Here is a 144179-nt window from a genome sequence, read left to right as displayed (position 1 = left end):
TAAAAATATACCTTGGTATGGGTTTTTGGCTTGTAGTGGGCAGCTCTGCAGCCTTAAGTTTCCCAATTATTTGGATATTGCTTTAAAAAAAAGGTGATACTACTTCAAATCCGATGTAACATTATATTTATGTGTATGTGTGTGTGTGTGCGCGCGCGCGCGTGTGTATGTGTGTGCTTATGTGTTTGTGATATTTCTATACACTAATTAAAAAAAAATATTCGGTGATCAATCACTTTTTCCTACGCAAACACACATTTCAGATATCAATAAACTAATTCTCAAGTGTCTGATTTGCCTGTTTGTGCGTTTCACTCTCTCCATGTGGTTTATGGCAGTCTGTGATGCTTCACCTTCTACTCACGATTTCCCCCGTTACTCTTGAGTCCATAATCATCAAATCTAATCAAAATATAATTTCCAGGAGACGTGTATGATGCATCCCAATGTGTTTAGGACTCCATACATTCTTTTCTTCATCGATTGTCATTTCATGTTTTCACTTAACTTCTACAGACATTTTTTAAGGTCACGGAGCTGTCTACTGTGATTCAGTGTTTTGTTTTGTTTTGTTTTTGTACTATATGGTCACCAGTCTTTTTTACCTTTAATAGAGGTATGGTGCCATGAAATTTGAAATTTGAAAGCTTTGACAATTATTGACTGAGCTTTTGCAGATTTTTTTTTTCTTGAGAATATATTGCCTTGCCGTTTCCGATCTATTGTATTCCAATGGATTACACCCTTCTCATTACGTCTTGTGATGGGGAGACTTGGTTATATGGTTCTCACACACAATGGGCCCTCCACAAAATATCCTGTACGGATAGAATGACAGCTCTTTACAATAGAACAGGAAATGGGTAAACTGTACAACTATATATGCTGCTACTTCGGACCTCAATACTGTCAAGTGTCACACCCTACTCATTTTAACGCGTTTTGGCGTTACAAACCAGCTTTCCTGTTTTAAACATGTGCCTCCTTTAATTCACTGAATGCAACACTGAAGAACTTACCGATTGGGGAGACCGTAATTCGCTCCATACGTCAAGTTCACGGGACACGTCAACGTCGCAGATTCTGATCACGACTTCGCCGATCGCATCGTGGCGCGAAAACTTGTCGAAATCGAAAACGGAAAAGCGGACGATCTTTTCTTGCAGCTCCTCGTAGGTGGTGGGAAATTTGAAAATTTCATTGAACACAGGATTCAGTGTTCTTCTCTGTGAAGAATGAAAAGAAGTGCACGCAGAGATTAAGTCAGGACTGAGGTACACTGTATATGCATCGATAAACATTATCGCCATCTCATTCTTTCAATACGCAGACTGCTATTCATAAAGAAATCCAAAAGAAGCACTTTTTCCCCAACGGCTAAAAACTATAACTTCGCAAACCTGTAAAGATTTTCCAAAGCAACTTCAGGAAAGAGTGATATGAAAGAAACATGCAAAATTGCTCCAAGTACAATCAAGAAGTCGGTAACTTTCACGAGACTCCATGCCTGGATGTTGAAATATTTCAATCAGACAAGACTATGACGATGATACAAAATAGACCGACCAAGATTTTTCATCTACGGAGATGAGATGAAATGAAAATGAAGAACAGGAGACATTTCATAAAGGTAGCTTAAGTTGCCTATTCGTCACTAGGAATAACTAAAAGTTAATACGCGAAACTTCCTATCATGCACATAAAAGACTGCATTGTAACATCGACATTGGGCATTTCACGAACAAGAAAAGGAAATAATTCACAACACTATGATCGAGAGAGCGCTTTCTCATCTTCTGTCTAACTATTAGTTGCTTGTCACAAAGCTTTAGAACCATTCAACCACTATCAACAGAAAGCAATTACTGCAATGACAGATATTTGTTGAAGGAAGATTAGTCTACTCTCGAGGCAAAATATTGTTTGATGCGTTTCAATGTGTTACGTCACCTGAACAGTCGACTGTTTAATCTTCCGGTCCTCGTCTGGTTCCAGTGATATCTTGACGTAGGGGTCGCTTGATCCGCCAATATCCATGGCGGGCAAATGTTGTGCTAAAAAGGAGAAGTATATGAAAACTAGTAAATCACTCAGTGGTTGACATAGGGAGAAATTGATATCGCTAACTGGTAGGTAAAACTCTGGTACATAAAGAAGCTTAGTGCAGAACAGTATTTCGCGAAATATCATTGCGTATTCAGAAATCATATTTAGCGTATTCACTTACGGAATATTGCATGGTTTTCACTGATAGTTGAACTTATGCATCTATTTCTTTGGATTGACCATTATTATACTTATCACTCCATATCTCTTTAATCGGCCATAATTGTAACCTCAACTTAATCATGCTACTTATCTAGTCGATGGACGACATAAAAGACACCAACAGTAATATATCAAATCACTTCTTAAATTTGTTTTTAAAGAGGAAATTATGATTTGTTTCCACATTTACATTTGTAATATTTGTAGGCTAGAGGAGGTTACATATACAGGACGGCAGAAGGATGCTAAGTATTAAAGGGCATATATTCATGCATTTTGTTTCTTCTTGAGGTTGGCAAACAAACTCGAGCAACATTTCATATAGCAGGAATAAACTTATATGGGTATTATGTAGTTTTCGTCAGAAACAGAGGTATAGGTCTGCAAAATGGGCCTAATTATCGAATCACACAAACTTTTCCAAACATAACAGACGCTACGGTACACCTTTGTTCGATTTTCTCACTGCGGGTACGTTTCCCTATATTCACGCGTTCATTATGTTTTCAACATGCACAGCGAATTGCAAAGGTAGGTATCCTGCGAGATTTGCGTGAAATAAAACAAATTAGTTAAACTGGAACCTCTTTTAACTGCAACTGAGAAAAAGAGAAGTTTAAATACTTTTGTGCTTTTGTGATGGTCCGATAATGATGATGGAAATGTTCAGGGTGCATAAACTTGGCGTTTATGACGCGGTGAAGTGTTTGTGTCTGTAGATAATATGTGGGGGCATAGTATTGTTGTAGCAGTATAAATTGAGAGATTATACGGATATTGCCGATTTTTCTTTTCCCGAGGGAAATGAAATGCCTTTCGAAATGTTTTCCCACCGGAGACATTGTCTGAATGCCATGGGTAGCGAATCGGATAATCCTATAAAATAATGCACTTTGACGAAATGGAATTCAAATTTCGCCAGCGTAAAAAGGAATCTCATTATTTTTTTTTCTTCCGCTGGGACTCGTAAGGAGGAAGTTGAATAGAACCGCCTATTCCTGATAAAGACCGTTTTCCATTAATGCAAGTCCGTTCACATGGTATACCTGGTAATGAAGCAGGTTTATTTCAGGTCAGCTAACAATAGTTGAATTAAGTTATTTTTTCGATGCTTGTGTTTTTTGCTAGTTGTTTATAATTTTGCTAGCATATTAGAAGTCATAATTCAAATTGAAGGATTATTACTACTTTTACACGTAACGTTGTATCACATATGACACTTACAATTGATAAAAATACCTTATTCACGAAGTATCGTATTTTCAGACGATGGCAGCCTTTCTTACAAACTTATGCTACATACTGCCACATGATTATATGTACATCTAAAATTCTTTCCCTGATCAATAGTCCTTTATTACTCAGCAGGTGTGCACGGTACACGGTGTGTTTTATTGCTTCTTCTACAGACCATCTAAATTTAGCTCTAGACGTCTATTGCTTTCTACTGATTCTTTGTCTTCGTAGAAAAAGAACCTCTGGCAATTCCTGTAAGAATAATCCATGTTCTGTGGATATCCTATTTTATAGCAGACGATGTAAGAACACAAAGGTGGACTTTAAATAGAAGAGTGCAAAGATATTGTAAATTCCCTAGTATGGAATGCGATTGTTAGCAGCCGTTCGGGAGTTGTTTTACCTAAACGGTCTCGTAATTTAAATCAACGTGTATAGTTGTATGCATGAAGTCGATAACTCATGTTGCACCAATTTTCTTCGTCAGATCTTTCGTTAGATCTGATGTTAAACAGCCTTACACAAATAGATCTCTTATCTTTCAAAAAAAAGTCCATAACTCCGCGTTTAGTTATAGACTTCAATGACCTCCTCGCGGTGTTTTATATGAATGAAAGCGTTCGACGAAATATAAAACTAAAATGATTGTATATATATTTGTCATTTGATTAGTATTTTGTACAGGCTCCATTGCGCAATCGCTATGCTCCTGCTACACCGTCTTTAAAGACCTGGGCCGGTATTCCATAAACTAATAAGCATGCTTAAGTCAAAAAATTTAGGTCATTTTGCAAATTGTCTTAGAAATTCATTAGACACCGGCTCAGGCTCATATATCATGCATGAGGAATACAGAATGTATAGTCTCTTTTTCCAATCATCCGACTCATCTCAAATTTACTTTACATTATGTCTCATAAATCTTTTGGTGTTTTTTGCTTACAACTGTCAGCGATCATCCACTGCTGCAATTGTGTGATATCGTCTTTTTATTTTCATTTCCATTTCATATTGATTTTTCACTTTTGTTTCTGCTTGTCCTTCGTTTTATTGTTTAATGTGCACCATTGCTCTCGAGTCCATGACTTCTTATTAAGAATAAACCTGTTCTTTTTATTAAAGAATGTATGCTAATTACAAGCAATTTTTACATGTAAGATTGTATTTCTTACTTTCCAATGTCTTCTCTTCAATGGTTTCTGATACCATATATACTCCGCTGAAAATTAAAGCATGTATAATCCCTTTTCTTAACCGTTGTAGTTTGCTCGCGTGCATGTCTGGGATAAAACCTGGTTGGTACATCTTCGTGCATTCTTGTGCTTTATAAAATTATGTCGTTTGCATATGGTTTACCGAAGGAGGAAAAAGTAAAAACAAACATGAATAATTATGCTCTCTGCTGCATGTGAATTATGAGTCTCATGGCGACATTAACGTTGTGCAACACTTGACTGGTAGCTTTGAATCACCGTATGTGATGCACTGGGAATCTACAGACACAAATTCGAATCATTGTGGTATCACGTGCTACCTAACAAATTGCTGCACCTATTGAAAATGAATATAATGTGAAGTATGGTATGACTGATTAATAAGCCAATATAATTGATGAGAATTACTATTTCATATAGGCGCTTAGGGGGGAGAGAGAGAGAGAGAGAGAGAGACGTATAGGTCATAACAAGTCTATATTATAGATGGTGCGATTTGCGCCATTACACACGTCATACCGCATAAACAAATCCAAAAGTTATCAATACGAGTATATTTAATACGACAAAGGAAGAGCTAGCGGACGTTGCATTAGTTCACTTATTGCCTTTAAAGGGGAAATCCAGTCCAAATATAAGTTAGCCTGATAAAAAAGAGTAAAATCTTACGAGTTCAACGGTACAAATTTGACTGAAATCGGATGGAAAATACGAAAGTTAGGACATTTTGAAGTTTTGCTAGTTTCTGCAAAACAGTTCTTGTACAGTTTATATGAATATGCAAATGAGTGAGCTAACCATGTCATACCCTCACAATTTTCCATTGATCGTGTACAAAAACGAAGTCTGAAACATGATGTTATTCCTGGTTGAATAACATCAGAAAAGTTATCAATTAGATATAGGATTTGATCCTAAGACGTAATTGCGTTTGAATGAAAAACTGGAAATTTTAAGATTTTATGTGCAAACTATATAATGGCAAGTTGTGAGGGGATGACATGCTCACTTTTCCATTTGCATATTCATATTGACCGTTCAAGAACTGTTTCCTGAAAAATTAGCGAAACTTTGTATTGTCATAACATCCTTATTTTTCATCCGATTTTGATCAAAATTTACCGCTGAACTCCAACATTTTACTTTTTCCTGTCAGACTAACTTATATTTGGACTGGATTTTCCCCTTTAATAATGCCAAGCTTTCGACTTTTTCACGGATCTTCGTCAGGGCTTGGGATGTGAACATAAGAACGTCGCGACTACTTGTATACAATGGAGCACCCATCACTTTGCCCATAACGTACGTGGCCAAGCCAGCTTCACGTAAAAAAAAAACAACATATATATACATATATATATATATATATATATATATATATATACATACATAATTATATAAATACATATGTGTATGTGCGTGCGTGTGTGTGCACAGAGGGTGGGGGATAGAAATAGGATACAGGTTCGTAAGAGAGGGGAGAGAAGATGTAGAAGGCAAGGGGGAGGTCTTCGTGTTCGTAGTGTTGTTGTTTTGTTATAATATAATTATTTCGTCCAATATTTCGCCTTGATGTATTGCATATTCATTTCCTTGAATCACTCAGTGGATTTCTATAAAACGATGGACAGGAAATGTCGGATTTCTCTTCTGTTGTGCACATTCAAATTAAAAAAGAAAAGAATACTTTCGTATAATTGCATTATGTAAATGGATTAGTAAAACAACAAAAAAATATACTGGAAAACAAATTATTGTATGAGTGTTTTCTCATGTATTTCACAGCCTGAATTTGAAAATACTGACTATGCTTTCTTTCAAACCAGACGCTTTGTTTTTATTTTCGTGGCTTGTCTCTCTTTTAACGAAAATATTGTGGCGAAATTTAATGCCTAATTTAATCATATGGTCGACTCAAATTGAATTACGACAATCAGACAATTTTGCTCACAATACACTTTGTAACCATGATATTGCTATCGGATGTATACTCTGCTATTTAATCGAGGGGAAATGAATCCATGCATTCATTGCAGGGATTTGGTATGGGGAAATTGTTTCAAAATATGCACGAGCATGTTTATAGTGGAAGATGCATGGGCGCCTGATCTGTCTCAAATGTTCAAATCCGGCCGAATCCGTCATAGCAAGTTGCATTATATGACTGCCATGCCAACTGGTCTGCATTCTTCTCCCGCTCTTCCTCTAGGTTTTCTCTTCTCTCTCCTCTACTTCGCTGAATCTCTCAGCTTTCACTTCCACTTTAATCTCTTTAAGTGAGTGTGTTCTTGGTGTAACACAAAGCCAACCCTACAGCAAATATAATATTCAATTTAGGGCGAAGAGTGACCGATTCAAATCCACTGAAGAGATACGGTGACTACATTTCTTATGAAGGAGATGATGAAGACATATCCGATCCTCACCATCCTTAATGATTTCTGTAATACAGCCGACCAAATCTGTCGCCATTCAAATATGTTGGGCTATATCAGATAACATGTTTCCCATGATGACAAAGGCATAATGTCGTACGTGTGAGTGTTAATAGGTTAAATATTTCTGCAAACCATGGTTAAGATCTAAAGATATAGCACATTGTGAATAATGATAAAAGAGGACATGACATTTACATCCTTTACACTCTAAGAATGAAATGGGAAACCAATATTCAAAATGCTGTAACTCATCCAACCTTTCATTGAATGTTAAACTTTTAACAGTCAAAATGTTGAATAAAAAGGAATGGTAGATTCAACATTTTGAGTGTTAAATATAACATTTATTTTTACAAACAGGTTACAGGAGTGACAACATTTACAATGTTGATTTATCATATCATTTTGAGAGTATACAATAGAAATATGTCATGTGGATAGCTGTAATCGTCATTCTGGTCAACTTGATTCATTGCGACAAAGAGAGACAGAGAGAGATGGGGGCAAGATAGAGAAAGAAACTCACCTTCAATCAATTTCACGACAAAGTCAGACTTGTTGAAATCGTATTTCAGTTTGACGTGCAATCGCCCAATCCTCTTTCCCTGTTTTGTATGAGAATGACCGTTTGCTCCACTGCCGTACTGCTCAGATGACTTGATGACAAGACAATCGTCTTTCCTCGGATACAGTTCCGGTTTCACTGTTCCAATCTCGGATTCGAACGAGCCGCAGAATGATCCATTGTGGCTCGAGTCGCTGGTGCTCAAACTGTTGAGATCTGGGTCGGATCGGATAGGGGATTCAATTCTCTGCGGTGGAGACTGGATTCGGTTTGCAATTGGCTGCACTGCGATCCGCTCCTTAGGGATGAAGAAATTCTGGATAGATGCATACAGGACGAAACACAAAGAGCCCTCATTGTATAAGTTTTCTTTTCGTAGAATGCTGGTTTGTGACAGCATAAGAATGGCATGACACAAATCGCTTGTGTTATCATTTTCAGACCAGACCAGGGCCCTCTGTACATTATACATTCTAGTATCACGTTGCTTTGAAACGGAATGAATTGCGTTTTCGAACATTAAAAAAAAAAAAGCACATGATCCCGGGATTTCTTTCCCGCTTCTCGCGTTTAGCACCTGAATGGAAACAAATAAGACCAATGAACAGATGTTTCATAGTTATGAATGTCATGTCAGAATAAGTACAACATTTTCGGGAAAGGTTCCCGTATATAAGCCTACCATAGTAACATGTCCCTTTCAATGCCAGACTTTTTATTGCCAAAGTGATGTAACTGTCATGGCTATTGATTACTGATTCATTGAAATTTGCGTGAACAGCCATGACCCGGGAAGTATTAAAAAGTTGCTTCTACTGGCGATCTCTTCTCACGTGTAGGCAATTAAGAAGAACACAAATATTGGATGTCAAGTCCAGTGATTTAGCGAATGTGCAGAATATTACTTTATGCATGTGTATGTATGTATATGTGTGTGTGTGTGTGTGTGCGTGTGTGTGTGCATGTTTATGTAATATATATGTCTCTTTTCCTTTTTTACACATAAAAATCGTTCTTTTTCATTCGTAATACTGACAATGTGAAATCTATGTTGTTATAATGAAATTTGTGTTATTTTGTCATGAACTAATTTGCATATTGTTTATGATATATAATTATATGTATATGTAGGCCATATATATATATATATATATATATATATATATATAAACGTAATAAGAAAATTGGTCTGCTCGGCATCTTGATGATAATAAGTAAACGAATCAGTAGAAGAAGAACGCCGTAAAAAATTCGTTTACTTATATATATATATATATATATATATATATGCATAATAAAATACATATGCTTAATATACGTACATACATATCACATAGTTCTTATGATCACGCACAGAATTGAACTATCGATGAAAAACACACATTGAACAATCTCTCGTAAACTGATATATGCACCAAGTGGTTCATCCACCGTAACATTATATAACCGATATTTCACGTGTGTTTCTTCTGTTTGCGGGGGGTGGGGGGTGGATGCAGGTGACGTGTAAGATGGGGGAAAGGGGAAAGTGCGTCAGAACAGTTTGACCCAAAGCAAATGACATGATTGCTGGGTCTTCTTCCTCAATACATTGTATAGTTAAATTCTGATTGTGTGTGTTCTATTTTCCCCCTGGATTTGCATTAGCTTACCTTTGGTGGTTCTGCGATATTTATGGTGCCCACAGCTTCTGGCTGATCTCGTAACTTCTTTTCCCTGCATCGGGCACACGCCCGCGAGTACGCGTACACGGCGTAGAGAGTGGCGAGAAATACAGCGGCTCCGACGCCGCAAGCCACGCCGAGTATGATGGTGGTCGACATCTTGACAAACTGCAAGAACGCAAACCAGAGAGGATGACGTAGAACTTTTCGAGGATTAAATGGAAGAGTGCTTAAAGATGATCAATATATATCAAAGAAGGCACGACGGGAGTGTGGATAGGTCGTAATTGTTTGATAACAGGGCAGGAAACAGCAGCTACAGTAAGCCTTACAACTTGATAACTGAAGAATAAATAATGGTATACTAGGAAGGACTATAACCTCCCTGGTTATACAGTATACTGTAGTCCACTACTGTAGTAGGACCCCTAATATAACACCAAAATTAATGTGGACATACTATAGGCTTAATGTATCAAATCAATTCGTTGGAGGTGTTAGTAGCAGTATAGAGGTAGAGCGGTTTGCATGATTTTTCTTGTTGTAGAAGTTGGTTTTGCTTAGGTCATTGAATATGCAGAGCCATGAGGTATCAGCAAAGTCAGGCTGGTATAGACGAAGTGGTGGTAGTGGTAGAAGTGTCGTAAAGTAGTGGTGGGCTTTGATAACGCATTGTGGCTCAGGTTTATAATTCCACGCACCGCTTCATATTGGAGACTACGGAGAGGTAAGGGGTTGCCGCCAGCCTAAGCCAAACCTAAGCTACGATGCATTTATAACCAAAGGCTAGAGACGCGGCTGCCATGACAAGACAAGTAGGTAGACAGTGGGTGATTTTATGTTCGGGGCTAGTGCTGGTGTTAAATGCTATCCTTACACAAGCACCGATGGTAATCCCGATCTGGAAATGAGTCGAAGTTACAGCAGCTCAATAAGTTCTCTGTAAGTAGTTCCATACCGGAGCTGGTGTTGGGGCCCGGTGCTTTTAATAATGTCTTACTTAGAACCGAGCTCCGTAATTCTTTTTGGTGATTTTTTTTTTTTGTTGTGTGTGTGTATCTTTTTATTTCAGAAGACTTCTATTATGAATTCTCAAATTTGATGCACGTCGTCCCCTATCATATCAAGTACGTGCATAGCCTATCGTATGCTAATGCAATCCTCACCCTTGGAGAGTACACGCGCACTCTGGACATGGCCGTATAAATCTGCAATGATCGGGACCGCTTGCGTCGGTGTTTGAGCTCGATCAGTTATTTGGGGATAACACCAGCGCCAGCACTGTAGCACCGAACTAGAAATCACCTATATAATGCATATTGTAGAGGTAGAAACATATACTTGAACCTCCGGACAGATGGTCTTATGTGTTGTTAAGATGTTGCAGACATAGTTACTCGTAGCTCAGCGTAGATTTTATGTTGTTGTGATAGGCATATCATGCATAAGTATGCTCACATTTTTTATTTAATGATAATAACAATATTAATGATGATAATAATGATAAGGTCTTCTTTATCCAGGGTAGCCTCTTCAGTGTTGCCACTGCCAGAGGGCACTATCATTATTATTACCCTAACGTTGCCAGGTACCCATTTGTACACCTGGGTCGAGAGGGACATGGTGGGTAAAAACATTCTGTCAGGGACGTAAGATTTAACTGGGCGGGAATCGAACTCGGGTCCTCTGAATGGGAGTCAGTTTCATAAACTGTGCTCGACGGACGGCTTATAATATGTGACAATCGTATACCCACCCACATACGTTCAGATGACGTTCATGATTATATTGATATAAATATCACTTTAAAAGGGAAATTCCCACCTAATGCAACATGTTTCATGTTGCTTTGAATACATCAGAAATATCAGAGAAGTTGATCAGTGAAAATATGGTGGGAATCCACGCACACACACACACACACACACACACACACACACATACAAAGTTATGAACTTTAAAAGTTAGATAGTATGACAAATTGGCAACTGTAAGTGACGTGGGAGTTGAACAGCCGTCTATTTGATTCACACGCACACACACACACACATATATAGATAGCCAATTTTTGTCTTTTGTTTTTCTCAAGAAAAAAAAAATCTTCAGTTAAAACCTATCCTTAGTACTTGATAAGAGTAATATATTTTACATGTCTCCTCAGCGGATAAGCTCCGTCTTTGTATGCACTATTTGAGAAATAATGAGGAGTGAAAATGCTTTAACGAGGAAATCTGTGCTTTGCCTGTTTATCCATGCAGCTATAACACATGGGGCTACTGTGTTTCAGCTCTATGGTTTATCCATGCGCTCCCGCCATTTGTGGTTTGATTATCAAACAATGAAGACTCAACTTCTGCATAGTCTACGGAATGACAGTAGATTTCAATACATGGTGCACTTTTCCAATCATTCTGAATAATTGAATGCCAGCAAATGATTTTTGGTGTTTGCAAACAAGAAGAACGAAAAAACATGTGAACAATGATTACCTACAAAGAACATATATAAGAGACGAGGAATTGTACAGTATGCAAGTTATGACGGCGTACAGGAATGAAAATTCATTTTGAAAGTATCGTAGCCATTGGTTGTGTGTCATAATTTCATTAATTTTGGGGGTTTATCGTAGATATGAGATTTGGGCTTCAGAATCAATTAGAAATGCACCATGCTGAAAATCTTCCTTGATGTAATTTAGTTGAGATTGAACATCCAAACCTAATATTCAACATCACTCCTGCACATTGTGCTCTATGTAATCACAAAATTTACACCATCCTCTCGATAGTTTTCCTTTCGATGTCTTACTCAATTTCTTTTCAAACAGATACATGCATATTTATAGCACAGAAAAAATACCGGTTCGTACAGTAAGAGCATTTCACTCTAAATTTTGTGGAATGAAAATGACATATACACCGGTAATTAAATACGTATGACAGACACAATGTTTCTATACGTTATGTTGTACGGTCTCGAAATTAGTTGCAGCACTGACGTTTTGCTTATTAAATTTATCTATTTACTCATTCATTCATTTTTAATCTTTTGTCACGCTAGCTTATTCACAAATAAGTAGTAGTCTTCCATGGGGCCATGAACCATATCGATGAGCATGATCATGTAAGACCTACATTAAACAGCAAAAGGTATATACAAAAGAAAACCTAGATATACACTGTAATTGCAAAGTAACATAAAGAATATTTTGTATATTGATATGCCACAACATGAGTTCATCAGAATGCCGAAATATCAATTAAATCGTTTGTGACTGTAATTTTGGTTTTGCATTGTCCTAATGTTGATGTGTTTTCTAGTCTTTTTGTATGAATAGCACCAGTGCGCTTAGAAACACCAGTATAAAGCGCCATATAAATGCAATTATTTTTATTATTATCATTATTATTATTTTTATTATTAATATTGCTATTATCATTATCATTTTCAGTATTATCATTAATAATAATGATAACAATATTGTTATTATTATCATTATCATTATTATTATTATTATTATTAAATCGCTATTGTGCATGAATGATCAAATATCACAGCATAAATATGGTGGTGTTACTTACAAATAACAGCTTTATTTAAACAAAACAAATGTCTAACATGAATATGTGGAAGAAGCTGATCTGATTGAATAACCTATATCTTGTTCCATTCAAGTGAAGAAGATATGATTAGGCTTCACTTATGACAATAAGAGCGAAATCTTGGCACACGTGTAGACTTTTGGCGACATGACGACTGAAAACTATACATAACAGATTGCTTGTCTGCACGGATTGCATAAATACCTTATCGCTTACATTAAAATCTAGTGTTTTTGCCCCTACTCCTGCCGATTTGAACCAAAGAAGATGTTAGCTGTTTACTACTTCAGAGCTTCGCAGTTCTGATGCCCCTGTTCCTGTGTATCTCATAACATAATTTTTCAAATTTGGACTCCAATGACCCCCCCCCCCCTCAAAAAAAAAAAAAAAATAGAAGAAAGGCCCATACGGTAATTGTATAGATGATTATACTTCCTTCGAACTTTTCGTTCGTTAAAATTCTCAAAAGCTATTACGCTGTTGTTTCAGATGTATCAGATGTCGTCAGTTACTGCCGTTGTTAATAATTAATGCATGTGATTAGACCTTCAAGGTCTAATCACTGATTACACTGACGAGAGATTCTGTGTTTCCAAGAAAACTTCCTATTTCCTGTAAGCTCTTATCAACCGACACATTTACTCAAATAACACAAAAGGAAATCAAAAATTCGAAGGAAATTCAACGCTGCAGCACTCATTTGTGCAAAGCGCCTGGAGAGTTCTAAAAAAAAAAAAAGATAAGATATTGTTCGCGGCAGACAAAATCTGCACACCGCCACTAGTGGACCCTTGCCTTCGGTTCATGACCGTAATGTACACTTACCGTAAGTGCTACCGTAAACAAAACATGTTGTCTCTATTACGGTGGCTGACAGACTTTCTGAGAAGACAAAGGAATAAAAGGAAATGCGAGGTATACATTTACCTGTGTTATATCACTAGGATTCCTCATGTTCGTAGGGATTTTGGACAATATTTTTTAGTGTACCTCTGAAATCATATTAACAGTGCCCTGAAATACCATCGTACAAAATAGTCCCTATACACCCTTCCCTCTGCAAAGAGAGAGGATTTTTGACATTCTCTATCCTACCCCTCCCTCTCTCTCTTGAAACAAGACAAGTTTTCTGTTGTATAAGCTGTGCATATGTTATATATACATATGATATATATATATATATATATATATATATATATATATATATATACGTCGAGATATTTTGTACTTTCCATTTTAATCATCGCATTTTCGAGTGACCCTTCTTTCTTTGCCTCTCTCCTCCCCTTCCCCCCCCCCCCCTCCTGAAATTTCGTTCGACTGTCGTTGTCTGCCACTAATATATTTATGGGGCTCTCTCCGTCAATAAAAAATCGAGGCACCCTACAAGAAAGGATCCATCGATTGGAACTGCACGCTGATTATATGATGGTATCTACCCTTAAGCCCGTCTATTGAGTTCCACTATGAAGAATTTTTCCACCTGTCTCGAATTACCCAAATCTAATCAAGATATATAGGAAAAATGACTATTCTTTGACTATGTCATTTTGCTTTAGTCATCAGTTGTTCGCGTAATCTCAACTGACAAGGGAAGACATTGCGACGTTAACGTGAAACACCAAGTTAGCACATGGTTGTATATAAAACGGTATATTTTGTGAATTCCTACTCTTCTATACTATGCTTTGTTAGAGCACGGATGAAGAACTGCGTATCGTGTGCCGAAAACAACATTCGAAACTTATTCATAATGACTTGATGTGTGATTGTATGTTATCAGAGTGGAGTGAATCAATATCAAACAGTCTAATACATTTTTTTCTTAATTTTTCATCCACGTTTACAACAAAAATCATCGGACTTAATGTGAAGAACTTGATTAAAAACACAGATCCTTTACCAGCTTTGATGTCTTTATTTGTGATAGAGAGGAAACAACAGAATAAATTGTAGCCAAAAGACAAACTCACAACTGAGTGCCGTTGTCGAGTCTGTCGAGTAAAATGGTGGCGCCCTTGTGTAAAACAATTTCAGAAGCTGCAACATCAGCTTCATACAAAGTACAACAACCGTTTTACAGTGCATTATACAATTCAGCCACATCATCTAGAAAGTAAGGCTCTTTGTAGGGCATTCCAGTTGTCTAATAAAACCAGTATATTTCAGTCGTTGTCGGTGGAATGGAAAGAGACCGACAAATACTCAGTTTTTCAACACAAACTTGATGTCGGCAAGCACGAGGGTGTCTGTGCCTATTCTGGTAACTCATAATTATTTTTAAAAGAGAGGGAAGACAAAATTAAGCATAAATCCAACCATTTCTAACCTTCCATTGGCCCTCCATATACAAGAAATCATTTATCATTCTGTGAAGTGGCTCTTGAAGTTCTGTGCTGTCAATCCTCATACAGAATCACCATGCGAAGTGGAGGGTGCTGGTTTTTTTTTTTTTTTTTCGTTATAACCCAACTCGAGGGAAAGTTGAACTCAAGAGGCGAAACCATCAACAACGTGAAATTTCCATGACTGTCCCTAATGCTATTTACAATGTGACTTCAGTCACAGAGATTAAAGCTCCAACAGAAGTTTAGATCTTGAATTTTCTCTTGCAAACGCAAGCATTATCAAATGCATTTGTGGGTCAAGAAACGAAAAACTCCACCCCAGAAAGGATTCGCTGAAATCGTATCAACAAGATCTTGACTCTATGGACGGACGGCTACGGGGAGGGTTACAATATGGTCGCTGAAAAAGTATTCCCCAAACAGGTAATGTTCATATACATTTTTCATTCCATTTACTTCTTAGAGTGTAGTCTTTTTTATTCATTCATTCAAAGAGAATGACGGAGTCGGAAAGAAGAATATGAGATACTAATATGTATACATGTTATACATGTTATTGTTGTATTATCTACTGGAATAAACGGCAGAATAAAATCAGAATCATTTCATAGACAATACTCACGAATAGAATACTGCTCAAAGCACATTTCTTTTTCTTTCTACTCTCAAGAAAGATGACTGCGACTGGTGGATGACTGTCGCTCTGACAAATCTTTCAGAGATTCTCCTCCTTTTCACTTTCGCGTCTTCCGCTTTCTTTCTTCCTTATTTCACAATCAGCTCTGTTCAGCCTCTTTCAAGAATTATTAACCAGGAAGACAAATTATACGCAATATCAGATGCGACACTGAACTCCCAAAGAAGAAGAATGACGCGTTGCTGATGAATACGAGTAACGTTCCGAGGCAAACTCTTTAAATATAGATGATAAGCCAATCCAATCAAAGACGTGACGATGTCATCCCTTCCAACTTCCCCATCGGTTGGTATGACATCATAAAAAAGACAGGATCTTGGTCTACAACTAAGCTACACATCATCCTCTTCCCTATATAAAGGTAATCGTCACTTGGTTATAATAAGACGGCAGTACATCTATTCAATAGGTACAATCTATTTCCACTGATTTTGTCAAAAAGAGATCAAAAAAATATCTACACTCAGGTGAAAGGAGACGGGTGAGATGATTATATAATATAGGTCTCCTATCATTACCTCCTCCAGTAAGCACATGTGATTGATACAAATATCTCTGTTTCGTTAAAACATGTAAATGTCTTAAGTTTCATAACTTTCTTGTCTATAGGGTCTGATTTTTGGTAATTTGACTCCGTATCTTTGCAATAGAACGTACAGGTGACGATGAAATAGAAGTTAAAAACTACCCGTGTGCGTAGGGGAACACAGCTGGCTCCATGCAGGATGAAAAGCAGCACTCCAGATTGTTTTTTACGTTCCTTAAAAGTGGGTCATGGTCAGTGAACATCTCGAGGGAAGGCTACCAACATTCAATACTTCGAACAAAGTATCAAATTATAGGATACTGTGTCTGTAGATAGTGCCGTTGTCTAAAAAACATCCCTCCTTCATTTCACGTATGTGCGTAGCCTATATATCAACGTAAATAAGGCCAAGCCATATGAGAAACTAATTTCTGCTGAGACCTCTAGAGATCTGCGCTAATTTTCTCTACCTCATCAACATCTTGATTTCATCTCCAGAACCATGAAGTTTTTCATATAACTATGGAAGGTTATCTACATATCATTTTTTTTTTTTATTCCGTCATAAAAAGCGTGATAAGGAAGTTCTTGAGACAACCCTGAAGAGTGTTCATGTTTCATGTAGATGTATAATTTTAGGATTGGACATTTGCATTCACAAATCGCTGTGTGAAGTCAGGGATACAATATAATGAGTACGCGACAAACCATATCTATCGTTAAAGTGAAAACTAAGTTTCGGTAAGTGCTTGAGAACCCGTCTAGCACCATTTCATTTTTTCTTGCAATATATCGAAAGAGTCCACTAAGAAACTTACCTGGCTGACGCGGTTTGCCGGAATGATGAGTCGGTTTGGAGTATTTTGAGAAAAATAATAATAGTAGGAAAACCGACTTTTATTCCAGAAGGCTCCAGACTAACTCGGTCTCGGGAAAAATTCGACCCTACTTCAGACAATTCACACGCAGTTCGTGATCGCCACATTCTAGTGGCCACTGCATAATACCAAATGAGGCCTATGAAACTGAATGGACAGGAAAGTGCGTGCTAACGTAATCCTGTACAAACAAAACAAAAATGACAGCGCGCGGTCCTCAGTTGCTGAGACGCGCGGTCTTTGGAGTTTTTGTTGTTGTTTATCAAGCGCCTTTGATTGTTTTAGAGGTGCTTGATCGGCGCACACTAATTTTGCATGCGCGCAAAGAGGTTTTTGATGCGCGCGTTGTAACAACTCGGACCATGATACTGCGAGTAGCCAGAACACGAAGCGCTAGTTTATACAGGCCGCTCCCATAGGACAACACTGTACAATCAGAGGGACAACCATTACAGCTCATCCCGCCGTCAAAGCGAAGCCGAGTTATCCCCGAGTCCGAGTTTACCCTGAACCCGTTCGGGTAAGTTCTGAGACTGAACCTTTTTGGTTAATATTTCGAATTTTCGTCGTTACCCATCGAATATCTTGTCATAACATCGTTATCCTGCACATTTCCTAAGCATACGTTCACATTTGGGAGCGAAATTTGACAACTTTTGCAGGCTTACCAGAACTTTGTTTGGGCTTTAACCGTGACATCCAAAATCAGATAGGGTCTAGTTTCCCTGTACGAACATTTTCGCTGCCGTTTCAGCCGTTGCAAAGCTTTAAAGCATGCGAGAGATTTCGGCGCACGACAGCGCTAGTCCGGTCAATTAGTGTGCAGGGATTTTGAGACCCTACGGTCATAATGGCTTCTCAGTTACTTCTTCTAAGCATCGACGAGTTCGAAAACATACTTTCAAATAGTTGAAAGTTGCAGCATATGTTACACATTTCAGATGTTAACCATCGTTGAGGTGAGTTTCTGTATTTCCATTGAAACCGAAAGTAAGTATATAATGTGTATCGATTCTAATACAAGGATAATTTCTGTCTCTAATACAGCGAAACTCTACGGAACAATGTTATTACTTTATATAAACCAGCTATTATCTTATTCCGCGTATATCATCAATACTTTTTGGTTATATCAATGTTAAAAGACAAAATCTGAAATGATTTTGTAGAACTTGTAATATCATTTTTCTCATTATGGGACGTCATGCAAACAATAAGACCGGCACTCTTTGGTGACTGCTTGTACAGTTTTAATGCATTTCTTCGGGACAGAAAAACGAACCAAACCGAAGAGAAGAGGGACGTTTTACCATATCATTGTCTAGTTATTTCGCAAAACCAATTTTTTCTCTTAAATGAAACTAGCAGACTTAAAATCAGATTGAAATCACTTTTTATGCCATCACATTGCTGTTGGATGTGTTGGGCCAAGTGATTCCATTACTTTCCTGACAAAAGAAAAAGTGCGAGATATAGTTATAGTAACTGTCAGTAAAACCGTGCCTTCTTTGCCATATCTCTTAAGAATTTGTATGCTCGTTGCATAAACTCTTCCGCTACTTTTTTAAAGTTTCTTGCCATACCATTGTTTTTCTTGTTCGTAAACTCGTTTGGTTTATACATGAAAGGGACGTAAACAAGACATCAATTAATGAAGAAAGCTACCGACTGTCATTAGCTAATGATGTTAAATATATCAAGCGTATTTGTACAATAACCTAGTCAACATGTTAGGCGATCAGCACCTCATTCCGTCATGCACCGGCCGTACAGGTATAATCAATATTCGAATATTAGAGAGTTAAAGAAAGTTAGGACTTCACAATCAGTTTGCAAAGGGAAAATACAACGTTACCATGCAATAAGGATACAAAATAAAAGTTATCGACAGCTTCACTTTATTTTTCAAAATCTTTTGAAAGATATCGCTGTGAATTTAAAGTCTTTCACATCTAAAACATTTCAGTGCTATATTTCTTCTTAGCTCCTGTCTTTCTTTACTTTTCCTTTTTTTTTGTAAGATATCCTCATCTTCCTCCAGTTCATCACCCTGACTTGCCACCTTCTTCAATATCCTTCAGCTCGCCGCTGCCTTCATTTCCCTTTCTTCCGTTGTGATCGGAGAGAACCACATTATCCCATCACCACTGCCGAGGGCAAAACCTTTCAAAATGGTGACGCGATCAAGGTAACGAGTATCCAGCGTTGATGGTTTGCAATGGATAGTGTCAGCTCCAGGAGTTCAGCAGATGGTAATCGTGGACCGTTGAGGGCAGATTCTATTGTGCACTACTGTATACTGCTGTACTTTTTGTAAATACTCCCCCCCCCCCCTTCTCTCTGAGACGAACGCATGCACACACACACACACACACACACACACACACACACACAAACAAACACAGTACAAAAATATCGAAGATGATAATTGATGACGTCAGGCCCATATAACTTACCTACATACACCGTTCTGAACATAATCATAATAACGACAATGAAATTCTCTAAAACAAATTTCATTTCTCAAATCTATTACCAGTTTAAATTTACTAATTCATTGTTTATTCATTACGTGTGACAACATTTAGAATTAAGGCAGAGGTGTCTTCCGTTGATGGCTATACTCACCCATTTCACATCTAACTAAGATCGAACATTATCCACCGGTAATAATGATTTCAAACGTTTCACAGAGAACAAATGCATGCATATAAGCAGGAGGTGTTATAAAAGTAGTGGAATTTATCTCTTCGTAATTGCGTGCAAATCTATGCGGAGGTGTTCTAGTATTTATCGTATATGAAAGTTTCATGCTCTAAGCCACTCTTCCAGAGTTTGGATATTACGGCGACCAAAGAAGTGGTTCTTAATACGTACAATTTTTAGCCGTATATCACAGGAAATGTTAAAATCCGGTATGGATCTTGGTGGGTATATTGTACGAAACAAAATAATTCTTCAAGTTTTTCTCCAAGTCTCCTTGTAACAGTGCCCCAAGACTGAAAGCAGGAGTGCTACTGAGGCATTAATGTTTTACCATCTTGCGCACACTCGTGCATGATATTGTAGTGAGGTTTAGCACTTGAATGTTTAATATTTCTGACTATACTTCTCCGCGGCACGGAGCATGGGTACAAACGAGAGATTCTGGTTTCTTCTCTTACTACTCCTACCTAACAAGCCATCATGCTTGCAAAATAGTCAACATAAATGGAAATATAGACAAGAAAACGATACACGAAAGTATCAACTCACACACATTTACAAGAGGTAAAGAAAACGAGAAAATGAATCATGCGCCACTCATCAATCGTGAATAGAGAATACGGCCTTGTCTGAATACCTGTAAACATAATAACGAGAAGTCGACGAAAAAAAATGAATGCCACTCATAGGCCTATATAAATCAATATAAAGACAGAGTGATATCAAATGATGGGACGTCAGAAGGTTCATTGATATCGGTCAATACGAAATAAGACAGCAAAATGGAATTCTACAATTTCATTTGTTTTTAATATACAGTGGGATTTTTCTCCTTACCAGATTACATATGGATTTGACGAGATAACAATGTACATCATCTCAATTCTATTTTTAATCATATTGAAAAAAAATCATCCTATTCATACCATGTACATAATTGTAATATATCTGTTATATTTATCAAAGGAGGAGGTTAGTTGCCAAACCATTGACCGAAAGCATGAGCTTCATTACTGTTTGCTTACAAACATCCTTGGAGAGTTGACTCGAATAGTGTCACCCTTAATACGGCTACCTGTACCATCCTATGTATGAACATGGTACAGCTGTACTCTCTGGGCAATGCACTGATCTATTGTGTACACTGCTAGTTTGGAAATTTTGATTGAGCGAGTTGGCTGGAAAAAAAGTTGTCGCTGGTGGTGAAGCTCAATAGGAAAACTTGTTGCATAGGCATCGATGAACATCGATTTGATTCTTGTGGTAGCTAGCTTCCAGACTTAGAAGAATTAAATTTCCTCTTTGCTATAAGCACTGTCATCTGAAACTACACGTGTCGCATTCTGAAAGGTTGACACCATCGTACTTGAAGTATTATCTTATTTGATCGAACAACAAACAAACAAATTTGTATTCTTTGATTTACATGTTTAACACACCGCATATGGCATGTATGATCGGTAAGGCAACTACATAATTCTGTTCAATGGAACTGCATGGCACTGACAAGAGAAAATATCTTGTGGTAAATAAATTATGAATATATATTATGTCAGTATGTATGGATAAAGTCTGATCTTGTCTGGTCTAAATATCTGTGTTTCAAAATTCACTGCCTGATACAGTAATATCTTTTGTCTTGATCTCCAGAACACTTGAAAGAAAGTTGAAAGAAACGCGTGTAGGTCTACATGATTTATTTTATTATTTACATATTATTATTATAGATATGCAGCGTTCGAAGAAATGATAACAATGATTGCATGATATCAGAGTTAGGTAAATGTGAATAAAAAGGATCATTAAATGGGAACGATTTTTAAGTTTTAGTGCCGCCATCACTGGATGAGAAGACTAACACCTCGTGCCGTTACAAGACAGCGAAATAAAGAAAATATAAAGAAATTCCACAAAATTTCACTTTCTTCTGATATGTACACAAGATTCCATCGATTTGTTGCTGACATATACGTTAAGGATTATATCATTTTCCCTGCTGCTTTTCTGAAAAGGGTAAATCAAGTGATCTTTCGTTATGCTAGAAAAATTAAAAAATATGTTGAATTTTCTATATATTTTCTTTCTGTCCCAGGGCATCTGTTGCACTTACAAACGTCAATATAACTACATTACATTAGCCATATCAGGACGTGTGTGCGTGCGTGTGTGTGTGTGTGTGCGTGTGGGCGGGATGGGGGGGGGGGGGGGGTGTCATTCAAGCAACCCTCCAAGATGGTGGTGAGGATACGACTTCCCTCCTCAAGCAATCATTTTGATCGTTACCAGCCCTTGAGAGTGAAAATAACACATAACAAAAACAAAAACACTTTACCCAAACATCGGACACACTCTATATCGATCCGCTGTGTTTTCCATGGTGCGTGCTTCCACCGCTGCTGCAAGTGTGAATGGACTAGTTAAGTGCAATCACGTAAGTAAATAAGATGAGTGTTAGTAGAAATAATAATCACTATTAGTGCAGAGGCGTGACGTTTGCTAGTAACACGAGCAGTTCAGCGAAGAAATGTGAAAACAGACAGTGCACTCAGACAAGTAGGTCTGACTTTGTCTTTGAATGCATTGAGCAACTTTGATGACAAGCATTTAAAACGCCGTATGAGTGTACACCTCCAAAGTATAGCCGAAATATTAGTTATCATGTGTGAGCTTTTTGTTGTAAAAAAAAAGAGAGAAGAAAGTAATAACTCCAGAAATTGTTGCCGAGGATATATGGTGAACCTTCCCAGAAGTTTCCTGAGAATTTGTCTAGACAGTATGTTGATATATGCACGGATACGTCTATTCAAATTCATGAAATTCTTGCGTAAGTTGTTTTTACTGAAACTGACTGACAAATTGCCCTTATACATCGACGTATCGACGCAAGAATTTCCTAAACTTAAATAATTACGCAGTACCCGCTGCATGCTATAAGGAATAGAACCAGCAATGGCTGTCGGGCGGAAGCTTGGTGGTCTAGTGGATAAGACAGACGCCTGTCAGGTCGTTGGTTCGTATCCATCAGCCCGATTTGCCCATTATTTTTTTTTATAGTGACTACTACGAGAACACTGATTAATTCGGTGTTTACTTATGTCGATGTACGGCAACTAGTCAGTCAGTTGCAATGGATACAACTGTTAAGTTTTACCTTCGTTATGAAGTTCTGAAAATATTTCAAATAATTACAATTTCCATGACGATGAATTGTTAACATTACCCGAATATCTGTTCCTTGATTTGAGATGTGTGACTAAAATCCAAAGGTCGGTACTTAAAACATTTCACACCGACTGTGACCATCAATAGACATGTACTCTCGAATTATATATATATACATATATATATATATATATTCGCAATTTAGAGTGGCAATCAGATAAAAATTTCTTTACACAGGCTTTACATGGCGCCATCAATTGTATACACGTCAATATGCTACAAAAATTTACATGAAGTGAATCAAGTGGACCCGTATGGATCGCCCTGCGTCACGTTTACTCAAGTGTGCACGTTTTTCTCTTCAAGAATCTGTAATTAATTCTGATACTCGTCCTATAGAATTTCTCACTAGCACGCGCTAATTCATTGAACACATAACCGCAAAGAATTCTATGGCAACAGGAAAAATATTGATATCAATTTACATTTGTACAGTGCAATCATTTGCAAGTAGGTGCGAGTTCGCGACAGTCAAGTTTCTGAAGTGAAACGGCATATGATACATTGTATTTTTTCTCCATGCTTTGGCAAGTTGATTAGGTAAAAGAAGAGGAACATTGACACACCAACCTAGTCTGTGCCATCGTCACAGCAAGTCGTGCACTATAAGGTAGCAATGCTTTCCTGCCCCCATCGCATCTAATTGGGAAAATTAATACTCGTTTTGACGAGCGTGACGTATTGAGGATGGTAATTGCCAGGTGGATGAACTATATACCCGTCTCTGGGGCAAATATGGGCGGTCGTCTCTTGAGACCACTTGAGCCTGAATCTGAAAGGAAGCTGAACTCAAAGGGTACGGTTTATCCACCACGAATGGATACGCGGAACCCACTGTAGTTAGCCCGACACAAACTGACTTTTGATTTAAACAATATCCTAACAAGTCCTAATAATACGTGTAAGCTGCTTCTTCGTGCAGTTATATCCGTTCAATTTCATAGGCTCAAATTATCAATCCATGGTCAGAATTTAGTCCCTGGAAAAAAAAAAGAAAGCAAAAAAAAAAAGAAGAAGAAGAAGAAGAAAGTGCGAATTGCATAGTAATAGGCGTATATTGTACACACAATGTACGTGTCGTCGCGTGTACGTTGGATGTCCGTTGCCACGCGCAATATGCATTCGGAAATGCCTATTTTTTGCGATTTCCGGCCACAAAGTTCCATTTGAAAAGGCTATATACAAACGAAGAGCCACAGAATCGCAAACCACTTTAATGCTCATTAGTAACACAGGTGTTTTTGAGCATGTCAGATAACCCCTATCAGCTCTTTACGATTTGGTTTGATTGATAGCTCTGTTTTACTTTACAAAATATTGCTATTATATCATAATTATACAAAATGAGATAAAGGGTCTACCGTAATTTCTGCAACAGTCATTATCAAATTCGTGCCACACCAACTCCATGGCCTATTTCTTTTTTATCGCACTTATTCGATTATTTTCGTGTTGCCCCCCCCCCCCCCCGAACGGCGTCGTTGGTAATCATAAATAATCATAAATTCGATAAGATGAGTTGAAGAATGCTTTCTGATGTTTTAGATACAGGTATGACGGTTCTTTCCGCGTTTGATATTTCCTTTGATTTCTATGCGTTTGATCAGGTTTGCCGTCACGTCACGACTTACTCCCTGGAACTCAGATTCGGGTGTGATTGCTCTGTCGTGAAATAAAAATGTCATTCTTATCCCTGTTGAAAGAACTTGCGAATAACAAAGGGCGAAAAGTTTTTCAGACTCTTCCACTTTTCTTTTTATGTTTTATCACACTTTGTTTGCTTTATCTCATGTTGTGTTGTATCCTGGTGGCGCTATTTCCATGTATTTTCTTTTTAAGCCTATAATGTTCGATTCAACCATCCAACGAATATGATCAAGACCAAAGAAAAAGTGTCATTACACGCTATTAATCATTTATTCATTAATATAAACTGAATCACTCACATGATACGTAACATCATTGCAAGAAATCCAGAAAAATCGGGTTTTATTGTTGTTGTTGTTGGGGGTGTTTTTTTAGCGAGTAATCTTGGTACCCCGTGCTAACGTGGCATACGCAAACCAAAACAGGATCACTTACAAAACAGATGGATAGTCAATACACGTGTCCTATGATTAATTGTCATTATGAGATTCCAGCCACATGACGCTGTTTAAGAGATACAAAGAAAGCCGCGCCCGCCCGTGCATGATCACAAACATAGCGATTATGTTGCAAATAGGGCTTTAAAGTTCGTCAACATGTCATTCGATAGGGAGTGGCAACAGGCCGCAAGCAACATACGGCCTAGATTTTGATCAATGTTGTTTACTTTGCCTTTATTGAAAACGCCGCTATCAACGTGGAACATAATTATTATCTTGGGGATGCTATTTTTTACATACAGGTGAAATGGTGAGGAAAGCACAACGCAAAGTGCCTTATACTCAGCTTCTGTTAAGCTCTTTAATGATCTTCCTATAAGTTTAAGGGCAACAAATGATATCAAATTATTTATAACAGAAATAAAGAAAAAGCTGCATGATTCCAACAATTTATATTCAATTTATGTTTAAGTGCTAAGTTTTGTATATTCAAAACTTTACTCACAGACAAATCAGTCATTTCATTTGACCACCCCCGTGTGTCGTTAAACGCTCGTCCATCATTTTGAACCCTCTTAATCTATTTGCATTGAGACATAATGATTGCCCATTTTTCAAACCTTTGTATATTTCTGTATGTTATTCTTTTCTTCAGTTCTGAGTTTGATTTCTTTTGTTCATCATATATACTTTTCATGATCCACGTTTCTGACTTTTTTTAATTCATTGCTAATCTGTTTGTAAACACACGCTTTGTATAACGTTCGCGGCCTTGCTGAAAAACAAGCTAACAGCTGAAAGCAGACTTTTATCCGTGATGAAATAAAGTCAATCACTCAATCAACATTCTCTATCATGAATTATCACATTTCACTAAAAAGCTAAATTTCAGAACTTCACACATCAGCTAGGCACATCTTTTCAGTTTTTGTTTTTGTTTTTGTGTGTATGTGTGAATCATATACGACTGCGATAACCTAGCTTTTATATTTTGTTCGTTTATGATATAGACCAGACGTTGATAGGACCCGTCTAACAGCCAAGTTAAAGGCACGAAACGAGTCATCTTCTTGTACGTTCCAAAAATTCCCCTGGATAACTCGGAACGAGGGGTAAGCCGCACTGTGGCCGAGTCTCCGTTGGGGCTCAGACAACTCGAGTAACCACTATAATGGATGCCGAGCCATTCTCCACAAATTCAATTTTTCTCCACACGAGAGGAGACCATCCATCACTGCGCTCTCTCCCGCTGAAACATGAGAAGCATTCGTCATGATGATAATTGCTCAAATTTGCCATGTTGAATAATTTAGGTCGCCCTTCCTCCTCGACAGGAAATCAATGCTAGATGCAAAAGCACTCCCACCCCCCCCCCCCCAAAAAAAAAGAAAACAGCAAAATCCTTCCTATATAAACATAAAAGTTTTCACTGGTTTCTCAAATACATTCAAGGAATGAGCATTCTTGATAGTCTGGAAAATTGTTATAGCAAATTATTCCATAATACTGTTGAGGAGGTATAGCTTGAAATGAACGTGATCCAGCCTTAAAATTTTGTATATAGGCCTATAACAGGTGTGAGTTTCTTCAATTTGTCTCCCTCTATACAAATTAAATTTGTTAAGATCGCAACTGCTGATCTGTAAACTAACAAACATGTCGGAAACAAAGGAACCAGTGCGACTCGAACCTGTCATCTACTGCTTTCCGAGCAGCAACACTACCACCAGGCTCTCCCTGGTTGCCGGCAGTGACACGATGAACATGGAACAAATACCCAAGCTCCGAAATTCCGACATTGTTATGTGAAGTAGTCCAAGACGGACAAGGCATATTAACTGGGCATATCAAAGGGAGACAAATTGAAGAAACTCACACCTGAACCTTCACCCCTCTGAATAATGTCTTTCTTTTCATTTAATAGGCCGATAACACTTTGGGGAAAAAACCCCAAAGTGATCTGGATGAAGATCTTAAACATACGAATGTATTCAAGAATTAATTAACCTAAAACTGTCTTAAAATTTGAACGTAAGGTCTAGGATGTTGTACTGAGTACAATATATCACGGGCAAACAATATATCACGGGCAAACAATATATCACGGGCAAACTGTTGAGTTGTTGTAATAATGAAAGCATTGGTGTACGTGAACGAGAAGATTGATAAACGAGATAATCGAAAAAAAAATCTTTGAATGCGATTAAGTTGGTTACATGACAAATTATTCAAGAGACTGTTTCCACTATCAACATGGCAGATATCAAAACTATGATCAATCATTCGGTCAATCTGTGGTCCAACGTTTGCCCTTGTTAGATGACCTAACACAGAGCGAGTGAAGCATTGCGACGAATCTTGTTAATCTGACAGAATGACTTGCTTCATTTTGTTCATTTATAATCAAAAATTTACGAGATGACCACATTCCTATCAATGAGACATTTTTGTACAGCAGACATTGCACAATATCATTGACATCATCTTGCTCAAACGTACAATATTTTTAAGTGTAAGACTATAGCTATAATATATTCAAGTGTAAGACTGAATCCATAAAAGAGCAATCTCATCAACGTTGAAACTATTTTTCAAACGCTAAAACAAAATTTGATGATTCATTGTTTCAAATGCAGATTAAAAATCCAACATTATGAGCACAGCTTCTTCACCTCTATCAAGTGATGAACAAGGCATTCATAAGTATACACTGCTCTTCCTCACACGATAACACACATTATCACCAGTCTATTCTACTTTAGTCTATAGGCCTACTCAAGCGTGGCTTTCCTTTGCACGAACTCTTCAAGAACGAAAAGATACTCAATCGCCCAATAAAATATCCGTTAGATCTCCTTTATTTCTAAAGTTATTGACTTTCCTAACTCTTACCGTGGCAAATTATTCACTCGTAACAGTCTAACTAGCATTATTATTTGCCTGATATAAACAAAAATTATTGTGCCTGTAGTCACGTACAAAAAGAAATGAAGATTTAATTGGAAAGAATTCATGCCATCCTTTGCGACAAGTCAAGCAGCATAATGCAAGCTATGTGAACCTACAATTTCTTTAAGTAGTTTCTTCAGTTTTAGTTTCTTTTCTTTTCTTTTCTTTTTTTGGTCTAGGCTATCTTTCCCCCCTTTTGATACGTTACAGTTGTATTGTAAAGTATGTAGACGTAAATCAACACGTGGGAAATAAAACGTTGATTTGCTAACCTGCAAAGACTATAAATATTATTGTTTTAAGAACAAATGTACTGGTCCGTTACATTCGCCGTCCATGGGATAGACTTGCAGTGTTTGACTCAATATAATATAGCATAAAGTACATCTGAGTTGTTCAGTTTATCTAAGTATAGCTTTGAATAGCATTTATTTGAAAATTTATTATAGAAATGATGATAATTGTATTATGAATGAATATGATAATTATTAAATATATGTGTCTAATTGTATGTATACTGTGTGTAAGTTTGTATGGTCGTTATTTTGAGTGATATATTTTTGTTGTTTATATGTCACCAGTGAAAATCAAATTACTGTCTCAATGAATGAGCAGACCAGACATACTTACATCATATCATATCATATCATATCATATCATATTTAGTTAGTATTAACAGCATTAGTACTCTGGCGTATCATAATTCAAATCATGAATTGGTATACAGCGTCTGTGTTTGAATTTTCGTGGCACTGCATGAACGACTCCCACATCTCCCCTGTGGACACCCTATTATAACATCACAAGCTGAAATTATGAGCCTTCTGAGAATTTCAAAATGCAATGGATTACAGCAATGGCAAAACATTGCTTCATCATTTACAATGTACTAGCACAGAGATTGAAAAATCTCAAACGAGTCGTAATTGATACGACTTTAGTAAAAGGAAAAAAAGCTGAGACGTGATACAATACCGGAGTCAATAATGACAATCCAAGTTCCCAGATCTCATGTATCTGGCTTCTGAATTAATGTCTTTAATTAAGATTGGCCTACAAGATAAGGATTGTGCATACTCATCAAAACACGCAACGCTTTAGAAAAACATCATGAATAAGACTAAATTGTGCACAGCATGATATAGTTCGCGCATACGTCAACAGTATGATCGCACATACAAGCAAAGATGTTAATGGATTTTCCTTTCAATAATTCAGGTTGGGTTACCCCCAATTTAAATAATCTAATGCGATTTACAGAAGATAAAATCGTTGTAAAGACGTTTGCAGACGATGCACGATGCGCGCCGCACTAAGAACTAATCATGACGAACATTGGAACGAAGCGATCGTAATAACTCACTTACGTGTGTGCCTTCTCAACCGAGCTAAAAGCGAACAAAAGCAAAAAACGGTACAATATAATGCATGAGCAAAGGAAAACTAAATTTGAGTTTCTCACAGCAAATCATCACAACCATGGCCTAGCGTATCCATCACAAATCTGTTCCAGCAGCAGAATGTTTCATGTTTCCCTAATATTAGTAAGGAGAAATGATTATGAGAGAAAAAAATCAAATCCATATTTTTGCCAATATTGTAGTCCGAACTTGTTCCTGAAAGTACTGTATAACTGTACACTAAAACAGGAACGTAGCGGTTAACGGACGAGAGAGAGAGAGAGAGAGAGAGAGAGAGACAGGGAGAGAGGGAGAGCGATACTGATTGAAGTGTCGATGAAGATTTACAATAATAAAGCAGACTATATTACCATACCGTTCTTCTAATGAAACTTTCAATATTTTTGTTAGTTTTACTTTTTCCGCATATTAGATGCGTTAACATGCCAGCATTGATAGAATTGACTGTAAAGCCATGGCTGAGTTTAAATGGAAAGATTTTAGTAAAAACAAGAGCTATAAAGAGCGTTGACGCCACTCTGAGCTTCAAGATAAATTCAACCCTGTGACTCTGTTAAGCCCTTCGATGATGTTTCAAAGGCCAGGATACACTTTTTATCAATGTTTTTCCTAGCAGGGGTATGGTGAACAATTTACAATTCTTTTATTCTATTGTAATTTTCTTTACACACATTGTAAACATACATGTATTATATCATGACAGGCACATGGTAAGTAGCCTTTGCCTTCGAAAGCGCTGCATTAGGATACCATACTAGGTTGTATGTACTTGTAAAAAGATACCTCTGCATTTCCTGTACCCCTGAGGATGATTTCCGCCAAATCTGATAAGGAATTTGAATGAAGATAATGAGAGGCTTAGGTGTACCACAGGGGAGCAATTGTTGCACTTGAAACTGCCACAAACAAGTTTCGTATTTCCGTTTTACTGCGTATACGATTTATACTTAATAGTATACAATACACATATATATTGCTGAAGCTGGAGAAGATGTGTCGTTGTCACTGGTTTAGATCATCGGGGTCCTGCTTACGGCCCCTAGTGAACACGAAAATTATGCAATTCTAACTGTTTAAATCCACCCGAAAGTATATGGAGGCCTCGGAACATTTTTATACTATGGGGGCGCAAAATGGGTGTCACGGGTTGTTCTCGTCGATGGGACAAAGGGCAATGCTCAAAACAAATGGGTTCCGGTTACACTTCGTTATTCTGAAGATTCATAATGCCGAAGATTCCTTAATCCAAACCCAAAATAAGGTTCGTTATTTCGAAGGTACATTATTCCAAAAACAAAATTAGTTTCGTTTATAGTAAGCACCTTCTTTTCATTTGCGGATTAACGAACTCTAAAAAACGAACCATATTACATTTTCGGATTCATGAACCCTTGGAGTAACTAACTGTATTTCATTTTCGAATTAACGAACCTCAGGAGTGACGAACCTTTGGAATAAGGCAACATGCTCGGATTAACGAATATCTCGGTATAAGAAACCTGTGTGTTTCGGGGGAAACAAACCTTCGGAAGAACGAACCTCATTTCACTTTTCGTACATCACCCGGGTTTTCTTGCATATTACGATTTATTTTTGCTTTCAAACATGCATGCATTGTTGTGGTTTCTGATGAAAAAGCAAAAAGTGAAAAGGGTTATCACTATAGCTGTAGCACCACTGCCCCGGCTCCCGCAGCAACTGTTAGGGATGATACCATCCAGGCAATAATGTCTCATCATGCAGTTGATTTTAAAGTGGGACTGCTTTTATGATTCAGTTCATGGGACATTTTTAAACTATAGTCTAAGGGGCGATGCAAGAAACTATAATCAATTGCAAATCCCAAAATTAATCGCAAGTTACGATCGATTCTCTCGCAAAAGTTGCAATTGATTGCAAACTTGCTTCTTGCAACGGAAAGCTGATTGCAAGTTGCGTTTGATCTGTCAATCAATTGCAAAATTTGTAATAGATATTTGCAATCGATTGCAACTCGGCTTTCTTGCATGTCCCCTAAGTACACTAACATAGTATAACTTTGCCATACTAATTCGGAAAGGATTTTTTTTTGGGGGGGGGCATTGGGGCCGTATGGCAACTATATAGCACCCTCTGTCCCTTTGGGAATGACTCTTGCCAGGTTAAATTAAAATCTCATGGTGTATATGAAATTATGTTGTTGATTGATGGGATTTGCGATGTCACATTATGACAACTACATAATATGATAGAAATAAGAGAATTCCATACGGGATTTCTTGTTACTTGTACAAACATTATTCCCCTGCATTTTGAAAGAGATTTAGTCAAGTGCTCTTTCATTATGCCGGAAAATTATGTTGAATTTTCATATATTTTCTTTAATCGTTGTCTTACACTAATCGACATCGCGAATTTTTGAAGTCTTCTTATCCGGCGATGGCGAAATTTACCTAAACTTTAAAAATTGTTCAGTTTTGAACGAATTCTTCAAATTTCAGTGATTTGTGCTGCTAACATTTTCATTGTTTCCTGAATCCACATACATGTATATTTGAGGTAATTTTCCCTTTTAGATGCACGAGACGCCGAAAATCTTACAAGCCCGTAACCTGTATTTTTGCTTTCAAACGTAACCTGATTCGATGCAAAATGTCCACTGAAAGACTCCTCCTTGATTTATTGTTATATACCTGCATTTAGCCTTTCTTGTCGCAATTTACCCATGGTTTACATTTTATTGTTTTCCGTATGTTCTAATTTGCAGAGTGTATGTGCAAGGTTATTAGCAGGTCGAGCATGCATGCATACGTGTACGATATGTTGATGTCAACAGTGGTGTGTGTGTGTGTGTGTGCTGTGTGTGTGTGTGTGTGTGTTGTGTGTGTGTGTGTGTGTGTGTTGTGTGTACATGTGTGTGGTTTAGATCGTCTTACACTCTCAGATCAGCAACTACTCGATGCAATGCTTTTCGCAACGGCTTTTTATAGCGGTCTTTGACTTACCGTTTCCTCTCACGCTCTCTCACTGGCCCTTTCGGAATAATTTTATCACTTTATAAGCTCTAGTCAAAACTTCAATTAGGTTATACTTGTACCATAACAGATCATGCTTTATAAAATATAGGATGAAAGAGTAACTGCATGTCGCCCAGGGATGTCGCTATACTCATTGTACATTCAGTCAAACAACTTGTTTTTGTTTTTTAATTCTCGATTCAACAGCTAAGAAAGGTTCTTTTTCGTGTTTGTAATAAAATTTCAGAATGTGTTAATGCTTAGCATCTGTGGTTGACGCGAGTTTGCTTGAAAATTATTTAAAAAAAACAAACACCTATGACTGAAAATATTGACTGCTTCCATGTTCTGGACATCAACTTCTTGCATATTTTGTACTCCGAGAGATAGCACAGCATTAATAATTTCACTTGCAGTATGCGTGTTTGTGTTTTCGTGTAGGCCCCAATACTTAACTTATAATTTGTGAGGTCCCCAGAATAAGAGTTACAATGATCGCCTTTATTCCGTCATGATGGTGGGGTATGACACAATTTGGGAAAACTATTGGGTTATGAAATACAAAAAGAAGATTCTGCTCTCCATCATCAATGTGTGCAAGTATGTAGACTATAAGGAGTAAAAGCGTGAGAAAAAAAAACTAACAAAATCTGCAACACTTGCAAATTTCACGTTTGTTTGTGAAGTATACCTGAACTTGAGATAATTAGTAGCAAAAGTAAATGTCAGCTGTATCGTATGTAGCGGTCTGGCACCACATTATTAGATTGTCTTGTCGTGTGTTCCTCCTACCCGTCACAAGATTCGATTTCGTCGTCCTTACTGTGTGTACTGTGTCAGCCTACTTTGCCTTCAGCCGCAATATCGTCGAAATTCCGTCTTCAGTGTCGAGACCCCTCTTTTTCTTTCTTCATTTCCTCTCTTCATTAATTGCCCTACTTTTCACATCTTCCTTTACGCTTGAACGGTATACACAATAATTAGTTCTCACAGATGCTACATTTTTCATAGTTGTTGATCTACAGAGCGGAAACAAACTGGGGAGTGAGATTCAGAAAATGGGGGGGGGGGGTACCTGTATAATTATATCGAGTAGCAGACTATTAGAGAAACAATCTATAATCCGTCTATTACTAAATGCATTTATGGTATTCCTACAAAGAACATTTAGTAGGCTTAAAGAAAGCAGACTATTAAATGGTTGCGTATCAAACTACACTGCATGACCGTATGCCCTAAAAATGACGAAGAATATTTTGTGTCACACTGAATCCAGGACAAAGTTGCATTACATGTCACTGAAGTGCGTCTGACAGTACGTAATCTTGACTAAAACAAAAGACGAATCCAAACTCAGAATGTGTTGTCATACACCCACCTGTTTTGTCGAATGCCGGTTCCTCGATCACGGTCAGATTAGCTCGATTCTTGCTACATGGCATGCTCTTCCAAATATCGTTCAGTGAATGACAATCTCGATATATCCCTGCCGTATGCACACGAATCAAATTGCAACTCAAGTTAATGACGAAAGGAGATCCTCAAGGATGAATGTCAAGCTCTACACCAAGTGCAGTATTTTGAAACTAAATTGAAATGCTGTGATGTGGCCGAGTTCGCTTACTACGAAGCACTATTGCCTGAATTCGTGCCGCACACATATCCAAATCAGTGTTTAATGGACGTTGGCTCTGTGTCTGTGGCGGACTTGGAGACACACACAGGCGGGTTACACGCAGTGCATCTACAACGCAGTCATATTCGGTTAGCAGATGTGGCGACTCACAGGGCGCCCGTACACACCACACAAGTCCCAGCTGCTCCACCAGACGACACACAATCAACTTGAATTCGCTTGTTTTCCCCGCGCTCTGGAAACTACACATACAAGGCAAAACTCGCTTGGTAGTACCAGTCCATGGTGCTTTCGTGGCGCCGAAACTCTAACGTCTTAACTGCTAAATTAAGGCTTGACAACTGTAAGAGAGCAGTATTTTTTTTTTTCGAAATGGAAGATACTGCATCCGAAATAATGTAGCGACACGTGCATTCATGAGAACATTTCATAATCCACCTAAGCCTTTATTACAAAATAAAGACGATGGCCAGGATTGTGGGAACAGCATTCCATTGTTATGTACGTATTATTGCTAGACGAATCATTGTATTTCATCAATTTTGTCATATTTCGTAATCATGATCAATACTATTGTCACTGAATTGCCATTGTCATTGAATACCTTTGACACAGTTGTCACATTATGTTGATTTTATTTGCTCTTATAGCACTAAAACGAATACTATACAATTATTAAAATCATAATCATCATCATCATCATTAACATCACCATTGTTATCACCGACATCGACTAATTTGGGTTGCCATTATAGATTTGAAACTCTGCGGATCTACTCACTGAAAATTGGTTTCCAGCTTTGTGCCCTGAAAATATATCTATTCTAAATTCAATCTTCAGCTCTGCACAGTATGTTAAGTCCTATGTGCATGTGTGTGCATAATGTGTGCGCCTATATGTATATGTGTGTACATGAATTGTGTACCTATTATGTATATATGCCTGTGTTTACTTACTGTATGGCGTACAAGTGATGAATCTATAAAGGTTAATTTTTTTTTACTATTCCATATTTCTGTTAAATCATCCTTTTTATTTCTGTAACTTTGTAAGAGCTATGAACATGATGGGAAGAGCGTATTAAACAGTAATTGTATTGTAAAGTATTGTATTGTATTGTATTGTACTGTAAAGTTCATTTCACCCCCCCCCCACACACACACACATGCACACACACTCAAGGGCAGTGGAACGTGGTTGTTGTTGTTTTTTTTTTTTGGGGGGGGGGCAAAGGGGAAAAGGAACTCTATGATGCAATGGCAAACGGCGATACATGTACCATAATTATGATATTACAGGTAGGCCTATTTAAATTTCTTCAAATTTCGAATGACCTAACTTTCTGGCTTAATTGAGCTCATAGATAGTGTCGTTAAACTCCCTAGTTATGATCACTCCAAGCCATCATTACACATTACGATTTATAAACGCACTTATTGTATCTACTTGAAACAGTGCAATGCTGTCAGTGTTGAGAATGATTGAAGTTTGTTCAGCTGTACGTGTTTGGCGATGCCTATTTTAAGGGGGGGTGGGGAGGGGGTCGTAGTATAGGATTGTTGGAATTGTGGTTTAGATTTCTGACGGTATCATGAAGTGGGACTGAGGCGATGTGACCACTGCGTGATGGGCATGCTGACAGGGAAAAAGCGTAATCATATAGGCCTTATGTTTATATAATGTTTATACTGCTATCACAGCCTTGACGATAATATATAATGTACACGTAATAACGTTTACATCAGTATTGTCTCCGAAGATTTAGGTATGCTGGTACAATAATGACTATACGTATAAACAACAGTGGTTAGTCTTTGTCCTTCATATTTGCTATCTATACGTGCTTGTAAATATCTGTAAATAAACTGTATTATAATGCAAATAACACTCGAGATGACGTGAATTACGGTGAACGCACACGGTCTGCAAGAATCTTCAGCCAATGGAAGGAGGCAGACTTAATAATGATGATAATAATCAGAAGAAGAAGAAGAAGAAGAAGAAGAAAAAGAAGAAGTACATGTCGCAATATCCCGTTCTGTGGGACACATTCCGAGGGACTGATTACACATGTAGTGTACGCAGACTTAGCCCGAGTCAGGGTGAGCAGTATGAGCGGAACCAAAATCAGACCAAAGTCTTACCAGTGGCAGACACTCAGTCAAGGTTGACCATGATCTCAGGTGGTGACAATTATGCCACAGCCACAGAGAATCACCCTATTACTAATGACAAATCTAATGTTTATTTCATGAACATTCAGCGAAACCAGTTCCTCCACCCCCAAAAAACAGAGCGAAACAAAGAAAAACAAAACAAAACTAAGGAAACGGTCCGGGGAATTTTATAGTCTCGAGATGACTCTCTTCATGCTCCCCCTTAGGCCAGAATAGGTAATGTTATATGCGATGCAGTATGTATATTTATGTGTACGTATATGTATATATATACGTATATATATATATATATATATATATAATATGTATATTGAAAACTTTGAGCAAAGAAAACGGGTTTTCATCCCGATGAAAACCCATTTTCTTTGATCAAAGTTTTCACTATTTATCATTTGTTTCTGGTCAGTTTTCCCTCTCTTTGTTTCAATATACACATATATACACGTGTATATATATATATATATATATATATATATATGTATACGTATACGTAAATTTGTATATACATATATATATATGTATAATCTTTTCCCTCTCACATTTAAACTTATGTAAGTGAAAAATGATATCAAAAACAGAGGAGAAAAACAGAGGGATGATTGACACTGGAAAGCCAAAAAAAAAGGTACCGTGGAGATGAGATAAAAAAAGAAAAACAACATTGCTCATAAGAACATCAAAACAAAACATGATTAGATATGATCAAACATTAAAAAAAAAAGAGTGATGATTTCAATATGAATGATATCCTTAAACAGTGGCGGATCCAGGCGAGGGCGCACCAGACGTGCGCCCCCTTTATTTTTTTGTTAAAACAAATGAAATAAAAAGAAAACATGCGGGGGGGGGGGCGTGCGCCCCCTTAATCTTTGTAAAGGCGCCCGGTTCCCCCTGCTTTACGGAATTCCCGGATCCGCCCGTGTTAAAGGGAGATTATGATGATGTAAAATAATGCTTTCACTACCAGTAGGTACAAAAACAATTGCCCCCACAATGATATTCAGAAGCGGAAAAAATAATAATTATATACCATAAAGTGATTTGAATGTTTGTTTGAATGTTTGTATACAATTTTTTGCAGAGAAAGGAGATGTATGACACCATTTGAAATCTTATTGGATCTCATTTATTCTTATTGGAAAAAACATGCATGCTATTTTGATCGTTTTATTTCTTTGTCTTTCTTGACGTTGATTAGAGTAGTGTTCATAATGTGAAAGAAATTCAACCATGCAAACATACTAGGCCTATGCGAAGGTATAGAAGTACGACGACAGTTGTAACAGGATCAAAACACGACTGAAATACAAATGGACTGGTCAGTCTGCCGTACGCTAATGCGAACTCGACAGCCAGTGTAAAGATGAACTGCGGTGAAGGATGTGCTTCTTCTCAGAGAGCCGCGCTGGATTTTTTTTTTGTTGTTGTCTGTTTGTAGATGTGTAAATTGTCCCGCTCTCTTTCCCCCAGCCCTAGATGTGACGTACTTCCCTTGATGCTAAGCCAGTACTGTCATCGATGCAGAAAATTAGACTTCCCTGAGACACATCTCTAGTCAGCCAGCCAACCATCTCCTTCTCTCTCATCACGTAAACAAAACTGACTAATGGACTCAATTAGTACAATTGCTCACGAGCTCGTTTCGGAAAGTAGGTCCTACCTGCACGCCTGGCCGTCATTTGAATAAATCCAAATCAAGAAGATTTATCGGTTGTGATTACAGAAGCTTGTCTTGATGGATCAAATTAAAGAGATACATTTTTAAAGTTGCATTTCATTCAAGCTGAGAAGTTGTGAAATTTTCACAAAATGCAGTAATGTTTTTTTTTTCCTTTTCTACCCTGCAAAATTCAACATTTTAGATAAAAGGTTGCTCTGATGTACATACAAAAACCGGGTTAAAGAGCAAGACTAAATGGTTTCAAGAAATCCCTTTTGTGTTTCTATCAGCCTAAAAGGGCAAGTTAGACAGGACCAGACGAGAGAGTCCTGTATTAAACTTAACCATTTTTCTGTGCCAGGAATTTGGGCACACTTTAACATTTAGGCTACGTTATAGGCCTTCAGTCTCTGCCTAATCGGCATACAAATGGTTCAACCCCAAACCAATCTCTATACCAAAGTCACTGAGATGTACTGGAATGAAAGATGACACTAACAGTCATGATATTTAATGGCAACTTGTCAGCAACATTGTTCATAAGTACTATGCTAAAGAAAGCGCGCCTTTCATAGATAGTCATATACAGTAGTAACCGTAATTATGAGTGCCAGTCACTGCACTCTGTGCGACATTGCTAGAGCAAATTTCTTAATTCGAAAATGTCAGCGCTGAAGTTAATCCAAATCCAATTCATTCACCTGCAAAGCAATACATATAATCGTAACAGAAAATACTGTTAAGGTGCTATTGCAGTGTATACTTTTCCCAGTTCAGAGTTATGTATGCATGATAATGTCAAAGGGGCTTGGGTACGTTTTCTGATATGGGGGTGGGGATGGGGCAGGGGAATCATTGACCCTTGAACAACTCCCCATTTCCATCAACGGCCCGCAGCCCCATATGTAACTTTGAACTGGGAATACTAAAGTACATTTGCAATATGGGCCTACTTGTACGTCACACTGTGGCACCTTAATTCAGGCCTGTAGCCAGGGGGGGGGGGGGTGCGTCGGGTGCGTACGCATCCCCCCCCCCCCAATTCTGAAAGGTCCACTTTTTCATAATAACGGTTTTTAGCAATTCTCAAGATAACAATCCAAATAAATATAAAGACACATTGTATGCTACGTAAATGTGGAAGAGTACGTTTAACAATGTTAAAAATGATTGTACGAAACCCTTTTGTTGTATGAACCATCGGATCGCCCCCATGCACACAAACACAAATATTATGTATCAATTTGTGCGAGCTATTACATACTGAAAACTTTCGGTCATCTGCGAAGCCGCGCTTCCGCGCGAACGCTACAACACGTAAAACGGGTCAAAAATCGACGCATTTTTCCACAAAGTCTGCCATAACTTTTAAACTGTTTAAGAAGCAAACTTGGGGCGCCCGGATTCTGAAAGTGGACACTTTAGGGATTATTTATGTGTATATATCTTTATTGTAACATTTGTAGCAGTGACGCAAATTAGATCAGAAAAGTATACCTTATGAGTAGAATTGTCTATGGCGAACAGTCCAAATTTGACGAATTTGAGCATATTTTGCCGTCTTGCAATTCTTCCAGACGGGATATCTCGAGAACGGAAGATCGCACAAACTTGGGGCGCACGGTTTCAGAAAGTAGAGGTTCTGCCCATTTTTGTGACATAAGAATCTTGTCCATTGGTTGAGCAGTCCTGACGCAAATTTGCAGTAAAGCTAGACTACCCATTCACAATTGCTGTCATAGGGAACGTGTACAATCCATACAGAACTATCACGTGACGAGACTACCAACGAAAATTTGAGCCGTTGACCTTCACTGTCTGCCGTTGTCAGCAGTGTGAATTCCTGTGATTTCAAGCTTTTGTTTCTCGCCAAATATCATTTTCAACGCAATATCCAGATACAGTTGTATGTGAGACATTATCTAGATACGTAGCAGCCTTATTGACAACATAACTGTTAAGTTTGGGAGAAAAAACGACCAAATACATTCCACATTCCATCTCATTTTTCGATGATGGCTGTAGTCGGACTGGTGCATTTCCTTCGGAGGTGGTAATAATGTAAGTAGTTGCAACGGTCACCTTGCCACCTGCTGTCTGCAATCGGGCGCTTATATACACGTGTTGTACACAGGTAATCAACTGAAAAAATGTTATAAAGGTGTAAAGGAATGATAAGGTCATAGACTATATCATTTCAACTGTAGATTTAACCCGATTGCACTCATGCATATCCATTACAACTTTGACGTTGATAATGAGAGGGTGGTGAAATTGTTCGCCAGAAAGCATCCCAGAAGACTGGAACTTTAAACAATGCTTAAAGACTAGAAAAAGACTAAGCGAAGATCACACTGCACAAGTGCACATTCAAAGGACCGGCAAATGCTCCCCTCTAACTCCTGTTATGTAATCATCATTTTCTATTTTGGATGATTACTTGCCTGTCTCAATATATTGTTGATTATTAGTTATACATTTTCTCATGTTGTGACAGTTCGATTGGTTCTCATTTTGAAGTGAGCCAAAACCTAAGAACATTCTCACTTATAATTTCCAAAGAGTATTATGCAGGCACGCAAACTCAATTTAGTTGTATTTCATTTAAATGTAATGGGTAAGAGGGTATGAGAGAGAATGCTGAGCTATGAAGTAAAATGGTAAAGTAAAAAGTTTGTCAGATAGTATTACAAAAGCCTGAATATTGCAAGAGCTCCGGAGTAAAAACAGTCAGGGAAAAACCCTATGTATGATAACATTGTGAGAGCGTTAGACTGCATTGTGACGCATCGTTATTTAATCTACATTCTTTATTCACATTTTTCATAAAAACACAGGTAATGAGCCGGATTGGGTTAAAATTATCACTTACAGCTTTGTAGAAGTCTGAGTCAACAGTATCACACAGTACTTCAAGACGTATTAGTACAAACGATTTCTTGAGCCTGCACCGTTTCAGGCTCTGTTCTGGATACGGCGGTAGAAACTCATTCTTTTTTGTTGTTTATTTTATCATTATTTACTAATCTCTTTTCTAACTCACAGGTAGCGGATTTCTTTGCAGGCCAAATTCGGAAATGTAGTGTTGATTATTACTTATACATTTTCTCATGTTGTGACAGTTCTATTGGTTCTCATTTTAAAGTGAGCCAAAACCTAAGAACATTCTCACTTATAATTTCCAAAGAGTATTATGCAGGCACGCAAACTCATTTTAGTTGTATTTCATTTAAATGTAATGGGTAAGAGGGTATGAGAGAGAATGGAAAGTGCTGAGCTATGAAGTAAAATGGTATAGTAAAAAGTTTGTCAGATAGTATTACAAAAGCCTGAATATTGCAAGAGCTCCGGAGTAAAAACAGTCAGTGAAAAACCCTATGTATGATAGCATTGTGAGAGCGTTAGACTGCATTGTGACGCATCGTTATTTAATTTACATTCTTTATTGATATATTTTCGTAAATATCTAAGGTAATGAGTCGGATTGGATTACAATTCTCACTTACAGCTTTGTAGAAGTCTGAGTCAACAGTATCACACAGTACTTCAAGACGTATTATACAAACGATATCTTGAGCCTGCACCGTTTCAGGCTCTGTTCTGGATACGGCGGTAGAAACTCATTCTTTTTTGTTGTTTATTTTATCATTATTTACTAATCTCTTTTCTAACTTACAGGTAGCGGATTTCTTTGCAGGCCAAATTCGGAAATGTAGTGTTGATTATTACTTATACATTTTCTCATGTTGTGACAGTTCTATTGGTTCTCATTTTAAAGTGAGCCAAAACCTAAGAACATTTTCACTTATAATTTCCAAAGAGTATTATGCAGGCACGCAAACTCATTTTAGTTGTATTTCATTTAAATGTAATGGGTAAGAGGGTATGAGAGAGAATGGAAAGTGCTGAGCTATGAAGTAAAATGGTAAAGTAAAAAGTTTGTCAGATAGTATTACAAAAGAAACTCATTCTTTTTTGTTTGTTTATTTTATCATTATTTACTTATCTCTCTTCTAACTTAAAGGTAGTGGATCTCTTTGCAGCCCAAATTCGAAAATGCCTAGAGACAGCTAGTAACCAAATATGCTACTATAATTTAATAAATAAGAAATAACCATTCCAGTATGTATCTTAGTGTGCACAGTAAGACAGATCAAATCAAATAGGAAAACATCTGAGCACTAAGCCTGAGGTCTGAATTTGCACTCAACTTCTTCCAATGGCTAACGGATGTTTAATTTTTGAATTTCACTGACCTCCAAATTTCACGAAGAAAACCTTCTTAGCATGATGGTTAATATGACATTTGACTGATATTGGAGATGTTTGCGAATCGGATCTACTACCTTTAATATTATTAAATCTAAAATGATTATTTGAAAGTTCGGAAATGCTGGAAATATCCTACCACAAGGAGGCAAAATATAAATGGTTCACATTTACAATTCATTTTGTTTAAAAAATTTTCGTATTTATTTTCGTTTTTGACAAACTCGCATACCAACGGCTGATATACTGTATAGTAAAGTGAATGTTTCATCTTCCAAACAGCATCCAATGGGATGGAAAACTCCAACTGAAAGGTGGACACCGTGACCATACTCGCTAAAGAAAACGCGTAATAGGGGTCGTTTTTTCTCACGGATTAGATGGAAAGTGTGATGTACGAGCGTATATAATCAAAGGGTATCAAAAAGGCCGAAATTTGGGAGAATGGTATATTGTTCAATCATGATGAAGTACTTCTTTAGGGTGCAGGAAACATTTAAGGAATACTTGTTTTTAAGGCCCGAAAAAATCATATGATCATTACTCGTTTAGGGGCCATTTTGAAAGTCCATGTATGAGCATGGTGTCCACCTTTTAATTGTCGCTACCCCTCCCGGGACAGTATCAAAGGACCGTTTTGTTAATTAACGCAATCCCCCCTTCCTTTAAAAATCCTGGCTTCAGGCCTGCTAACGCGGGTATACAATAGAAAAAATAAAAGTTAAAACAACACCAGGAAAATCACTCGCAGAGTCTCGAACACAATTAAACTTTGCAACTTCCTGGCAAAATGAGTTTTTACTATTTCCAAGATGAAATACCGTAACGCGATTGCATGCAACAGACAAAAATACAAATTTCCTCGAGACTTTAAAACGTCATTAAAACAGTCAAAATTTACAATTTGCGGCGCGCTTCGCGCGCAAATTCTTATACGACTTTTGTAGTTCGGTCGTCCAAAGAATATATATATATATATATATATATATATATATATATATATATATATAATTGTGTGTGTGTGTGTGTGTGTGTGTGTGTGTGTGTGTGTGTGTCATCATTGGTATTGGTACCGAAGGTCCGTTTTTTTAGTGACCGCACCCCCCCCCCCCCTTGAAAAATCCTGGCTACGGGCCTGTGATTGCATTTTGTATTTATAAACAGGTAAATGATTTAACTACCATCATATTTAAACTACTTTGTTGATCATGGAATTCAAGGTTGGGTTCATGCTTTCCAGCAGTCCATGAAAAATGAGAAAATTGACAACAAATCGGAATCTCTTTGTTGTTGCTATACTCCCTCAGATACATAAATACAATGTTCTTTTCGCGGCATGAAGCTTTCGCGAACTGGAGTCGACGGCTTTTGGTTTTTTTTTTCTGCATTAGATTTCCTCGAATTGTCACTGGCATTCAGTACATTGTGTAGTTCATTGTGTAGAATCGCGCGCATTTTGCTTTTTCGAATTTTGGCTCCTCGCGAAATTTGCGAAAGTTGTATGCACGAGAAAATTTCTTGGAAATGAAATTCAATATCTGTACCATGAAAAAAAAAATCCAGAAGGCTCCTACTTTGATATCAATGAGCAGGTCCTAATGGCTCATCATCTCCCCAAATTTGGTGCATTTATCCACCCTTTCACGGTAATCTCAAAATTTAACGTTAAGCAACCTGACTAAATATAAAATTTTATTCAATACATTACTTTCAGATTATGATGTTATGTTATGTTATGTTATGTTATGTAAAAGCATGAAACAAGACAAACATCAAGCACCGCCATAAAATTCATATACTCAGTGTTCTCTGTCACTTCATAGTCTATAGAGAGCGCTAGACTGAAGTGGAAATAAGCTTCAAAATTTTCAGATTCCTGGGATACATGTATTTAGTATCCGTGGTAGAAGTTCAAATATGTATCAGGGGCGGCCTTTCGTTTTTGGAAGTGAGGGGGCCATAATCGGCTGACAAGGAAAAAAAAACCCGCCTTTACATATTAGGTTGGGTGATACTTTCTTCCCGAAATCGGATGACAAGCAAGAAGAAGAAATAAAAAAGACGTCACCTTTTTTTTTTTTGTGCCACTTCCTTCCCACCATATATTTTATGCAAATGTATCTTTAAAAAAAAGTGTTCCCCCCCCCCCCCCCCGTCGCGCTGGCCCTGTGTATATACACACTTGGAATGCATGAGAATGAAATTTGACTTGATTTTGCTTAAAGGTTAAAAGAGCAAAGGTCTAACTAAAATCTCACGAAAACAGTACAGGCGCGAAAGTTTTGGTAAGTCACACTTTCTGGATATAGTGACAACGGTCATTACAGTCACGTGTTTGAGAAATGAAATTTTGATTTGATTTGATCTTATTGCATTTTTTCACAATGTAGATATAACGTTACAAAGAAAAAATCTTCCTAAATTAATTACACATCAAAAAATACATACGAGGCGTATACTAATCCCACAGCATGCGTAAATCGTAGTGATGCACGCTCAATTATAGAAAATCACTAATTATTTAATCAGTAGATGACCTCACAAGTCTCCAATTTGCTTGCAACAAAATCTTCTAAATTTTTCTTTTAAATGTATTTAAAAGGATAAGAGGTGATATACTGCACATAACACTGCTCTGGTGTTGTAACAATTCAGTAATGATGAATTTACAAAGGGAAAGGGATAAGGTTGCTGGGCTGCTGTCAACAAGATACTTCATTGTGTTATCATGATCACACCAATGCCAATGGAAGACGTTTGACGATAATTCACACATCTGCATGATTATGACCAACACAAATTATGTAATTGTGTTCTTGTCACTCTTCTCTTCTTATGAAAATAAACGTTAAGTCATTATGGAGTTTACATACACAGTCTTTAGAGATTGTTTGACACATATCGGCAACATCCCCAATAAAAGTATATTATAATAAAAGTCTAACTAAATGAAGCGTGAGCTGTACACCAATGTGTACATGATTGCAGGCTAGAAACACATGCGTTGACAGAGTACATGGTGGACCTATTGAGACTCCTGATCCATCCTTCAAACACGTAATGAATATGACATATAAACCAGCTCGGGATAAGGGACATTTAAGGTTGGAAGATGGGGAGGGGAGCTAATGATTATGTCTACAATTGACCCAGCTGGTCTTAACGGATCCATAACCTGGTAAAGAAATTAAGAGTAAACAGGGGGAGGAGATATGTGTGTATAATGATGATAAACTATGTATACACAAACAGGGCAAAACATCTACTAGTGTACAGGTGAAAGAATTTGAAAGGGAGAACGGGTATTGGGTGGGAGTTCCTTAAAGTTACACCCGTTAGTGATTGTTCGTTCACAATTTGTTCAAACTTGGGCAGGTAAAGGGTTTATTTTGTTGCTGTTGTTGTTTTTTTCAAAAACGTACTTCATTTATACTGTTCATCTATCATTCTTTATATTTATTTCTTCTCTCAAATATTCTTGGCTCAAATCATTTACAATTTAAGCGTCATGATATTAATACACGTATGTTCAAAACAAGGACATTGATATGTTTCCAGTCCAAAGATTATTGATTTTGTTTAATTGTACCTCTGTGAAGAAAGACTTTAGATCTGGGGATGGGGACCTGCTCTATTGAAGCCTTTTACAGGTGTTAAATATGTGATATACCTGCTGAAATCCATATGATATAATTCTAATCGACTTCCGCATAAATCAGTTTGAAATCATATACATAGACGACATAATCTGCCCCAACCAACATGTTAGCTAATTTCTTGCACATGCATTATTTTACATACTTTATGGAAGCTCAACTGAGGTTCCGCAGAACGTAAACGCCAAGATACTTCAACTATCAACTTAAACGATTTCATTTTCATTTATGATCAAATAGTGTGAATCATTTCGATCAAAAAATATTTGCTTTGTTGCGATAAGCATTTGCTTTGTTGCGATAAGCACACCAACAGTCTTATTATGATTTGTCTTTAATTCCTCACTAATTAACCCGTGCAAATTTCCTTTAACCTTAAAGGTTCACCTGCATTCAGTGAAAAATAATCACCTGAATATCTTTTTTTTTTAAATCTGAGGTGGTCGTCTCGATGACGTCATCTGTTTTCATCAACAATTTATCAACAGTAGTAGACTTGCTAAGGGGGTAAACGCTGCATTTTATAGTACAAATGTCCTACTTGGTACAGATGTTCGCTACGGCAATTGAAAAATTTTCATCTAAAGAGACAATCTGTACCTATGTAAATAAGCCTCAATTTGCATAATTTATGCAAAAATCTATAAATAAATTATTAAAAAATATATGTGCATCCAGCAGAAATACCTAATTTGTTAGAAGTATTCTATAGAGTAAGCGAAAACAATTCCTGCAAAAATTGATTTCATACCTATGTAAATAAACATAAGATTTGCATAATTACGGAAGTTATTGTGCAAAAATCTGCATTTTTGAGAGAATGTCTAGCACTAGACTATTAAGCACTGGATCTTGTAGTACAAAGTTTGAGCCTGGGATGGATGTTCCTTGGGTCAAAAGTAAATGATTCATCTGAAGATAAAAACTGTCTCTATGCAAACAACCTGCTATTTGCATAATATGCATATCAATACCGACACATCTATAGATAATCAGAAAAAACAAAAAGCCTTAATGTGACATGTCTTAAATCGCTTTGAACTTAACATCCAAAAAGCTAATAGAATAAGACAATATTCTCACAACAACACTTTTCAGTTGCTTAAATTATTTCCATATTATTTAATCAACTTAGGCATTTTATGCATAAATTATGTAAATAAGTACACCAGACATGAAATTTCGAAACATATTGATCTTTGAAATAATTTTTGCCATCAATTTTCCTTCATTGCATAAATGCTTTGCTGGGTGGGAAAAATAGCTGGCTGTCCAAAGAATGTTATATTCCACCACATATCAGCTAATACCTGTATAGATGATCATGACCTACATGATCTGGAAGCTTTTTCCAAAAAATAATTATGTTAACTGGTTTAGTGTAAAAATGTCAGAGGTTGAATTAAAAGAAATACACAGGTAAAAATGTCAGAGGTTATACATGTGTGGATCAAAATTAACTTCCATGCCACCCTTACATTAAATGTAATGATGGTGATGACTATACCATGTCACTGAATTCCATGTCCTTTCCTACTTATCAAGAAGAAACAAAAACACTTGAGAGGGGAGGGCTTAACATTTTTCGATAATCAACAAAGGTATCACTGTCAGGTAGAACATCGCAAATATGTACTCACTAAGTTTCATGATACCTTGATTCACATTCAAGATATGAAAGAAAAAGTGAAATATAGCACTTTCATCAGAGCTTTGACATTTTGGCAGGAAATTTCCAAGAGAATATCCATTAGGTAGTACATGTATATATTAAGTTTCAAGAAAAATCCTACAAGCATTGCAAAAACGTGAGGAAAATAGTGAAATTACGAGGGCCCAATTTACCCTGATCTTTGACCCCTGACCCTTGACAAATGACCCCTAAATTCCCTACAAATCCTTGCCAGTACCAAGTTCCATGAAGACACCTTGAGCCATTTGCGAGATACAGAAAACAAGTGAAATTTTAACACTTTCACCTGAACTTTGACCTTTGACCTCTGACCTGAAACTCCCTGGAGAATCTTATTTTGGTAGTACATTGTATTCAGTCACTAAGTTTGAAGAAAGTACCTTCAGACATTGCATAGATATTGGTAAAATAATGACATTTTAGCATTGACCTTGAACTTTTTGACCTTTGACTTCTTGCCGATTTTACTGCTTAATCACTTGCTCCATCATACGTCATCTTTGGACCAGGTTCGGTGAAATTTGCATAATCCAGTCTTGAGTTATCGCGTAAACTGATACAATTTCTTAAGTCGACCTTGACCATTGGCTTCTGGTACATTCGGGAGTTAATATGCACAATATGCTAATTAGGTGGTATTTGCATAGACATGATAGTGTTTTGATATTACAAACCATTTCCTTTTGACTGAAGGAAATGCATACTACTTCCATAGTTTTCATCACAAAATGCAGTTCTTAGACTGTAAGAAAAACTTTAACAACAATGTTTTCACTTTACTTTCTTTAGTAATTATGTAAATTACCTGGTAACGATGGTTCAATTATTCAAATCCTTTTCTCATTTTGTTTCATAAAGTGTTTCTGACGGGTTATATCTATCTAGGATGAGATTTAAGAGGAGTTTCATTAAGGCTTCATTAAGGCTTTTTGTTTGTTCTGATTATCTATAGATGTGTACGTATTGATATGCATATTATGCAAATAACAGGTTGTTTGCATAAAGGCAGTTTGTCTCTTCAGATGAATCATTTACTTTTGACCCAAGGAACATCCATCCCAGGTCCAAACTTTGTACTACAAGATCCAGTGCTTAATAGTTTAGAAATTCACTTAAAAAAGCAGATTTTTGCACAATAACTTGCATAATTATGCAAATTTCATGTCTATTTAAATAGGTATAAAATCAATTTTTGCAGGAATTGTTTCCACATACTCTATAGAATTCTTCTACCAAATTAGGTATTTCCACTGGATGTACATATATTTTAAAATAATTGTAATATGTATTTTCGCATAAATTATGCAAATTAAGGCTTATTAGCATAGATACAGATTGTCTCTTTAGATGAAAAAATTCCAATTGTACAGAGGAACATGTGTGCCAAATAGGACATTTGTACTATAAAATGCAGCGATCACCCCTTTTTTCGCCCTTAGCAAGCCTACTACAGGTTAAATCACAATCCATGTCCCCCGATGCGACTGAATGAGTTTGCTGTGGGATTTTATCGATATTGTGACCTTGAACCTTGAATGGATGTGACATATGAAAATTAATTCATATTACGAAACAACCGGTGTCTTTAGCACACTGGCGAGCTAAAAAATTATATCAAATAGCTCTGAGATATCTCTAAATGTTTTCAATATGACCACAACGATGACTAAACTTCCTACTTCGCTTTCTTCAACTCTTGGCTTGCAAAGGAATTTCGTGAATGAAAAATATTATAAATATGCTCTTAACGATAAAGGAAAAAGGCCAAAGTAGAAATGACAATGATGATATCATGGCACAATGAAAACAAGAAAAAGCAGAAAACACGAGAGGAACACCAGGTTTGGTGATTATTCTGATAATCATCATGTTCACATGTACGTGTTAATCCCATTCACATCGCATAGGCGGACTTCCAGCTGCCTACTGTATTCCATGCCGACGGTATGCTTTACAGTCGTGCTACAGATGCATCTCGCCCAGCTGCACGCACCAAGCAAACTGCAGTTTCGAGCTCAAGGCGCCATCACATGACATCACAAAGGTCACAATAGAGGAAGCCACGCCCACGAACTTGCCGCAAAGGATACTGGGAGAATGATGCTCCGACAGAGTTCGGCGACATCTTTACTCCAGACTCCTCTATTCCTTGGGGCAAAGGTGGACGGCTGTGAGGGGTTGGTTTGAAGAGACAGGTAACTTTTCCTTATGCATACTATGTCTATGAACAAGAAAACTTTGTTTTGTTAAAGCCTGAATACATTTGTTCTCAAATGCAATGTTTTGAATCAAATCTGACCTTTTGACAGTCACTTTTATTTTTTTCAATGTCCAACTTCTTTATAAGTGACATTCATCGCCTCGTATGGAATGCATTCTAAAAACATAATTTTTTTTTTCTCATCGATGTTTGTCATCACTCGAGAACAAAATTCCGTGCTCCACATTGGGAATTACGCAACCAAGATAAGTTTTACGAATTAGCACTTTCCTGCCAATATCAAGATTAATAATTGTCTGAACCGCTTTCTATCCATGAAGGATTTGCCTTTGTCGTCGATGGCCGTAAAGATGGGCTGGCACCTTTTAAACTTTTGATTGACAAGTTTCGAATCCACTGCACTCGGCAGCTTTTCTTTGGTTTTCCACCTTTTGTGGCTCCTTCAAGACGACGAATGGTCAGACGGCCCTCCATATGAAATTCTTTGGAAAAGAGTCAGACCTGCGATCTAGCTTACCATAGTAACTGTTTGTTTTTTTGATAGATACTTTATTTTCTGCAAATCAATATACATAAGTTACATAATCATGGAAATGCAGGAAATATACAAAGTAAATTAAACGCAAAGTCGTTTGACTTGCATAAACCAAGATACATACTAAGTACATAATCATGAACACGTAGGACATATGTAAAGTAAATTTAACACAGTCTTTTGACTTGCATAAACAACGATATGAAAGAAATTTAATATACAGTATGCATGTCTATGCAGCAGTGATAAGAATAACATTTATAGTTAAGAAACGATTATGCAGAGGGCCGCCATTATAAGCATTGCTTGAAAAGATGGCCGGCCCGAGGAAAAGATAAGGACGTACTAAATTCGTAACAATATAAATTCTGCTGCGAAGGTAGCAGGGGAAAATAAACTCTGGTGTGCGATGGTGGTGGTGGTGAATGTGTGTGCAGGTGCTTGAGGGTGCACAATAGCAGATAGGCTGGAATTTAGAATAGTGAAATTGGTTTACTGAAAGAGGGGACGATATGCGCTGTTGCTATCAGGAGACCAACATTAGTTACAGGTTTATATAATTTATTTGTTTTTAGTTCATATTTGAAATATACTGTAATAAAATGTACTTCTTTAAGTTTGCTTTAAATGAAAACAAGGAGGCACACTGTTTCAACTCTTCAGGAAGAGTGTTCCATGTATCCGGACCTTGATGTCTAATCGACTTTTGAGCAAGTAAAAGCTTCGGATTACTTAAGTGAAAATCATGGGAACGACGGGTAGGGTATGAGTGAATATGGTCATTGGTTACTAGGGTATTATGAAAAAATGGTAATGCATTTCGAGTGTGTTTATACATAAATATGGCAGTTAGGTATAAATGTATATCATGGGCCTTCAAAGTTTTTAGGCGATAGAATATGGGGTCAGTGTGAGCCAAAAAATGTGAATGTGTGCATATACGAAGAGCCTTTTTCTGGAGAAGAAAAATTGTGTTCAATTTTGTTTTGCTACTGTTGCCCCATACAATATTACAGTACATTACATATGGTAAAAATAAAGTGTTGTATAACATAATTAAAGTTTGATCATTAATTAAATATTTTATTCTTCTTAAAACACCAGTTACTTTAGATATTGCTGTTGTAATATTCTGAACATGAGTATTCCAAGTTAGATTGCTATCTAGGGTTACTCCTAGGAACTTGGTTGAATGTTTCTCAGCAATGTTTATATCATCAATAAAAATACTTTGAGGAAGGGTGGGTTGGGATTGCAACGTATGAAAGTGTATAAAACATGTCTTATCAATATTCAATGAAAGCTTATTACTTCTAAACCACTTCGAGATGTTGCTTAATTCCGTATTTAATGTGTCAACCAGTGTTACAATGTCCTTGTGGGAATAAAAAACATTGGTGTCGTCTGCAAATAAGATGAAATTTAAACGAGGAGAGGAGTTGATAATATCATTGATATAAATCAAAAAGAGTAGGGGCCCAAGGATAGATCCCTGAGGGACACCGCATGACACGTTTGAATATGTTGAGTGAGTGAATTTAAATACAACATATTGTTTTCGATGACTTAGATAACTTCTGAACCACGACAGAGTAATCCCTCTCACACCATAGTTATATAATTTTTCAAGTAAAATATCATGATCAATAGTGTCAAACGCTTTACTAAGGTCCATAAAAACTCCAATTATGTGCTCCTTTTTAGAAAGCGCATCAATAATATTATCAACAGATTTAATTATAGCATAATCGGTAGAAAATCCTTTCCGAAAACCAAACTGATTCGCATTTAATATTTCATTTTCAATCATGAACGAGTGGAGACGCTTGTAAACTACTTTTTCTAAAATTTTCGATATTGCAGGTAACAATGAAATGGGTCTATAATTTTTCACCATTAAGGGATCTTCTCTTTTATGAATGGGGATAACTTTGGCCGTTTTGAAGGAGTCTGGATAATTTCCGTTGAGTAGGGATAGATTGAATATATGGGTGAGAGGGGCTGCTAGGGGGTAAATTATTTTTTTCAACAAATTCACACTTAAATTATCAGACCCACAGGATTTACTACATTTCAAAAATCGAACAGTATCAATAATTTCCGATTCATTAATTGGAGTAAAAAACAAAGAATTTTGATTACTTTCAAATAAATAATCTTTATAATTCTTTGCATCATTTGCAGGAATAGATGCTGCTAAAGAAGGACCAACATTAACAAAAAAATTGTTAAAAATATTTGCAATTTGGTCAGGATTGGTAATAACATTATCGTTATGAGTAATGCTGTCAGGACATTCCGTAGGTTTCTTTTTAAGTATTTCATTAACAGTCCGCCAAAGAGCACTTTTATCATCCTTATTAGATTCGAGTTTATTTGAAATATATGATTTACGTGAGACTCGAATCAAGGTAGTTAATTTATTTCTATATGTTTTATACCTTTTCACATTTTCAGGAGTAGGTTTTCTCAAAGATATTTTATAAAGACGGTTTCGAGTGAGAATGGAACGTATAAGGCCTTGAGTAATCCAGGGTTGCCGAGCTTTTTTCCTTCCTTTTCTTTTGGGAGTTAAAGGAATGTGCTTATCACAATAATCTAATAATTTTTGTAAGAAAATTTCATAAGAAGAATTAACATCTTGGAGTTCAAAGACGTCATTCCATTGTTCTTCAAATAAATCTTGATTCAATGAATCAATATTATGTGGCGTTACATTTCTATGCATTTTCAAATATTGTTTGGGTTGGTGACGTATTGGGGTTGTTACAGATTTATCATTTATCATAAAAATTGGTAGGTGATCGGATATATCTGAGTAAATAATGCCATTCGTACAGGTTTCCGTTATTACGTTAGACATTATGTTATCTATTAATGTTTTGCTATGTGTGGTGTTATTTATTCTGGTAGGTTTATTGATGTGGGGATGCATTGAATTGGAAAATAATATGTCGTGGAAATGGGTAGGTTCCAATAAATCTATATTGTAATCTCCCATCAAGAAAATGGATTTTCTCTCTCCAAAGGTTTCATTAACACAATGGTCGAAGTTATCAAAAAAAGATTGAATGTCATTTTGTGGAGGACGGTAAATAGTACCAACTATAACATTTTTTTCATTTTCATTTAGGATTTCAATAAATAAACTTTCTGCTTCCTGAATACACAAATCAGTTCGAATTTTAAATTCAATTTGATTATTGACGTACATGGCAACCCCACCTCCTTTGCCATACTTTCTATCATTACGAATAAAATTGTAATTTTCAATGCCAAATAGGTCCGGGGAATTGGTGTGCAACCATGTCTCGGTAACTCCTATGACGGAAAATGGGAAATCATTGAGGGAACTTAAAAATAATTCAAATATTTCAAAATTTTTATTTAAACTTCTTATATTAAAATGAATTAAACTGAAATTAGCACAAATCTGATTTGCGGTATTGAAAGAAAATTGACTGTTAAATTCGTTGATAGTGAAGTATTGGCTTGTGTGGTTCACTAGCTGTTGGTCATCTATTCCAAAATCAAAATTCATTTACAATGAGTGACATTATGTGATAACTGCATATCGTGGTGCAACGTGGAGTGCAGTGCATATCGTATGCACGGGGTGTATACGATGAGGTGCATCGGTGCGTGGTGTGCTGTAACAAACTATAAAGGAGTAATTGAAACGAAATACTTAGAGCCAGAGTCAACATAATTACGTTACTACTAGTAGTCATAAAAAACAACAACAAACAAACAGGGGAACTTAGCTATAAATCTGCGTATAAATGCACATTTAACTATTATTCACCTCATTGAGTCCTCAATGCAAACTCTACCAAAACTCCTGCACTGGATTTACTATCATAAGAATAGAACATAACATCTGGTTCACCTGTAACACACAAATGGAGCTCTTTGATAAGGGGTGTGAAACGTTGAAATGCGGTTATTTCAGATCATCCTGTGTAATAATTGCTTTCGCAATTACACCGCATGCATACCAACCATTGACATTTTCTAAAGTTTCCGTTTTCGATGTAGTGCAGGTGTCTAGTCCAACATACAAAGCGTCACTTGTAGTAGTTTGTAAAATGAATCACCGGTTGTCTGTTGACCTGTGAAGAGGCCTACACTTAACATATTAAGGGTTAGTGACACTCCGGAGCACACCGCAGGGCCAACACGGTCAACCACCGGACCCCCCCCCCCCCCCCTCCACATGGTTTTATACCATATGAAGGGAGTGGAAGGGGGCCCGGCAGCCAACCACGCCGACCCCACAATGCACCCCAATGTGCACCATACCTTGACAATATATTACATCAGTAGAGGAAAAAGAAAAAAAATAAATATTTGGTTGCAATATTTGGTTGCAATATTTGGTTGCAAGTCTCAACACTGAAGGACCACACCAAACAAGAGCACACTAGTTTGACGTCATCTCAAAATTAATGGACTCATAGTCATGCATAATGAATGAGAGGAGACAACGTTTGGGCTGTAAGAGAAGATATGAATATTGATTGACTTTGGAATATACAGCAATGTTAGATCTCTCTATGACTATACCAGTGGACGATGATTCCGTTGCAGAATATCGAAACACTGGAGAGTTTGGACATACCCCGTTTTTTTTCTTTGTGTGTGTGTGTGTGTGTGTGTGTGTGTGCGTGGTTTTTTGTGTATTTTTTTAGGAGGAGCCTTGATTAGTGTTACGAAACGACGTCTTTGGGAGAGCTCAGGCGAAAAGAGAGCACACTGTGATTTTTCTGCTTGAGATGACGCTGACTGCTGTGGAAAGGTCTAGATTTTATTAACACGTCATCACGAAGCTCTACACTCTCCAGCCACTCGAAGGAGGAGAGGATGACGCTAACTCATCATCCTGCTGACTGCAGGAGCACTGATGATGGGGAGGGGGGGGGGGGTCATAACACAAGATTGGAACAGCGACAACTTTGCGGGATCATGAAGAAATAACACATGTGTAAAGTGTACTGAGACTGAGTTGAAGACTTGGCGGGTCATTAGCAGAGGCGGATCCAGGAATTCTGTAAAGGGGGGCGTGACTAATTTTTCTGGTGCCACTTCCGGGTTTCATTTCATTTTTTTCTTTTTATTTTCTTTGTTTTTAACGAAAATTAAAGGGGGGCGTGCGCCGGTTGCGCCCCCCTCTGGATCCGCCACTGATTAGGGTCAAGCTGAAGATAGATCTTAACTTCAGCGGCATACAAGTGATAATTCGCGTCTTCAGCTCTGAGAAGATTTCCATGAGGACTGCAGCTGACGGTAAGCTAGACGGGTCCCGATCACTGATTTCTGAAGAATACTGTTGTTCGACAAACATCAACCAGACAGGTGACCAGACATTCAGACATCACGGCTCCAGCGATTTATGAGATATTTTACTGTCCACTGAGTTGTAATAGGTAAATAGATAAATAGATAGATGAATAAATCGATAAGTAAATAAGTAATGAAATAATAGATAGATAAAGATATAAATAGATGAATATAGTATACGTATTCATATCTATATTTATATTATCATCATTATGATGATGACGACGACGACGACGACGATGATGAAAATGATGTTGATTACAACTATTGTTATTAATATTATTATCATGACTATTACTATTAGTAGGCCTATATCAAATTCAAATTCAAATTTATTTCACATGCTTTTTAGTAGGTTCCATCGTATTTCTCTTCCATCATATTTCACATGCTTTTTAGTAGGTTCCATCGTATTTCTCTTTGCATCCTTTACTTTCATTGAAAATGACACATCGACCGTTATGTATTATTTTTGTATTCCTATTTCTTCATGTATATATCCAAGCTGGACATTTTGTATTATCATATTTTGTTATATGCCAGATATTTTCCATCGAGAAATACGAAAATAGAATTGAAATTGAAATTGAAAATTGAAACAAGAAAACATCACGTTAATCGATAATATCTTCCTGCGTTGAAGTAGCCATTTCCCTTTGCCCCCACCAGTCTGGAGAGTGGGAATGTCTTGAGGCGGTAACAAGTCTATCATTGGATGAATAACGATTATCGCATCATATTTTACTTTATGGGAGGTAGGGCTTCCAAAGCAAATGCGATTAGTTCTACTTAATGTTAAGGGATATTTTTAACAGTGTAGAAACTTAAATCAATGTAGTGTTCAATGCATTATTCAAAGTTTTGGTGTACTGAAGAATTATTATTATTGTTATTATTGTTAGTATTATTATTATTATTATTATTATTATTATTATTATTATTATTATTATTATCATTATTACTATTATTATCATCTAGATATGAACAAATTTATCGAACAATCAGCACGCATATCACACTTGAAGTTTTATAACTTGTTTCAAATTTACAATCTCAGTTTATAGCACATTTATTATGCAGACCTAAGCTAGCCTTCTCGGCTGGTCTCCCCGTAAACTATGAACTCATGATTGTTATGCCAAAGGCGATAGGTATTCTTTGTGTTGAGTCTCTTCCAATAACCATATCATCATTCCCCATATTCTCTGCCTCTCTCCTCCTCCTCCTCCTCCTCCTCCTCCTCCCTCTGCTCTCCCGCCCCTCTCCAGCACCGCCTGCCCCCTTCTCTTTCACAGGGGATGATGTATATTCATTCATGTGTTTGTTTTCACAAATTATCCACAGTTCAAAAGAAAGTATGATAACCAATAATTGCGATACATTGTATTGATGAGTGTTAATGTGAATAATCTGTACACAGCTCGTTTACAGCCATGTCGATTAATTTTGTGTTGCATAGTTGGAATCACTGCAATAGCAAAATTAACTACAATTTAAGATGATAGACTCTGTTCTCAATTATGAACCTTCTGTTTACGTCGCGGACGAACAAGGGGTAATTTGTTAGACATGACAATAATAGTCAACACTAGCTGGCGCTAAACCGTCAGATGTTCACAAACACAGCCTCCATATGAACAAGCAACTGGCAAACTAGCCCCCCCCCCCCCCCCCCCCCCAAAAAAAAAAAGCAAAACTTTTGGTTTGGTAAGTTATCACAAATACTTCGGTAGCCCTGACTGTATGATATTGCGAACAAGAACACATTTCTTCATGTCTGATGGTGTGAAGTGATTTTAAGTCGGTCTTTGTCTCCTGTCGGTTCCTTCATTGATACATGGTTCTGGAAAGAATTTCGGATCAGCAAGTATGTTAATCGGCTTAGGTAACAGATCTATCTAACGCTCCAGAGAAAGAAAATGTACTTTTCCATCATTCTATAGGTGCGACATATGACTCTTTCGCGCTCTCCGGTTAGAGTTACCCTGCTTCTTTGATGAGTCTAGTATCAGTAGCAGACGATATCCTTCCGACGCATTCTCGTAAGCGGGGTTTCAGTGCTGAACACGAACGTGGAGCACCTCGCTGTGTGTGATCTCTCTTTAGCACCTCTGCGCACTGATGTGAAGTCGTCGTGCCGGTTAGGTGAGCTTGCGATCGAAGAGATTCTCTTTTTGCTGCGATTCAGGATGTCGCGTTTGGTCTGACTTTGCGGTTGAGAGGAAAAGAAATGATCCCTGCTCAATGAAGCTTTCAGAGACGCACTCGCAAGATGAAATGCCGACGACTTCGCACGTTCCTGCTCTTCGTCGTACTACCTGTGCAGGTGATTATTATAGTTGGTGTTCATTACACATATCGCAAGGACGAGAAACTCTTCAGCGGATTTGACAAACACGAGAGTGGATCTTTGCACGGCTCTCGGGGAGAATATCTCTCGGCAGGAAAACGCCACGATGAAGACACAAGTGGAGGGAAACTGGAAAAATCGACAGGGAAACAGAATGGGATGGACGGAGAAAGTCTCGCTTTACAACGTCATGACAGAAGACTAACATATCTTGGTAAAGAGAAGAAAGAGGGTAAGATATCCAAGATACGAAAAAACATCTACTGAATGATGCGACTTTGGGTAAGACGAATCTCCGTCGGCATCAAAACCGACTGTGAAATGATAAAACAGGCTTTATGAGTGAAGAGTATTTATTTATTTGTTTTGTTTGTTTGTTTTCTTTAGAAATGGTAACACTGAATTCAAATATTCTGTTCGCCTCTCAGTAAAAGGGATGTAGTACTCTATGTTCAAATGGCTCTGATGGGATGTAAAATCAATCAAACAGAACAGCGAAATTTTCATCTAGACGGAACAAAAAGAGGAACAAAGTTTGATCTGTGCTGTCATATGCAAATTAGATTAGACAGGTGTCAGCTGTCCTATACTGGTTTGTTTACTTGAGTTTTATGACAGTCCGGTTGTCTTTAAAGTCTATAAGCGTTAATGTTAGCAATTTAACTCACACTGTGATTAGTGATATCAAGAACGCTTGATAAGAATGTGGCCGACACAATATAGGGAGATAATCAGTAGCCCTCGAAAAGAGTATCTATAAAATGAGCACATAAAAGCATCGATCATTTGAATTCATGCTCGAGTTTCTTTCTAATTAGACATTAAGAGGAGATGATTTATTATAAGTAAGCCCGTAAGTGCTGCAAGCATCTTGGTTAAATACCACGTCATAATGTGGGGGCGTATCTCTCGATGTCGCGGAGTCAAATGTTTCGACCCTTGTGGAACTCATCTTTTGCAAGGAGGTGATACAAAACTGTTTTTTGTGTGATACAAACCTTTGTGCGTAATTGAATCGCGTCGTCTTGTTATACTGAGTAGTTGTTCGGATTTATTTACTTTCTCGTCGGTGATTAGGGATCTGTTAAGAACTCAATAGTAAATCACAAATCTATTCACACTCACACATATTTGATACACATGGAGTACAGACACAAACCTCTTTCTTTTCCTTTCCTTTATCTTACTCTGCTTTACTTTAATCCAACGATGATATAGGACAGTGCCTGTTCTTCCAGCGAAGCTTGTTCTCTCAAATTAATGTTTAGGCATTTTCCGTGACTGCACAAGTTGCATATGTGGGAAAGGGCAAAAAAATGTGCGTGAGTCACACAATCTATACAGGCTCATCGAAGATCATGGTTTATACAAAGCTGTATTTAAACCAGGGCTATTCTCAAATAGGGAGACTCTTTTTCGTGTTTTCTAGGTTTCCTATATATTCTCACGTTGCTAGCATCGTGTATTTTGAAACCATCGTGAGATACTTTTGCTCCAGTGGTTCGTGTTATACAAAGGTAAACAAAAATACTCGTTATATTCTGCAAGGGAGCGTACTTATTCATTTCAAAAAGAAAAAAAAAAGAAAACAGGAGACAAGGCACTATAAGCAGACGCCGTAGTTACCAGGAGAATGGAAGAGACATATCCTTTCCACCTCCTGCTGGAGCTATATATAACCATATTATGATCATTTTAAAAGACTATTTTATTAAATTTTTGCAATCGTCTTCACATTTTCGCTTGTGATCATTTTTGAAATATGATTTTATTGAACTGTTGAAATTGCCTTCGCATTTTCGCGTGCCATTTACGGGCTTAAAGGTTGCCACTGTAATGCAGTTATGATATTCCCTGCAAAAGAAATCGCCTTCAGGGGATTATGTCGTATGAAATGTCAAGTTTGAAAAGACTCCCAGAGGAAGAATTTGTCAGCCTATCTTTCGAGTTTGGGCAGATTGAAAGTTAATGTTTCGTGACATGATCGCCTGAGAGATTTAACGAAATTCAACACTTGAGGAGCCCCACCGCTTCTTTACCATTAATTGTTGTGATCGTGCAGGGATTGATAATATTGTGACTGAATAGTGGAGAGTTTTTTTTTCTTTCTTTTTGTACAATGAAAAAAAAACACCTAGAAACAACATCAAAATAAGTGATTTGTCATGAGCTGAGGCAACTATCCCCAAAATGCATTTGCCCATTTCAGGAACTTCGATCCTTGCTCGGTACGAGTATACAAAGTAAATTGGATGATCAGGTACAGATATATTGACAATGACTATCAAATGACATTTGGCAATTTACGTTCTTTAAGTTGCCCTTTTGTCAACAAAAGTAAAGAAAAAAAAAATCAAGTTCCCCATTTTTCATTCCCGAAAACCCATCTACTCTAGCCAGCGCACAATACACACTCTTCAAACACGCCCGAGGGGACTGCCTCGCCGTGATTTTATGGCTCTGTGTAATTGATTGTTAACCTTCTTCGCTTTACCCTGAAATTGGTTGTCGTTGACATGAGCAGTTGATGACATACCTGTTATTTCTTCCACTGTAGGTAAAGATATATCTAAAAAAAAAAGAGAGAACGAGAGAAAGGGGGAGGAGTGGGGTAGAGGGTGGAGGTGAATTGGAACGATTCCTTTGATGTAGTTAACTGAATTGCCGTGCGTGTAGTACGTGTTATTAATTGTATCTTATTCAAAATAGTCGAATTGTACTTTAAGAAGATTATACAGAGGTCAGCCAGTGTGATACCGTTTTCATACGGCGAGTTATGCATGCATGTCAATCAGATCTTTATGCGACAAGGCTGCGGGAAAGTAAAGTATTACAAATCCTATGTTAGTGATTGTGTATCAAGACGACAGGAAAGAATAAATTAGACATGAACGTTAACAACTTGATAACAATTATGTGAATGCAGAGAGAGAGAAAGGGGCATCTAAGACAATATGAAGGAATGCCTGCCGCAGAACCGACATTACTATTACATGATACAAAAGTTGAATGTACCGGACCACTATGACACATGATCTCTATATGATTTCAAATTATTTTTTTTTTTTTTGGAGAATTTATCTCACAAATACTGATATAGCCCTCACGTCGACCTGTAGATTATACAAATATAGTGATATACACTGTATCTGGCTGAATGACTTTCGATCTGATATTTGGCAGGCGTCACAGACGAAGGAATTAGTGCCCCGATATACGCTGATCCCGAGTCAACCAGGCACGAAATACCGGAGCGTGTCAAGTGAAAAGTTTTTTTTTTTTCTTGTCTTGCTAATTGCCTATCTTCTTATGGTGAAACTGTCAAAATATATAGCATGCTCTATAAAGCCCCATATAGTCGTTCTGTGGATACTAGTATGTCCGTTAGATAAAGGAAATGTCCAGATTATTGTACTTTAAAGGGTAGACAGTTGGTATGATTCGAAGGCATTTTTTGGTGGTCAATCATCCAAACTTTTATATTGTTTCCTAATGATAACTGCTTAAACGACAAAAGTGTTTTCATGAAATTCATATAAACTTCGTACAAGAAAGATCATCAATTACTCTGTAAATTGCTTGATTCACATAGACATTTGAAAAGTCAGTGGTGAAGCTCAATATTGAAATTATAGTGGTCTGTATGTGTGTTTGTATGTGTGTGTGCCCTGGATGAGTATCGATGAAGACAGGTTCTGTGATAGATCTGATGGTGCTTGAAGATTCAGATTACACTGTAAAAACATCGGTGCTAGATTTAACACGACGGGTGTTAAATCTAACACCGATCAAACTTCAATAAAGGACCACACCCACAGGTGTTAAGAATGCACTGTGATGGTGTTGAAAAGTGTTCACCTGACACTTCGTGGTGTTAATTTGACACTGTACCTGGTGTTATTTTGACACTGTACTGGTGTTAATTCAAAAATGACACCACATGGTGTTGATTTGATATTTGCTGGTGTTAATATCAATGTTTTAACACCCGTCCAGCTTCAATAAGGGACCACACCAGCTGGTGTTACTTTGGTGTAAATTTATTTTCACATTTTTTCAAAAATCTAGTATTCTAATGTAAAATTCTTGATCGTCTTGTTTGAATTAAAAATCAACAAGAAGTGCAGTTACTAAGAAACTCTTCAAAAAACAGTTTAAAATTTGGAAATGACACCCGTAGGTGTTAATTTAACACCATAAATGAGCACCGAAAATTTAACACCAGCTCGGTGTTCACTATCTAACACTGGACTTTTTGCAGTGTACTTTCTGAAATATTGCAATCATTGTGAAATAGATATGTATGATGACGGATATGAATAAATCAGAGTGCATCATCTATGACACAAGATTTTCCGTTCATTTTATTCATGAGTAGTTTTCTAGATATAGGCTTGCACACAGCATAGTGACAGTGCTGTAAGCTACCTACCAAATAAGTTTCATCATAAGGATATTGCGGCAGATGCGTCATTGGCTATAAAGTACATTAAATTTCCATCTCGCTTGACTGTAGTGACAAAAGCCCTCCAAATTGTCCCGAGTTCTTCAGTGTACCAGTCGTGTGGAACCAAGCAGAAAAGAAAGAACAGCATTTTTCCACTGCGGGCGACATCGCCTCAATTAATCCGAGCCCAACGTGTCATAAGTGCATGATCCGCCTCCGTGTTTGCTGTCGTCTTGTCTTTTTTAAACACAAACGAGGGCCTCAACCTGAGCTCAGATGTCGTGGACAGTTACTGACAGGTGCAGCACATAGACAACCTCGTCCTCCAACAAAGCGGCCAAATTCTTGCGCTCGAAGGCATTATTGGGCCTGTAAAGGTAGTAAAGGGGTCTGTAAAAATCAGTCAGAATGAAAAGGAGGCACTTCAAACTGCGCAGAAGCCGTAGACGTGTAGGCACCTACTTAGTATTGTATACTCTACGGTAGAAGCTGACAATAGACAAGAGTAGATAGTTACCTAAGTGCACACATCTGTCAACTGGCCGATGATTAAATACTCGTGTATACGACGTGCAGCGTGTAACACATTCACAGCAAGCATATAAGCACCTGATAAAAAAAGCACTCTTACAACGGCTGTGCTTGGGGAAAGGGAAAAGTCAAATATAACTTATGGTATTGTAGTATAGAGTAACACACATTTAACGAAAATATGTCTCTTGCAGAAAAAGGCGCTTCGTATGATATAATACAATGCTTCTAAATACAGGCAATCTCATATGGATGATGAGTTATTCTTAGAGAAAAATACATGTATTTTGAAAGTAAGGGTTTGCATCATTATCGTTTGGGCCAATTCATAGCTTACATAGTTGCTAATATTCCTGCCGTTTTTGAAAATTATGTATACACAGCAAATTTAATATACAAGTATGCACATAGCCATTAAACAGATGAGTAGCATTGTTTGTTTCGCTTAGTTCACTTCTCACTGCAGCCCCTCAATCTTCCTCGACATACTTTTATGAAATAAAATATGTTTCTGAATAATACTATATTCCATAGAATTGTCTATTGTGATATGCAATTGCACATATATTTTCTTTTTAGAAAATAAAATGAATGAATGAATGAATGAATAATGAATGAATGAATATGAAGGTGTAATTGTGTACTAGCATGCTGCATCCATTGGAGGCTCTGTGGCCATTCTCTCCTTGCAGGTCTCAATGCTCTCTTCTTTCTCTCTCTCTGTTTTTTTTAAGATATTCCTTTTTTTTTTTCAGGCATAATCATTTGACCGTACCAAATATTGCTGAAAAGAGTTGGCAGAAATGATCCAATAGATCAAGGGCGCCATGTTCTGATGAGAGACAGCTTTAACCGTATCACAAGGTTTGAAATCCTCTGCAATTATTCGGCGACGGGACGTGCCTGGCTCCAAGTTACAAGACATTTGTGGCGTAGATATAGGTCTGCCTTTCATTGTTTAGGGGAGGAAATGTGCTATTTTTGAAGGATTTAGGGCAAATTCAAAAAAATAAAAATCATTATTTCCCGGATGGAATCTAACCTTGTTGCATTACTGGATAACACAAAGGAATCGCATTAAACTCGTTCGTTTCACTTTATTGGTTAATGTCTAATATCTCTCGTGTGAAGAAAAGATGATATTCGGGGCTGGAAACCTTTAGCCAAAGGAACATACTGCTCCACAGTCAACGCACGGAGGGCAAGCCAGCCAACTTTATTTGCACGATTGCACGATCTGTTTCACATCTCACACTGAAATCACTATACAGACTGTCACTATACAGATCGTGACATCACAAACTATCTATATCAGTCGGTCAGCTGATGTCTCATCTCTATAGGCCTATGTAAAAACAAACAAACAAACAAACAAGCAAGCACGTCTGTATTACTAATGACTTGTGGAGTAAACTTACTAACTGTGAAAAAATGTATTTGACGAAGACAGTACTAAGGGTATACCAAGGACAGCAAACTTTGTTTTTCAGCACGTGTGTGTGTGTGTGTGATATGCGCAAGTTTTTGTTTCTCTTATTAGGTGATCCGAGTATCCTCTCGGATCACCTATTGTATCTGTACTGAATCTTTCTTCTTTATTTCTTTCTCCTCAAATGTTGTGCAGCGATTAACTCAAAAAGTCATTCACCTATCACTTTTAAACTTATACCATATATGTATCACGTCATAAGAACGACAGATCTAATGTATCATTGTGATCAGTCAACCATGACGTCACTATGACGTCATTATCTGAAATCACGTTCACATTCGTATCTCATTGATGAAATGGAATTTCTCAATGAAATTTACATATCATATAGTTCAAGTCAAGTTCTATCGATATATTTAATAAAATTTCATCGCGACCCTGGTAAACGAGCGCGTACGCGCGCGTTGAAATTTTAACGTGCTCCAATCGAGCTCAAAATTGTTTTGCATACGTTTCAGGTCATTTGGAGTATTTCAGAAAAAATCGACGGACGCGTACGCGCGCGCGCATATACGCGCGCAAAGCTCATATGCGACGAAAATATCCCATTTTTTCACACGGATCGGATGTCTGAAGTGTCAAGGAATATTTCTACCAAGTTTCAAGTCAATCCGTCTCAATACGACATCATACGGGCTCGTCAAAGTTGAAATTCCGCGCGCGCGTTAATGGTGATATACAGTGCAACTATGCCCCAAAACCGCCATTTTTAAATCCGATTTTACTCGTCAGGATGGACGGTGACCCCCCATTTTTTTTACATATTTTGAAAGCTGATGAGTTGTACATGTCATTTAATGGGGTGGCAATGCTGGCAAAATGATTAAAAGATATCAAATTTCTTAATAAAGTTAAAAAAGTAAATTTTCAAAATGACGTCATCCAATTTCAAGTTTATTCAAGCGTATCTCATTAATACTTTGTCAATTTTCACCCAAATTTCAGTATGTTGTAGCTTATTTAATGTTCTTTCAAACATAAATTTACAAAAATTTAATTGGATGACAGCATCACCTCGTAAAAATGGATTGAATGTAATCTTGTCAAATTTGACCAGTTTACGTGTTATCTCTATGGGAGTGCAGTTTTTCTGGAAATGAAATTTGACACGACTATCTTTCTCGAGCACTAGCTCACTTACCCTTCAGTGAATTTCTCCCAGATTTTAATATCTTGTAGCTGAGACTTTACGCTATCGTAAGTGTGCCCTTCATTTCTTCATACGATGTCGGGATCACGTCAAAACGTTTGGTTGAAATTCAAGCTTACTTTCGATGTATTGAGATATTTCTTTCTTTCTGCAACTTTCTTTGCAATAACTCAAGAAAAACAGGCCCTATCACCCCCATCTTTGGCACACGTTTAGTTCATGTCACGTTAATTATTTCATAAAATAACAACTACTTCAGCAGACACCATCTTTGGTATGTAAATTAGGGTCAAAGGTCATAAATGTTTCATCCTGTATCTTGGTGAATACATGTCCTATCTTTCCCATATTTTGCACACGCAAAAACCATGTTACAAGGATCATTTCACAAAATAACCACTTTTTGCTCAGATGCCATCTTGTCTGTGCAAAGTGGGGGCAAAGGTCATATGTACATCTTTCTGTATCTTCGCTATGACGTGTTATCTCTATGGGAGAGAATTTTTCTAGATGTGAAAATTGACGTGATTGTCTTTATCGAGCCCTAGCTCACTTAACCTTCGGTGAATTTCTCCCAGATTTTAATATGTTGTAGCTGAGACTTTAGGTTATCGTTATGTGCCCTGCAGTTTTTCATACAATGTCGGCATCATGTAAAAAACTTGGTGGAAATGAAAGCTTATCTTCGATGTATTTTCATATTTCTTTCTTTCTGCAACTTTCTTTGCAATAACTCAAGAAAAACAGGCCCTATCACCCCCATCTTTGGCACACGTTTAATTCATGTCACGTACATTATTTCATAAAATAACAACTACTTGATCGGACACCATCTTGGGTATGTAAATTAGGGTCAAGGGTCATAAATGTTTCATCCTGTATCTTGGTGAATACCTGTCCTATCTTTCCCATATTTTGCACACGCAAAGACCATATTACAAGGATCATTTCACAAAATAACCACTTTTTGCTCAGATGCCATCTTGTCTGTGCAAAGTGGGGGCAAAGGTCATATGTACATCTTTCTGTATCTTCGCTATGACGTGCTATCTCTATGGGAGAGAATTTTTCTAGATGTGAAAATTGACGTGATTGTCTTTATCGAGCCCTAGCTCACTTAACCTTCGGTGAATTTCTCCCAGATTTTGATATGTTGTAGCTGAGACTTTGGGCTATCGTCATGTGCCCTCCACTTTTTCATATGACGTCGGCATCACGTCAAAAAACTTGGTGGAAATGAAAGCTTATCTTCGATGTATTTTCATATTTCTTTCTTTCTGCAACTGTCTTTGCAATAACTCAAGAAAAAACAGGCCCTATCACCCCTATCTTTGGCACATGTTTAGTTCATGTCACGTACATTATTTCATAAAATAACGATTTGATCTGACAACATCTTGGGTATGCAAATTAGGGTCAAAGGTCATACATTTTTTATCTAGTATCTTGGTGAATACCTGTCCTATCTTTCCCATATTTTGCACACGTATAGACGATGTCGCAAGAATCATTTCACAAAATAACCACTTTTTCCTCAGATGCCATCTTGGGAGTGTAAAGGTGGGTCAAAGGTCATGTGTATTTGTTGCTGTATCTTCGTTATCTAGTGTATACAGAATTTGGTACCAAAGATGACAGATATGACTTCCTTTTCTAAATGAGAATCCAAACATCACACGGCCAATGTCTCTAAACACAGATGAAACCTGTATGGTCATCAGGATTCGAATCATTGATTAAAAAAAAAATCGGATCACCTTAATTTGTCAGTAATGACAAATTACAATCTCTAGTTTCTTTTTGTGTTGATAGAGCATGCTAAGATATAAGCTCCAGAAGGGGAGATTGGGGAAAAAATCAAGAAACTTATGACTTTAGAAGGCTCCGCCCAGAGATTTTTCCTGTCGAAGGGGACATTGACCCTTGACCCAACCACCCACGAGCTGTTGATTTGACCCGAACAACGTTGATGATTGATGTCGTACAAAATACTAATTTGTTTTACTTTCTACAGTTTTCTTTTCCTCTGCTCGTCTCCACCATTCCCGCACAGTTTTTGAATCCATAAGGTGAGAAGGTTATAGGACTTTTCCTCGATAAAAATCAATCATTGTAAGTCTTTGAAGACATAGGTTTGATATACATGTACTAGTATTTGGTCACAGTAGGTAGAACGCATGACTTTACACATTCCGGAAGGGTGTTCACCCGAACAACTGCCAACTCTTTCAGAAAGAATCCATTTACCCACCTGCTGAGTGACTGTTGCTTATTTATTTCGAAGGAAGGAAGTGTGAATTTAGATCCAGGGCTACGACAGGCCTGCACATAATTGCTACTTCAACACGTCTGCGATAATTATGTCCCTATTAATTTGAACGCTCGTACTCTGCTTAAAAAAAATCAAACCAGATGCTTCGTTATTAGGCAATTTTGCATGCAAGTAAAATGCACTGTAAATCAATGAAGAAAAATATATTTTAACTGCCTGAAATACAGATGTGTGAGGATGTGTTTGCTTGTTGTAAATGTGTGTTTTATATACACTAAATACTTATGCACAAGTGAGGGAACTACGAAGTTTTGGTTTATACTTATTGTGGTTTTTTTTTTTCGTTTTTGCGGGGATATTAAATGGTAGTCTTCTTTTAATTTTCTTCTCTTCTCATCTCTTAATGCATTTTGGTTTCATGTGATGTTAGTGCAGTTAGTAGATTGACACTCCAAGTCGCAACACACTTTCACAACCTGCCTAAAAAGCATGACCTGTGCAATAAAATAATTAGATCCTTTAAACATTCACCTTTGGGAGCAAATACTTAAAAGTGTGTTTCAAAGTAATGCGCAACTCCCATGTTTTCAAAGTCAATCCGCGTAGCATTAGGCCCACAGATTGTGTTGGTCCTTCACTCGTTTTCTTTCCCCTCAAAAAGTCATTCTGAAGAATGTATAATTATATTGGGCATAAAAGAAGTAAAAGTTGGTGAGGTAACAAGGAACATTATGTTGAAGAAAAGAATGCATTCACTTCATCTGGACTGCCTGTGCTGAAACGGAACCCCCTCCAGAGACTCGAATTAGTAACGTATTGTCATGGTTTAGCACGGAAATCTCCGAGCATAATTTACGTCTAGATTATGATTATACTCTTGCATGCCATAATCTCCTAAAAGCAGGGATATTTATAGCGCACATTCCACATTCGGCAGGCGCAACTCATTGATTATGTATTCTATCAGGCACAGCTCTAGTAGAGGCGAGATTATCCACATTGCTAAACTTAGGCTTTGAAAACTCATAAACGAGTAGAGGACTATGGTACATACACAAAGGGCATTTTCGTGTCATTTTACTGTAGTCACAAATAGAATTCAAACTACAATTAAAAGTTTGTTGCAGTATTTGTCCTGCGTAGAGGTGCAGTGTTGTTGGTTTACCTCCACCTTCTCTCAAGAATCCAGACCGAAGTTGAGTGTTGAAGAGGAAATCCAACCCCCAAATGAATAAACTCTAAAAGAAAGAGTTAAAAATTCCCTTCAGAACATTCCAAAAATCAAATAAGAAGTAAGGAAGATATGACATTTTGAAATTTCATATTTTCTCCGGAAAGCAAATCCTGACCAGCCCTTATGAATATTCAAATGAGCGAGTTGATGATGTCATGCCCTCACAATTTTTTTTTTTCATGTATGTTATACACGAAAAATTTATTTTAGCTGATACAGGTAAAAGCATATTTAATTTCCATACCAAAATATATCACTTAACATTTGTACTTTTCTTTGGGGTGGTTTTAACCAAAGTTTTATATTCATACAGCTGAAATATGAGATTTTTGTCATTTCTGTATATGAAATAAACATCATCAACTTGCTGATTTGAACATTTTGAATATTGACAGCGACTGGTCAAGAAGTGTTTTCCGAAAAATGTTTTAATTTCAAAATGTCATAACATCATTTTTATTCGATCTTGATATTTTTTGCAATGTTCAACAGAGACTTCTTTACTCTTTCTTATGAAATTAATAAAATTTTGGAGTGGATTTCTTCTTTAGCGGCAGAGGATGACAGACAGAGAAAGCGATGGCACCTCCAAATCTGTGCGTGCTGGTTTTGATAAATGTTCATGCCTCCTATTTCTGGTGGAAGCCGATCGTGTGTCTTCTCACTTGCAATGTGTCAAAACAACAGTCCCGGCCTTTTTCTCCTCCAACGCCCCATGAATCCCACGCAGAGATTATTTTCGTTCCTGCATGGCTGGTCGGGATATATCGAATGGAAGACCTGTATCCCCATAGGGTGTACCCTTGACCCACATACAGTTGGATCTGTCCAATACTAGTATATCGATATTTCATATAGGGATCAGAGGTTCAGACTGGCCACCCGCAAGGGAATACAACTCACCACTCTGTCCTCTGATGAGGTAGTCTCCATGGACTTGATGCGTCTGTGTCCTTAAAGGACAAGTTCACCCAGATGAAATTGTGTGGATTGAGTGAATGCAGCAATGATAGTACAACACATTAGCGAAAGTTAAGGGAAAATCGGGCAATCAATTCAAAGCTATGATTTTATAAAGTTTTAGTGCCGCCATCGCTGGTTGAGACACACTATATATACAACAACTTCGGACATCACTGCGGGCCCAACGAATAAAATTCGACGCATTATTATCATATTTGTAGCAAAATGAAAGAGCACTTAAATTACCTCTTTGAGAAAGCAGGAAAACAATATGACCCTTAAAATGACGTGTCAGTAACAAGTCAATGGAATGTATAATTTTAATTTCAAAAAAGATTAAACTCTATGGAATTCTCTTAATATTGTCTTCATTGTCCGGTAGTGATGTCACACACTGTTGTTGATATAGTCTTCTAATCCAGCGATGGCGGCACTGAAACTTTGAATGTTCCTAACTTTTGAACGGAATGTACGATTTTTTTTTTTCAAACTTAACGGAAGTGTTTTGCTTTCATTGCGCTTTCACTCAAACAATGCAAAAATGAAATCATATTTGGATGAATTTGTCCTTTCTAATAAAAGCATATGCGTGTCACGAGGGACAACCAGCAGACGTTAGTCAAAGAACGTGTTGTTGTGTCAGACCAAGGAGGCACTAGGCGAAGCTTCGCCAGTATACCTCCTTGGTCAGACGACATTCTCGTAATCATGTTTGTTCATTTTCCTGTTTATCTTTCACCTGCTAACTTCTTCAATGACGATCATGTCTCGCAGCAATCAATATACTTGATGTTACTTGTGTTGTTTAATTTAAAAAAAAATAATAACTATAAGGAGCGTACATTTTAGTGTCAATGCATCCAGGTAATATCCCTCCGCTGTAAACACATGTGATTACAATCTCAAAATAACAAAATCCACGATGACTTAACCGGTACTGTGACAGCAATGTCATGAACATGATTAAGGTCAGGTAAACAAGATCATTCCAAAGACATGCTGCAAAGGCAGTTAATTTATGTAGCCTACAGGAAGTACTCTACAATATGCTAAGGGTATATTTACCACCCCCTCCTCCACCCCACCCCCACCCCCCAAAAAAGAGGTGATACATTCCTCTTGAAACGATTTTAACTGACTTCACCCGTACTGCTTACTTTTTCTCATTGAGGAAGACGGCTAGAAGGGAGCATAACCAGTCACGATCCTGTCTTCACCGTATGCTAACGCCAAGCCAAGTATATTCATGACTGCATAAAGTTACATAATCTATGCGCACATGATTGGATTTCTCATTCGCGCCTTTTGTACTTGCGGTTAACGTCCCTTTAATGTCTTTGTTCGTCAATTTCGAAGATTCACGTCCCCTACACAATCATAAATCTCGATTTAGAACATTTTTACATATATCTACACAATCATAAATCTCGATTTAGAACATTTTTTTTCTCTCAATTGGTTGTGTGTGTGAGAAGGTAGGTAAGTAGTACCTGTTTGTATTTAGGCGGGTTTTTTCCGCATTGTAGAGGACAAAAGCAGAATCGGACATTATGTGCCTTATTGAAAATCCTGATATTAGCTTTTACTCATCTTTCATTTGTGAGGAGTTAGATGAACTACCAACTATTTTGTCCTTACTTGATATGTGAGAATGTGGTGTTGGCTGATTTCATATCGCCTTAAGCGCATTAACTTGAGGGAACCGAATCAACATCGGCTAGCCTACATTCTCTTTCAACCAATCTGAGCAACTCCACAAGCGAAGTGATATAACGCGCTTTGCATCATTATCAAAAGTACATTGTATTCATCATAGCAACACACTGTCACAGTTACATCATTCAGGCACACAGAAATATACCTCTGGATGTGTCATATGACTTTTTCAATATCAAGACAATGGCAAAGAAATCTTTGGCGATAATCTTATATACCTACTTTGCACATTCGCTGGACCGGGGGAGTTTGTTTATGTCGTGCAATGATAATTAAGACACACTCTTTCGTTTCCTTCCGCAATGTCGCTCAAATATCTCAGGGGCAGGGGACGGGGTACACACTTTTCGCTTTTCGAAAGGGAACCACTAAAACACCGAAGGGAAGGGAGCGACCAACCACTACCAAGCACTACCCCCTATAAACCCCGCCCCCGAATCCCCAGACTAATAAAAAGAAAAAGGAAAAAGAGAAAAATAAAAATCCGTGACCCCTGTATCTGCCATGATCATACTTTCATGCAAACATTTGCGTCCAGCACGGACATTTTAAAATACCAATTATATTTACGAAGGAAATAACATTGGCTGCGACCTGAATAAGCTTTATAGAATGTGATATTATTTGGGAAATAAAATCCTTTTTTTTCCGATTGGATTTCTTTCCTTACAGCAACTCAACAGATACGCTGGCCGTAATTTTTATGTCGTAATTTTTACAAGGTGTTCAGAGGTGACATCGTTCAATATTGAAATCGCAGTGCCAGTGGAAGGTTCCTACATGAAAGTGAACGTGACATGAAAGCTGCACTATTCTCTTCTCTCTTTTAGACCAAATTTCATTATCTCCGTTATCACGTGATGGAAATGCTGGTGCACTGTGGTTGTTGTAAGTCTATCTTTAAGGAATGAAAAGTTTGTTCTCCTAATAAAGTAACATGCATCCATCGGATGCATGGGCAATGTCATTATGTATAACGATCGCATGGATTGATCTTCCTCTTCTTTCCATTAGAACTATATGAAAGATTCAGATCTGACCAAAAAAAAAGAACAACAAAAGAATATGAAAATAGTTTGTCTCGGCATGGCTATTGGTCATGCACTCATCTGTTCGTTACTTTATAAGTCTCACGATTCCATGGCAACTCGTTTGTGCTTCCTACAATAAGGACCTGTCACTAAACCGGTTAATCGGATCGTACGGGCGGATATCCAATCAATTCCGTGCTTCCTATCAGTCGGAACACGGCTCCACAGCCTCTCGCAAGAGAATAAAATAGCCAAGTTCACTTGACGCAGACGGACTCTGTCCCTCTCCCTCTCTGTGACATATGGTGCGAATGAGATGCGGAGACACCCGTGTAAGAAAAGTTTTATAGGAATGAAGTAAACAAAATTGAATCATTCAAAAGTTCCCATGAGAATTTCATTTTTTTTTTTCTGATGACGCTCCATCAGTGTAATGTCTTGCAATAATTCCCTGGTCTATGTTGCCATGACAACCAGACCGAAAAGGGGATATTTTGACTGAATTCCAGACTCACTTCATGTTTGTGCAGCTTTTGGTCGTGCAGTGATAGGGAAAGCGTAGCTTAAAGGTGACCACCCCTCAGAGGTCTATAAGCTCGACAATATCATGCAGAATTTCCGTCACTCGTTCACGAAGAACGCAGTCGACACTCAAAGAAAATTATATGATTCACATATATCACTTGGGCCTACCTCCTGCATGTGTGTCTGTAAATGTGTACATTAATTACGTGCTTGTAACTGAGTGATGGCGTTCTTGTAAAGGTGTGTATATTGTAGTTTAATGACGTCTTGTGAATTACCTTCTAAAATACCAGGAAGAGAAAACAGGAATTGTTGCTACAAACGCTGACCATGAGGATGTTAGCAGGAGACAAACAAATTGCTTGCAGGAACCCAAACCAAAGTAGTTACAGATTACACGAAATATCCTTCCTCCCCCTTCACTTCCACTCCCATGTAATTATTTCGTCGGTGACCCTTTCCACGGCTAGGTTATCGTCATCGACCTCTTTTATCGAAGGGAGTCCACTTCTACATACCGAAGCCATTAAAAGGTAAAGCTAGAATCTCTACAGAGAGTTCATACACGCGTGGCAGTCCTTTATAACAGATCGAATGAACTGCTCTATTTTCAGCGACTGCCTGTCGAATATATATATATATATATATATATATATATATATACATATATATATATACATATATCAGGGCTCCACACTTACTTTTTTGTTTGGTGGCCCGATGGGGCCACCAAAATCGTCAATTTCAAATTTTTGGTGGCCCGAGAGAAAAAATTGGTGGCCCGAAAAAAAACCCTAAAACAAAACACATTAAATGCCCTATTTTTAAATGAGTCAAATATTTTGAGTTTTATCATAGTAAGAATTGGGAGTTGGACATAAAAATCTTCTCATAAATAAACCTCAACAAACTCGCAACACTCACTCTCAGGCACTCATTCAATCCTTTCCAGCCATGATTCCTTTAAAGAAATTTAACTGCTAATTTCCGGCGCAAAAAGTTACGAATTTATTGACATACTTTTCAAAAAATTTTGGTGGCCCGAGGCGGGCCACCAAATTTGTCTTTTTTTGAAATTTGGTGGCCCGACTTTCATTTTTGGTGGCCCCGGGCCACTGGGCCACCGTTAGTGTCGAGCCCTGTATATATATATATATTATGAGACATGACTTCATGTTGCGATATACCGTATACTTGCTCAATCACCAGCCTGTGGATATAGCAATATGTATTTGAACAAGTGTATTGCGTAAAAAGGGTCAGTTGAGGAGTGGGTGATTAATACACAATGTAATGAGGCACAGTTATACTTTACTTTTCCGGAGCGATGGCGTAGATCAGAGCCATGTTAACCTCTGTAATGCCAGCATCAATCATATAGAAGTATCTAACCTTCATGTCATGAATGACTGTCGTTCATGGAATTCGACATTGTAAAATGTGTAGATAACTCCTCTTACTGCGATCATTGATTCTACTTTTTGTCACTGACTTTTAAAATTTTCTTAGTCACGTTTGACGTTTGTTCGATATGTTTTTAGACATCCTCCAGATGAGGGGAGTGCATTCCTTCTTAGAAATTATGGTGATTTAAAATTCCGTAATTCAATCTTAAGCTGATATGGAAAAAAAAATAGATACAGTTACATAACGACATTATACTGAATGCTTTAATATTAAATTAGATGTCTTGTGCATTAAGCGGTGGGAACGTCAGTTGATCTCCACCCGTAGATGTCTTCAATAGTTTAAGCCAGAGTAAGAAGATTAATACTACTTCAAGGTGGTGCGTCAATCACCGGCCCAGTGATGATGAGTTTGAATGGGAAGTAGTGTATTGCCTCAAACCGTGTTAACAGTTTGTCACTTTATTCCTGATGTGTGGACATACGTTGTCCATATCTATGAAACCTTTCATTTCTGCTGCTTCATCTGCCCAAGACCTTGCCGCTCAATTCATAAGTGAACCCTAACACATAAAAGTCAACAGTCAGCATATTATGACGTATGAAACCCAGACTAGTATAAAGTTTTCCAACCTCTGACTGCTGTATCGTCTCTCAACCCCGCATCTTAAATGTGGGAACTGCAAAAGAAACTTTTCTCATCGTTTAGAGGGGAATTACATTCAAATGATACTAGTCTTGTGGATTAAGGAATGCAGCAATATCAGTAGAACGCATCAGCGAAGTTTGAGAAAAATTGGACAATTCGTTGAAATTCGTTTCCTCAACCTTCTCTATGTGTTCTACTAATGTTGCTACATTCCCTCAATTCACCTGATATTTGGCTGTCATTTTCGTTTAAAGGGACAGTTGGCTTACCTGAATGTCTGGCGCGTGCGGAAGGCTGCAGGTTGATCCATCCAAACTCCCTTAATTTTAACCGTCGGGACTAATTCATATATCACATCCTCAGCATTGATGAAAATGTCCCCATTTCCCTATAAAAATGTATTTTCCCTTTAAACTTTTTGAGGGTCAGTTTTTGTTTTGATCGGGAACGAGTGCATTATGATTATCCTGCGATTGGCAGGACACGCATAATTATGCATACAAACGTTCACTCACACAGAAGTAAAGTATGTGAGGATTATACAGTATTATCATTGAGCTATACAACATGTACAACAAGCTCCATGTTATCATCAAGTACTCGGATCCATCAAGTAGGCATGGGTGAGATTAGGGACACCCACAATAATTGCTCAGGCACTACTCACATAATCAGATTTATCCTTTGGTGGCTACATGAAGCGTTGTACGCATTACCAGTCTTCTTTTTCTTCTTCTCCTCTCTTTTAGTGAAATTTGAAACCAAACTTTCCATGATAACTGATTTCCTCTCCCATCATCCGTCATTCTTGACATCACTCACGTGATGATGACACCAGTGATTAATTGAGGAAACTTCGCGTCTTCTTTTCCGGTTCAATGCCGTATTCATCTTTGATTGTTTTCATTATCTATGTGGAGTGATGCATGCTGTCACAGCAGAAATTGCGATAATGATAAAATACTCGTTCATCATAATCAAATTCCGGCGAGATTATTGCATTGCTCATTGAAAAATGCATTACCCTTCAAAATGTGACTTCCGTACTGCTGTTTAGGATGCATCCGAACCATTTTAACATGATTAGGAAGAACTGATGGGGAAAAAACAGCAACGGTGTCAGAATATCCTTCATTCCCCTAGCGCACGTACCTTTCAAACATGGCTGGAAATATTTTATTGGACTCTTTCTTAAGTGCCATTTGTATACGCAGTAATGTTAGTGCGATAAGAAAGCAGACAAAATAAAATAAAATAACTGGAGAAGCTTTAATAACGAGTTTACCTTGATGTATATATACAAATGTCGAAGTACAAGGAAGTCCTCACTTCCTCTCGTCACATAATGTTATTGCCTACATGTTCTATTTTGTGTTTTAAAAAAACACGAGGAAGAGGCACGACTCAATGAATCCGGCACCTGCGCCTCTTTGTACACGAACTTTAACCTATATCTTACATTAAAAAAAAAACACTTTAACCTATTTCTTACATAAAAAAACTTTAACCAAGTTCTGTTTGTTTTATTCGCTCCAGGAAAAGTTTTCTCTCTTCCTCTTCAAGATAAAAGTCACCTATAAACCTAGGAGGAAAAAAAACAACCTTTTATTAAACGAAATAAAAGCGGCTCTTAAATCCCCTCAATCCAAATTCAAGGTGCAATAAGTGCCTTTTTTTCTAAATCAAGTTTCTAGTTCCTTTTTCTTTGCTTGTACCCATACTGAGGAGGGTGAGAACAAGTTTAGGTAAATGTGTGTGTGTGTGTGTGTGTGTGTGTGTGTGTCCCCCCCCCCCCACCCCCACGTAAATTTGCCCGACTAGGACATAAAGGATTTTGGTTCCATGCCCGCGGCGAATGCAACGTTTTCATCCATTTTCACCCACTAAAGTGGAAAAATAAAAGAATAAATAGATAAATAAACGGTGAGCCTTTGATTACAAAAAAAGTGTCTTTTCTGAGGGAACGAAGATGTTCTTCTTGTCTTCTTTTATCCAATAAGCTGTATGAAGATATAAACAAGAATATTATGATCTCTCTCTCTCTCTCTATCTATCTATTCATTTATCTGTCCATCTATCTATCTATCTATCTATCTATCTATCTATCTATCTATTATCTATCTATTATCTATCTATCTATCTATCTCTCAGACCTCTTTATTCTGGAGATTGCCGTAAATTAATGCCTTTTGTACAATCTAATCATTTTACACAAGGCGTACTGAGAGACTGACAAGACCACTCGGTCTTTTATTTTTAAGTTTGTCTCAACACCTAAGCTATACATCTCCTTCAATACATTTGAGTCGATCAAATCCACTCATTAATTTTTTTTTTTTGAATCGTGAAACACATCTTCCCCTCCACTCCCCTAATAGATATTCAACGAAGGGAATTCCTCACAAAAAGTAACAAGAAACGTGTTAAGGAACCTGCAGCGTACTATCAAAAAGATACAATCAAACATAAATAAGAAAATCAAGCATAATTCAGGCGTCAGCCAATCAGAGCTGAGTATTCAGAGACTTATTATAATTGATGTTCTGACTTGTGTTTGATCTCATCAGCTTTCACGCAACAGGGCCCTGGGGTCTTTGTGCAAAGACATTTCTGAGCGTGCTCACTCTTGTTCGCTCGCTTTGACAAATCAATCTCTGGTATCCCCTCAATCCTAATGACATACTATCATACACATTAAGGTGTAGGCAAGCGTGTATAGCATGTTACAGAATTGTGGAGTAATAGTTTTAAATACAGTGCATTTACTTCTGTACCGAGACCGGTGTAGGACGTCAACGCCACATCCCATCGTGTCCATCCTGCAACAAAAGACCAAATGACCCCCTTTAGAGTTGATATATTCTATCAACATTTCCTAGTTACCCAGTTTGAACTTGATAGTCAATTACGAAATATGATATCAGACGTGGTCTAAGACTTTGCTTGAATTAGAAGCCCAAATTCTGTGCGGACTTATTTGTTTTGGGATATTAACTTTGTTTTATTACCTATGAAATCATCATAAAGTGCACTAAAATGCAATTTTAAAACACAATGAATGATTCAAAAGTCCCCATTTCCCACACCGCCGTCCTGCTCGGAAATCTCTCTTTCGCTTAGGACGTCTGATTCCAATGTGACCCTGTAAGAATGGAAAAAGCGGTATAGAATACACCTATAATTATAAAGCTATGTGGTATATGAGGCCTGTGTCGCACAAGCGTGGTGACGTAAGTCGCCGACCTTCAGCAACCCCCTAAAACAGCGGCGACCATCGACAACCAACTGGCGACCAAAAGCCTAAACTTCTCCATAATTTCGGTAGGCGACCAAAGCTGCCGATCGATTATGGATCGGTTTTGAACGTTTTGCGAACAAGAAGAAAACCTAATGATGAATCAACAACAGCTCGCGGAGAGGTTGCTGACAAATGGTCGACAACTGTTGGGCGACTTGCTAAAGACCACTAGCGATTGGTCACCGATTTCTTGCCGCTATTCGTCCTGCGCTAGGGAACCACTTGAAAGGTTTTTTAGAGGACATGACAATAAGATTGCTCAAAAGCAACAGTTTTCCTTAAAGCAGTCGATGATAAAACAAACATAGTTCTGTCTGTCTTGCTGAAACAGCTTGTGATCATGGACTGAATGAAAGGACAGGAGGAAGAATAGGGAGCTAGAATACAGCTCTTCTCTTTTAGCAGAGAAGCAGGAGGAGACTTAGAACACTATAGGTGAAGCCATGGACCTCAAGGGGAGTACTGTATACTATAGATGGCCATGACTATGATTCTCATACAAGGGAATTCAATGGAGAATTTGCTGCTGCTTACATCAGAACGGAGAAAGCCATTTTCATGAAGAATTGTGATTATAATATTTTTATTCAATATTTCATACATTTCATATGAAAGTGATACATTATTGAAGCGATAAAAAGCTAGAGGAATGATATTTATTGGGCCACATTGTGGTTTGCATAGAGTTATTCAGGTCTCGTCTAGTTTGTCTTCAGAATAAAAGATTGTGTTTTTAACTGCTCAGATCAAAAAATTCTTTTGTCAACAATGGTCAAGGAGTAGTACCAAATTGGTTGGCAACAAGTTTTCGACGCAGCTTCGAGAACCTCTAAATCCTGTCGCCGATCGTTCACAGTACACTGACAATTACAAACTTGCCGATTTTAGAGCATCATTTCTTTAAAGTTGCTCTCACATAATGGCAACTCTTACTGAAATGACAACAATCTAGCTTCCTGACTGGCTGTTGCTAGAAAAGTTGCTATTCTACCAAGAGTTGTTATCCTATCATCCACCATGAAATGGGGCCCAGAAGACCCCTTTTACAATTTCCATGACCTCAGGCAACCAACTGCCGAAGATTGATAATGATTTTCAAGGTGATAGAAATGTCGGCGACCAGTCTCCGCTAATATGAGACCAGGGCCTAGATAATTAAATAAATGACAGGCAAGCAATTTAACTAACCAACTAACTAATTGAATATATGAATAAATTCATGTACGCTTTTAAGTACCAGGTACTACATATAGACACAATTATAATTATGATATATGAAATTAACATTCAACATTGGTCAACATTGGTTTAACACTGCCTTAATTTGCATCATCCACCCCCACGTAGAAACATGCTGCATTACAGTTTCATTAGAATTTGCCTGTTCATTCTGAATTTTATTTCGCTGTCCAATTCTGATATTCACAACACACAGATACACAAGTTGGCACAGTGATTTTAATGTTTTGGTACTGAATGATATATATATATATATGTAAAATGTGATATTCTCTGGAAACCTGCATCCTTGAACACCAGTAGGCGTGATCTAAGTGTTCTACCCTTGGTTGTCGCGGTTGCAACAAAATGTTCCTTCTGTTTTCCGGTGAGACTCGAAAAACCCTGAATCATCAGGAAAAAACCCTGTTTTGTTCTATATATGTATGCTGTTTGGGTTGTTGTTTCGCTCTTGAGAGAAGGAATGCAGGTAGGTCAGCAAAACTGTGACATGTCATGTCTACTTGAGATTAGCAGGAGTACAAAATGCGATATTCGAGTCCCTTCTGGCATCGATATTAAGTACTTGATATACTGGTTGAACCCTACACTTGGACATCCATTCCTGCGTAAAATACCCGCGAAACGTCGGTTTCGATGCGACACAAAGGAACGAAGTCGTATCAAATTACTCTGGCTCATATGAAAAAAAAAAAAAGATCGTCGTCATCGCCATTCTAGAAATCTATATTCGACATGAAATATCGACTGAAGTTTGGTGCGCCGATTAGATCAGTTTTATCGGTGTCGGAATAAAATCCCCACGGCTTCTTTAGCCGGCAACAAGTCAAAATGTTACGAACATGGATTTAGGCTGTGTCTTTAGGCAAACTCGAAGCGTGGGATAGAGCATAAAGAAAACTCAACGACAACACAAACGGAATCTTGTCGGCAAACTGAAAGAAAACTTCAATTGTGAAGTGATGTTATTTTAGCTTTGTTCTATCATTTTGTAACATTGTAATCTTGTAACACTGGAGCAAATTTCGCAAAGAAGGCTGAAACCGTTTTTAAGTGTTAGCTTTTACTGTTTTAACCGTCTAAAATAATTACCTGCATCTATAATTGAATTCAACTTACAAACTTACAAACCTGGGGGGTGTTTCATAAAGCTGTTCGTAAAGTTACGAACGACTTACGAGCGACTGATGATCAGTTCTTGTGCTGAATTATGGAAATTCTGATAAGTATAGGACATCAGAACTTTGATCACCAGTCACTAGTAAGTTGTTCGTAACTTTACGAACAGCTTTTTGAAACAGGGCCCAGAGATATTTTTCAAAAGATTACAGAATATTATAACGCATAAAGGTGGTATATTAAATTGAGCACTTTCAACTTTATATATCGTTTGCCCAAGACTATGTCGCTTTCAAACAATGAGTCTGGATTCCATGCCGAGATAATCTTTTGGTAGATAGCAAAAAAGAAATCGGCGGTATTTTTTTTTTTCGTGGGCAAACTAATGGTTGGAATGATAAGGACAGTTAGAACAAAGCCAGAAATGTCTTCGATTATAATTCTGCGTGTTTTTTTAACAGAATCACGTGTCAGTCGATTTATAGCCGTTAAATATAGCCGCAACTGAATATGCAAATTATACGAAGAAGCTAATGATTCAATAACCTCACAGCACTCCCGTATATTTTGTCAAAAAAAAAATGTTTACAATAATCAGGCGTTTGCTCGATAGAATAGAAATTGCAAGCTTCACCGTTCTCACAGCATTTTGGTAAGTCATAACATCGGTGCAGTTGCTGCCAAGAGCACGGGATATTTTAGGCGAAAAAGGAACAAAATTAAGTGAAGAATAGCATGTTAATGGCCAATATTAATCATCATTTCATCTGTAGTTTTTGCAAATGTCACTGTTTTGCTAAATCACTCAAAACTTCAAAATATTGCGAGTGATTTTACTGAAATTCCTACTTTTCTGCTTGTTCGATTTTGAGTGTTTTTCCGAGGCAAAAGTTAAATGGTGACTTGGCTTGCACTCGAAGTCCTTCAGAAACTATTATAGATAAGGCCAGCAGCTACTGTGGTCACCGAAAGCGATTTCCCCACATGGAAGTCCCAAACTCAAGTTTTGTAAGCACGAAAATGACAGCGCACCGTTAATCGCTTTATTAACCATGGTGATTGCAATGCTTCATAATCAGTCTTCATTATCATCATTATGCGACATTGAGTAGTTTCTCTAATCTTGCTTTTTTTTCGACATTCGCTCTCATGTGGATTGCGAAGGTGACCATGCAGAAATTCGAACGGCAATTAAGCGTCAGCCGCTCCTCTACCAGACACCCGTTGCGCTCAACCAGACGAAGGCTGCGATTGAACAGCTGAGGCTGACCCGTGACCGCCTCTTTAGCGATGACATCGGCCCATCCAGCTCAAGCCACTGCATCCTGCCCGCCTTGCAGGCACCCCTTGGCACCTGTGGCAGACGAGTCAGCTGGAAGTGTCAGTTGTCTCCAACGTTTACTAGTTTCGACCCGGTCCGAAGGTATCGAGAATCACTTTATCCGAAGAGATAGGGACTTAGAGTAAATCAGCGAGAGGAAAACAATAATAGTTAATCAATGGTCACTGAAGTTCGTGGTCGTTAGTGGATTCTAAACATGAACATGGAAAGTTCATTTATGCTGCTCTATACTCCAAAATTGATTTTATGTTAAATCAGTGGATGATAATAAATGGCAATATTCACACATCTATGCAGCACGAACTACTGCCAAAGATAACATTCTTACCTCATTATCGTTATATATCATTGTAGAAACATACACGGGTATTTCCACACATTGGCTGTAATTTAGACTGACACGGAACATGGATTTAAGGAGTAACCATGAGACGTAATGTGGTTTGAATGGAGTGATATTGACTTTTGTGTCAGTAGATCAAAATTTCTTTTTTTTTTTTTTTTTTAGGGGGGGGGGGGTGGGGCGGGGCGGGGGAGGGTATGACAAAAGAAAAAAAAAATCACCTTTGTGTTTGCCATAAAGTGCTTGCTCTCCTTTTCATCTTTGGGTGCAGATGACCTTCCATGGTTTGCAGTTAAGAGCAGGAAAGAGTTAATGCTACAACAACACATCGAATGTTACGATGAGCATCGTACAGAGTCATTGTGTTGATATATGAATAACGTACTTGTTTACTACTCAAGGGTCCCATGAATCGTTTAGAATAAAGTGTTGTTGTTGTTTTTTTCCTACTTACGGCATGAATATGAAAGTTAAGCGTCCAGTGCATTATACTGCATCTACTCCATTGTATACCTTTATGTCATATACATTTCGACCGCTTTTACTCTCTTGATTTCATGTTTTCGCCCTGGGCAATTTAAACGATGCAAATGGGACGTCATCTGAATGTTGTAAAATATAATGTCTTATTCAGAGACCTCACGTTTTTCCCCGATTAATTTTTCAGGGTAATTTCTGTCAACTGTGACGGGATCTTTCGCGTCAACCAGATTGAGAGGTCGGAGTCGGAATTCCAGGTGTCAGGAGACAGTTTTCGCCAGCCACCAGCCTGGGAATACTACGAAGGATCACACAATGTTACTATGGAAACAGAATACGCCGATATTGCCTGCAAAGATAAATTGTAAGTTTCACCATGTGTCCGCACATGTAGAACTATTGCGGGACAAATCTAAAATGTACTGCTGGGATGTTGCTATATTCCGATTTTTTTTTTTTCGCAAGCTTCGTCAAGCTTGGCCTAATTTGTCAAGAGATCTGTGTAATTAGGTAATAGACATAATGGAAAATACAATCTCTCTCAATCACTTCACGAACACATTGGCAAATATAAGTGTATCGTCATTCACATACATCAATATAATACATTATTATCATTATAATAGGTAGTATCAATAAAATATCATCATCGCTTTGAAGACATTCGACAAGCCTTTAAGAAGTTATTGGAAGTACCACTTTCCGTTTGTGAGATATATAAACTTTAATGGATCTACCGAATCAATATTTGGTGTGTTTCCGACAGTCTCGTGAGGAATAACTTTTCAAAACATTTTATAGCATGCGACGTCAATGCTGCCGGAAGGAAATCATAAGGGCTTGTGAGCCTGTATTATATTTAATGATTGAGCGTGATGGCCGGTATCAAAGGAAAGGTGGAATATAATGAAACAACAATGGAGTCAGCTAATGGTGACAGAATTTCCGTAGAACCTACAGTGTTATTAGGGCAACATGCCTTATTAACCTTCGCCGTCTTGAGTACTTCCCTAGATCTTATCCATGACATGGATCACACAAACACAAGCAAGACATGAGATAAAGACATTCTCTGTGTGTGTGTGTGTGTGACTCGTCATTCTCTTTCTGGAAATTTACCGTGGAATATAAATGTCATTGGTATAAGTTCAAAATTGTTGTTTAACAGCTGCTTTGCAGAGTCGGATTACTTGCTGATGTTTCAAATGATATAGGTTTACTCCTTTGTAGAATACGATAGAATGAATAATGATATGAATACACACTTATCAAAGTGCATGAATATGTAGACATGTACAGTTGGCTGCCTTGAGGTAATAATTGCCTCAACATTACAATTAAAGATGACCTCATGAAATGGTATCGCAATGGATTTCACATATTATCTGCGATTTGTAGAAAACACTGAATCAGATACTGACAGCATGTTATGCAACAACAGAATAGTATACTTATTATCACGTATCATCTATCGTAACAAGTTGACAAAGTACTTACATAAAACGTGGGACTGAGGTGAGAGAAACAAAGACAATTGTTATACATTATGTTTTTGTCCTCAAAATGTCTATATGTGTAATGATCTCTTGACAAGCTGTTTTAAAAACTCGAAGTAGAGTTAAGATATTCTAAAGATGACTGCTTTGTGTTGAATTAAATGATTGGATTACACTACAATGGCCTTCAATATTAATATGGTAGTGCCTTACTAATTTGTTTAGCTAACAATACGCTGTCGCCGCAGATCATGTGGTAAAGCGTGTTCGCTACACGGCAGCTGTCATGGAGGAGAGGTATCTTAACTTTTTTTTTCAACAATGGTTTAATAAAAGGAGCACTGGTTTAGGTCAATGTGGTGTGTTGTTTTCTCTATCTATCTGCCCACAGATTCCAAGACGTCCATAACTATCACACACAGTTCCTTGAGAAGCCCGGTGTTGACTGGATTCAAGCGCACGCCCTCAAAACTGTGCGACAGAAAGAACCCAAGTGGAAACCGGTGTCTATTCTTACTGTAGTTCTAGACTCGACATCGAGAGCCCAATTCCATCGAAGCTGTGGACTACCCAAAACAGCCGCTCTACTGCGCAAATATCATAAAGGTAGTGTAGGCCATGACAATTCTTATTACGTAAAGGATGATATTACGTTTTTAACCCTAGTTTCGGTAACAGCACATGAATAATGTGCTGCATCCCTTTTGTATACTAAATTAACAATTACTTCCAGCAATTACACAGTAACGATTAAAAGCTCACCCACTATCATGTAAAAGCCCAACGTTGAAAAATGACGCAACTCTAACGTTCTTTTCCGCTTGATATGCATTTTGTCAGTATGGAGAATTCGATTTTAGTCGCAGAAAGCGACATTTTATTATCAGCGTCATTCCCTTGCGACATCCTCAAATTCTACTCCAAAGAAATATAAAGAGGAAAAGTATTATACATGAAGAATCTTATACTACTCGATATTCACATCAATGCATATCACCACACATCACGGCACGCCGCGTACCTAGTGAAGAAATTCCTATGTTGATATGGAAGACTATCTTACACCGTGAGATATCGTAACTATCTTCTTCGTCTTACGAAGGTTTTTCAAAAGGTCTCTCTCATCAATCCTTTGTGTTCAATCGCCTGAACGGCATCAGCAGCGCCACCGTACTCAACCTGACGCCGATGTTCTCAGGGGAGCTCTACGAAGACGTTGACGAAGATAAAGTAAGACGAGGCATGTAAGTATAATACGAACCGCGTGAAATGATGATGGTGATTGCCAAGGGGTGACGGTATTGAAAGGGAATACACCTGGTCCATGATAACGTTGACGACAGTGATGCTATGACGACAACGAAGGACGAAGGGGGTTGTTATGACGACAGTAATAACCGTTATCATGGTGGTGATGTTGATTACGATATATTATGTCAATTGGAATGTGAACCTGAATATATACCATTTATACATCGTTATCATTTACCAAGGACTGACACAATAATGATTGCATAATGTAGTAATCTGCAAAGTCAAATTTCTTCGGAGTCAGTGTGTGTGTGTCAAAAATCATGTCATTGCCACCATTTTCCCGTGCGATATTTTCAACTGCTATAGAGAAAAATGTATGCTTCTGTGTCAATTGTGAATTGTCATTTCTTGAATTCTGAAGTCCAAGTCTTGAGTAAACATAGCGTAGCATAAAGCAAAATGGACATTTTATCCCCCCCATGTCACATTGACGGTCATGTACCTGCAGACTGCATCAATTAGGTTGCATACTAACCATCTACATTATGTGCCTTGCGACTGATATTCTCTGCTTGACAAAGTTTTACCTTTTTTGGCAACTACATTTTCATTAATATTAATCATGTCCTGTTATGTTCCAAACTTGAGTGCGTTAACTTTGTGTCATTGTATATGCTAGAAGTGGAAATGAAAGCAGAAATGTTATCTAATTGAATCATACTAAGTTTGCGGTCGTGTGCAGTGTTATTTGCACTGTCTTTATTTTCTGCAACAAAGCTAATAATGATGATGTTTGCGTAGATACGGCAAGGTGATCAACGAGTGGATATGGCAGTATGCCGAGGCTCGTGGCTACCTCACCAGCTATGGAATCGACAACACGAGTGGCATGATGGGAACAAGAACCAACTGCAAAGTGAGTCGAAAGTAAACATCAATCTAACATCATTTTGAATATACGTTACACGCTGCCATGATGATAGTTTAGCTCTAGATTCAAAAGGTTTGATAACCTGCTTCCTTACTCAGGATAAGGGGTCATGATGCGTTCCAATCATTAATAAAAAGAAATAACTATTTCGACATCATTCAAATAGACCATTCAAGACAAAGGGTCTACACGTGATAAATCATTAATGTTTTCTTTTTGATAAGTTCATAGAGGATGAACATTATTACACGGTGATGAATTAAGGCCATTACATCATCGCTTCATCCCATGTGAATCATGCTATCGTCATTGATACCAATGTGTCCTGAATAAAAGAAAGAGCAAACACTATCACATTTTTTGCTGTTTTTATACATTTTCACTCCTCTGTTGGAACACCACCTTGTGGGTGTTTTTCCCCTCTGTTTTTTTTTTTTTTTGTCTTCTGTTGTTTATGCAGTCAGATTAGACGTGCATCTGCGTTTTCATGTCACTGAAATCAGAAATGCAGAGGGGAAACAAGATACCCTGGCTTCTGCTACTTAGTCTACTTTAAGAAAAATGTATGTCATAGTGACAAAGTGTAGCTCTAGATTCTGAAGGTTTAGGCATGATGCAGATTTTCTCGGCGTAGCTTTGGAAGACGCAGCTGCAGTACCCAAATGCAAGGTTCTCCAGTGAATTCTGACTGGCGATTTTGCAGCATCGTAGAACGGTGAGAAATAATATCGAAATTGAGCTATGATAATACTATGGAGTAGTGGAAAAATAATCCGTCCATGTTATTCCAAAACAAATTCTCGGATTATGGAATGAGGATGATGGGTGCATGTAAGCTGTTGGAATAAGGATTTTTTTTTCACAATTAAAAGAAAGAAAGGATAGATGATGACGTGGCGACTACGAGATAAAAATGACTAGACTGGATATACTGCAATGACTCGTGTTTTATTGTGCGATCAGAACCGTCTAGTTGCAGCTCTTCAGTCCTCGAGGTTAAAGAAGAGGGGGGGGGGGAGGGATAAATCAAACACATGGTTAAAGCAGGAAAGTAGGATCCATATCATCTATCCAGGTAACAAAATTATATCAGTCAGATGTGAATCTGATCAATTTATCTTCAAATATATAGAGGTAAAATTAATCGGTATCCACATAGCACAAAATGTAGGACAAACATCCAATATATACAAAACAGACATGGGTTCATGTTGATTTTGTACACCCATTGATATACCCTGGATGCAGGGAGAAACAGTGCGCCCTCCTGGACACAGTGAGATATTGTAGCTATACCTTCGTCTAATGTCAGTTATTGTCACGTGACCATTTCGACAACTGTTTCATTCATCGTGTCTTTTTGTTTTAATGTTCAATCACTTTGTATTTGTATATCTGGTTGTACAAAGAGAACCAAACAATTACAAAACATGATTAAGGCCTATGTCTAACATCAAAATCCCCTTTAACATTGGGCCAATTTGTACCCTAGGTCTCACGCAACGGAGAAATCAGCAAGGCCATGACCTTTGTCTTGCAAACATCGCAAATCAATTTATTTGTGGCTGCTAAGTTCTGCGAGGTCAGGGGGTTGGTGAATTGGAAAGCCAATGGGACTATAACATCAAGGACCCCATATCGCTCAGTGCCAATTTCAAACATCGCTGTATGTATAACACGAGAAGTATGTTTTCATGATCTGTTTCATGATATGTTTAGGCCTATGGATCACACTGTAACACTTTTTTTCTATTTATTCCTATTCCTCTTCCACCCTCAGGCTTGTCTATATCGCCCACCAGCTTTGCCTCATTCAGAGCATGATTGGAGACGGAAAGAAAATCAAGAGGTAGGACTTCTTCCGGTAAAAGTAGGGCACAGAACACGCCAGTGTCCGAAATCAAACTCTTGACAGTTTGTCAGTTTTTGCGATTACACAAGAATGGAAAGAAAATGACGAAAAAGGAGAAAATACCTTCAAGGATCTTAACACTGCTGAAGGCGAAAACAAAGTCCTCTACGTTCTCACAAAATATACAAGCACATACAGAGGTACTAACATAAATTTCAATATTTCTATACAATTTAATTGTTGCTGGGATATTTTATGCCACACATCAAGAGGTACAGAGTTACTTTTTTTCGCGTTAGCAGTTTTTTAGACGAACAAAGAAACTGCAAATTGCCACTACAGTACTTATGTCGGTAAGATCAGACAGAAAGAAAGGAAAAAAAGTCACCAAATCACTCGAAAAAAACAATGAAAGAAAGAAAGAAAGAAACAAACTTACCGTTTGATGTTATTGACTGTCATTACGCAATGTTTTCAAAGTTAGCGATTAAACAGCGTGAAATAAGTGTTCTTGAATTCCACTTTTACTTTCAGAGAGATCAGAGCCCATTCAGCTCCCACTAGTAGCTTTTGACAGAACTGTATAATTTCTCTGTGATTATCCCAACATCGAAATAGCTTCGCTCTTCAGTCTTACACGCCTTCGATGCGCTGCAAAATGGTGTCTCGTGAACTTTGACACTACGATTCGTTTAGTGATTTTCTATCTCTCTCCCTCTTTCTCTCTCTTCTCCTCCTTTAGATTGCACCTGATGTTCTCTCTGGGCTGTGTGACGGTAATCACATGCTACACGAGCACATTCTGAACTACACCAGAGACTTTCTTCGACACCCACATCCCGCCAAATGGGCTGCTTTGGATTTAAACGCAGGCCACAGGTATAGTAATGAAATTACTCGCCTTCTCTGCTTACCACATGTAGAGTTTCACATCCAACATTAGCTGCACCAGCAATTTGACTATATACAGACATAACAAACTTGCAAGATATAAAAGGAGCAAAATATCAATCATATCGCTTTGTTACTCACAATAGGTAAAGACTCATAATAGGCAAAGATATAACAGTAACGATAAGATGGACTGATACCATTTTTTCTTGTCGTTTGAAACTATTGCTATACTTCTGATATAATCATTATATAATAACTCCAGTGTGTGATGACCATTAGGTGTACGGCACACACATACCAAATGAAAACAAAACAAAACAACAAATTTCGGTTTCCACGAAATGATAAACGGCCAATTAAATTTTGTGTTAATTGCGATCTCTATTTCATGATTTGATCGTCCTGATTGTCACAGAAATTCCTTCCTCATTTGCATTGCTTACTTGCTTAATTCGAGTGGTGTTCTCGATCCACAATGGCACTCCAAGTTTGTCTGTCCAGCATTGATTGCGGTCTTTGTCTCGTTGGTGTCTAGACCAGTGTCTCTCTTCAGCACGTCAACAAAGTTGATCACTGGTCTGCCTGGTTTCCTGCTCCCATGCTTGGGCATCCAGTGTATCAGTTTGGAAACACACTCACTGCTCCTGAAGCAGTGGCCGGCAAAGCGAAGCCTCCTTATCTTAATCTTCTGGCTTATTTTAGGTAGATTCCTATACAGTTCTGTGTTGGTCATATTTTGCCTCCAGCTAACATTTTGAACGCATGCGTGTGTAACAGCCATCAAGTTCTTTAGCAATTTTTGGTGTGACCGTCCCGTGCCTCAGAGCCATACAGTAGTACTGTCTCCACTGCTGCTGCAAATAGTCGGAGCTTAAATTCTCTTGAGAGAGATGACTTCCAAAGCTTATTGAGTTTGTTACAGGCACACCATGCTGCCGCTTTCCTCTGCTTGACATCCCTAGCCGTACTTTCCATCCATTAGCCTAGATACTTGAAATCTTGTACCTGGTCTATATTAGCCCCATCCTTTGTGTGTAGCTTCACAACACCAGTCTGGTTGCTTGACATAAATTTTGTTTTCTTTGCGTTTATCTTTAAGCCAACCTTTGCCACTGATGTTTCAATTCTTTGCAAAAGTTCCTGTGCCTGGTGCATCTCTTCTGATAACAGGGCGATGTCATCTGCAAATTCGAGGTCTGTAACCACCTCTGGCCCGATTTTTCTGGATCTCCGCTTTATCAGATGAAATCCAAGTTCTTCCTCTTTTCCGTCAATTGCAGACCTTAGGGCATAGTCTAGTACGATAACAAACAGGTATGGTGCAAGAGTATTGCCCCTCTCTAATAATATTCAATTAACTTTATCTGAATGTATTGTATCAATAGATCAATAGACTGAAGTTGTGAGACACACATCGGAAAACTCTGACCTGTAGTGGTTCGCCCTTATTCATTCAACCCGGCAATTTGTGCAATACGACTAAGTGACTGAATCCAGTGAAATTCGATAATGAATGAATTGGTTTTGAGCTTTTATTTTATTTTCTTTTTTTGCAGGAAGGAAATGGAGTCTGTCAACCAGGTTGACAAGGAGCTGGCTGAGACTCTGAAAACTTTACTGCAAGAAGACGAGAATCTAGTAATAGTGAGTATAATCATATTGACACAAATCCTTTTTGACATGCGTTTTGCATATTACATTGACAGCAATGGTAGTGGCTATTTACATCATTGTTATGTCTTTCTATGTAGAGACGCATAAACAGTTTTTGTTGTGAAATTCTTCTGAAATGTTTACTAAAATACAAAGTGGCTCATCAGCTTTAATTCGACATCTTGCTTGCGTCACCATTGTCACGGATCACAGAGTTAGGGTCCTTTGAAGGCCAGGGTACAAAACGTACTTTTCCCAAGTTTTGGTTCGTAAAGTACGAAACCAACCTTTCTGTAAGTTTTTTGTCTCATCGTTTGTTTGTTTTTCACACCAAGTTTTAATGTAATGCTAGCTTCTTCTTTTTTAGGAACGCACTATATCTGTGTGTATGTGATGTTTGTGTGTAGGTTCATGTCTGAGTGTATCAACCGTATCCGTGGAGTCCACAATTTATCTTATACTTCATGTCAAATCCTCTAATGTCAACAGTTTATTCTAGGGGACCATGGTAAACCGTTCCACAAGGATCCTTCTAATCTTGGCAGCTACTATGAGACTCTCCTACCATTTCTTTCCGTCACCATGCCAACATGGATGCTGCAACAACGCCCAGACGTTTTCCGAAATTTAGCAAACAATCAAGACAAATACATGGTAAGATCACAGTGTGAACAGGCGCCAATTTCCGATACCTCAATGAGCTATTTAGGTTGTGAATTTTCTGTCATGGGTACGCGTATCTCTACATTCACTATTGTTGCTTAGTTGGGTTTATTACAGATTGTACTGAGAAAAAGAGGTTTGTAACATAAAGTTGTTGTGGTGAGAAGCTGAATTCACCACAAGTAATCAGGAAGTACATTTATGATGCTAATCTTTCGTTAGATTTAAGAAAGAAGAACTGTGGGTGGTTGAACGAAGTGATACAAGGAAGGAGATTAATTGATCAATACTATATACTGTAGTTCTGGTGACACTTGAAATAATTATCCTCGTTAGTGAAAGAAGTATGGTTAAAGGATCAAGTGTTGCCTTTATGATTGTTGCGGGTTGGATAACAATAGTGTGAATATTTGAATTAAATGAATTTAATGCTTCCTTACATGACTGTCATATCGAAAGATTTCTTCCAACTCATTGATTTAGTACTTGTCACTCATTTCCCTAAAGGTCCATGTTCAGATCATCAATAATATGTCTCAAAATTGGCGCAAGACATCCATCCGTAAAACTAGATATTGCTCTCTATGAGAAGAGTACATAACAATGCACATGAACAACAACAAAGGGGACAGTCTCCATTTTCGTTGCAATTCCTGGCTTGGACAGTTCTTGGCGATTGTCGGAGCAAGAAGAAGGTTAACTCATGCTTACAATTGATGAATTATGAATGAGAAAACACGTGCAATATTCTTGTTCAAAGTTTAAGCTAAAGTTCACCTGTTCTCAGGTTCATGCAGATCTCCATCTCAGCATTAAGTCTCTCATGCACTTTCCTTACATGGAAACTGTGGGCGGGGCGAGAGGAAAGAAAGCCGTGAATATATTCACAGAGGAGATACCACGGGAGAGGGGATGCGAGGATGCAGACATGCCAATGTGGAGCTGCGTATGTGGAGTTATGAAGGTTAGCTCAGTCATTTAAATGTTATTCTCTATAGTGAGAAGGGAAAACAGAAAGTTGCAGAATTGTTTTGAATTTCGCATGTATTCACAACAGAACGCAGTGACATGAATTGTAACCACGTATATAGATTAAATGCAGGGATTATGTCATGACTTTATAAGTTCCCCATTGACCCATACTTTAACCTGTAGAAATGGTATACATGTATTTCTTCGGCTGTCAGCAATAATACTCCAAAATCTATGAACGGATGTGCTAAAATATTAAGGATAGGTCCTTTGTGGTTAAAGAAATGAAAGATTACTGTTAACTTGGTGGTGATGATCATGATCATGATCCGGATTCAGGTTTGTTTGTTTGTTTGTTTTTGTTTTTGTAAAGCATGCACAGTGTTATGACCCTGGACTTGGCAGACGTTTGATTGCTCCTAGGCTTTGACAAGAAGTCAGCAAGAATTAAAGAGCCACACCCTTCAAAGAAAATCTCTGTTGCGTTGCAATAACGTAACAATATGGACACAATTGCTAATTACCGACCAAAAAAGCATGATGGTTGAATATGATTTCGTGCCGAAACCAATCACCTCAGCTACTACGCAGCTGCGGTTAAATCCAGTGATGTTATCGTTGGTGAAGACAGATTGCATAACGTTATGTTTTCATTTGTTGATCAAAGTTGTCCTGTTCGCCTGATGAAAAAAAAAAATGTGTTGAATAAAGTCGACCGCAACATTATTGGCGCTTCGAGCACTACGAGAACCTCGTATTTTAGCCAGCCATAGCCAAAACAGAACAAAACCAGAAAAAGAAATAATATAACGCACGGCATTTAGCATCACTGACATCAGTATGGTTCCGTCAGTATGGGCCCCGCTCTTGAGATACCTTGAAGGTAGTCATGTATGTTTATCGCATATCACACAGTAAATTTCAAAAGAGATAGACCACTAAGACGGTGTAACAGGCTGAAAACGAATTTGTTTTCTTGGCTCTATATGAGATAGGCTTTATATCCATGCCGGAAGATTGGCACATTCAGGTTATTACGTTTACTTACATAGGATTACCAGAGGTTACCCTATGTTGTAGTTGTTGGAATAACTCGAACTTGTCGGTGAAATATTAAATCGAAAGGAAAGGAAAACGCTGTGGTTGTTTGTGAACCGCCTCACTATATTGTGTTGCCTCATTTTCACACGATATTAGCCTAGTGGTGGATTATATTGGCCTATTATTCTTGAGTAGACTTCTTGGATGGTAAACTATACGTTTGTTCCCTGAAGGCACTTGCTAAGTGTTTTCCATTGGCTTCTGTGCATGGGGGTTTCATTTCATTTCCCACAGGGAATACGTAAAAGCACTGTGTCCTTGATGGTTTTGAGAACAATAAGTACGTTAAATGACGTATGAAATCAGGCAACCATTACCTCGCGGAAAAGAAAAGTTTGTCTCAAAAGTGATTATTTTGACTACACTCCGGTTGCAATTCAGCTATTTTAGGATGGCTATCATTGTCCACTACGATATTCAATGAACTGACCTTCTGATGGTGCATGTCCTCTTTGCTGAGATTTCCACAGATCTGCTACATTTCTTTCAACGCTTGTATACTTTAAAATGTTCGTTCAAAACTTGCAGCCCATATCCTTCTGAACGAACTTATACTATTTTATACGTATAGTAGCTGATATCTATTTTTTATATTATGCTTTGCGTCTTATTGGTCAAACGCACTATAATTATAAACACGCACGGAAAGGAGATCCGCTCTCTCCTCTTCTAGTCAAAATGATCTACGCCAAAAATGTTCCAATCTTTAGTTGTTTCGTGTTTATCTTTATGTTTCAAAGAAATTGAGGAAAGAAGAATGGACTAAACGACACGTCGAAATGGCGCGGGCGGGAATTTCACATATAAATGCAAAGCACAGCAAGGTAAGTTTTAAATATACTCAATTTTGCATGCATCAGAGAAGAAAAAGAATAAAAAGGATGGATTGTATGGTTATAGAATGTATGTATAGCGCACGTGCATATCAAAGGGATCACACAGTTTTGGTTGAGACCTAATTTCAGATTTCTAACATTTTTTGGTGAGATAATGAGAAACCTCTTATGAAATATGAAAGAGCATGTAATTCTATGAGGAATGCAACGTTTATTTGATGAAAATTGGTTTTGAAATGGCTGAGATATCAAAAAAGAGCGATTCTTATAAAGTGTGGGACCCACACTTTATTACGATCGCTTTGTTTTACTTTGTTTTTGGATGTTTCAGTCATTCCAAACCCGATTTTCATCAAATAAACTTTGAATTCCTCTTAAAATGGTATGCTCTGTACTACATCATAAGTGTTTTCTTGGTATCTCGCAAAAAGTTCAAAGCCCAATTCTCATCTCTACCAATACTGTACTATCCCTATTGTCATACTGTGTACTTTATCACAATGCTTGTACATGCTAGAACTGACCAGCACAATTTTTATTATTGCTTATAGAGACATACATTTTCATACCCAGATTTAAACAACGATGTAAAGCACGCTTGACTGAACAGTCCTCTCACCGTTTTTTTTAATTATTTCATTATCATCATTAATTTCCCATTTCCATGTCTGTCAGGAGAAACTAGAGCTTAAATCGAAGACGCCTTTCCGACCGAGCTCGTGCATCGATCTCAGTTTCAAGCGCCTCTTGCACGTGTTCGTCAACGAAAATGAGAACAAGCCACAGAACTCGACATCGAGGTGGATGTACCACATGACATTCCAGACAGTCGAGAAAGATACCATTTGGGACTTGGTAATTGACGACAATCTGGACATCAAACAGGTTTGTTCCTTTCGAACTGTGTGTTACTTTCGGCTAGAAGGCATGCATCAAAATGCATACGCTCACACAAAACGTTAATTTGATTTCTTCTATTGACAAAGATAAGACTCATCTGTATTCATATAAGATTTCCTGTTGTGCACTCTGGAAATCTCTTGTCTCATTACTTTATGCAATATTTTTACATGGTTAAATGTAGTCAAATGGTGAAAATATTTGAAAGACCGTTAACTATTTTTGACCAAGTCTTCATTAGGAAGCACGATGAGATTTGAAAGACAAAAATACACTTTCTCTGGCAAAGGATGAATCGAAAGGTACTTAAAAATTGCGACTGACAAAGATTTCGAAGAAATGGTCAAAACTGCCCTGAAAAAAAGTCTACAACTACGTCGTGTCCGCAGGAGCCCTTCCTTTATGTATCTTAGCAATTAATTTCCAGCTGAACCGAGAACAATTGCTACTACGGAAGGAAACGTCATGACTTGCTGAAGGCAAGTTTACTATTGGAAATAAACGTGAGGTGTACATGCACATGAAATAGATACACTGTACTACAGCTAGTACACTACGAGAGTTTTCCTTAGAAAAAAGGGCGGGAATTCATGTGATATTTGCAAGGCACAGGATTACGAAAATGATTTGTGCAAGTATAAAACGCGACATACCGCTCTGAGAAAGTTAACATTTCATATTTTCATTTGTTGGTATTACCGTTACATGATATCCATCTTTGTTTTTCATTCCGTTTCTCCCTCACAGGTGAAACAAGTCAGTATGTACCAAATGTTTGACGCTTGTCGGGACAAACGAGTTCCTTTGCCGTTCTGCGTCTGTGACGTCACCAAGCGTGCCTAATTAATTAGCAGAATATGAAAATAAACCGAATTGCTACACGAACATGATCATCGTAGAGAAGTCTGAGAGATATTCTATCAAGGAGAAAAACGGCTTGAGGAAGATTAATATCTATCTACATGCATATGGAGGAGAATCGCCAAGAGATGTTTCAAGAACATCGAAATAAAGGGTGTCTTCGGGACGATCATGTTGCTACAAGCCATAAGCCTGACGGCTAGTCTATCTTTGAGGGTTATGTGTCTTTAACCAGGAGTGTTGACAATCTCACATTCTATTTTCTCCATACATGTATATGCAAACGACGTGGATTGGGAAATACTTGATAGTTTCCTCGTGTCTTTGCGTGTGTGTGTGTGTGTGTGTGTGTGTGTGTGTGAGTGTGTGTGTGTGTGTGTGAGTGTGGAAGTGTAAGCAGTAGTTAGCATCAAGCAATTGCAGCATGTGACAATTAATGCTGAATGTAGACTCAGTATTGTTGATTAAAGTTCGCATATTGTTCATCATGATGACAAGTTAGAACGGTGCTTTGATCTCTGAAAAATCAGTTGTTTTGAAGGCAGGGGCGGATCCAGGAAATCCATAAAGGGCAGGCGCGTTAACAAAATTAAATGGGGGCGCACCCCCCCCCCGTTTCTTTTTATTTCTTTTGTTTTAACAAAAAAATAAAGAGGGGGCGCGTGCCCGGTGGGCCTAATCTGGATCCGCCACTGGAAGGCGTAATACTGTGTATGAAATAGTTTGCCTAAACTCAACAGGCTCAAGAGCCTTTTTATGTACCTACGTCAATTGTGTCCGTACGATATACAATAGAATTACGATACGAAGGGCCAGCTGTGGATATATGTACTTGAAACAATGTCATGTTCTTGTTTAAAAGAAAAAAAAGGCTTACACGATGACAATTATCTACTTATTGTACTGTATTTACTTTATTGATGTGCAAAACGCTTTTTTTTTCTTTTTTTGGTCCATAGTTCACAGTACATTGTATTTTGATATGATCCGCTAAAGAGATCAATATGAGACCCACAACACCAATCGTGGTACAAATCCAGCGGCGGATCCAGGAATTCCGTAAAGAGGGGGCGCGTTTACAAAATCAAAGGGGGGGGGGGGCGCACGCACCCCTCCCCCATTTTTTCTTTTTATTTCTTTTGTTTCAACAAAAAATAAGGGGGGGGGGGCATGCGCCGGTTGCGGTCCTCCCTGGATCCGCCCCTGCAAATCGTAGAATATTACTATAGCTACGTTTTGGTGAATGCAAGGACAATGACAATGAATCTGAATACACTGTATTTGATATCAATGCACGTGTATGTGTATGGGAAGTTCCCACCATGAAATGCAAAAAAAGTTTTCTTCTACAGTGTACTAGTATTTAGTTTTCTCATCAAAGTCAACATTTGTCCATGACGATTGAGTCATGACCATCTCTCATAAAAAGTAACAAGCCTCTGGCCGTGTCCATGAATGTGCAATGTAATGTATGACTAAAGAATAAGAAATACAAATGTATGACAATGCCATCTTTTTGACAAATAAACTTGTATTATGAAAAAGTGAATGTTTATGGAGTGATGAATGCATGCCGCCCGGGTCAAAATGTTAATGTGTCCGCTGCGCACACTACATCCAATACACTTGCTATCACTACATGTATTCCAACATGCACTCTATCTGCAAAGATGTGATAAATGAGATGTCACTATTGCTACATGGAGAGAAAAAGGACATGACAGTGTATCCATACACCGACGGTCACCTCGCGAGACATAATTCTTGTTTTTCATCACACCCAGTCACATGTACCAAAAATCATTTGAGAAAAAGCCAAAGTGAGCCAAAGTGGGCTCCCTGTCAATTTGAAAGTTGATTTTCCAGTGCATATTGTTGTGGTATAAAAACCAAACATAGGAACGGTTTGAGCTAGAATTTGATAGGTAGATGTATAACTACGGCTGATGACTAGTACGTTGAGAATTATTTTGCATTTACATTGCATAATTTCCTGAGCCATGAGCAGACAAATTGTAAATATTGAAAAAACTTTAACTGAGCCCTTTTAACTCCAAAAGAGAAATATGTGTTGCATTGCATGTTATTCTAATTTGCCATATGATACAAGAACACATTCAATGTAGGCCCATACAATCATCAAAGGAGAAATCATCAAAGCCGAGTATACCCTGCAACTAAATAACTGACAAAATGGCTGTAACCGGTTTATACACGGAATGTTTATTTTAAAAAACCAAAACAAAAAAGAAGAAGATTGCTCTCACACATAATAGTATTACTTTCACACCTACATCTGCGTCCATAACATGTCAACTAAACGATATCCAGATCAGTGTTCAGCAGGAATGAATATTACACAGTACACTAACTGCAAGGTGAGAAGACCCTGACTCCATGCATTGATAATGCATTTGAAAGTGTAGAGGGCATACAAATAAGATTTGTTGAAATGTTGTGAAATTGGACAATTTGTTCAACAGATATAAATTTTGCAAGTTTTTGTGACTGCCATCACTATAACAATGCATGAAGTCACAATAGGACAATATATAGGAACTACATGTATAAAAAGACTTCCACAAAAGTTCGTTTCTATCAAAAGTGTACATTCCTTCCTTTTGCTAGTGATATGTGTTATTTAAAGGGCAAATTCGTTTCCCTTGAATTCTGAAAGATGTGAGTGAAGTGTTCGTACATTAAGCTAGAAAAATGAAAACACACTGTGTATTTTGAATTCTATTCCCAATCGATCAATATTGTTTACAATAATAGTAGTTCCCATACAAACACGTGGAATGATCAAAGATAATTGGCAGCCAAACTGCAGCCATGGAAAATGAAATCATCAATTAATTGCTGTTTCATGGCGCTTTCACATAAATCAAAGTACTGATTTTGTAGTATGGAATATCAAAGACGGTATGATGCTAGGTTTGGAATGTTATTAAGGGCAAATCAGGGCCTAGGGGCCTATCATAATATTTCAGAACAAACAGTATAAAGTGCAATTGTGCTATGATGAACATGGCTATATTCCGGTTACAACAAAGTAAAAATTCAGGCCCTAACATTATCTGCTCTATATTTTTGTAATTGTTTATTTGTTCGGCTATAATGAAATTTCAATACAAACAAAAAAAAAAACTGCTGGGCCCAAGGACTTTGCTATAATGGAAATCGACTGTTCTGTTAATTGCAGACATTTCCTCCACAGATCCACACATTGCGAGCACTGTTTCCTTCACTATCAATTGCATTAAAATCACCATGACTGCCTCTTTAATACGCAAAGAAACAAACACATCCCAAACACCCCCCCCCCCAAAAAAAAAGGCTGCATGAAGTCCATGAAAAGAAAACCTCTAATTCAGAAGTAAAGCAACAGCTAGCTTCATATCAACATAAAAATGAAGATTTAATTTGTCCATGTCACGCTTATGCCCAGGATATCAATCTCAAAGCAGAGTTTTCAGTTTTCGAGAATTCAATTTGAACCTGCAATTGAAAATAATCTTTATTGGCAAAAATAAAACAACAACCGAACTAATAGTTTACTCGGATCCCTATGCTTCTGGTGTGGTCAATATTAGGGGCATAAATCCACTGAATTAAAAAAAAAAAACAACAACAACAATGTATTACAATACAATGATGAGATGCGGGTGGGACAAGTGAACAGACGAACAGACAAATATGCCAAATACATAATGCTTCCAGAACCCTTTGGGTTGGGGCACAACCGAGGATCATATTTCAGTGAAACATTGGTATAAAGAGGTTGGATTTATTGGAAAACCCTCTTCAGTTAGGACTCAATATCTTTCTCTGTTTTGTACCTGATATAGTGAGACACCTAATATACAGTACCAGTACAAAGTAATAGTTATGGTTTTTAGGTCCACATTCAAAGGAGGTTCCGCCCTATTACCTTCTCCAACTGATTAATATTTGTATGGTTACTTCAGTCAGACAACATTCTGTACTTTTCATATGTGCTGCTGAATATTCCACCAGCCACCTACAAAGAAAATAATATATTATGTAATCTTCCATAAACACGCTGAACAAATTTTGATGTTACCAAAAGATTATACAAGGAGCAGACAATTGATCAATGGATTGATTTTCCTCATTGTGCATGATTCATGAAGGAATTTTATCCAGTAGAAACATAATCATTCTTCATGATTGAAAAAAAAAAAAAATGAAAATGGAAACCTGGTACTTGACCGAAGACACAGACATTTGACACTGCCATGGGGACAAATGTGACACTCCTATCACAGTGATGTACACGTACAGTGTATATACATGACACACATTACATACATATAGGGAATCCAGGAATTCATGTACTATGAAGGTGAAAATTCCATGGCCTTATAGTAACAAAGCATAACTGACATCCTTTTTTCACGGTACTGCTGTATTGGTATTTTTACTCTGCCTATTGAGTTTCAACATGATAGAAAACCTATAACATCTATCTTGGTGAACCTCATTATTAAAAAAATGATGGATAATGAGATTTTTCTTGTAATACTGAAATCCTCTTAAATACAGAAGGCAGATGATGGCAAAATTTGGCCAGCTACTTTGTACTCTTCTCTGAGGGAATGTTTCTGCGCCAAAGTAGCATATCAGTCACGTTGTTCTCCTTTTACAAAGTTGAAAGTTGTGCCCATGGAAACTCCTTTAAATCATCATGTGGACCATGACAATCTCATTACATGGACATGCTAAATGCAAACTGAACAAGGCCAAACAAAGTGCTCTTGTGATGGTGTGTATTCCATTTCAGTATTCAGCTCTCATGCAAATTCTGTGATTCTTCTTCCAAAGTAAAGAAACAACAAGGATGTCTGAATGTGACGAAAACCCCTCTGCCAAATGCTTTTGCTGGGCTTCCTCATGCAATTTGAACTGTTCTTCATTACAAAGTACCCATAGAAGGGATTAAAAAAAAAATCACCATGAACAAGATTTGTGAAAAGCAAATAAGAAATCATGAATAATTTCTCACAAAGGACATTATCAAGTGAGACCTTTCCATCTGGCCCCTGACATGTCTCTTTCAGCCAGGCTGTCCAAGTTCTTCAGCTGCCAAAAAATGTTGTCAAAATAATGAAAGTTCCTCTCGGGTCACAAACTGAAGTCCATGCTAACACTCTGTCCAGCATTGATGTGAACCACATGGGTCTGCTGTCCAGAGCCCTTCCCCCAGCCCCCTGCCGTCACTGCATATGTTCCTGGCTGCACTTGTATGTGGACATCCTCTGCTTTTTGGAGCTGAAGGGAGAGTAAAGAAGGTAATATGTAAGATTGCTGTAGGGATGGTGTTAGGTAAAGACCTGGAACGATTAAAAGAAGATGTCAAAGCTTTCTTTGTCTTTGTGATCAAAGGAGACAACACATCACATTTACATCAATATTCAATATCTACACTTCCTAAAAAAAACTATGTATATTACTGATGGGCATTACTATATGAGGTTAGTGCTGCAAAAAAAGTCTTGGAGAACCTGAAATCATAATGGCTTCTGCACCCTTCAGGGTGGAGGTATGATACTTAAAAATTCTTCATAGATTTAGTATATATCCATGATGGCACTGCTTGCCTGTACTATAAAACCAAACTACAGGATCATAAGGCCTCAAAAGCCATGTTGAAACTGTAAGGTCGCATGGTGCATAACACACATATTTTAAGTTTGATAAACAAGTTGTGACAATCTAAAAATTGATGTGAACTTGTCCTTCTTTTCTTGTTTTGAACAGTGGCTGTTTTCTATTTTTATTGTGTAGATCTTGGAGTTCCAATAACTTTTAATTTACATCAAAATTACAGAAGGCCTATGCTTCAACAGGGATAGGTAATTCATCATTAAAATGCACACTTTTGCCTAAGTTGTATGTCAGCTTTCCCAATTAAATTTGGTGTAACCTCAAATAAACCCATTAGTCCAAGGAACAATATTTCGGTGATTTGATGCTGATTTTTTTTTTTTTTACAACTTTTATCATTCGTTGCTAGTACTTCATTGGGATAAATCTGTTATTTGAGCCCATGTTTGGTCTTATATCATTTTTGTTTTCCCTTGAGGGAGGGGTTGGGTTTCTGAATCTATAGTTGAAAGTTGGCAATGAACTAAAAAAAAATTAAAGTTACTATTTCTTATCAGATGACATCTTCCTATATACCGTTTTTGGACAAAGTTAAAAACTAATCAAGTCTTTCTTCTAAGTAGGATAAGCAGTAGAATTCAGAACTGACTATTTAATAACATATAAAGACAGAATAAACTGACCAGAAAGAATATAAATTATTAGTGGAAAAGTGAGCAAAGAAAATGGGATTCCATCGGGATTCGAACCCGAGACCTCCGGATTGCTAGACCGGTGCTCTACCGACTGAGCTATAGAAAGCCCTAGTACAGTGTTCGTCCCAGAAACCCTTAATTCTCAATGCTCGGGTGGTCAGAAGCTATAGCAGTGTGTTTGTGTGTAACACACACGCACACACTTGAACCTGGCATAAACCCGAAGGATAATTCAACTTGGGGATAAAATGCGAGGGATCACCGAAGTGATGCAGCTTTTTGAGTTTGTAACAAATAAAGACAGAATAAACTGACCAGAAAGAATATAAATTATTAGTGGAAAAGTGAGCAAAGAAAATGGGATTCCATCGGGATTCGAACCCGAGACCTCCGGATTGCTAGACCGGTGCTCTACCGACTGAGCTATAGAAAGCCCTAGTACAGTGTTCGTCCCAGAAACCCTTAATTCTCAATGCTCGGGTGGTCAGAAGCTATAGCAGTGTGTTTGTGTGTAACACACACGCACACACTTGAACCTGGCATAAACCCGAAGGATAATTCAACTTGGGGATAAAATGCGAGGGATCACCGAAGTGATGCAGCTTTTTGAGTTTGTAACAAATAAAGACAGAATAAACTGACCAGAAAGAATATAAATTATTAGTGGAAAAGTGAGCAAAGAAAATGGGATTCCATCGGGATTCGAACCCGAGACCTCCGGATTGCTAGACCGGTGCTCTACCGACTGAGCTATAGAAAGCCCTAGTACAGTGTTCGTCCCAGAAACCCTTAATTCTCAATGCTCGGGTGGTCAGAAGCTATAGCAGTGTGTTTGTGTGTAACACACACGCACACACTTGAACCTGGCATAAACCCGAAGGATAATTCAACTTGGGGATAAAATGCGAGGGATCACCGAAGTGATGCAGCTTTTTGAGTTTGTAACAAATAAAGACAGAATAAACTGACCAGAAAGAATATAAATTATTAGTGGAAAAGTGAGCAAAGAAAATGGGATTCCATCGGGATTCGAACCCGAGACCTCCGGATTGCTAGACCGGTGCTCTACCGACTGAGCTATAGAAAGCCCTAGTACAGTGTTCGTCCCAGAAACCCTTAATTCTCAATGCTCGGGTGGTCAGAAGCTATAGCAGTGTGTTTGTGTGTAACACACACGCACACACTTGAACCTGGCATAAACCCGAAGGATAATTCAACTAGGGGATAAAATGCGAGGGATCACCGAAGTGATGCAGCTTTTTGAGTTTGTAACAAATAAAGACAGAATAAACTGACCAGAAAGAATATAAATTATTAGTGGAAAAGTGAGCAAAGAAAATGGGATTCCATCGGGATTCGAACCCGAGACCTCCGGATTGCTAGACCGGTGCTCTACCGACTGAGCTATAGAAAGCCCTAGTACAGTGTTCGTCCCAGAAACCCTTAATTCTCAATGCTCGGGTGGTCAGAAGCTATAGCAGTGTGTTTGTGTGTAACACACACGCACACACTTGAACCTGGCATAAACCCGAAGGATAATTCAACTTGGGGATAAAATGCGAGGGATCACCGAAGTGATGCAGCTTTTTGAGTTTGTAACAAATAAAGACAGAATAAACTGACCAGAAAGAATATAAATTATTAGTGGAAAAGTGAGCAAAGAAAATGGGATTCCATCGGGATTCGAACCCGAGACCTCCGGATTGCTAGACCGGTGCTCTACCGACTGAGCTATAGAAAGCCCTAGTACAGTGTTCGTCCCAGAAACCCTTAATTCTCAATGCTCGGGTGGTCAGAAGCTATAGCAGTGTGTTTGTGTGTAACACACACGCACACACTTGAACCTGGCATAAACCCGAAGGATAATTCAACTTGGGGATAAAATGCGAGGGATCACCGAAGTGATGCAGCTTTTTGAGTTTGTAACAAATAAAGACAGAATAAACTGAAGTTGAATTATCCTTCGGGTTTATGCCAGGTTCAAGTGTGTGCGTGTGTGTTACACACAAACACACTGCTATAGCTTCTGACCACCCGAGCATTGAGAATTAAGGGTTTCTGGGACGAACACTGTACTAGGGCTTTCTATAGCTCAGTCGGTAGAGCACCGGTCTAGCAATCCGGAGGTCTCGGGTTCGAATCCCGATGGAATCCCATTTTCTTTGCTCACTTTTCCACTATTTAATAACATGACAAATTCTGCAGCAAAAAACAAGAATTAAAGCCACAACATAGTTCTCATGATCATAATCGCTGAAATATTCATCTTCCACCATTTGGAATGTGCTTACAATACATCAACAGAGTCTAGCAAGAAACTTACCAGGCTGATGTGATTTGCCAGGATGATAAGTTGTTGTGGAGTATTTTGAGATCAAAAGTGAAGAATGATTTAATCGTAGTCCACAAATTTTATTCCAGAATAGCCCTCCCCTTTCAGCATTGTGGGACTGTAGAACATTACGCGATGATCGATCGTACCTTTGCAATCGTATTTTCGAACAAGCAGCATGTGATTCACTCTAGCACGGAAGATCACTGTGGCCTGCTCTGTCAATTATCAATAATGAAAAATTATGTAGCAACCACGATCAGGCAAGTTCTGAGATTGTGGACTTCTGGCAAACCTCTTTGGTTAATATTTCATATTGAAATTGGGTTATTACAGCATTATTCCACACATTTCTTATGCATACGTGTACATTTTTGGAGCGAAAATCAACAGTTCTGCAGGCATACAAGAACTATGTTCTGGCTTCAAGCAGTGCTTCCATTGAGCATATTCAGATGCAGAAACATGAGATGTAATAAGCCATTGCCTAGAATAGATGAACTCACTGGGTGTCTCTGTTTCACTGCAGTGTATGTTGGGACATGGAATCTACTGCAGTGTCTCCTGTCCAAAGAACTGTGAGCTGCTAATGGCCTGCTTGCGTAATATCTCTGTAATAAAAAAGAAAACAACACCCATAAAAAAAAGACATGATGCTTAACTGGAATTAAATGATACCAATCAGGTCTATATTCCTGTCACATTGCATTATAACAGAACAAAATCTGTGCTACTTTTGACAAGTTTCACACTGGAGCATGCTGTTAAGGTACGATTACTGTGATGAATGCACTGTCACTGTTTTCTGTGGAATAATACAAGGGAGGCCTATGTACAGGGGAATCAACATACATGCTCAATGAAGAAAGAGATAGTGTGAATACAACTTTGTAAAGGGCTTCTCTTAACTTACATGTGCATTAACACAAGCTAAAGTCATGCTATTTAGAAATCTTTTGAATATGAACAAACTGTAATGATACACTGTAAGTGTACAGCTCTATGTTGTAGTATATACATTCAAAGGGAATTACAAATATACATGTGTATATGTTTCATAATCTATGTTTTTGTTCACATCACAAAACCAGTTGGGCAATGTGTGATACTTTGTATTAATGAAGACAAATGCATACTGTTGGGATCTACACCACACTCGGTGGAGTGTGCTTAATTTGGCTGTACATGTACTAGCACGTATGCTCTGTCGAAGAGCAAATTCAGATTAACTGTGATGATAGGACATACTTATCATTGAACTATGTATCTTGATTTGGAGTGCATTAATGCATTTGTTCAGTGCCATTCGTGGAGACAATAGATTTGCAATTCTGTTCATGTACACTCGAGTCTCATGTGTGTAAACTGACATATGCGAATAATTGTGAACTATGATAAAAGGAATAAGTTACAAAGTAATTGTGTTTATTTCAACTATTCCACAGTAGCTTGATCTCACACTGCGTGAAATTATACAAGTTCATACACGTACTTCATGCTTTTATATTACTGTACATGTATTGGAATAGTAAAATTCATTACTGTACAAATGCATACACTGTTGTAATTGTTGATGTTGATATTCATTGTGTTCACGTCTGATAAAAGGTGAACCACACCGACATGTATGACCCACAAACATCAGGAACACACCATAATCTGTGCATTATGTCACTGAAATGGGTGCTTGGACCATTTACTAAGATTATAATTATGAATTCACTTTGTAATCCTGTGCTTTCACACCATGGAGCCCTAAGCACAAGGGAGCTAACAAACATGGCTGAATAAAAAAAAAGAGGCAAGTAGAATAGTTTCTTTACCATTTATCATTGTGTCTATTAAATCAACAACTCAGAGAAGCTGGGGATATGTCCTTTCCCCTGGTGGTCCACTCTTATTCATCTTATCTGTTGGCTGATTCCTTACCTTGCACTGTCGACTACTGGTAGTCATGAACTGCAGCATGCTTGAAAATGCTTCATCTATGGTAGTGTATGCCAATGCATCCTGGGAATCAAGAGGAAACATAAAAAAGAAACAAGAAACATGGGGTCAGTCTAGATGGAAAGGAAACCCATATTTTCTGTATACGGATATAATCTATGCACATTGTACAGGCCTGGATAACAAAATGAAGGTCTGGCAGATTCTCTGTGGTGGGTGTGGCCAGGGGAGCTAAAGATAGTAGCCAAACATTGAGACAAATCAGCTGGAAGGGAAACTCCAATGAAATCACCAGGAAAATACATGGTCTAAATCTAAGCTACGCAACTGATCACTGCCACACAAGTGAAGTGGTGGAAAGTGCCTACCAGATGCTGTTATTTGAACCCTTTCCCTACATCCTCCCCCCTCCCCCCCCCCAAAAAAAAAAATAATAATGAACAATATGAGTAACTAAACTAGTAACACAACCTTATGAAACCAAAGGATACTCGAGATGGTCAAGAATTTACATTGACTCCTGCTAGAAATTTAAATTACTTGATACTCTAGATGCCCCATTTAACTCCCTTCCCTCTGTGCATGAAAGAGAAACATACTCATTAGTAAATACAACATATTGCCTGTTCCAGTGTTTCTGTGTCTTATGAATGGATGATAATCAACAGTAATAATTATCTACATTACCTGCATAGGTGGACTACTTTGAGTTGGTGGGTCAGGCCAAATCACTTCCCTCATTTTAGCCCTCTCCAGGACTTGCATGCCTTGTTGGCTGGCTCGACATAAGGTACAAGACATCCAACTTTCTGAGTGCTGCAAAGACACATACACATACAATGAATGAAAATCAAGAAAATCCAGGAACAATTCCCACTTTGAATAGGAAAAAAAGATGATGTACATATACATAACAAAGTTCAGTACTCATATGCACATATTCTGTTGTATATGAGAGACAATAACAAGAACATACCTAATTGATCCATGCACGTTTGTTGACATTCACTTTCATTTTGTGCCATTATTGTGCAAACTGCAATATGATGTTATAAATGGCAGTCCATGTCAAAGTTTGCCTTAACATGGTATTTGGACTCAAAATGCAGTCTGTAATACATATACTTGTTTGAAATTTAACAGGCTACAAAATGGAAGTCGTTCATAATGTAACAATAGGTACAAGATGAACACAGGTAACAGGTACTAGGATTATGCTTTGAAAATCAACTAAAATGATACCTTAACAACAAGAATATATCCTGTGCTGTAGCATAAAATCAAATCTGTGCAAAATAATCATTATTCTGAAATATGGGTTATTTCTTTAAAAAAAGTATACAAATATCATAGACTATGACAGAATTCCCCATTCATGAATATTAAAGGACAAGTTCACCTTCATAGACATGTGGGTTGAGTGAATGCAGCTATATTAGTAGAGCACATCAGTGAGAGTTTGAGGAAAAACGGACGATCCGTTCAAAAGTTCTGAATTATTGAAGTTTCTGCTCAGTCACGGCTGGATGAGAAGACTACCATAGTTTGTGATGTCACATGAGTACAACGATATAAAGAAAGTATAAAGAAAATTCAACATATTTTCACTTTTCTCGCATAACAAAACACTCGACTCCTCTCTTTCAGAAGGCAAGGGGAATAATATTATTTCCCTTAACATGCGTCAGTAACGAGTCGAAGAAATGTGCACTTTATTCAAAAAGTAAAGTTTTGTGGAATTCTCTTTTTATTTTCCTTATACCGTTGTACGCATGTGACATCATACACTGTAGTAGTCTCCTCATTCAGCAGTGATTGCGCAGACTTTAAAGATTCATAACTTTTGAACGGATTGTCCGATTTTCCTCAAACTTTCACTGATGTGTTCTACTAATATTGTTGCATTCACACAATCCACATGTATATGAAGGTGGACTTGTCCTTTACAGTAAGTAATGAAAAAGTGAAAGATAATAAGTTTGACTCACTGTCTGATGCATACTCCTCTACCTTGATGTCTGTGTAAAAGCATAAAACAAAAGTTAGCAGGAAATGAAATAGCACTCATCAGGGGGTCTTTATACAAGTACATTGTAGGAGTAATAGGCATTGCTGAAGTTAAAAGGAACAAAAGTTATTATTATTATTATTACTATTATTATTACATTGTATACTCTTTATTCACTTCATACAAAGCACATAAAAACATGCAGATACACAAGAACAAACATAATGTACTCAACAACAAAAAAAGCACACACATAAATTAATATACCTTCATGGAGATCCAACAGACATCCACATAATTTCTCTTATTTACATTGTTACAAATTATATAAACAGAGATCAGTATTTCAAATCTGCCATCCCCCAACCCTTCCTTACCCGTGCCCACTCTGACTGTTATGGAAGTGGACAAGATATTTAGGATGAATTACAGTTTACCGGCAGCTGATCATGAAGCTTCAATTAGTAGCATAATCCACTCTGAGTGCTGAAGAGAGTGTAATTACTGTAACAGTAAAAACTGGAGTACGTTTGTAGAGATCTAGAAATATGCTTGCTCTACTTCACTTGTGGGTTCAGATGTGTCCCCAAACCCAAAAGCTAGTAGCTATAAATAAAAGCTGCTAATATCTACATATTAGTACCTAATAGCTGCTACTCTAGTTAGCTAGTGTTTGTGCGTATCTGAGTTTGCAAATATCAATGGCCTACACTGCTAACATTACATAATTTATGACTATACTATGATGAGTATGACTTCTCACCTAGCTTAGATTTAAATATAATCTAACCAATAATGAATAAAGACACACTCTCCTAGAAACTATGCTAAAATAATTTACCAATGGCTGGCATACAGGTGGTAAATTGTAATTTAGCCAATATCTGAAAATTCATTGCACAAGAGTCATGTAGGCCCTATTAGTATTACCGTGTCCACAATTACTATTTACAAGTCTACGGACAGTCAGTGACCGTGTTGATGTTGGGCTACGCACAGCAGGAAAAGTCACAAAGTTGTACAACAGTTGAATGACAAACTCAATTCCAACTCCTGACTGATTGTGCTAACCAAAAACCCAAATGCCACCCAAGTACCTCATCAACACTGGTTCAGAAGGGGCAGATCCTGCGCTACCCAACTACTTGAAGAGTGCGGCTCTTGATGTCAAAGAAATAGCTGATTGCATTTATGTAGATTATCGCAAGGCTTGTGATAGTGTACCACATACAAGACTGCTCAATAAAATCTACGGATATGGAATCAGAGGGAAACTCTTGAACTGGATCAAAGCATTTCTTCTCGATCGTACTCAACGAGTAGTAGTAGAAGGAGCCAGCACACATGAAAGTATAGTAATTCCTAGAGTAATTATAGTGGAATTCCTCACGGAAGTGTTATAGGCCCAATCCTATTTATTATCTTCATCAATGACCTACCTGAGATGATAGCAAATTCCACGGTTAAACTCTTTGCCGAAGACACCAAACTGTATGCCTCATGGCACGAAGAGACTGATAACAGCAATCTACAGAAAGATCTGCATAAACTAGCAGTTATCTTTCAACCAAAAGAAATGTAAGGTAATGTGTTTTGGAAAGAGAAACCCTGGATTGAGTTATTATCTAAACCCTGACGATACATCAGAACTTTTGACAGGAACTCATGAAAATGATCTTGGAGTAATATTCGACAGCAGTCTGCATGGTGATTTCTCTAACCATGTCAACAGAGTATGTGCCAAGGCAAATCGACTGCTGGGATTAATCAGGAGATCCTTCTCTAACCTGGATGGAAGAGGCTTAGTACAACTTTACAAATCTATCATTTGACCATCCCTGGAATATTGCAGCAGTGTTTGGCTCCAATGCCTAAAAAAGGACATTGTCAAACTGGAGAATGTACAGCGAAGAGCAACAAAGCTGTTACCTGGCCCGAGAAACCCGAGCTACGCACAGAACGACTGAAGAAACTGGGTCTCCCAACATTGTCATTTAGGAGACGCACAGCAGATATGATCCAGACGTTTAAGATCCTGAATGGCCTAGACGATTTGCATAGCTCAGATTTCTTCCAGCAATATACATATTCCAGGACAAGAGGTCACATACCTAAGCTCAGAAAACTCCACGCAAACTCAAATGTAAGGCAAAGGAATTTCTCTCACCAAGTACCAGTAGTTAACCTAGGCTATGGAACAGCCTACCACCTGAAGTCATCAATAGCAGTAGTATCAATACCTTCAAATCAAATCTTGAGAAGTCATGGAAACATAAATTCAACTGCTATGACCCGGATACTAAATTCTATGATGCTCCTGCCCTACGCATGCGAATATTAAATTTTAGTGCAAATCACTAAAATAACACTTGCAGCAAGTCTCAGGAGGATGCAGAGCCAGAGGGGCAAATAAGTCCAGTATACTTTATGCCTAACATCAAGGAAAATCAAGGTAAAAAAAAAATCCATATCTTCAGCCCCACCGTTCTAACGCGTTAGCAGAATTCCATGCAGAACACGCAATTCTATCGATGAAACCTGGCTAGCTAAACATGGGAATACACAGAAGATAGTATGTGGGACTTGACATAATTTTTTACTGGGAGCAATCAATCTTCGTTTAACAGAAAAGAGAGGTATGGCATCAAGGTACCAGCAGCACGCTCAATGATTAAACAAATGTAGCATCCTGATGAATAGATATAAATATTATGCATCTCACCGAGTCCAATGTTGTAGCCCTGTTTAGATGTCTGGCGAAAAGCGAGCGATGCCTTTTCCCTCTTGAACAAATCGGTACGGCTGGGATTTCCACATGGAGGGCGAGCGCGCGGAAGCTGATAGCTGCAATCATTTGTTTTGACAACAACGCAGCTGCTGGAGCTGAGAGTCTAGCGAGTACACCGGCGAGATGAGTTGGGAGCTGCGGGCATACAGCGATTCTTTCAAGTTCAAGTTTCAAGTTTATTCAAAGTTTCCACAATACAGAAATTACATAAGAACAATAATATGTAACAAGGAATACATTGTTGAATGTATGCGATTAAAACAATTTGCATAATATTTGAATATAAATTGACAATGCATGTAGATGCATAAAGTGGAGGGGTCTTAGAAAAGCAAGCCTGTATAATAAGACCCCTGAAATTAAGACATGTAATATAACAACTCACTAATATATATACAAACATATTAAAGCCATAGAATAGTTGTAGTGGAATCCCTCAAGAAGCGCAGCAACCATACCCCAGGGACCAAAAAAATTGACACCAAATTTATTGCCCCCCTCCCCTCCCCCCCCCCCCTCCCCCCCCCCCCCCCCCCTCTTTTTACCCATGGAGCTACAAACGAACGCGTTTCTTTTGTACCTCCATGTTTTGCCCTTCATACAGTCCCGGCCTCTCAACCAAGTTCTCTAATTAACCAATTTATTCAAGTTCCCTGAATTCTTGTACTCTTTCTAGCTCTTGCCAATTTTGTTTCTTGCCGTAGAATATGGTAACCCCCCCCCCCCCCCCCCATATCGAGGGGACTCGAATGATCCATGTAAGTTCATGGTGGCGCCACGGCGGCGGTGGTGGTGATGAAGATGATTTTATAAAATGTAGATGGAGATGATAATAATAAACGTGTGTGTGTGTGTGTGTGAAAGCGTGGGTGTGTGCGTGTGTGCGTGGGTGTGTGTTGTGTGTGTGTAGAACGATTTGAAACAAGAATTTGAAATAAAAAAAAACTCAGGACAGCCTCATACAATATCAATTTCCTCATATATCATTTACAAGTGTACTATGTATAATGAATATTTTTCTTTTATCAACGTAGTGGCGACATCAGCTTCTACTGTCTTGGAAACTGTATAGATTCAGATAATGTACTATGAATTTGCTAAATTGTGAGTAGACACTTGAACAATCTGAAAGATTACTTTCGGTATGGAACCTATTTTGATCAGCTTAAGCTTTTACCCGGTACTTTTGTTTTCATAGACCATTTGAGGGTGTTGTTTTCTTTGTGTCAATTTTTGAGGGGATCTGTGTTTTTGTTTTTTCATGAGGATATGTATTTCCAATGAGGTGGCCATTTTATGTGTTGTATTGCAAAAAAAAAAATAAAAAAATAATAATGTCAAGTACAAAGCAGAAAAAGATAGAAAGCTGTATCAGCGTCTTGAATAAGGGTAACACATTGATCTTGAGAAAAGAAATAACACACACACACTAACACACAAATACACACACACACACAACAGTAATTACTAGTTGTGAACCAATATTTCATTGGACTCTGAGCAGAAACCTTTTGCTGTTATTCATGTATATATATATATATATATATATATATATATAATATATATATATAAATACATGTACATATATATATATATATATATATATATATATACATGTATATATATATATAAATAAATAAATATATAAATATATATATATATATATGCATAAACATATTGGATATAGTGTCCTGATCATGAATGCAGTATTCTAGATTTGATGCTTTTATGCGACAAGTTTACACAGTCTAGAATAGTTTACAAATAATGAATTTTTATGAGTGCAAGGGATAGAATATTTCATGAGGTGAAAGATGAAATGATCCATTCAATGAGGCACAGCCGAGTTGAATGCATCAATAATTACATCTTTCACCAAATGAAATATTCTGTCCCTTGCATGAATTAAAAACATTCATTGTTTGTTTAATATAACACCAAAAAAAAAAAATAGATCCTTGCCATTTGATGTTTCATGAATTTAGAAACAAGAGAGTATTGAGTGCTGAGTGATATACGCTAGTGCACTGTCCGTCAATATGCTTGATTGCATGCACACTTCAAACACAAGCGTTTTATGTACGTAGTGTGCCAGGCCCTTGGCATGTGTGCAAATGGAGCAAATTGCAAGAATCCAAGATTGCACGGTAAATGGAACCACAATTGCATGAATGATGACATTATGGTAAAATGGGACAAATGATCAATATCAAACAACCAATCAAATGACAAGGATCTATTTAGGTGTTATACAATGCATGACAGATATGTACCATCACTGTCATAACCATATTTGGCATCTGATATATACCATACATATCAAGTCACATTGCATACTCAGCAGAAACTTCAGAAACAGAAACATCACAACTCATACAATACATGATACATGTATAATCACCAAATCATTGTCAGATACAAAGCTACCTTATCATCATTGACTCTGTGATCACCAACAGTCCATACATAAAACAAATATTTTGACTCGTGTGATAGTCGTCAACAAGTGTTATACATGTACAATGTATTTTAGCTCCTCTTTTCTTTGTTCTGGATTACATTATGAACATAAATCACATATGTAGAGAACCAAAATCAATGGAGTGTGCGCCCTTTGGCTCTAACTGACAGGAAAATGCCTGTATATCCTCTACTTTATATCCTCTACTCTATATTTAGTAAATCTACACTACAAGGAGAATGTCCTTGGCAGGGAAATGAATTGGATACATTCATAATGTTGTCTTAGCCAAATGGAAAATTTGGCAGGCTCACACTGGACAGGACATGCCAACTACACAGAGATGTCACCACTGACATGATTACTGTAAGCTTTATCCAAGATCCGATACCTGTACATGTACATCATGCTACACTTACAAATCCCATGAGTAAAAAACATTGCATCATATCATGCAGAACCTGACAGGTTTACATCACATGTATCCCCAGATAAATTGACGTTTCACATCTAAAATGTACTTTGTGTGTGTGGAAAGTTGGGTGAGTTTATGTGAGACTTCTAAAATAGAGACCTCCTCAGAAGATTAACATCATAAAGTAGTCATCACATGGCAACATTTGAAGACACTTTCTTATATTACTTTATAAGCTGTTACTTTCATGAATTTCACTAATCACAGTTGGAGTGCAAATTTAACACACGAAAATGTCACCATGCACTAGGTTAATACATGTAGTACATCTATGATAGCATCGGTGTCAATTCGCGAAAACAACATCTTGCCAAAATATCTGTTCGAGAAAATAACAGCCTATACAGTACTTTATATCTTATTCATCACAGTTTAAGTATTTTCATCTGCTCCATTCAATCACAGGCTGTTATGCAAGTTATGATTTGGTTTTTGAAAGTGCATTGCATTCACACAAGAGCCATTAGAATTTCGAGACAATCGTCTACCAATATACTATGGATGCGACCTGGAGATGAGCATACAAACTTTTATAATGCAGAATTTGACCCTTGTCTGTACACATAGATATATCACAGATTGCACTTTACTGATGGGTTCTATCACAAAATTCTGTTTTGTGCCAGCTGTGTACACTGTATGTTCCCTCAATCCTTCTGAAGTTGGGCATGGACCCTGCATTACAAATTCTCAGAACGGCAGACTCTTACAGAGATGTTAGCTGAAAACACATGCTCCTCAGAATAGCTGACAAATCTTGCACCAGACTTGGCAGAAGTCCATGCCTCGTTTACATCAGTCAAACACAAACACAGTCCACGGCTGTACTGCATGCTAAGTGATACACATATTCACATTTATTTAATAAATGATGCAGAACTCAGCTCTCAGTGCAGGAGATCCAAGATGCTCAATAACATCACCTAAAGTGGTTTAGGTTTCTATTATGTCATCCATCCAGTGCAAGAGGCATTAACAGTGACTTCTTGTTACCCTTTCTTCTCTTTCTGTCCAAATTTCTTTTATCATCAACTCAATATTGATGCCTGCAATAATAAGACATTACTGCATTATTTACAACTACAAATGTACAAAATGCTGTTTAACACTAAGCTGGTGCTAAGGTTTCGCTGCCCTTTGTTTTGATTTCACTAGTTCTCTCAGATTTCCTTCACTCTCCTTCAGCATTCGCTCTAGGTAGGTCTTGTTATTCTGTGCATGCAAAAGAAAGCAAAATATGACTCATTATTGCTATGTACACTGCATATGCCCAACTCATTCAACTTATGCCTACAGAGCTCTGTATCTCTGGAAGATACTTTAAGGTACTGTATATCATTGGGAGCAGTGATTTTAAAAATGTTCGAGTTATCACATTTGGTTGATATGTATAGGTCAGTTGTATCACAAAACATTCTACCAAATAAAAATGTTACAATAAAGCCTAAAAAATTAGGAGATATCACTATTTTTCTCACTAAACCATAACTGTAAACTGTAGATGGTTTAGTCTACGAAACAATTTTATCATAACTATTGTTCACAGTTTGTATATTTAACAATACTTAACATTGATTATATTGATTAACTTTTTACACTGGTTGTTTCTATTCGTAACTCACATTTTAGAACTATTTTGAAGCACTAAAGTTCTAGTACCAACCTCAATCCAAGGGTATAATTAAATCTGACAACAGTTTTTTTTTTTTTTGTAGTTACAAGCTACATAAAGGATATCAAACTTTTAAGCAATATCAAAAATACTGTACATGTGTAATTTAGTCAAATTTGACCAAATCACATTATTAGCAGGCTTCAGGATATTTTGCAACCATATCATGGTAATGGGTCAGTTGTATTCATATAAATGAGATAAAATTGTGCTGTGCAGAAAATCCAAATTTTCACACCTGTGCAAAGAAACTGTTTCCAGGCCTGAAAACATGACCTGAAAAGAGCAGACCTTACACTATAATTTACTCATTGATACTTGCCTGGACTTTCTGGATTTGGTCATCTGCATCCTTGACCTTCCCAGACAGGACTGACTGGATATCAGACATGTCTTGCAGGAGAAACCTGATGGCAAGGACAATTAAAATTTTTGTCTGATTATCTTTGCTATCTCAGCAGCCATATTCATAAGAATCAGCAGGAATCCGTTAGGAACAGAGCAATATTCGTAATATCAATTTACAGGCACTGAAATATTCATACATGTGAGAAGCAATTTATACGTCAATTCAGATATTTTTCATACAATCAGGGCCTCACTCCCAACAACAACAACAACAACACCAACAAAAATCTCACAATTGCCTGAAAGGCCATGAAACCCAACTTTAATTCTTCTTGAAAGGCAAGTATCTACAGTGCACTCCTGTTAAAACGAAATGCTCGGGACCGGCAGTTTCCTTTCGTTATAACGAAATTTTGTTATAACCAAACAAGTACAATATAATTATAACGAAAACAAGGAAACCACGTATATCATATTCTGTTTGCTGAATACTCATCATACACCGGAAAGCTATGTGAAATGTGACGGGATAACTATATCACAATAATAAATGCAAATTCCCCTCAGAAACTGTGCGTGACACAAAGAGCGAACACACAGTGGTGTGAAGCGTTCACACATGGCTTGTGCCGAAAGGGTGGGTTGGGTGGTGGCGCGTCGCGTTAATGGGAACACCACCCTTCGTCCAAAGCCCCCCCGGTTTTGCCGAAAGGGTGCGTTGGGAGCGTTAGGCGTGTTAGTTCAGATAACGCTACCAAACGGCACAACCGGGGGGCGTTTCACCGAATATACGCGTTGTGATAAGGTGGCCAAGGTTAAATAATGATTTTCAAATATTTTTTTTTTTACTGAACGTCTTTTCAAAAAGTTGTTAAGTTATTTTCTCATCTGAAAAAAACTACAGAATTGATATGAATTTTTTTTCTCCAGTAAAATTTCATATTACATACACAATTTTAAAAAAAATCACATTTACGAAACTATCAGTAAAGTTCCACATGCAACTGGCGCGCGCGCGACGATATCGTGATTCGATGATGCATGCATATTTGCCTGCATGGTACGTGCTAGTTGGTGCTGCTGCCGTGACGGTCAACAGAGCTGAGCAGAATGCCTTATTGTACCTCCACTTTCGATGCGATATACATATAACTCTCTTTATTTATTCATCTTCCTGGTGAGTTCAGTAAGTACTCCGGATATTATTGTATTTTCTGCTTGTACTGTCATGCTCACTCAAGCTGTAGGACCTACGTGCAGGGAGGGAGTAATTTAGACTCAATTCGTTAGTACTCGAAACCTTACCGCTGTAAACTGTAGGTACATATTATGTAGTGTGGTATATAAACGGTCATAGGTTCTACTAGGTCTATACGTAAAATTGAAGCACATGAAATAGGTGTGGGTGTGTGTGACTTCATTAACACCTAAGTTTTATAGCACAGAAAGGTATTTCTTATTTTTATGCCTCCGCCGTCGCCACGAAGTGGTGCCGGAGGCATTATGTTTTCGGGTTGTCTGTCCGTCCTTCCGTCCGTCCGTCCGTCCGTCCTTCTGTCCGTAATGAATTTTGTGGACAGCGTAACTAAAAAACCTTTTGAGGTATCCTAATGAAACTTGGGGGGTGTTTCACAAAGCCGTTCTTAAAGTTAAGAAGGACTTAAGTGCGACTGGTAATCAGTCCTTGTGTGCTGTATACCTAGATTCTCAATAATTCAGCACAAGAACTGTGATCACCAATCGCACTTAAGTCCTTCTTAACTTAAGAACGGCTTTGTGAAACACCCCCTTGGCATGTATGTGTATCAGGGGGTGAAGGTGTGCCTATCAACTTTTGGGTGCACATGCTGAAGGTCAAAGGTCTAAAGGTTATGGTCAAATACATAAAATTTCACTATTTCCACCATATCTATGCAATGCCTGAAGATATTTTCTTAAAACTTAGTGTATACATGCAATACCCAATTAAGATTCTCTGGTGAAAGTTTGCAGTCATGAGGTCAAAGGTCAAGTAAAAATAGTAAAGCTTCACTTTTTTCTCCGTAACTTAGAAATTGTTCAAGGTATCTACAATCTTCATGGAACATAGTTGACTGGCAGTGGTTATCTAGAGAATTTAGGGTTCATGGGGTCAAAGATCAGGGGTCAAAGGTCAAGGGCAACACTTCAACAGCAAATTTGCCAATTTTTTGTCAATATCTTCACAATTTCTCACCCAATTTCAAAGAAAATTTCGTCCCTACCCTAGGTAATTTGAGGTCCCTCTATCAATTGGTGCTATCAGATTTTCAAAATTCTTTCTAGTTTTTGAGATATATTGCCCTGTGTGCGAACTTAAAATAGGACATGCATGAAATATGGTCACACTACCATAATACTATTTATGAAAGCCTACAGTACAAAAATCTGAATATAATTATAATGACTATGTTACACCATTTATAAATGCACAAGGTTTGCCTCATCAAATTCTCCAGATCAGACAGCAGTGACAGTGACAGTCTCATCTGATGCAGTGTTTTCAATTTCTGTTTCATCAAATGCTATGACCTATACACCACTCTTCATGCTCTAACCAAACTCACCAAAAAACGATGATTTATTACGTCATATACCCACTCTACACTCCAATGGCAGTGTGTAAGACACAGCAATTACATTCTGCCATCGCTTGTTCTCAGTAAAAGCTAGCAAAATTATCACAGTCGTAATTCAAATACATTCTCTTAGACTTGTCATTGTTTAATTTTTTATTTCATTTTTTTTTTAGATTCTTCAACAGGAATGCATGACCGAGGCAGATTGAGTTCATTAGAGCATACCAGTGATACCAGAGCACACCAGTGATATCAGTGATACCATCACTACCATGGCAACCGAGTAAGTTTTGTTTTTGTCAGTGCAATGGTAGAGTCTTTACTGTAAACTTTTCAGTTAAGCTTTCCATTCTCCACTTTCACAATGTTGACAGCCCTGCCACATAGTCTGATACTAACTGGCAGTGCCATAAATGAATACAGTATAACAGTGGGTATTAAAAATTCTCATTTTTAGCATTTATCAAAGACAAGCAAACAAAATATTGATTCAAAGAAACACAGAATTGAAGAGCTTCTATGGGTGTGAAGCATGGCATCATATTGATGACGAGATGACGAGGTATACATGTATAACCTCGAGATAACTTAAGTAACATCCAACCTTGCAAGTTACATACTTTCAAGAGTCCAAAGTTCACAGAAGTCAATAGGCCAAATAAGAATGATTTCTGGCTTCTTGTCCCCTCCTCCGTTTTTTTTTTTTTTTTTTTTTATGGCCGCCTCAATTTTTTTTAATTATATGATATTTCTGTTCTGAAATTATGTAAATAAGTATATGAGGACATATAGACAATGAAAAACCAAAACCATTAATATGATGCAATTACACACCTTGTTTTGAGCCTCTGTAGTGCATGTACAAATGAAATTAAATTTGTGAAAAATGTGTTGAGATTGACCCAATAACATTTTTGTGTATCCGAAAAATATCACACATCAAATAACATGGAACCCCCTCCTCATTTTCAAAAAATCAGGACGAGAAACTATTAATCAATTTTACTTGTCCTTATGTACTTGGAAATACACCGTACTTGTGATATATTACTAACTGTTTGAGATAAGGGCTTCAAACATAGCAGTTGCGGTGAGGAGACGATGTTGTGATGAGATCATGGGGTTAGGAGGTTAAGGTCAAGTCATAGTCGTAATATACCTGAAAATACACCATACTTGCAATAAAAAAAGAGTCATTTGAGATATAGAGCTTCAAAAGTAGCAAGTGTTTCCTTGGTATTAAAGGTGACAATCATGTGATGAAATCATGGGGTCATGAGGTCAAAGGGCAAAGGGGTCATTATGTACCTGACCATACACTGTACTTTCAATAACTTAAGAACGGTTGGAGATAAGAACTTCAAACCTGGCACATATGTGGTCATGTGTCATGAACTGGTCCCCCCCCCCCCCCCCATATGATGGTGCTCTTACACTTTTTGGATTTTCTTCAAAACCATTACAGCTATTCAAACAAATTTTGTATCATTTTGAAGCTGTATTACCATGCCATTTGCCTGTAACATTTCACTGAAGTAGGATATATAGAATTGGAGTTATAGTATTCTATGTATTGAGTTAGAAGACCAGGGGTGCCACCTGCACGAAGTCAATGGGAAAGTGCACATTTTAGTGCTATTTCTGGAAGAATGTTGAGATTTTTGTCAAAATTTGGCAAATGACTACAAATTAGGCATCAAATTAAAGCCATTTTACTTTTCTTTACTGTTTATCACCCAATAACTAATGTAACACTTAATATACACCTACTCTTGTATATTTTTGAATTTTTGCCTATGTTTTGAGATTTTTTCATTATTACACGATCATAAACCCTAGACAGTTATTCACCGTAAGGATCTAAATCAGTTTTCCGAAAGTACACCATTTTTTATTGCCAAAGAAGGGCATCAGAAAAAGTTCTGATGTTCTGTTTTTACCCTGATTGCCTTGAAATTTGGCACAAAGAAGTGATATTAGAAGGTAAAGTAAAGAAGCCTATCGTTTTTGGTGTGGGCGGGGTCATCGCTTCCATGGTAGCACTTTTGTGCAAATAGTAAAGATTTTCTTGAGAGCACTCTACTGGCTGCAGTTCTTCTCGGATCATTTTCAAACTTAGTATAAAGGTGCATTATGGTAAGGCAAAGACACCTATTGTTTTTGGTATGGGTAGAGTCTTCGTTACCATGGCAACATTTTTTTGGTGGAAATATTCTAGAACCAGCTTTTACCAGATTACGAAACTTGGCACTTAGTTGCCGTAAAACATAATGTGAAAAATCAAATTTTAGGGACTCCCTGCTGCAGTCACAAAATGTATCCGAATGGGGGATGTGTGACGGGTTCAGGGGATACATGTACTCGGGCATGTCCCCATCATAGTGCGTTAGTTGTTTTCCTATCTGGAAGTGTATACTTTTGCTATCACCTTGTAATGCAGAAGGGGGCCAACTTATGACACATGACCACATGTATAATGTACTTTTGAAGTGGAAGCCTTAAATTTCTACTTTTTAGAAAGATGAGCCAAAGGTTTCATCTATTTACCTTGATTTTCCTCCAGTAAACTGGAATCATTTTATTTTCTTTCTTTTTATTCTATTTCAGGGTAATAGTCATCTCTTCTGAGGAAGAAGAGGGGGCATCTGGGGTCACTGTTCATGAAGAGTAAGTTGACGAAGTGAGACTCTCTGTGCCTGATGATCATGTGGTGTATTTGCTGATTTTCAAATGATGAGTTTGATAAAATATGTACAGTTTTGTCACCTCAACCACATGTGACCACATTAAATTTAAATTATTGGCAGGGGTGACGTATAACATGTAACAGCGCTGCTATACATGTGATAGAAAAAGCCTGAGCTGTCTACAAGTCACAACTATTGGACAATACATGTGTCTGTAGAACTGCTGCTGAGATTGTCACTAAAAACTGATGTTGAAAAGAAAGAAGAAAAACATGGCTATTTTAGTTTAATTACATCAGGTGTTAAAAACCTAAGAAAATATGATGCAGAGACTCCAACCCAAAGCACCTTCTGACCTGGAGATTCTCCAGCCTGAATGCTAGCAAACGGGAGACTCCAAATTGATGTGTGCAAAGCGCGAAGTTCCTAGGGTTCTAGATGCTCTCTTAGGCTATCGAAGGCTTATTTTCTTCAACATATTAGCAATAAGTAAGAAATCCTTTCCAACGGGAGACACAGAGCCAGGGCGGGAGAAATTAAATCTCAAGCGGGAGAACGGGAGACTGTGCAAAAATGGGTTTTCGGCGGGAGATCTCCCGTCGAAAACGGGAGAGTTGGAGTCTCTGTATGATGTGGATCCGTGTATGTTTGCAGCGCTCGTTGGGGGGGGGGGGACCATTTTGAAATGTTAATGAGAGAATAAGTGAACTGGTGCATTGAGCACCGTTGCGACAGACTTGCATCTGTAATTAGGGGCAGCTTGTTGTCATCTAATAGATAAGGGAAGGCTCAAAAGCCATTGAGGGGGGATATTGTTTTCAAAGCGGATGATGTCTAAATTCCCAGATTTAATGTATAAAATGGCCATTTTTGAAGGTCACGGTGGTGCTCATTGAAACAGTTCATGAGAATCAGCAAATGATAAGTAGCCTCTGATGTCCAAGCCGTGCAATGTACTGAAATGTCTGCACCCATAATGGACCTACTGGTTGGTAGTTGATGAACATAACTGAATTTTATGTGACAGAATAGTATGTGTATTTTACCATAAATGAAAAAATGAAAGGCTCCTCCTCTACACCACCACCCCCCCCCCCCCCCCAAAAAAAAATGATTTGGTAGCTTAAATTTTATCCAAATGTGACATACCTTCACACTCCAAATGCAACCTTTAGTGGTGTGATACAGAGGAGAAATGCAATGCTCCATACCTTCTATGGAATAATGCTGCCCTGCATGCAATACACGTACTTGCAGTCAAAGTTGCCAAGTTTGTTTAAGTTTATTAAATGACTGCACAATTTTCAGCGGGTGCATTCAATGACAACAGAAATCAAATGTGCCAGACATTTACTTAATAAAAAGTATTTGCGTGTACTCTTGACGTGTAATATGCACAACTGATTTTTGTAGTCAACATGTGGGTTCAATCAATTACAACCAGTTACAAGTTCTACTGTAATAGTTTATATATTATGTTTGAATTAAAGAGTATTTATTTTATACTTTTCTTTCTTCAGAAATCCAGATGACGTCTTCATTGCAGCTGGGTCTACTGCTTTGTTTGAACGGTCCAACACTTTCAAGCGACCAAAACTTGAGGAGGTTGCTATCTCAAGTGATTCAGCAGACGAGGAAGATCATCAGACACCACTCCAACCAAGAACTGTCAACAGCAATGTTGGACCTCTATTGTACAAGCAGAAGTGGCATGCCTTCAAAGAAAAGAGCACCTTCTTCAAAGACAGTGAGCGCATAGCAAAGGCACTGCTGTTCCCATCAGTGCAAGTTAACAACTCTGTGCCAGTTGGTTGCGACCAAGAATTGTGCTTCTTGATAGATACTTCTCAGCTCCGTTTTGCAGAAGATATTACTTGTGATGAGACAGGGAAGTACCAAAAGCCCAGTAGGGCCAAATGTAGAATTACAGTCAACAACGATGGAAATGTTGGACCCAGCGAAGACATTGGCAGCTGTAGAACATACACGTTTGTTCGTAAGTACTATAAGCACAGGGACACTCCTAACTTTCAAAGAATGCTGTATGAGCTGCATGATGCAGAGGAGGGCACTATGCACCCAATATGCATGGTCAGATACGAGTGGAAAGGTGAAAAAACTGAGCTAATCATCAGTCCCCATGGTAATGAGAAACACTCTGAACGACCGTATATCAGATCTAAGAAGGAACTTCTTCAAAACTTGAAGTCTTCACATTGCTCCTCAGCCCAGAAAGTTGTGGATGATTACTATGAGAAAGAAGGAGGAAGTGACCTGCACTCGTTTGCCTCTGTACCAAGGGATAGGAAGCAGGTGTATCGCTATGGTTCTGTGAAAGCTAAGAGCTCTGATTTTTCTGAGCTTTTAAAGATGAATTTGAAAGGAGATTTTGTGAAGAGTGTAGAATTTTGTCATGAAAAGGGGAGTGGATCAATGCCAAGATGTGTGTTGTACACAGATAAACAAGCTGAAGACATGCGGAGAAACGTTTGTGAGAAGGGCAAAGTTCTGGTGTTTGACTCTACTTTTGATTGTGGGCCAATGTATTTGACAATCGCATCTTATCGGCATGACAACTTTGTTAACAGGAGCAATGACAGGTCAGTCTTGATGCCTGGGGCAATTTTGATTCATGGGAGAAGAGATTTTGAAACCTACCGATACTTTGGGAACGAGTTGTCAAAAGGTCTTCAGCACACAAGCGTACAGTTCTATGGGACAGATGGAGAGATTGCACTTCAGAAGGGCATAGCAGCCACCTCGAGCTTCAAGGATTCAAGCCATCTTCATTGCATGCTTCATCATAAGAGAAACTGTGAAGCTAAGCTAGCTAAAACTGGGTGTCAGAAGAAATGCCAGAAGGATTGTACGTTCAATATATGGCGAGCAGGTAGACGGTACAAGGTATGAAGGATTGGCTGATTGCAGCACAGAGGAAGAATACGAACTGCAATTGGCAGCATGGGCTCCTCAATGGGATGCTCTTGAGACAGAAGAATCCGGTAGAGAAGCTGAGTTTTCTACTTGGTTTCGTCGCTTCAAATCTGCAGATGTGAAAACGTCCATGTTGAAGCCCTTGCGCAACCAGGCAGGTTTGGGAGACCCACCAAGGCAATTCACAACAAATGATGCCGAGTCAATAAATGCCATGGTATCCAAATGGATCTCTGGAAAGAAAGGTTGGGACGAACTTGCAAAATGTCTTCAGGACTTCGTCGTTTCTAAATACCGGGAGCTAGAAATGGCAGTCCTTGGTATTGGGGAACGCAAACTAGATCATCAGCACAAGCATCTCCAAAAGACAACGGTACAATGGAGAAACATGTCAAAAGAAGAACACAAGGAAGTCCTCCAACAGGCTCATTTGATACCTGAAGTGCATGCAGAGTTGTCAATAGGACCTGATGAGAGCTCAGTATGTGGCTTCACTTCAGAACAGCTACAAGATGTTTGGCATAAAGCTGGACTAATTCTCCAGTCACCTGGAAACATTGTGCATTCTCCCAACAACCCCCAAATAACAGTGTGTTTCAGTGAAATATCAAACTTCACTGTGACACAAAAGGGAGAGATGGCAAAATTTGTCTGCGAGGAGAAGTGCAAGTCATTCAGCTTTCATGAGAGACTCTTTTGTGAACATTGCTTGGCAGTAGCCGAGCATAGAGGTGTACTAGCTGATTTTCTTGTAACAATCAATGCCAAGAAACGTGCCTCCACAGTAAGTCTCGTAAACAAGGCCTTACAGCAGCAGTGTCGGGGTAGTGGAAAGAAACGAGCAACAAAAAGGAGGGGAGCAAATAATACTACTGCTTGCGAGGTCAAGAACGTAGTAAGAATGCCACAAACTCACCAACCCTTTACGGTGGCGAGGAAAGTTGGACTTATCAGCAGATGCTACGGATGTATGCAGAAATTCAGTGAGCAGATGAATCTTCCCCCAAGGGACCTTATCCTAAGGAAACTAGATTTCAGAGAGTGGGTGGATAAGAACACTGGAGAAATGAAAAGAAGTCAGTCCCTGGTGCCTACATACTATCATATGAAGATGGATTGTGTTCGCAGGAGATATCCCATCACTGAAATAAAGGACATCTTACTGTATGATGAAGTGAAAGAACAGCTCTGTGAAGAGCATCTCACCAAACTACGCAACTTTGGCCTAAGCTTCCATTAACATACATGTGGCTTTGAAGAAATTACAATAGGGAGATACTCTGGCAAGCAGATGTAAATGTTGAAATGGAGATTATGACAGTATTCTTTTTTGTTCCCTTTTTGTGCACAAGTGAAAGAGTCAATGTATAAAACAGAAGAGGGAAAATAGAGAAAAAGTGTTGTGTTTTGTCACCCCCTCTGTTTAGACATTTGTTTGTAAATCTGATGAATAAATACAAAAAAAAGGCTTTGCAGGACAATCTTAAATACAAATATTGAATCAGACTACTGCTCATCTGACCAAGATTGTATGCTAAAGGACATTGGTGTTTGATAGTTAAAGAAAAAAGAAATAAAACTGAAGTGAGAGGTTTGCTTAAATTTTTGTTCTTGAGGGAAATTTTGCAAATGCCACCAACATTTTGTTCATACACTTACATGTACATAGCCAGCCTTCAAAAATACATGTATGTACAATACCTTGGTAGGAATTGGTGTCGAAAGCGAAAGCTTTTTGTGTGCTATAATATAGCTACAAGTTTACTTTCTGGCCTCCTTAGTTTACAACATGATTTGATGGAGATAAAGATCACAGATAGAAGCTACCACATGTAAGAAGGACTATGTGAATGATTTAATCAGATGTTGAAAATGAGGGGCATTAAACTTTTCTCATTTGAAGGACAGCTTTTATATGTGACAGATACTATGGTTTACCATTCTTGTATTTTACTTTGAAGAAGAGGTGTGCTTATCAGACCTTGTCTGTGGCAGTCAACATTGATATTCTCATTTGAAGGCCAAATTTTGTGTGTGACATACTAATTGTACGCTGTGTATATGGTTTACCATTCTTGTATTTTACTTTGAAGAAGAGGTGTGCTTATCAGACCTTGTCTGTGGCAGTCAACATTGATATCATTTTTCTACAAGTTTACTTTCTGGCCTCTTTAGTTTACAACATGATTTGATCAAGATAAAGATCACAGATAGAAGCTACCACATGTAAGAAGGACTATGTGAATGATTTAATCAGATGTTGAAATTGAGGGGCATTTTCTCATTTGAAGGCCAAATTGTGTGTGTGACAGATACTAAATGTACCTGTGTATATGGTTTACCATTCTTGTATTTTACTTTGAAAAAGAGGTGTGCTTATCAGACCTTGTCTGTGGCAGTCAACATTGATATCCTTTTTCTACAAGTTTACTTTCTGGCCTCTTTAGTTTACAACATGATTTGATCAAGATAAAGATCACAGATAGAAGCTATCACATGTAAGAAGGACTATGTGAATGATTTAATCAGATGTTGAAATTGAGGGGCATTTTCTCATTTGAAGGCCAAATTTTGTGTGTGACAGATACTAATTGTACGCTGTGTATATGGTTTACCATTCTTGTATTTTACTTTGAAAAAGAGGTGTGCTTATCAGACCTTGTCTGTGGCAGTCAACATTGATATCCTTTTTCCACAAGTTTACTTTCTGGCCTCAACATGATTTGATCAAGATAAAGATCACAGATAGAAGCTATCACATGTAAGAAGGACTATGTGAATGATTCAATCAGATGTTGAAAATGAGGGGCATTTTTTCATTTGAAGGCCAAATTTTGTGTGTGACAGATACTATTTGTACCTGTGTATATGGTTTACCATTCTTGTATTTTACTTTGAAGAAGAGGTGTGCTTATCAGACCTTGCCTGTGGCAATCAACATTGGTATTGTTTTTCTTTTTTATCAATGCATAGTGACAGGTCATTTTGTGATGCGAAAACCTTAAGTACAGGTAACAACCAAAGACAATTTCTGTACTGAGAAAAGTTATCGCTTTCCTATAAAATTGTTATGCTTCTCTTGATGTAGAAGTATGTATCATGGTATTCATTTGAATAGTTTTAGTTATCCATTATCGTTGTTGTTTGGATATACAGTCGACTAGTGTTTATTTTCTTCAGAAAATATGACAGATTGGTGTGTGCGTATTGAAATGCGACTGCATTGAAAAATACACTACAAAGAAATGGAGTACTGGACTGGTACATCTGCCATTCAGAAAGTAATTTGTACAGTATTGCCTCGGTCTACATTCCCATGCATACCATGGGATCACATAAGTAATTCTGTGTCAGATTTTACCCGTGCTGAAAATCCAGTCTTAATGCTAAACGGGTGTTGCAGACGATTTTCAGAATTTTGTGCCTGAAAAGTACATGAATTGATTACATCTGGTAGGGCCTACAGTGTTCAGAAATGTGTAGCTGTCAGGAAGAGGATTAATGATGTGTTCAAATCTCATTACAAAACGCATTGAACAAGGATGACATTGCAAATGCAAAAATTCATATTATGTGGCAGTGTATTTCCATTTCGATAGAGCGCGGAACACAACTTTTGTGTGAAAAACAGCGGACAGTATCAGGTTATGTTGTATGTGCAAGGTGATGTATGTGAATCAAACATTAGATAAGAAACAGACAGTTTTTGAATGCTATTTGTTTACTTTCTTGCCTATATTGTATCAAGCTGTGTTCCTAAAGCAAGATGTTCATTTTAGGTGCTTGAATATTTGTATTTAGTTTTTGTTTTTAATTTCCTTGAGTTCTTACCTGTATGCATTTTGAAGAGCATGTGAATGTGATCAAGTTGGATGTTATAAGATCATTTTGCCACTTAACTTATGTGTGAAAAATACTTCTTCTGGACAAGATTTGCGTCTGTTTGTGTAAAATAGCAACTTGTTTGGGGTTTCTTTGTTAATACTTGCACGACTTTTGGTTCACAGAGAAAAAGAAGTTTTTCTTCCTGGCTAGCATGTTACGAAACCTCATGTGACTTCTTAGTTTATTTGGAATTAAAAAAAAGAAGCAATGTACAACTTGAGAAAGAAGGTTACTTTGTTCACTTTATGCTTCTCAGGTGTGTATGTTTGCAAGGAAAAACATTAGTTTCTCTCCCAAACTACGCAGTATGACTGATTTTAGCTCATTTGAAAAAAAAGTAGTGAAAGTTGAGGAAGAAAGTTACTTTTTTTTTACTTTATAGTCCTCAGGTGTGTATGTTGCAAAACATTTTAGTTTCTCTTCCAAATCGACATATCTGCTTGCAAAAGGTCATGTGACTTGGTAGCAGTATGACTGATTTTAGCTTGTTTGAAATAAAAAAAAAGTTATAAAAGTTGAAGAAAGTTACTTTTTTGTTTGTTTATTTTATACTTCTCAGGTGTGTATGTTTGCAAAGAAAAACATTAATTTCTCTTCCAAACTGACCTCAGCTTGCAAAAGGTCATGTGACTTTGTAGCAGTGTGACTGATTTTAGTTTATTTGGTATCACATTCTGATTGTTTTCTCTCAATCGATGGGGGGCTTCCAAACTTCTACAGGGGAAACTCCATATAACGAGATGGTCGGGACCGAATCGTTCTCCTCGTTATAGCCGATATCTCGTTATATCAGTAGGCATAAAAGAATGCATAGCATAAAGACATTAATTTGCACATGTGGGACTACCCATCATATTCAATCAATACTGATAACTTGGTAATGTGTATGAGGGAATTGCTCACCTTTATGGGTAAGAAGATGTTTTTCGCAAATGAAATCCAATATGAATAATGTGTTTCTTATCAATTGTAGATCGTATTTGTAAATCTCTATACAATGTAGCTTGCGATTCATTCATTCATTCATTCATTCATTTATTTTTCATTTCCAACAAAAACATATAAATATATTACAAAAATTGAATACAGTGCATAAATTTCATCATACAAAGTAAAGGATAAATTTACAGAAAACTTGTAGGTATAGGAAAATGTTGGAAATGGGGAGGAATGCTAAAAAGCTGAGCTTGTAGGCTGCATTCCCCCCACACGTAATACAAGAAATTATACATGTATGATCGATAGACTGATAAGCATTGAAAATGGATGAAACAAAGAAACTAAGACAAAAAGACCTATAACCTAACTTGTCCGAAACAAAAACCCTGAACAAATCCCTACACTACACTAAGTCGCTGTCATGCCGGAAAAGAGAGGAGAGAAACAAAATAGTATGTGTGTGTGTGTGTGTGTGTGTGTGTGTGAGTGTGTGTGTGTGTGTGTATGAGAGAGAGGGGGGAGAAAGCAGCTTAATGCGTGGTGTGAAGATAAGAGACAAAAAAAAATAGAAGGACACGAGAGGTAGTGGATGGATGGAGCCGCTTAGCTGTAATTCCAATAGAATATAAGGTTGGATTTTACACTTCTTTGCAACCAATAAAGAATCAACAATTCTTATAACTGTTCAAAATATTTTTCTTCAGATTACTCTTAAAGGAACTTAAACTTGGAGATGTCCTCAAACTGTTAGAAAGGTTGTTCCAATATTTAGGTCCAGCAAATGTAAATATAGAATGTGTAAACATTGTTCTAGTTAAAGGCAGATGGAATTCATCTGAGTGACGAGTTGGATATTTATGGAACGAGCGGTTTCTCGCAAACATGCTTGTGAAGACAGACGGCAACAAATTATTAGAAATTTTATACATAAATTGGCCAAGACAATAATAATAAATATCAGTTATCTTTAAAATTTTGTTTTCAGAAAATAAAACATCGGTGTGGGCTCTCCAAGAAACATGACAAATTATTCGAAGAGCTTTTTTCTGGAGACGGGACAGTCTGTCGAGATATGATGGATGTGTGTTCCCCCAAGCTATGATGCCATAATTCAAATAAGGTAAAATCAAAGCTGAATATAACATTAAAAGGGTGGGAATAGAAAAATAATATTTAACTCTATTAATAACACCAATATTTCGAGATATTGTGTGACAAATACTATCAATATGTGACTTCCATGAAAGTTTATTGTCAATAACCAAACCTAAAAACTTCATTGATGCAACTTCATCTATAACTATATCATCTATTTTTATATTATTAGGAAGATTATTTGAAGGAAGATTATTTGATTGTGTCAAGATCGTCTGTGGATTGGTATGTGGTTATGGTATGGGTGTGTGTTGTGTGTAGAAAGCTTGAATATGGTCTGCATGCACAATGTTGTGTGTGTATGTGACACATTCTGTATGTACATCATGTGCGTGTGTGTGAAGATGGGGAATTCCCTACGTAGAAAAGCAATCACAGCATCAGATTGCCTCACACCTGCTAAACGTCATGATGATGTCATGACTGTATACATATGGCCGTCCCACCACATTTTCTGCATGTATCAGTGCGCGCGCGCACATCACACACACACACACACACACACATTCACTTACAACATGCGGTGCTAGCTGTAAGAGTGCACTGAAGAAAATATGTGTACAAGACAGTTTTTGGCGCATCGAGCTTTACATTCAAAACTCGTCTTTTAATATTACATGAGAAAAAGTACCAACGCACCCTTTCGGCAAAACCGGGGGGGCTTTGGACGAAGGGTGGGGTTCCAGTCAACGCGACGCGACCCAACGCTCCCAACGCACCCTTTCGGCAAAACCGGGGGGGCTTTGGACGAAGGGTGGTGTTCCCATTAACGCGACGCGCCACCACCCAACCCACCCTTTCGGCACAAGCCTTCACACATGCAGAGACGCTATTTATGCTTGTTCCGCTAGGTATTTTCGAAAGCAATTCGCATTTCGTTGTAACGGAGCACATTTCTTTTGTTTTTCTTTGTCTGTGGTGCTCGGAAAAGACTTCGTTATAACGGAAATTTCGCTATAACCGTGTTCGTTATAAGCAAATTTTTTACCATAGACTTTAATGGTGATAATTTTGGGACCAGAAGATTTACTTTGTTATAACGACATTTCGTTATAACCGTGTTCGTTGTTATAACCGTGTTCGTTATAACGGGAGTGCACTGTACTTGAATATAACTACCAAATAATGTGTTTAAAATGCTTTGAGCGAGCATGTATGCTTGGTTTGTATTCACATCCTACACTCAGTAGGCGTTTTCACATCAGCCCGATGTTTCGAAATAGCGCGCTATTTTCTGACTTGGGAAATTTTCCCGATAGCGAAATAGCGCGCTATTTGATAATGTGAACACGAATTAGCGCGCTAATTGTATTGCTCTGATTGAGAAAATTTCTCGACTCCAACTTGGGAAATTTCTGAGATAGCGGGATAGTAGCGTGCTATTTGATAATGTGAAAACGACTCAAGAAATTAGCGCGATGAATCCATTATGCCTAGCGTGTGTGACCCGATCGATCGAGGCAAACTGCACACAAATCATGAGGAATTTTTGAGAGGGCACACACGTATGTGCACACACGTTGCACATATTCAGCTGTCAAATTAGCTATTTTAAAATTTTTAACTATTCGGGCTACCCCCTCTTCGGGCTACCCCCTCTTCGGGCTGATGTGAATAAGAAATGAAATAGCGCCCTAATTCGCAATCGTGAAAAATTTCTCGAGCTTGGATTTTTATCGGGCTGATGTGAAAACGCCTAGTGTAACACTTTAACAGCCTAATTGCAAACATTGCTTCTCCTGTAACATGAAATTTTCATATCTTTACATTTTCCATGCTGTTGCAGTGCAATTTGCACTTTCACAGTCATGCCATTTCATTCCTCATTAGCTTTTAGTTTGCCAATATATGGCAGAGTCTCAACATGACATCACACTTACATTCTCCCTACACCTTCATAGACTCTGGTCTCCTCAGGTAGGGCAGCCAGTTCTGAAGCCGTCAGCTTGCAGTGTTGCTGCTTCCTCTTCAGCTGCTCAACCTGCATGTCTGCAATTTTCAGCTGCTGGGTTGTCTCTATCATTCGGATTTGCTGCTCTTGGAAAGCCTGCACAAATTTAAACGAGATCTAATAATACCTTTTTTTTTGGGGGGGGGGGGGGAATAAATTCATTCAAAACAGGGCATTGACCATTGTTATCTCCTGATACTGCACCGATCTCCCACAGGCATAGCATAAACAACGGTAAATTTTATGCTACAGCAAACTGAAGACAACATAAATCCCTGACGATATTATACAGCAAGACTGATCTTTAAGTCAAGCCTGCTACTAGCCTGACCAGACCGCTGTGCGAAGCACAGCGGTCTGACATGTGTTAGTGTTTAAACGTTGTAAACGATCGTCACTATAAACGGCAAAATCACACAAAATGCCTTTTATTTTGTTTGATTTTAAGAGTAAGATAATTTCAACCACTCACCTACAGCGTATTTTCCTGATGGCCGAGTTGAATTCGGCGTTTTGTTGGTATCCAGACCTTATTGTTGAATTTTTCAGAGTAGATTGTGCGGTGGCATCTTTTCCTTCGAGAGCTTCACAAAATCAACAAACTACCACGCATGCGGAACCGGAAGTGGTTGCGTTTTACGTACGCCCGTGCCCCCGTGCGTTTTATGTGTTACGTACGCAAAGCTACAGCACTCGTATCCGCGCCTGCTGCATCGGCAATGATTTGACGTTTTTATGGGTCATCCCGACTAGCTCATCACTTCCGCCCCGACTAGCTACGTTGTAGTATAGGAGAGTGAATGCCATTCAAATAACACGCAGATGAGGAGTGAAGCAATACGAACGTTTACAGACCTGACTTTAGCCACGGATTTCGGTGAGTTTTTGACGTAATTAAACAAAAAATCGCATACCGATTATTGAATGATTATCATAGATTACGGGGATTCCTTATATTTTAGTTTTCCACGATTAATAAAGATATTCATGAAGGAAACGCACACCCACCACTGAAAAATAACGTCTGCCAAGGAATAGACGTGCAGCCGCTGTCGTGAGCCGCTGTTGCTTCACGACAGCGGCTGCCTGTAGTTAGCCTGCTTTAGTGCTAGAACTCTACATGAAACTTGGTAATGATAGGTCTGCCTGCTTGACTGGAATAAAATTGTAAAAAGAGTGTGATTTAACCTTCGAGCATGAAGACTGCACATTCACGGAAAAAGAGTAAAGTTAAAGATAAATTCGAATCCAAGTTCAAAAAAGATCAAGACGACCGACAGAAACTAGGGATGCATCCTGGTGGTGAAGTATGACCCTATGAGTCTATGACGGGGAGAATTTCTGTTGGCGTGGCAGTAGTAATTAATGCACTTTCGTACCCCCAAGATATTTCATTATGTCTAACGCAACGTTGGAAGAATCTCGTAACTATACACAGCCCAGTCGCAGTCGCTGTATAAATACAGCGTCTGGTCGGGCTAAAGAATCTCGTAGACGATAGTGTAGCTACGAGAGAGTACGGTAATTTACAATTAACAAGTTACATCGGTCATCGCGCAGCGGGGCCATCGGCGATGCGCGACAGGATGGTATTGCCTTTCTTGGGTGTTGCCATGCATACTTCCCAATCAGAACCTGGCTTCGTACCCACGCATCATGTCATTCACTAGATCTAGTTCAGATGAGAGTTAATATTAATTACTCCAGTTCGGATATGTTGTATGCTCAACATCTCCGAGAACAAGGATGAAGAAATGGAAACAGAAATATAAGTAACAAATCTGTGTTCATCGCAAGTGACAACAGGACGACTTTGAATCTTTACCTTTTTCAACTCGAGGTCTACTGCCAGCGCCATGTTAGCAGAATTTGTGTTGCGCAGAGTACGCCGTAGATGGCGGCAAACGTAGGCGGGGCTCTGGCGCGGCGATGCATGCACTGGACATTTTAGGGAGTATACGAGGACCTAGCTAGTAAATTTATTTGTACTTCTTTCTTTTCTTTCTTTTCTTTCCTTCCTTTCTTCCTTTCTTTCTTTCTTCCTTTCTTTCTTTCTTCCTTTCTTTCTTTCTTTCTCTCTAATATTTTTCAGATGTGACTGTTTATAGAGGAAGTTTAATAGTAATTGATTTGTTTTTGTAGGCTAAGTAATCATTTCGCCTCGTCCACTTGATGTGTGTATCAAAGTGCATCCCTTTGTCCGGGCCCTTCGTCAACTTTACCCTTTAAACCAGATGACCAGTTTCTCATTGATCAGGTCTTTTCTGATTAAAAAAGAGTTGCTAGCACTTTCATTTTTGTATCATCTCAGCAGCTTCTTTATAGAATTTAAAACTTTCCTGTGACATGTGTTTGGTGGATATGTTCAACACATCTTGATACTGAGTTGTGTTGTTGTTGTTGTTGTTTTACCATTGCCTGCCTAAACTGTATACAGTATCAATGTCTTTTAATCTTTTCCGTGTAACTTAACCAGTTGGTTTAATGCCTGCTCCTTAATTGTTTCATATTTGTTTGTTTGTGGTCCTACTAATTGACGCAAACTAATGCAAACTAATGCAAACTCATTGTAAACTCAATGCGAACTACTCATTAATGCAAACTAACGCAAAATACTAAAAATAAATGCACACTAATACAAACCGTCAGCGGTGAAAATTAGGATGAATTACAGCACGTGGGGCCTGTTTCTCTTCCAGGGCCACTTAGTCGTCTCGAAACAGATATTGATCAAGTAAATCCATCCTATCGAAGAATGACTAACGTCACGTTTACTTCAGTACTTGCTACTTCAAGCATCTCACCTCAACAGTCAGCAAAAACTCGGAAAACCATTTTATAGAAATATCATCGAATTCATATTTTTTGACCAAACAGATGTCGTTTACATTTTATTTTGCTTTCAAAATTCAGAAACTGAAGAACAGAACGAGGCACAAAAATACGGATTTTAATGATCCATCATTAAGGGCCGAAATACTAATTAATGCAAACTCAACTCAAACTCCAAGACACAACGCTATCCTATGTAAAAACCACGTATATCGATTACAAATATTGGAAAATGACACCCCTAAATATTAGGTGTTACAAAAAACATTTCCCACTTTTGATCCTTAATAGTTCAAAAACTATATATCAGATAACGCTGCATATATGACGTATTGATATGAGCAATAGTTGAATAGCTTACAATTTTGTTGGAGGCAATTTCAAAATGACAGCATAATTCAGTTTCATTAAATTAAACATTAATTTTTCAGCTAGGTTTCAGATTTTGCTTTATTTTCAACCCTCTGTACAAAACTTTAACTTTGCACAGAAGTCAATATATTGGTGTGTATGGAAGCAAGGAGGTTCTCGAGAATGGAGTCACAACCGTCTTATTTACTTTGCTAGATGTTCGAAGCCGCCGCTCAAAAATATTTGAAGCATATGGCAAACTGGATCTGCCGCTCAGATAGGAAGTTAATTGACTCGTGTCTCATTGCATAATCACCAGCCCCTTTCAAAGGAAGATATGTCTTTTTGTGATGGTAATTACTTTTCGCTATCCCTTCTTATAAAGGCTAGGTGGTACAGACACGAGGATGCGCGAATAGAAATTGAGCAAAAATGCTGAAATAAAGATGAAAATTACTCGACTGGGCATACCCGGGCACTAATCTGATATATCTATCAATAAAGAATTATACTTGAAGATTATTCCATATTAGTTTCATTGGTGGAGATTAAGCAGAAAAGTGATAAAAGCAGCTTTCCAGGATGGTACAGTTTTAAACATTTTCACATGATACAGCTCTGATTTACACTTTTGTGCAAATTTCTAGACGGAATTGACTTTTGTTTTACATGCTTTATCATTACGTAAAATATCATTTCATTTAATAAATAAAATAAGCAAAATATGGCAAACATTATGATAACGTTCAAAATGAATCTTCAGATTGCTCAGCAAGACGGCGGCTTGGAACATCGATCATCAAAGGCACAAGTGCACCTGTGGAATTCTTTTGTACATCAATAGAAATCTGACAACTGTTTGAATAATTGCAGCCAGTTGGAACTCCTTGATGGAAGTGTGTAGTTGACACCCAGACAACCAATGGTCCTGGACAATGACCAGGATTTGAATGCTACATTATTCATGAGAAATCCCACTATCACAGCTAGTCTTTATTCATTCTGAAATGTGGTGTATGCAAGCACATGGAAACAATGTGCTTACTTTTTTTCATGTGCATGCATTTCACCCTTTGCTAGGAATTTAAACTAGAAGTACCCAAAATGAAGGTGGATCAATTATTCAATTGTGGAAAGATGGCAGTCCTTCCTAGTTAAACCAAGTTTTAAAGTTAATAAGGAAATAATTATGTTTAGATGACTAATATTTTTTCGACCTTTTCTTAATTCCTACCTAACCCTTTTTACAGCCTGTGCCTTATCTGCAACATGTATCCCACTCTCGCCTCATTCTCTTCCTTTCTCTTCTCGCTCTTGTGTCCATATTTCATGTAATTATTCGACCAAGTAAAGAATATAGGATACATATCATAAACATTTCAAACATGAAACAAAACCAGAATGAACATTACAAAGGAATGCACTGTAGGCCTACTGTATTATGTCACACAAAATAAAAATGAAATAAATGGAGCCAAAATGAGGGTCAGGGGACACAGAAGTTATTTACTATTGCCCGTAGACATAATTGTGAACCCGCACATGTTGCCCCTAAGAAACATTTAACATTCTTTATTCATCGTATGAATATATTTCTGTACGTTTTTACGTTTTTTAATTTTCTTTGTTGTTGTTTTTTTTTATCATGTTACTCATATTTCTTTCGTTAATTTGTCCAAGGAATTTGTCATCAGCTTTGTGTCTTTCTTACTGTTTTCTCTTACTCTTTGTTTATCCTCTCTCTCTCTCTCATCTGTCGTCATATTTTCCTTCCTTTTTTGTTCACTATATATCGTTTATATAAATCATGTGTTTCTGTACATTCTTCTTTGTTTCTTTTCATCAATCGTATTTCACTCTTATTTACTTTATCATAGTTGTTTGTATAAACTTAAAGTTACGTGCAACTCTGTATTATTGAAGTAATAACATGAAATATGATTTTGAATTGGACTCCGACAGCCAGAATATGGGTTGAGTAAAATGAACTTTCAACTTTCGACTACAGTCCCGCAAACACGTCATGAAAGGAAGGTGTCGATCGATTAACAGGTCGTGCAACGCAAACTCCCGAGCGCATTAGATCGATTTTCTTTATAATATACTGTATCTGATTCCTCCAAATTGCTGCCAATTACCGTGCCGAAACGATGGAATAATAGGTAATATCAATACTGATAATTGACTTATATTTGTATGTTAATACTTTCATGAATGCTTGTTCACAACAATAGGTAAAACAAAATGCACCGTCTAGGAGATTGCTTGCTTGCTTGCTTGCTTGCTTGCTTGCTTGCTTGCTTGCTTGATTGATTGATTGATTGATTGTATGAATGATTGATTAATTCTATTCGATTTGAAATCATTTCCACTTTGTGTTCGCTAGCACAAAAACAAACATAATTGACTTACAATGATTATACAATAGCATTTTTGTCCATTTTTTTTTGACGTACAAAAAATGATAAAGCACATGAAACTTTTGCAACAGAAGAGCATTTAATAATATGTGTAGTCAAAGGAGCCTACGCAGCTTGTATTACCTGCCCCCCCCCCCCCCAAAAAAAAAAAAAATCACATCGTTATTTTGATTGAATTGATCTGAATTCATTTCCACTTTGTGTTCACAAGAACGGGAAAAAAATTAGTTACAATGATTATGAAAAAAAGCAAAAATCTATCTTTTATGTAAAAAACATTATAATCTCAAAACATGTTCAAATTACATACACGCTTGCAACAAACCGTAAATAACTAGTTGAAGAACCTAAGTGGAGGAGTCTAAATCAAAAGCACAGCCAGTATATTAGATAGGCCCCCGAAAAAAAAAATCCCATCATAACAGAACCGTAATTTACACAAACAACAACAACAACAGCAAAGTATTCATACCTTTAGAAACAAGCCTATAACTATAACAACTGAAACTAAAGCCCCACAATAATTACAGAAAATGAGATGGAAGGATACGAAACAGAAGGAATAGATGAGACAACTTAAGATTAGAAGGGAAAGAAGAGATGGAGAGGGGAGCTGATATCGAACAGAAGGATTTAACATTTCAAACATAACATTGTTGTGATGTTTGGTTCCTAAATTGTCTCTTAAAATAAATGATAGACTGTCGATGTGTCAAAGTTGAATATAAATTGGTTAGTATATAGATATTCTTTGTATGTGGGGTTTTGTTTAACCTGATGATGTGAACAAACATTGATAAAAGTACTAACATACAAAGGCAACTATTAATAATATAGCCAATGTGATTTTGATTGTTTTGGTACAGTAATTGTCAGTAATTTGTGGGGAAGCAGATTCATTTTACCACCAACTGCGCTAAGGAGTTTGCATTTCAGAACCTGTTAATCGATAGACACCTTCCTTTCACAAGTTTGCAGTACTGTGATTAGTGGAAAGTTAAAATTTTATTTCCTTCACTATATAACCCATATTCTTGGTATCGGAGTCCAATGTAAAGTCACATTTCAATTCAATAATATAAATAGAGTTGCAAGTAACTTTGAAAATATAAAAAACAAGTATAATTAAGTAAATCAGAGTGAATCACGATTGATGAAAAGAACCAAGAAAGTGTACATTAATATGTAATATAGGCCTATTATAATACACGACCCCGTGAACAAAAAAAAAAAAAAGAAGGAAAATATGACGAGAGAGAGAGGCGGTGGGAGAGAAAAAGAGGGGAAGGGGAAGAGTGAGAAGGACCCAAAACTGATGACATGAGCACAGCTGTACAAATTTAGAATGAAAGAAATACGAGTCACGTATAGTTTAGAAAAACAAAAAGGGAAAATAAAAAACCCAAAGACGTACGGAAATATATGCATATGATAAGTGAACAAAGAATGAAGGAAAAATGGAGACGAGAGAGAGAGAAAAAGAGGAAGAAAAATGAAGAGAAAGAGGGGGAGAGTGAAAAGACACGTTACAGATAAAGAAGTCACAATCTGTAAAAAAAAAAAAAAAAAAGGCTTATGCAGTAACTAAGAAAAGGACGAAATATAGTCATCTTAACATGTGTCATCTATAACTACAAAACTTAGTTTAACTAGAAAGAACTGCCCTCTTTTCATACTGTTCACAATGAAATGATCCACCTTCGTTTTGGGTATTTTTCTGTGTTATCTTATTAAGCAGGTCTATTTCTTTCGCTGTTCATTCAGAGGCTGCAATGAAAAGGTAATAGAATTCATCACCACTTTTATTCACACAATCTTTGATTTTAAAGTATTTGAATACTGATCTTCCAGAAACTGTTGGGAATTTGTGATTAGCACAACGGAATTTGCATGAAAATTTCTCTGCGAATTATTCCAGTGTTGGAGGTATTTCTTAAAATGAAGCTCCTGCTTGAAAATTCGATAGTGCAACATTGGGGATTAAAATGTCTTCTATACATCACTGCGCCACTCTTCCTTATAATTTTCATGCAATCTGGCGCTAACTAAACTTTTGCTTCTGTTAGAGTGAGATTTGATGCTTGATTGTACCAACTTTCCGTGAAACCTAGGTTGTCAAATATCTAGATTTTAAAAATATTTTGGGGTGTTATTTTCCGATATTTGTAATCGAATGAGGACGTTTTTACATAGGGTAACGTTGTGTCTTGGAGTTTGCATTAATTAGGATTTCGGGGTGTCATTTTCCGATATTTGTAATCGATTTAGGTCAGTTTCACATAGAATAACGTTGTCTCTTGGCCTCGGGGTGTCATTTTCCGATATTTAGAATCGATTTAGGTGGTTTTCAATAGGATAGCGTTGTGTCTTGGAGTTTGCATTAATTAGTATTTCGGGGTGTCATTTTTCGATATTTGTAATCGATATTACGTGGTTTTCACATAGGATAGCGTTGTGTCTTGGGAATTAGTGTTGAGTTTGCTTTAATCAGTATTTCGACCTTCAAAGTAATCATTAATCATTCTGTTCTACATTTTCCACATTTAAAAAGCAAAATAGAATCTACGTGACATCTATTTGGTCAAAAAATATCTTAGTATTTCAATACAAATGATTTTCCGCGTTTTAGTTGACTGTTGAGATGAGATGCTTGAAGTAAACGTGAGGTTAGTCATTCGTTGATAGGATGGATTTACTTGATCGATATCTGTTTCGAGACGACTAAGTGGCCTACAAAGAGCCAGGTCCAGGTGCTTTAATTCTCCCTAATTTTCACCGCTAACGGTTTGTATTAGTTTGCATAAATTAGTAATTTGCGTTAGTTTGCATTGAGTTTGCATTAGTTTGCATCAGTTTGCCTCAGTTCCATTAGTCTGCGTCAATTAGTAGGACGGGGCATTCGGCTTTACAATGTTGTTTGTGAATATGGACAGGGAGGTGATACCTCCCTGTCCATATTGAAAAAAAACCCACACTTTTATTAGATTTTTTTTAAATGAACAAACAAGTCAGATATCAATTGTGAGGCAATGACAATGTCCTCGTCACATATTACTAATGTGCTTGAGACGGCCATTGCAGTTTTGGAAAATGCAATAAACTTCGATAGTCATAAGCTTTCCATTCTTTAATTTCTGGATTCAACTTCTACCAATATCTGCTTGTTTGGCCTTACTGTTCTGCCTAACAATACCACATTATTCGTAACAGATAGTTTATAGCGATGTTAGCACTCCCGAGGGCAAGCCGCCTCACGTGGTAATAGTGTAGCTAAATCTTACTTCAGAGCACTGTAGCTTAAATGGCAGCCGTAACTGGGGGCTTCCAAAGAAGAACAAAAGCACTTTCAATGGGTTATGAGATGAGTCAGGTGCGTTGCAATGTCAGTGCATGAATTATCTTTTGTCAGGCATACTTGAAGCCCCCGGTTAGAAATTACCATGCAGAAAAACAGTACCCAAACCGAATTGGTCTATACGAGTGCCTCACATACCGGCAACCGAGAATTATAGTGAGCATTGATTTCGCATGACATCAAAGAATCTATTCTCCACATAGAATCTTTTATGACATTCGACATTGCAAGGGTTTATCTGACAGGGGGTTATACCATATACGTGTAGTTTAGGCTGAGTAATGGAAAATCTAACGGAATCGCTGATTCGTTAGCTTTTTGAACGAATCAAGTATAGTAATTAGTCACTTATATACTGTGGAACGATTTATTCCAAACCCTTATACACTGTAGTATAAATGGACGAATAGCAAATGGAAATAAATGGACGAGTAGCAAAATGGACAATTAGAAATGGTATGTTTGATTCAGATGTTTATTGCAGACTCTATGTGTCTGGAAAAGTACCAAACATAGCATGCTTGTTATAGGCATTATAGATTCAGGAATTCATGCATGCTGTTGGTATGTATATAATAAGACTGGTAGTAGCGCAGATTTGTAACTGTAAAGATTGGTCGAGATGCTTGCATCGGCGGAGAGTATGAAATTTTGTTTCTAGAGGTATTTTCGGGCGCTGATTTAAACAAAAAAAAAAAAAAAATGCCGGATCCAAGAGACATGACCACTGGGTCGGCCCCTATCCTGAATTCCAATATCATGGCCGCCATGAAGAAACAATTAGGGCTTAAAATTTTTTGTCTTGGCTTCTAAATGACTTGTGGCAATAATATTTCATGCACAAGGGCTTTTGGACATGCTAACTTCAAATTCATGGGACGGATGGATTTGAAAATGTCTGACAAACATATCGAAAGGCAGCCATTTTGAATTTCAGTGTGCATGCCGCCTCGACGAAAAGTTGAAAATCCCTATCTTAAGTTCTATTTGACGAATGTCGCTCCGTGCAGGGAAGAATTAATGAGATCTATCGCTGGTGTTGATGATTTGCTTCGACGAAACACAGCGTTCCTGTTTAAATATGCGTAGTTCCTCAATCACAGCAAACCGAACGAGCAGCAGTTCGAAGCCCCTTTCACTACCTTCGGCAGCAATGTGGATAGAGAACAGGACACTTGAACAAAAATCAGTTAAAAAAAATTAGGCATACTTTGGATTGTTAACTGTAACATGATACTTAAGTATACACATAAATCGGGTCATGCTTTAGCCAATTACATTTCATAATCAGAAAGATTTCACATTCAAGTTCTAAACTTCCCAAACGAAGCCATTTTGTGCGCAAGGTAGTTGATCGATTTTTTTTTTTTTTTTTATGAAGAAAAACTGAAGGGATTTGTTCTCTGCCATATTACCCCCAAGTCCCACACAGGATTTCCACATTTCTTTTGAACGGAGGTCTCCATGATATATTCAAACTCTGTAAAAGAGCGGCTTAGAGCACAGTCAAAGACAGTGAAACGTCTGTAAGCATTCAAGAATTGTCATGCAATGAATCTACGAAAAAATTGCACAAAGTGCGAAGAGATTTCGCCCCTTCTCTAAAGGCATATCGAGATAACGAATGCCCAAACGAATTAAAAAAATGGAGATGCGTTCGGATCCGTTGCAAATGCTTAAGATGGTTCATAACAATAAACCAAGTTTGACGTTC

At 37.8% G+C, this 144179-nt stretch overlaps 3 protein-coding genes and 2 pseudogenes across 3 annotated transcripts in view; 2 read left to right on the top strand and 3 right to left on the bottom strand.

Moving 5' to 3' along the window:
- Positions 1-34483, bottom strand: part of LOC139712042 (synaptotagmin-5-like) — a 37310-nt gene extending 2827 nt beyond the window's left edge. The window contains exons 1-5 of the mRNA XM_071623881.1: positions 34196-34483; positions 9374-9553; positions 7683-8037; positions 1951-2054; positions 1020-1226 (exon numbers count right to left, since the gene is read on the bottom strand). Coding sequence (XP_071479982.1) covers positions 1020-1226; positions 1951-2054; positions 7683-8037; positions 9374-9544 — 837 coding nt within the window. The 5' untranslated portion in view covers positions 9545-9553; positions 34196-34483. The remainder of the gene's footprint in view (positions 1-1019; positions 1227-1950; positions 2055-7682; positions 8038-9373; positions 9554-34195) is intronic.
- A 23794-nt stretch (positions 34484-58277) lies between these two features.
- LOC139712045 (uncharacterized) lies at positions 58278-96987 on the top strand (annotated as a pseudogene).
- A 5138-nt stretch (positions 96988-102125) lies between these two features.
- On the bottom strand, positions 102126-108417 carry LOC139712044 (A-kinase-interacting protein 1-like). The gene is made up of 4 exons (XM_071623882.1): positions 108295-108417; positions 107590-107670; positions 106167-106271; positions 102126-102297 (listed from the first exon to the last, which is right to left on the bottom strand). Exons 1-4 carry the CDS (start codon positions 108406-108408, stop codon positions 102151-102153), a joined length of 447 nt encoding a protein of 148 aa, XP_071479983.1. The 5' UTR covers positions 108409-108417; the 3' UTR covers positions 102126-102150.
- Positions 108418-115733: 7316 nt separating this feature from the next.
- On the bottom strand, positions 115734-135375 carry LOC139712040 (prefoldin subunit 1-like). Its single transcript, XM_071623880.1, has 4 exons — positions 135333-135375; positions 133437-133603; positions 117334-117418; positions 115734-116551 (listed from the first exon to the last, which is right to left on the bottom strand). The coding sequence occupies exons 1-4, from the start codon at positions 135363-135365 to the stop codon at positions 116459-116461; spliced, it is 378 nt and encodes a 125-aa protein (XP_071479981.1). The 5' UTR covers positions 135366-135375; the 3' UTR covers positions 115734-116458.
- LOC139712043 (uncharacterized) lies at positions 120130-126817 on the top strand (annotated as a pseudogene).
- Positions 135376-144179: the final 8804 nt, after the last annotated feature.

This window comes from Diadema antillarum, unplaced genomic scaffold (assembly GCF_040938485.1).
Source record: "Diadema antillarum isolate AM-2024a unplaced genomic scaffold, OU_Dant_1.0 seq00001753_RagTag, whole genome shotgun sequence".
Classification (NCBI taxonomy): domain Eukaryota; kingdom Metazoa; phylum Echinodermata; class Echinoidea; order Diadematoida; family Diadematidae; genus Diadema; species Diadema antillarum.
Note: the sequence above shows the minus strand (reverse complement) of the source record. Positions and strands in the feature narration are given on the sequence as shown.

Bases quoted from the DNA above. Each gene is read 5' to 3' on its own strand.
- LOC139712044 (XM_071623882.1), bottom strand. From the start codon at position 108,408: ATGTCTTGTACCTTATGTCGAGCCAGCCAACAAGGCATGCAAGTCCTG. The intron at 107,671-108,294 runs GTAATGTAGATA...CTTGATTCCCAG, and splicing joins AAAGTAGTCCACCTATGCAG to GATGCATTGGCATACACTAC. The intron at 102,298-106,166 runs GTGAGTTCATCT...CTCTCCCTTCAG, and splicing joins CAGTGAAACAGAGACACCCA to CTCCAAAAAGCAGAGGATGT.
- LOC139712040 (XM_071623880.1), bottom strand. From the start codon at position 135,365: ATGGCGCTGGCAGTAGACCTCGAGTTGAAAAAG. The intron at 133,604-135,332 runs GTAAAGATTCAA...AAATTTGTGCAG, and splicing joins TAGACCTCGAGTTGAAAAAG to GCTTTCCAAGAGCAGCAAAT. The intron at 116,552-117,333 runs GCAAGTATCAAT...TTGCATGCACAG, and splicing joins ACCAAATCCAGAAAGTCCAG to AATAACAAGACCTACCTAGA.